General features: G+C 36.9%; 5 protein-coding genes across 6 annotated transcripts; 2 read left to right on the top strand and 3 right to left on the bottom strand.

Moving 5' to 3' along the window:
* Window positions 1-11,944: 11,944 nt before the first annotated feature.
* CARTPT (CART prepropeptide) lies at window positions 11,945-13,659 on the bottom strand. The gene is made up of 3 exons (XM_070935814.1): window positions 13,516-13,659; window positions 13,023-13,106; window positions 11,945-12,052 (listed from the first exon to the last, which is right to left on the bottom strand). Exons 1-3 carry the CDS (start codon window positions 13,657-13,659, stop codon window positions 11,945-11,947), a joined length of 336 nt encoding a protein of 111 aa, XP_070791915.1.
* Window positions 13,660-34,083: 20,424 nt separating this feature from the next.
* Window positions 34,084-67,508, bottom strand: MCCC2 (methylcrotonyl-CoA carboxylase subunit 2). Of its 2 annotated transcripts, none has more exons than XM_070935813.1 (17): window positions 67,323-67,508; window positions 63,611-63,677; window positions 62,326-62,410; window positions 61,870-61,971; window positions 59,127-59,254; window positions 57,787-57,899; window positions 54,326-54,439; window positions 52,554-52,618; window positions 52,174-52,273; window positions 48,915-49,010; window positions 46,557-46,629; window positions 45,053-45,129; window positions 41,246-41,312; window positions 40,418-40,574; window positions 39,740-39,854; window positions 38,971-39,056; window positions 34,084-34,270 (listed from the first exon to the last, which is right to left on the bottom strand). In XM_070935813.1, the coding sequence occupies exons 1-17, from the start codon at window positions 67,452-67,454 to the stop codon at window positions 34,153-34,155; spliced, it is 1,695 nt and encodes a 564-aa protein (XP_070791914.1). In that variant the 5' UTR covers window positions 67,455-67,508; the 3' UTR covers window positions 34,084-34,152. The 2 variants fall into 2 exon arrangements, with proteins under 2 accessions (XP_070791914.1, XP_070791913.1); XM_070935812.1 differs by lacking the exon at window positions 67,323-67,508 and adding an exon at window positions 67,254-67,280.
* Window positions 67,509-73,072: 5,564 nt separating this feature from the next.
* Window positions 73,073-121,702, bottom strand: BDP1 (BDP1 general transcription factor IIIB subunit). Its single transcript, XM_070938804.1, has 41 exons — window positions 121,367-121,702; window positions 116,312-116,870; window positions 115,133-115,242; window positions 114,300-114,359; window positions 113,169-113,330; window positions 112,082-112,215; window positions 110,445-110,539; window positions 109,490-109,544; window positions 108,741-108,899; window positions 107,360-107,641; window positions 106,489-106,648; window positions 105,704-105,824; window positions 105,080-105,153; window positions 104,587-104,811; window positions 103,849-103,996; window positions 102,922-103,004; window positions 102,522-102,783; window positions 100,882-101,078; window positions 99,101-99,293; window positions 97,989-98,161; window positions 95,908-96,106; window positions 95,605-95,732; window positions 94,454-94,661; window positions 93,403-93,581; window positions 92,918-93,134; window positions 91,696-91,910; window positions 89,768-90,140; window positions 88,209-88,316; window positions 86,467-86,500; window positions 86,088-86,171; window positions 85,382-85,613; window positions 84,496-84,659; window positions 84,013-84,169; window positions 83,126-83,297; window positions 82,266-82,317; window positions 81,574-81,772; window positions 78,374-78,593; window positions 76,704-76,746; window positions 76,077-76,293; window positions 75,289-75,520; window positions 73,073-73,280 (listed from the first exon to the last, which is right to left on the bottom strand). Exons 1-41 carry the CDS (start codon window positions 121,636-121,638, stop codon window positions 73,170-73,172), a joined length of 7,068 nt encoding a protein of 2,355 aa, XP_070794905.1. The 5' UTR covers window positions 121,639-121,702; the 3' UTR covers window positions 73,073-73,169.
* Window positions 121,703-123,963: 2,261 nt separating this feature from the next.
* Window positions 123,964-130,140, top strand: SERF1B (small EDRK-rich factor 1B). The gene is made up of 3 exons (XM_070935811.1): window positions 123,964-124,070; window positions 127,148-127,256; window positions 129,575-130,140. The coding sequence occupies exons 1-3, from the start codon at window positions 124,064-124,066 to the stop codon at window positions 129,645-129,647; spliced, it is 189 nt and encodes a 62-aa protein (XP_070791912.1). The 5' UTR covers window positions 123,964-124,063; the 3' UTR covers window positions 129,648-130,140.
* Window positions 130,141-133,507: 3,367 nt separating this feature from the next.
* LOC139311380 (survival of motor neuron protein-like) lies at window positions 133,508-143,063 on the top strand. The gene is made up of 9 exons (XM_070935810.1): window positions 133,508-133,675; window positions 134,877-134,948; window positions 136,007-136,132; window positions 137,410-137,610; window positions 137,891-138,034; window positions 139,790-139,861; window positions 140,267-140,377; window positions 141,838-141,899; window positions 142,755-143,063. The coding sequence occupies exons 1-8, from the start codon at window positions 133,622-133,624 to the stop codon at window positions 141,892-141,894; spliced, it is 837 nt and encodes a 278-aa protein (XP_070791911.1). The 5' UTR covers window positions 133,508-133,621; the 3' UTR covers window positions 141,895-141,899; window positions 142,755-143,063.
* Window positions 143,064-144,179: the final 1,116 nt, after the last annotated feature.

Genomic DNA, 144,179 nt, shown 5'->3' with positions numbered 1-144,179 from the left:
TCACTGCCTTTTTACCCCTTGGCAATTTAGGATGCAGAGTTGGAGAAGGGTATTTTGCCCATTATTTTTTATTTCAGATTGCTGTCCTACCTGAAGAAATGGTGGAAACATCCTCAGGGTGAGGGATTCCATTGGAGTTTATTTTTTCTCTCCATTCAGAAGATGAAGCATCACATTTTAGACCCATGTTTAAAGAGAAATGCCAACATCAGTTTTAATCCATTTATCTGAAACAATATTGTTCATCATAGGTGCTGAAATTTATTGAGGGATCCTTTTCACTTATGGAGATCTATGATTGAAGGAGACCAAAATGTATTGCTTAATGGGAAGAATATACCTGTACTTCAGCCCTATATTCAGGTGACACATGCAGCACCATCTCAATCAAGACAGCATGATAACGTATAGAACAAGGAGCTAGCAATCAAATTCAATCTTACACAAGTTAAGTAGCTAGAACACAAGTACTAGCACAAATTTGTATATCCATTGTGGAGAAAGCTAGGTTAATAAAGGGGAAAATATTAAATAAGCAGATTAGGCAGACAGTAGCAAGTATCCTTGAAGAAATCTCTGGAAATAAATTCTCTTAACTTTAAGAGTTGGCATGACTACCTTAGTCCTAAGCTGGCTGGAACTGGTCCATGTCAGCAAATAAAGAGAGAACGTCTATACAGAATGCAAGAAAAGCAATATATATTCTGCTCTTATTTCCACCTAAATGCCTTTTTCTTTTCTGAAGAAGTGCCTGATAATCATTTTCTTTTTTTTATAAAGCTGCATCTTGTTAACTCGTTCTAACTCAGAATAACAGAGTTGGAAGGGACTTGGGAGGTCTTCTAGTCCAACCCCCTTCGGAGGTCTTCTAGTCCAACAAAGGCAGGGTTGTTTGCATGCTCCCCAACATGTGCAGAGAAAGGATGGGTGTCAAAGAGTTTCAGGAAGCCAACATTCAAAATAAGTTTAAAAACCTTCCTCTCAATAGTGCTCAAGATACATTTTAGGTATCTTTATTGTGATTGATTTATTTTTAATATTCTGCAGGGATGTTTCTAGTTAAGGCAAAATGACACATGTATGCTTTGCAAACTAACTTGATTTGAACTACCAAGCAATACCCTAATCAAGGAACTACCAAGGAGAAAATTTCATTTCTACCCTGACACTGGAAGGGCAAGCTACTATATATAAGCAGAGAGCAAACCTTCACTTACTAGAACTCATATTAGCTAATCAGGGAGTAGAAGCAAGAATTCATGGGACAAAAATCAAAACAAGAGAGCCAGTTTGGCCTAGTGATTAAGGCACCAGGCTAAAAAGCACAGACTGTGAGTTCAAGTTCCACCTTAGAGCAGGGGTGGGCAAATATGGCCCTTTTATGACCTGTGGACTTCAACTCCCAGAATTCCTGAGACAGCTTGGCTGTCTCAGGAATTCTGGGAGTTGAAGTCCACAGGTTGTAAAAGGGCCACATTTGTCCACCCCTGCCTTAGAGGGAATGTCACTTGGTGACTTTCTACTCTCTCTCAGCCCCACTCACCTCACATGGTTGTTATTGTGGGAAAATAGGAGGGGGAAGATGTGTTGGATATGTTTGCTGCCTTGGGTTGCTTATAAAAATAATAAAGTTGGAATATAAATAAATACATAAAATCATCCCATCCCCATTCCCTCTCTCTTCCAAGCACTGACTATGAAAAGAGGATAAATAATTCTTAGTAGCAGCCTGAACTGATCTCCTACAAGGGGCCATTAAAATGGAACAAGGCCTCTGGTGGCCCGTTCCTCATGCCCCAAATGATTATTTATCACAAGTTCTGTCTATACTTCACTACAGATGGGGACTGCAGCCAAGAAATTAAAAGACGCTTGCTCCTGGGGAGGAAAGCAATGGCAAATATAGACAGCATACTAAAAAGCAGAGACATCACCTGCCAACAAAAGTGTGTATAGTCAAGGCTATGGTTTTCCCAGTTGCAATGTATGGCTATGAAAGTTGGACCATAAGAAAGGCTGAGCGCCAAAGAATTGAGGCCTTTGAACTATGGTGCTGGAGAAGACTCCTGCAAGTCCCTTGGACTGCAAGGCGATCAAACCAGTCAGTCCTAGAGGAGATCAACCCTGACTGCTCTTTAGAAGACCAAATCCTGAAGATGAAACTCAAATACTTTGGCCACCTAATGAGAAGGAAGGACTACTGGAGAAGTGCCTAATGCTGGGAAAGATTGAGGGCAAAAGAAGAAGGGGACAACAGAGAATGAGGTGGCTGGATGGAATCACTGAAGCAGTCAGTGTGAGCTTAAATGAACTCCAGAGGATGATAGAGGACAGGAAGGCCTGGAGGAATGTTGTCCATGGGGTCACAATGGGTTGGGCATGACTTCGCAACTAACAACAACAACTGTCTATACTTACTGTTCTTGGAAATAAATCCCACTAAACTTAATAATAATTGCATCTGAGTAAATGTGATTGCACCATTAGTAAATACAACTGTTTATAGATGTTATTTGTTAAAAAAAATAATCACAATCAATGATATGATATGATATGATATGATATGATATGATATGATATGATATGACAATCACAATATGAAAAGTTTGATGGTGCAGATGATTCCTTTGGTCATCTCTAAGCCTATTAAAATATTTGAGACATTGCTTTTGAAAGCTCTAGACAACTGTCACCTCTCAAGTATGCTGAAGAGAAAAATATAAACTATTTTTAATCCAGGAGAGGAGTGAATAATATCTTAAAATAGAAAAAAGTGTTTTTATCTGGCAAAAGAAAATGACAGTCTAATGCTCTGAAGTGTGAAACTGAGAACACAATGAATATTGTAGATATTTTAATGTCTTATTCCCTTTAAGTTTAGATTATTATAATATACAGCAAAACATTTTTGAACATTCAACTTGTTTGTGCTACAATACAACTGATAACGTACCTGACAACGAGTTTCAGCCAGCTAATAAATATGTGTAGGATTTCAATGCATTGTTTAATAGTACCTAAAGAACCTTACTTCTGAAACTAAGAATCTTTGGACATTTGATTATCCTTTATTCTCCATTTCATGCCTTGTGGATCAGGAAATGGAAAATGGAAGAAGTGCAGTCATTGAAAAGTTAATCAATTGTCACAAAAGAGCAAATTGACACTATTATTCATGTGATGGGGACCTTTACCCATGGCGTCTGCCAAATATCTGCAACAGGCGCATAATAAATCTGTTCCTATAATTATACAGGATGAATATGCTACATATGTTCTGGTCATTGCATTATAGGATCAGAAGGGATCATTAGGCCACTGAGTCCTATCCTTTGGTCACTGCAGGAATCCAATTAAAAGCATCAGTTAGCTGTTTAGCCTCTGTTGAATATGCACAATAGTGAAGAACAGCTTGCTACTTCTCTGAATAATTGGTTTTATTGAGAAAATGCTTTTATGGTTAATTCAGTTGAAATCAGCTTCTTGTAATTTAAATAATTTTTCCCATATCTTACATTTTGGAACAATAGAGATCATATCTGTAAGATATTCTTTCAAGTATTTTATGATTGCTATCAATATTCAAATCTTCTATGTTTCTCTTTTCAGGTTAAACAAATTCAGATTCCTGCTCCAAAGGTTTCAGTTTGTGTTTCCACCAACTAATCCCACAACTATCTAGTATGATATTTTTTTTTTTGACAATTTCAAATAACCGTGTACATAATATTCAAAGTGTACTTCTTTTCTTTTATGGAGAGCTGGCTTCTGAAATGCATTAATTGCCAGGGGAAAAGAGAAACCTATAAAAATATCCCTCAAAGCATATTTTAAAAATTAGAGCAGCATATTTTGCTATGGATTGCTAACCTAAAGACTATTTAAATTTGGGGTATCTATGAAATATCCCACTTTGTATCATTATTGGGGGGGATTTTTTTTAAGGCAAGGAGTTTTAATTTTATGAGTGATGATTCAGACTGAAATGGCAGTCATTGATCTGGAAAAGGTCTTGAAGTTGAAATTGATGATTGAATGAAAATGTGAACTCAGAGTGACACAGCTATGAAAAATACAAATTCTATGAAAGATATGAGGGAACAGAAATGAACCTGCAGAATGGTAGCATTTTTATAAAACTGAATATAAAATTATGACCGTAGTAGGACATGAATACAGCTTTGATCACCACTTCATAAAAAAGAATTCTGTTGATCTGTACAGGTATTTTTAAAAAGGCAGCCAAAAATATACAGGAGCTAAATCACATATCCTACAAGAAAAGATTACAACATTTAGCAGAGATTATAGAGGATTTTATTGGGTAGAGAAAATTAAGCACTGGATAGATTTGTCTGCTTTCATAATCCTAGATACTGAATGGACAAAAATAAATGCTTATCCATAGAGCACACAGTTAACTGTGCGTGGCTGCCACAATATATAATGGCATAACAATTTAAGTTACTTTTAAAACCATATATGCACACATAGGAGTAAAAGTTTACTAATCAAATTGATGATACACTACTTTCAAAATCAGAAGCAGTACACGTTTGATAAAAATTGGTAGGCTACAACAGTGGAAAATTGTTATGGTCTTCATGTACAGTTTCTCAGTTTCTTATGGTGGTGACAAAGAGTATGCTGGACTATCTCTGATCTAGCTCAAGATGCCTGTTTTGATGTCTTCGATGTGAGGGAAGAGATATTGCATCAACTAGCATATATATTAAGTTTATTGCATTGGCAAGCAGAGCTTTGCTCTTATTTGTTTTACTCTTGAGTCCCCTTTTTGAAAACTGAACTTGAGTACAATATTCCATCATAAAAGATTCATCATTTAATATATAGATATTATTGTCCATATCAGGGGTGAAATCCAGGAGGTTCTGACCGGTTCTGGAGAACTGGTAGTGGAAATTTTGAATAGTTCGGACAACTGGCAAATACCACCTCTGGCTGGCCCTAGAGTAGGGTGGGAATGGAGGTTTTGCAATATCCTCCCCCAAGTGGTGGGGAGGGAATGGGGATTTTGCAGTATCCTTCCCCTGGAGTGGGGTGGGAATGGAGATTTTGCAGTATCCTTCCCCTGCCATGCCCACTAGCCATGCCCACCAAGCCATACCATGCCCACCAAGCCACACCCACAGAATTAGTAGTAAAAAAAATTGAAACATTTCTTAATGAATCCTGTTTTATACTAAATTGTGAATCCAACATCATTTGTCTAGTTAATTCTGACAAAGCAAATAAATAATATCCTTCTATATCCATTATGCAAATATATACGCTTAGTATAGAACATATCTATATCTAAATATCATCTATCATACATAAGCTTTATTGACATCAGCAAGACCCTAGTCTGCCAATTTACAGACTTCCCAATCCATATATTTCAGGGGACTGACCAACAGACAAGAAATTTGATAATACAGACTTTATACATCCATACATAAATAGAATGCGCCAAAGCTCCCCTCTTTTTGACTACAGAGAAACCAAGTTAGTCATTTTGGAATCCTGGCTTCAAAAAGGGAAAAAATAAAAATAATGAAGTCTTGCTCAAACTAACTCAAAGAGATTCCTCCAATAGCCAGTCACATCCAGTGAAAAAGACTTTGCCTTGAGAAAGAACGGCAAGAGATTTATAGGAAGGCAGTCTGAGGGAAATCTGGATAGAGGGAGAGAGACTGGAATGGGAACCTAGGAAATATAGTAATTTTTGCAATTTTTATATTAGAATTAATGTTCTTTCTGCATAGCAATTACATGTTATTACACTGGTAGTCTCTATGTAATACTCCATGGTATTACATTGTTATGCAACATGGAACCTCATTATACCAGAGTGCTTCCAAAGAAAAGGAAGTCAAGTTAAAGCATAGTCTGCTTTAATAATCCTCCCTTCTACCACTCTATGGAATATTTATGTTTTCTCTGCAGTCTGTGTTTTTATCAGCACCAAATGTCTTGGCACTTGACTATCTAAGGCTCAGAGGAACTTTTATTTTTAACCTTTTCTCATTTTTTAATACATTTAATTTTAAAAATATAGTTTGGTGCTTTTATCGTTGAACAATGGGAGGTTTTTAATAGTTATGCATCACCAAAACTATCAGAGCCAGGATGTGATGCTACAAAGTTCCTTCTTTTCTTCATAATTAGCACCACCATAATTAGCACCACTACTATTATATTAAATTTACAGGAAAGTAAGTACTCAAGCTGTGAGATGCCTAGCAGTCTCACAAGCCAGTGTTCTTCCAAGATAAATGGTACCAGCAGGAAAGCACTCCATAACTGAGGAACAGTGGGAGAGCAGCTCAATCTATGTAAAATGAAAAATATTTCTGGGAGAAGAAAAAACTTTTCCTAATCTTGCACCTGCTGGCACCAACTCACCACAGCCAACTTGCCATGGTCAACTCACCATGAGATAATTTGCCATGGGACAATGGCGAATTGTCTCATGTGGGACAGTGGTGAGTTTCAATTTTTTTTTACTACTGATTCTGTAGCGTGGCTTGGTGGGTGTGACATGGCTTGGTGGGCGTGGCAGGGGAAGATACTGTAAAATCTCCATTCCCACCCCGCTCCAGGGGAAGGATACTGTAAAATCTCCATTCCCTCTCCAATCCAGGGGAACGTTATTGCAAAAATCCCCATTTCCTCCTGATCAGCTGGGATTTAGGAGGCAGAGAATAGATGGGGGCGAGGCCAGTCAAAATTTTTACTACCGGTTCTCTGAACTACTCAAAATTTCCGCTACTGGTTCTCCACAACTGGTCAGAACCTGCTGAAAGCCACCTCTGATATGGGACAAGTTGGGACAAAAGTTACATAATATCAAAGAAATGGTGGAATAGAATCATTAAAGAAAGAAAGCAAAAGGAAGAACAAAATGAAATGTGAATGACAAAAATTAAAATAATATTTAATTGTTTTAAATAATTAAATAAAATTGTTGAATTGTCCCGCAGCAAGTTGGCCCACAGTGAGTTGTTCCATGATGAGTTGGCCATGGCAAGTTGGCCATGGCAAGTTATCTTATTCTAAGCCACAGTTCCTAATTGTTGGCTTAAGTCTTCAGAATTGTATGTTCATGGATATTTTTGAAAATACAGTGATACTTTAACCTACCCCAATTAACTTTTCATAGAAGTTTTATTGAAAGAATGCTTATCTTTAGATCCATAAGGTAAAGGTAAAGGTTCCCCTCGCATATATGTGCTAGTAATTCCCGACTCTAGGGGGCGGTACTCATCTCCGTTTCAAAGCCGAAGAGCCAGCACTGTCCGAAGATGTCTCTGTGGTCATGTGGCCAGCATGACTAAATGCCAAAGGCGCACGGAACACTGTTACCTTCCCACCAAAGGTGGTCCCTATTTTTCCACTTGCATTTTTTTTTTACGTGCTTTCGAACTGCTAGGTTGGCAGAAGCAGGGACAAGTAATGGGAGCTCACCCCATTACGCGGCACTAGGGATTCGAACCACTGAACTGCCAACCTTTCGATCAACAAGCTCAGCATCTTAACCACTGAGCCACCGTGTCCCTTAGATCCATAGATACACACAAACACAAGATACTATTATCACACCTACTGATAGAAAATGTTATTATCTGTTAGACTGCTGACTCAAGACACTTGCAAATGCTAGATTGAATTTACAATAAAAGGCTTAAGTCATCTAATTATGTCTCATCACAGTCTAAGTCATTTTGTTGGGTGACAGCATAGTTTTTTTCCTGAAACAGAAAGAGTATAAACTGCAGAGGAGCTAAATCAATCCTATCAAGAAACTAGAGAGTGGGATGGAAATGCTCACATTCAAATTACCTTTCAGATGACTATTCATGTAGATGTCTTCCATATAAATTTTATTTGAGCTTCCTAATTTCCTAAATTTAATTCATCTGCTGGGAATGTTTCATTAGCTAATCAATTGGTCAATTATAAATGAAAAGCACCTCTTCCTAACTCATATCCTAAGACACATTAATGAGAACATCAGATTTATTCAAGAAAGTACATGGCTTCATGTGATCATGTGTGAGGATGGGATGTATTATTTTATTATTTTTCTTTTTATTTCTTTTATGTGGTGTTTTTATATTCTTGTAAACCGCCTTGAGTTGCCATGTGCAAGTTAGCGGCAATATAAATTTTCTAAATAAATAAATTATATGATGGCCAACTTAAATGAAAACCACCAAGAAAATGGATGTAAGCCAAAGTGCTTCAGTCAAGAATTGTTTGTTTGTGTCACTTTTCAATAAATGCATTCCTTGCAACACAACACAGACTTTGATTGATTCGGTGTAACTCGTACTAAGTCACCTTTGGTTCACATTGAAGTTAATGGCTTGATTTATCTGTGTTTGTGTAACTTCATATATGTAGACAAATAAAAGATTAGTTGCATATTTGTTGTTCATAATTTTATCATTTAGTGTTTTTGTCTAAGAGAAAATAAGCACAATATCAAGGGCAAACTAGTACTTTTTTCTTTATTAATTGTTATAAACCATGGTGGTTAGAGTGCAATAATGCAGGCTACTTCTGCTGATCACTGACTGCTTGCAGTTTGGCAGATCGAATCTCACCAGGCTCAAGGTTGACTCTGCCTTCTATCCTTCCAAAGTGGGCAAAATGAGGACCCAGATTGTTGGGGACAATATGCTGACTCTGTAAACCGCTTAGAGAGGGCTGTAAAGCACTGTGAAGCAGTATATAAGTCTAAGTGCTACTGCTATAATTGTCCACAATTATACCACAGAACAGGAACTCAATGTAATGTAAACTCAGAAACATGTCATGGATGTATGCAAAAGAAACTCATGTGTGGCTTCTTGCAAGAGGTGGCCTCAGGTCTGCCAGTTAATTTTCTTTAAGAAATAAATTAGTTCCAATAATGTCTGTGAATGAATGGTATTTTACCATCCATAAAGATTCATTACCAAATAACATCCGTTCTGGAAAGTTATGGGATTCTCAGGGGCAGATTTGAGACTCATGGAGAACAGGGTATGAGAGAAAGAGAGTAAAATAAAATTTTATTGCATAAATATATATTCATTTAACATTAGAGATAATCTATAAGCTTCCATTTATAAGGATAAGAATTTTGAAATATTAGAATTAGTTCAAAAGCTGCTTAATCTTTATGACTCATGAGCATTGGGATTATATTTCTATGATTTGTCCTGTGCTTGTACAGATAATGAGACCCATCTCTGCACTCTTTCACTGAACAGGTAGCTGAAACTTCCGTATTACAAGAATTTCAGCAATACCATTCTAATCCCAATTAATAGGAGAGTTCATAAGAAAAGTATTGTTTTAATGATTTTTTAAAATGAATACTATGGCATTTACTGAAAATCAATATAAAAAAATATATTTACTTTACATGTGTGCTGCTTCTATATACAGTAGGCATAATGTGTCCAATATCAGTTAAGACTGATTGACTTCTTTTCCTTGTAAATGGATTGTGTTAAGAATACCCATCTGTCACCCTTTACATTTATGTTTATATCCACCCCCAAAACGCTTTTTAAAATGTGTATTAAGCTTGTTGGAAGCAAAGTTTTCAAGTTCTCCCAGTAATAGCGAGTACAAAATTAGGACATATTTTGACTAATGTAATGGAATAAAATATAACTGTGATTTGAAAGGATATTATGCCAAGGCAAAACAGCTGGTAAAAGTCTGCCCTCAAATCAAATCTAATTCACGCATTCACAATTAGTTCACATTATCCCCATGCTCAGCCTACAATACTGCAAATTGTCTAAAGATGACTATATGTTTCTGGAATTCTTAGAATTTCATACAACATATAGGTCTGCACCCAAATCCCACAATGATGTCTTTAATACAAAGAGAATCATCTGCCTCAAGAACCACATAGCTACCAATATTTTGGAGCTGATATCAATTTTTCTTGTCCCCATGCCCCCCCCCCTTTTAAAAAAAATATTGTTTTGGGAGACTGATAGAATAATGAGTTCTTTTTTAATCAATATGTTAAAAAAGAGGCTAGTCAACCATTCATTATAGATGCTTTAATAATTTCTGCATAAAATATGAGGTTGGATTTGATTGCCAAAATAGCCCAACCAACTTTGTGATTTTATGTTAATATTAATTTTTTTTTGACAAAGTACATCCAAAGTAATGTATCACACATACTGTAAATATATAATTTGCCCAACTACCACAAGTATTTATTCTTTTTATTTATACCCTGTCTTCTCCCCGGTCAGATGAATGCCTGATTCCACTTTTAACATTACAATTCACATGTCCATTCATGCAGACATTAATGCTGATAAAAAGAATCATTTCAATCAAGAAGCTTAAATATTTATCCCAAAAGATCTGGAGATAGTCAAAAAAGAAAAATAAAATACTACATTGAAATGGACATTGTGACAATGATTTTATTAATGATCAAATAGATTAGTAAAATACAATAGGACATTATTGAAAAATATTTGGAAGTTTGACCAATACATTGTTATAGAAGTAACAGATTTAGAATCTTTCCTTTATAAATATCCATTCTCATTGTTTGATATATGCATATTTGTAAAACATGTACTGATGTAAATCTGCTTCAGGTTGCTTGAACCCTTTATAACAGAGTTGAATTGTATACATAAGTAAGTGGTTATTGTCTCAAAAGAAAAGGCATCTACATGGTATAGGTTTATACTTTTCTTCAATATCAGATTATGGAAGTAGTATCTCAAAATTGAAAGTGTTTTTTATTTCTTCATTATTATTATTTTTTTGCAATTTTAGAAGATGGAAGTTCTTGCCGTCCGCATAAATTTCATAACGCTTTCATTTCTTACGCTCAGCCAAATTCTTCTTAATCCTGACAAAGTCTTAACATATAAATTAATATAATAACAATACTGCTTGGAAGCACTGATTAGTGCACTGGTCCTCAAAACAATACTATATGGCAATGATCAAGTTCTATTAATAGACAAAACTGATGATGAATATTCAGAAATTTTAATTTGAAGTAGGTCTTTGCAATATCCTTCAATACATATACTAATCAACCAAGAATAATGTCAACAATGATTTGTCTCATTTCTTTCTACTTAGTCATCAGGAAGTAGACATGTGCTGATGACTTGGTCAGGGTGTCACTATTTGACATATATTTGAATTACTATTATTAATTGCATATTATGCTGCTCTTTCTGGAAAAAACATCAGGAATTCCATTACAGATTTGGTCAAGGAAAAATATTTTCTTTTTCTCTTATTCTCAAAAGACTCCAGGAGACAAGATCTAAGTCACTTCCTCTGCTATTTATTTCAAATATATAATTGCCTGAGAAAGCTGGAGGTACTGGGTTGAAGGTACTACCAAACTGAGTTGAAATAATGGTTTAGTAGAGTATTTTTGAATAGTGCCACTGTTTTCTTACAGTGTATATCTTTTGGGAAATGGATATTTGTGTTTTATTTTTAAAATGTTTGAATCTTGGAATCATTCCCATGTATTGTTAATTTGATTAACTCCACTATTTGTCCTCCAATTTGTTCTTGTGTTTGAGGGAAAATAAATAAATACATTTTGTAGAGCCAATTTTCATGGAGACCATCTACATTCAAAGATAAAGTTTTGGAAATATCAATTCATTCTCTGAGCACTGATGTACAAATATAGGAAAAAATAGGACAGGAACAAAGAAGGAAAATAACAGTAAGAAGAAATGGCAAGAAGAACTCCTAAAAGCAATAGTACAACCTTACACCCGTTCCCCTCCCATCACCCACTACTTTGTATGTGATGAATACAGACCATTCTCCACCCCACCCACCTGCATCCATAACTCAGGATTAACTCTTCAGACAAGGCAACTGATTCTTTTCTGTTCTCTCCAGAGGTTGAGGGAAGGACTTTACTTTACAAGCACTTCAAGAGAAAAGTATTGCAAGATGTTCCTCTGGGACAGTCACAGAGTTTTCCAATCCTGGCACCTTTTCTCACAGCACACTGCTCTCCTGCATCACACTGTTATAAACAGCAACCAACAGTTAGTTCAAGAGTGTAGCCACATTGGACCAGAAGGAAAACATTTGTAAAATAATTTTTTTCTGCAAAAATACAAAATCTATATATGAGGTTTGCATTTCTGCCTGATTTAAAGGACTAAAGCTAATATTCAATTATTATTTCCATATTGTAACAGATCAGATGAATGAATTAGAGAAATATTTCATTTGATTTTCTGTATCTGCAATGAAATTTTTATAAAAATCACTTAAAACATCCGTTCTTTTTCCTTTTTAACCTTGTTCTAATATTTAATTTAAAAAAAAAACTAGTTGGTGAAAAGGAATCTAATTCCCCCTGTTAATGAATGACCAATGTTTCATTCAGATTCTTTTTAACTTTAGTCTCAGAAGCATTTCAATTTAAGTAATACCCTAAAATATATGCAAAGAATGCTAATAATCCAAGTGCAGAAATCTAGATGTGACTACTAGGTTTTATTTCATTTAAATAAACTTCCTCTCCAATAAATGTACAGCATGCATATACATTAGCCTGTTTGGGACTGATAAAGCTTCACTGAAGTTCCTTCAAGTAGACATATTTACAATATAATCCAGTGCATGGGATTTAATCCCAAAAACAGAATATATATTTGCAGCTTTAGGATATTAGACAGAAAAGGAAAGAAGGGAACAGAACATTTGTAAAGTGTTATTTCAGTATTTTCAAGCAAGACACCAAACGTTTGACATGAGGGAAGGCAGGACATTATTATTATTATAAGGCTAACATTAGCCTTATATTATGTTGATTATTTGGGAATTAATAAAGACAATAGGGTGAAAAAGTTTTATTGGCAGTTTTCTAGGAAAAAGTTCTTTTCTCAATCAGAGCCCTATGTCAACTCCCTACCAACCTACTTCTGCTGCAGGGAATGTGATGTTTTAAAAATAACTTTTCTGAGTTAGAATCAGAACACACTCACCATGGGAACTTGACCATACTTCTTCTCATAATGTGGGAGCCGTTTGCTTTTCAGCTTCTCCAGGACTTCCTGCAGTGCTTCAATCTGCAGACACATGAACTAGTCTATTAGTAATAGATCAAGCAGCCTGAGGAGGCTGAATACAGAGTGGGAGACAAAGCATTTGACAACCTAAAAGAAAGATGGACCAGCCTCTCACAGGCAATTGGGAACGGTGGGCATTAAGAGGTTGTAGACCTTATACTCTCATTTAGGAGTTTTCTACTTTTCAAGCTTCTGTTCGACTCCAACTTTCCCTTCCTATTCAGCCTAACTCCCTGCTAAGAATGGCTTTAAGTTTTCCAAAGGTTGCATCTCATGAGATTTGAAGCAAAACGTGAGGACTGAACAGCTAGGCAGTTTAAGACGAACATCGGAAAATAGTAAAAGAAGCTTCTGAGATCAGTTAAGCCCCACCCGCCCATTCAGACGCTTTCTCGCTGGAAAAACATACCAGCTCCTTTTCGTGGGACGTATCCTCCATGGTGGAATAGAGATCCAAAGCTCGGGATTGAAGTTCGCCTTCTTCCTGACCGTGGACTCCCGCAAGCAACAATAAAGCGGCTCCCAGCAGGGCGAAGAAGCGAGAGCTCTCCATGGTTCTGAAATGTAGCTCAGCTTCGCGGAGCAGTCTTTATACCGATTGTTGGAGTCACCTGTTGACAAAGCTTATTGCACTGTGATACGTCAGTACACCAGCGGATACCGGTGGAGGTGGGCGGCGATTGGGGGGGGGGGTGAGAGAATCTGACGGATGAGTTAGACAAGAATCTTAATTTCCTTCAGGGCAGACAGAACCCTGAGAGGGTAAAGAAAACAAAATACAAGAGGAGCTGTGAGATAAATTAGCTAGCCATTTCTCAACAAAAACTTTGAACAGTATTGGTTTTATATACCAATTTATGCACCATATATTGAATTGCCAGGTTCACATCACCTACCTAGCCAAAAACAAACTACACTGTCATTTTGTGTATTTTGTGTGAATCTTTCCATTTTGGTTTGTAAATAATGGTTTGTTTAAGTAGTTTAAAGTGTGAACTCAGCCAATTAGCAACTCATAATTAAGACAATAGTTTACAGTGTTATGCTGGATTATTATTAAGATCCAGTCCACTTCGTCTTCATTGCCTATAGATGATTTACACAAGTATTATAAGAGTTCTATATGCTTGATTGTGCTGGATCTCATACTGGTCATCAGTACACAGAGCCTTCTGGCTGTCAGTGCTTCCTGGCAAAACCATTTAGAAATGCTCCGGATATCTTATTTGAACTCTTGGGCATTAATTACTTTGATGTCACCTCTTCCATGATTTTTATGATTCACATAAAAATATTGTAAGCAGTGAGTTGGAGGTTTGGGCTGAAATGTCATCTATGCCATCAATACATAGATAAACGTAGTTTTATTTCACTTTTCACCATCTAATATAATGGAGAGCAACCTTTTTAGTTCAAGAATTCCATGCAATTCCATGCAGTATTGAGCAGTAAGTCAATGGCCATAATTAATGTGTATGTAATGGGTGAGCTCCCATTACTTGTCCCAGTTTCTGCCAGTTCGAAGTAGTTTGAACCTAGCAGTTCGAAAGCACGTAAAAAATGCAAGTAGAAAAATAGGGACCATCTTTGGTAGGAAGGTAACAGCGTTCCATGTGCCTTTGGCATTTAGTCATGCCGGCCACATGACCATGGAGACGTCTTCGGACAGCGCTGGCTCTTCGACTTAGAAATGGAGATGAGCACCGCCCCCTAGAGTCAGGAACAACTAGCACATATGCTCGAGGGGAATCTTTACCTTACACACACACACACATACACACACACACACACACACACACACACAAATATGTACATACTGTACATGTACAATTTTTATGATAAAGTTCTAATTTTTAATATTATATGGTATAATAAGGGCATCAAAAATATCTAGTAAATTGTCACATATACCCACACCCACACCCACTATAAATTTCAGATTTGCTGAGTAATCTCTCACATTACAGATGGAACATTTTGCTTTATTTGGGAAAAAAATAATCAGCTTCTCCAAATTCAGTTAATTTCTTTATTAAAATAAGGAATAACCATTTTTTTAAAAAACAAAAAAAATGGTTTACAATAAAAATCAACAATTAAAGTATTAATTTACATCAGGTAGAATGTAGATTGCTATTATATAAAAGATGCATAAAAATGAAGAACAAAAGGCAATAAAGAGATAATAACACTGGAAAGTTAAAAAAAATCACAGCAGCAAAGCCCTGGGAGAATAAAAATGACTACTACTAAAAACTGAATAGATTGGTGCCAAGTTTACCTCACTGGGCAGGGTATTCCAAAGTCATCTCATCTTGGTAGACAGCATGAAATTATTCAGATTCTGGCTGATACTGTGACTTAACTGTATCCTTAAAAACCGAGAGTATGTTCTCAGTTTAAATGTTCTGTCAAAAAAGAACATGAAAGTAGGAGGGAACAAGCAAAAAAGAGGAGAGGGGAGGGGAGGGGAGGGGAAGGGGGATGGAGGGGAGAGGCAGGGAGGGAAGGGGAAGGGGAAGGGGAATGGATGGGAGAGGCGGGGAGGGAAGGGGAAGGGAAGGGAGGCGAAGGGGAAGGGAGGGAAGGGAAGGGAAGGGAAGGGAAGGGAAGGGAAGGGAAGGGAAGGGAAGGGAAGGGAAGGGAAGGGAAGGGAAGGGAAGGGAAGGGAAGGGAAGGGAAGGGAAGGGAAGGGAAGGGAAGGGAAGGGAAGTGTCACAAGTGTTTCCAGGATTGCTGTGGCTATCTGCCTACTCACAAACAGTATGGTTTTAATCAAGCCATCTGCTGTTGGCAATTACCTGCAAGCCTTCCCCGCCCTAGTTAATTGCAGGTTAACTCCCTATATAAGCAAGGACCTTTTGCTTGCTACTCGGGCCTAGTCTTCTAGGCCTAAATGCACAGCTCCTGCAGGAAGCTTGGTGCAATGCCGCAGATGGGAGAAGAATGCAGATAAGGACTCCAGACGTTACAGAGAGACTCCCACGGATGCTTGCCTTTTGCTGTTTTGTAGCACGCAAGCTATCATCGGGACTGCTGTTGCTGGATCTTCTTTCTCCCACAAGCTTCAAGCAATGTTTGCTGTTTGAACTGATTTTATTTCAGGTGACTTTCAGCTGTGAAGCTCGTGCTGCTCCCACCATGATGGCCTTGATGATGTATCGACGCCGAAGCTGCTTACCTTCATGCTAGCTTTATTCTTTTGTGAACTGTTTCGGTATTGTGGAGAGGGATCTAGGGAGATAGCCTTGCTTCACATACCCAGATAAGACTTTGTTTTTTAATGTGTTTTCTTAAAGACATAGTGCTTTTTAAATGTTTTAAAGTAAATTATATTTTTACACAAGACGCCTCTGTCAGAATCATTTCAGTCTCAGTGTGTTTACTCATGAGCTGGTTCACGGTCCGGGGTACCCCTCAACCCCATTTCGTCACAGTTGGTAGCAGAGGATGGTTTAACGAACTTACGCTCATGTGGTAACGCGCTAGACTGAACGTCTGCAGTTGAATAGATGTTGACTAGGGCAGCAGCAGCAGCAAAAAGTATGAAGTCACAAACTGGACTGTCTGGGGCTCAGGCCAAAAATGTTTTGGCTGAAAAACCCCAAACTCTAATTGATTTAGAGAATAGTGCAGCTGTAAGTTTTGGAGCAGAGGCCTCAACTTCTGAAGGGCCTAAGATAGTGAGTAAACCATCATCACCTAAAGAAGTAGAGACTGGAAGAACGCCACTTCAGGTCTTGAAAACAAATACAGAGGTGGATGATGAGTTTAGGAAGGCAATCCTTCAGTTTTTAGGTTTGCCCACAGTAAGTCAGAACCCGACTGCTGATTCTAGCGAATTATTAAAGAATCCAGCCGTGAAAGGAAAGAAGATCGAAGTCCTAGAAAACACCGGATCGGTAAGAGACTTTCAATCTTTTCCTAAAACCCCCACCTCAGACCATAAGTGGAGAATGGGGGATAACAGACTGCCTGATTCGAATGTTCCTGCTTCTTTGTTAAACCAGCATGGCCAAATTGATATTGCGCCACCTGCTGTTGAAGCCATCATAGATCAGGCTATAAAGACTTTAGCTCCCTTGATGACATCAGTGACTTCTGCTAAAAATTTAAGAGACTCTCATGTTGAGCGTAAGGTTGCAAGTGTGATAGAAACTTTGGCAACCATTTTAGGCGATGGTTTGCAGGCACCATCGGCTCAACAAATAGTAGCTGCACATACCAAAGTACCCCTGATGTCTGCGACTAATTCAGCGCACGCCATGAGTGGGATATATCCATCCGTGACGACATCGACATCCAGGATGGTTCCGGAGGCTACCTCAACTGAAGATAGGAATTTGGGAGCGCGTCCAAAAATCCCTAGAGATGTGCACCAGAGAGGACCCTCGAGTTTTTGTGATCAAGCCAGGATGAGCTTTGCATCCGCACAACCTGAAGTTTTAATCCCTCCCATTGGGGAGGAACGATCGTCAGAATGCCTGATGGAAGACACTGTGCTGTGTGCTTCCATTCCAATGCCTTATTGCCCATTCCAGGATGGACCACATTTTGAACATCAATTAATGTCTGTTTCCATGTTTAATAATGTACAGGTCCTTCCTCCTAATTTTAAAAGTTTAAGTGTGGGTGGAGGAAATTTTAAGGAATGGGTTAAAAGTATTCAAGTAATTTTAATGAAAGAAAATGTTTTATCGTTGCTGTTAAAACCCCCACCTAGACCATGGTCCTTAGAAGTTGATCTTTTACATCATAAGGCTTTTTGTATTTTATTGATGTCCATTGACCCTGCACTATATCCCAGTTTACCTAGTAACCTGACCGTAACAGAAGTTTGGGTGAAATTGCATAAGCTATTTTATTCAAAAAGCTCCCATGTTACAAACAGAGTTTATAGGGAGTTCTATTCCGCAAGGTTGAAGGCGGGAGTAGATATTAATGAACACTTATGTGAGTTAAACAGGTTAAGGCAGGAATTGATGTTGAGGGGGGAAACAGTGTCTGAACAAACCCTCATTACTGTTATACTCAATTCCCTTGACCCTAGCTGGGATAATTTTATATCGCAATTGGATAATGTTAGTTGTAATAACTTATCTTTAGAAGTGTTATCTGGCAGACTGATTGCTGAAGATAACTTGCGAAAATGCAGGGCGGCTTTTCACAAAAAGGAAAAACCTTTAAGAAGGCCCGATAGTTCAGATAGAGCATATACTATCGGAGAATGCTTCAATTGTGGTTCAAGAGAACATTATAGAAGGGATTGCCCACAAAATGTGAATGCTAGGGCATGTTCAAAGGCACCTTCTGATAATAAATGTAAAAGGAGGCCATTGCCTCCTGGTAGAAAGCCAAGTATAGATGTTCCTAACCACAGAAGGGGTAAAAAGCCAAATAGAGGCAACAAAGGGAACAATCCCAGGTTTAATGATAGCTCTGTAGGTATAGTGGAAACTACTGAGTCAGAGCTTACAAGGAAACAGCAAGAGCAACTATGGTTAATGGACAGTGGAGCCAGCAACCATGTTGTCAGTGACCGAAGGTTGTTTGTTAATATGAGAAGGCATCAATCCATGGTCAAAGTTGCAAACGGTAAAAAGGTGAATGTTGTTGGCATTGGAGATGTTTATATCCCTGGGATAGGGGAGATTCACGGAGCATTGTATGTACCAGAGATAGATCATAATCTGCTAAGCCTGATGAGGATATGTGAGAACCCTAGAATGGAGATTCTGTTCTCAGGAGGAACAGCTGTGATCAAAAACAACAAATGTGTGATTGGGGAGGTTTTGAAGAAAGGTGGCTTGCCTTATTATTCCCCCAATACGAATGCTGAGTCCTGCAGTGATAGCAATTATGCTATCTCATTTGGTAGTAACAATGAATCACAGTTAGAACTAGGTGATGAGGATCAAGACTTTCACCAGAGGAAGCCTTGTAAAGACAAATGTAAAGTTAATAAAAAGTTTTTAAATTTTAACTTAGAGTCAGATAGTAGGAAACCTGAAAATGCTAATGCAATTGCTACAGGTGAGCCGCTGCATAATGAATGTGCTCACTTGATGCATCGTAGATTAGGTCATGTGAGTTTTCCTATAGTGAAAAAGGTAACTGAACACTCAAGGGGAACCAAGATCAATGACTGTAACACATTCCTAGACTGTTCAATTTGTAGGAGTGCAAAGTTGAAGGTGAAATCTGCGCCCGAGAAGTCTCAGAGGTACTCTGAACACCCATTTCAGCTCGTCCACATGGATTTGGTGGGTCCATTCGCACCTTCCGTGGGTAAGAGACGGTACTTTCTTACCATAGTAGACGACCATAGCAGATTTGGATTCGTTTTTCCCCTAATGTCCAAGAGTGAAACGTTGACTAAGTTTAAGGAATTTTGTAACTTAGTCCAGAACCAGCACCAGGTCAGAGTTAAGAAGATCTTAACTGACAGGGGGACTGAATTTAATTCCAGGCAGTTCTCCAGCTGGTCAAGGAGTAAGGGCATAGTCCACTTACGCACCGCGCCTTACTCTAAGTTTCAAAATCGCGTTGCAGAACAGCGCAGCGACGTATTACAAACTATGATGCGGTGCGCCCTAGAGGATTCCGGATTAAACTTCGCGTATTGGGTAGAAGCAGTTAGATATGCGAATTACACCCTGAACCGTGTGTGGTCTAGCGTGGTGCAGAAGACCCCATACGAGGTGCTATACGGCCATAAGCCTAGCTTGGCACACCTCCATGTTTTCGGGGTGATGGCCGATGTTCATGTCCCGAAGGAGCTCAGGAGAAAGGGAGACCCAATCTCTGTTAAACTGAGATTTGTTGGTTATGAGCAGGGCTCCAAGGCATTTAGGTTTGCCTACCCTAACAGGAAATTAATGATATCAAGGTCTGCCACTTTTCACGAAGGGGCCAACTGGAGTAAGATCCATGCCAATGAGATTCTTACTCGGAACCCTTCCCGTAGTCGTCATAGGCAATCGGAGGATGTATTGGAAAACCTACCCGAGGATAGGGATACATCTGGTTCTGGGAAGCGTGCATCCCAGGCACCCTTGAAAGGGGTATTGAAGCGTAAGATGGGGGTAGCCAGGAAGGATAGGCACCCAGCTTCTGAGACGCATAGTGATAGTCACGAGGTAGATGACTCATCAGACGACTCTGATGTAAGTGACTCTCCTAAAGGCAGAGCAGTTAGGGTTACTAGGGGCAATAAGCCTAAGAGGTACGACGACTTTGTTACCTCAGTCGACCAGGTTTTGGCCACCCCTCAGAGATATGAGGATGTGTTGGCCTTACCTGACCATGAACGACAGAAGTGGCTGGCCGCCATGGATACAGAATTAGACAGCCTGAGAAGGCTCGATGTATTCATGCCAACAAGATTGCCCAAGGACAAGAGGGTGATCGGCACCAGGTGGCTTTTCAAGCAAAAGCCCATTGAAGGTGGGGGCTTTATCTATAAGGCGAGACTAGTGGCGCAGGGATTCTCGCAGAGATTTCCTGATGATTATGAGGACACCTTCTCGCCCACGGTGCGCCCTGAGAGCGTGAGAACAGCTCTCTCTATCGCTACCATGCGAGGCGAACATGTCTATCAGTTCGATATTCAGACCGCGTACCTGCATGCCCAGTTAGACAAAGAGCTGTACGTGGGGATTCCTCAGGGAGTAAGCCATCGGGAAGACGATGTGTGGTTGTTGAACAAGAGCCTATATGGCTTAAAACAATCTGGTAAGCGATGGTACGAGTGTCTCACTAAAAGCCTGAGAGAGATGGGCTTTTTACCATCGTCGGCTGACGAGTGTGTTTTTGTCAAGGAAGATCAGGGCATTAGGGAAACAGTACTGTTGTACGTCGATGACATACTATATATTTGCAGATCAGAGAACAGGTATAAGAAGTTCTCTGAGGACCTAAGTAAGAGTTTCGCCTTAAAACCATTAGGTCACATTAGCAAATTTTTAGGGGTGCAATTCGTAAAAACCGAGAAGGGGTTTCGGCTCTCTCAGGAAGATAAGATTCAGGAATTGCTTAAAAAGTGTAGCATGGTAGAGGCGAAGCCATGCGATACCCCTATGGCAACAGACTTCCTTAAGAATATGTACACTGAGAGCACGGAGTTTGAAGATAAGACCCTTTACAAGTCCGTGATTGGGTCGTTGTTGTACATTGCAAATTGGACTAGACCGGACATCAGTCTAAGTGTAAATGTGTTATCTAGACATTCTGAACATCCCACACAGTACCATTGGAGCGGAATTAAACGACTCCTGAGATACTTAAAGGGTACTGTGAACTATTCATTGTTATTAGAACCAGAAGCAACTAGAGAATTAAGATTGAGTTGTTTTTCGGATGCCGATTGGGCAGGGAATGCTAGATCTAGAAAAAGTACCTCGGGGTACATTGTATACCTAAATAATAGCCCCGTGTATTGGTACTCTGGGAAGCAGAAGTTAATTGCAACTTCCACAGCGGAAGCTGAGTATGTAAGTTTGTCCAAAGCTTCCAATAACCTAGTTTGGTTTGACGATCTTCTGGTAAGCTTATGGAGGCAGCCCATGCAACCTATAAAAGTTTATGAGGATAACATGGCTGCCATTAACATATCAGAAGCCGATGCTGTAGGCCAGAGATCGCGCCATATTGATATTAAAATCAAACATTTGAGGCAATTGGTGAAAACAGGTTTCATTAAGACTGTGTATTGTGAAACCAAGGAACAGGTAGCGGACGTGTTTACCAAACCGCTGCCCCGTGACCAACACCTCTATCTTCTGGGAAAAATGTCGATGGCTATGTGAATGTACTTACCATTGATGTATATATGTACCCAATGTAGAATGTATGTTTGTTAACCAGTCAAATAGCCGCAGAGAAGGGGATTGTCACGAGTGTTTCCAGGATTGCTGTGGCTATCTGCCTACTCACAAACAGTATGGTTTTAATCAAGCCATCTGCTGTTGGCAATTACCTGCAAGCCTTCCCCGCCCTAGTTAATTGCAGGTTAACTCCCTATATAAGCAAGGACCTTTTGCTTGCTACTCGGGCCTAGTCTTCTAGGCCTAAATGCACAGCTCCTGCAGGAAGCTTGGTGCAATGCCGCAGATGGGAGAAGAATGCAGATAAGGACTCCAGACGTTACAGAGAGACTCCCACGGATGCTTGCCTTTTGCTGTTTTGTAGCACGCAAGCTATCATCGGGACTGCTGTTGCTGGATCTTCTTTCTCCCACAAGCTTCAAGCAATGTTTGCTGTTTGAACTGATTTTATTTCAGGTGACTTTCAGCTGTGAAGCTCGTGCTGCTCCCACCATGATGGCCTTGATGATGTATCGACGCCGAAGCTGCTTACCTTCATGCTAGCTTTATTCTTTTGTGAACTGTTTCGGTATTGTGGAGAGGGATCTAGGGAGATAGCCTTGCTTCACATACCCAGATAAGACTTTGTTTTTTAATGTGTTTTCTTAAAGACATAGTGCTTTTTAAATGTTTTAAAGTAAATTATATTTTTACACAAGACGCCTCTGTCAGAATCATTTCAGTCTCAGTGTGTTTACTCATGAGCTGGTTCACGGTCCGGGGTACCCCTCAACCCCATTTCGTCACAGGAAGGGAAGAGGCAAAGAGGAGCTGCCTCACAGCATTCAAACAGGAAACCCAGATAATTTTACATTATTTCTAAAATGAATTCTGAACAAGTACTGATGTCCAAAGCAATAAAACAAGTAACCATAAACCAAGTTTAGCTAGGATGATTTTATTGAGTGCAATAAGAATTCTACATATGTATCTGTTTCCATCGCTTGTAATTTCATATTTTCCATTTCTCATTAACTCTTTTTACAACTAGAAGCTTGGTTTCATTAGTTTAATAAGGCAATTGCTCATTATACTTTTCCAATATGTAAGGGAATTAGTACAAGATTTATACAGCACATTGCTTTGAAACTAAGGGCACAACAACCTAAAAGACTTTATATGAAATCCTAGAGCTGACCTGAAGGATGGAGAAAGCAAATAAATATGCCTACAATAGGAGTTGCAAACTCAGGTTGCCTATTTCTTATCATAAACCATAAACCATGATGTACAAACCACAATAGCAGAGTTTACATGTCCCACTAAAACAACGTAAATAAATACAATTGTGGCACCTCTCTGCATCCTTCTCCTTAGTTTTTAATAACCTTTTAAAAAATTAAAATAAATATGAAATGAAAAGCTGGTGTGTTCCAAAGTAAAGTGTCAGTTCCATTGTTTCTTAAAGAAAATCCCAAAGCCACACTTGGATCCCACAGGAATTCTTAGAAAAAAAAAATGGACCAAATGGTAAACATAAAAAATCTAACTAAATTATTGAGTAAAATAATTTAGAGAGTAGTGACAAGCATCCAAAGTCTTTTAGAAAAAATGGGTGTTTTGTGAATACACTTGTGAATAGACAAAACCCATCAAAATAATAATTTTGTAAGTACACCCAAGATGTATTCTTAAATTTCCATTAATGCCTTCTAGCCCAAAAGGTCAAGGAGAAATATTACTGAAATCAGATTCAAACCTTTATGAGAATTAAATTAATTTCCATAAAGAAGGAGGTCAGAAAAATGTTAACTACATTTACAGAGTAGTTTTGAAACTTTTTTAGTTTAGGAAACTTTTTTAGTTTAGGGAACTAATTTTAAAAAATCTGATCAATACTTGATCAAAAAGAAAAGCTTTAGGGACAGAAATTTGAATGCATTTGAATGCATTTTTCTTTTATTCTTAGCCTCTCCCAGATCCCATTGAATTCATGCAGAACCCTAAGACTCTAAAGAACACAGTTTGAAAAAGCCTGCATGAATGAAACTTGATTTTATTGATTGACTTTGGTAAAATCCAAAGTGTTTGAGTCCTAGTCACCTCCAGGTTGGATTACTGCAGTGCTCTCTACATGGGTCTGCCCTTGAAGAGTATTTGGAAGCTTCAGCTGGTACATAATGCAGTGGTGCAGACAATTATACTCCTAGAACAGTTTGTTATACTCCTGCTCTACAAGTTACATTGATTGCCAGTTTGCTTCTAAGTCCAATTCAAGTGCTAGTTTTAACTTTAAAGTTTTTCATGGCATGGGACCATATCTCCCCAGTTATATCAGCCATCCCATTAGATCTTGTCATAGGTTCCATTGGCTAGGAAACTACATCTGGTGAGTCCCAGAAGACATGCCTTCCTTGCTGAGATGCCTGTCTTATGGAACCTTCTTCCTGAAATTAGATTGGCCTCATCTGGGGTGAAATCCAGCAGGTTCTGACAGGTTCTGGAGAACTGGTAGCGGAAATTTTGAGCAGTTTGGAGAACCGGCAGCAGAAATTTTGAGTAGTTCGGAGAACCGGCAAATACCATCTCTGGCTGGCCCCAGAGTGGGGTCAGAATGGGGATTTTGCAATATCCTTCCCCTGGAGTAGGGTGGGAATGGAGATTTTGTAGTATCCTTCCCCTGCCACACCCACCAAGCCACGCCCATCAAGCCACGCCCACAGAACCAGTAGTTAAAAAATCTCATCCCTTAGGGAAGTGATGGCTAACCTTTTCCAAACCCAGTGCCCAAAGTGCGCGTGTGTGCACTCAAATGCGCATGTCCATGCCTGAACCCCAAAAATGCAATATGCACACGGCCCCCCATGTCCCCTACGCCATGCACATGCGCACACAGTCCACTGCATGTGCCCCACCCCGTGCAAGAACACGTGCCCCTGCATGCGCCCCACCCACCCACCCACCCACACATGCATGGCAGAGATCCGAAGGCCAGCTAGCTGGTGGGAGGCGCATGTGCATGCACGGCAGAACTGAACCAGGGTGATGGTTTGCATGCCCACAGAGAGGACATGGACTATTTAATCTATTGTGCGTTACCCATAGTCTCCTTGGGTGAGATGGGTGGCTATATAAATTTGATGAAGAAATAACTATATTTATTTATTTATTTTATGCAATTTATATGCCGCCCTATCTCTGAGGACTCAGGGTGGCTCACAACAGTAAAATGCATAATTGCTTATTAAAACGATATAAAATTAAAACCCAATTTAAAACAGTTTAAAATTCATTAAAAAAAACCTGTCAGTCCAGGCTATGGAAGAACCAGGTCTTCAACTCGCGGCGGAATGAGCAAAGGTCAGGGGCCATCTGGAGCTCCAATGGAAGTTGGTTCCACAGAGTGGGTGCGACCACAGAGAAAGCTCTCCCCCTGGGGGTCGCCAGCCGACACTGTCTGGCCGATGGCACCCTGAGGAGACCCTGTCTGTGAAAACGCACCAGGTGATTGGGGATTGTCGCTGACTGCAGGGGGTCTGACAGATATCCCAGGCCTAGGCCATGAAGGGCTTGATAGGTGATAACCAGCACCTTGAACCTCATCCAAAGGGCAACATATACTGTATGTTAGAATGCATTTACACCATTGAATGTTTATGTTAGATTGAAATTCCCATAATTTCCTGCCCATGTGACTAAGAGATCAGAGGCCAATCAAACTCCCCCTTGAAGATAATGGACAGTCTAGAAACATGAAATTAAATAAATAAGTAAGTAAGTAAGTAAAGTAAGTAAATAATTAATTAGACATGTAGTTAGAAACTTCTACAAAGTATTTAGTTACAGAAAACTGACTAAGCTGGTATAACACCCCAAAACTATTGTATTTTTATACAATAAAAATACAAGACCAGCTGCCTGCAATTACTGCAGGTTCGAATCTCGCCAGGCTCAAGGTTGACTCAGCCTTCCATCCTTTCTAAGGTAGGTAAATTGAGGACCCAGTTGTGGGGACAATAAGCTGACTTTGTATAAATATACCTTCGAGACCGTCTTCTGCCACCAATAGCCTCCCACTGACCAGTCCGCTCCCACAGAGAGGGTCTCCTCAGGGTGCCATCAGCCAAGTTATGTCGGCTGGCGACACCCAGGGGGAGGGCCTTCTCTGTGGGAGCCCCAGCCCTGTGGAATGAACTGCCCCCGGAAATACATAAGATCTCCAACCTCCGGGTGTTTCGTTGCGCATTGAAGACCCTGTTGTTCCGCCAGGCCGGGCTATCAACATAATAATTTTAATGGGGGTATTTTAAATTTTTGGGGTTTTAATCTGGCCAAATTTATTTAATTATTTTAATTTTTAATCATTGTTGTGTCTTGTGCTTTTTAAATTGGCTGTACACCGCCCTGAGTCCTTCGGGAGAAGGGCGGTATAGAGATAAAATTATTATTATTATTATTATTATTATTATTATTATTATTATTATTATTATTATTATTATTAAATATACAAAAGGCTATTGCTTAGCACATTGTAAGCTGCCCTGAGTCTCCGGAGAAGGGCGGCATATAAATCAAAAAATTTTTTTAAAAAAAACTATTGTATTTTTATGTCATTTTAGTAAGCTGCTTGCAAGCTACATTACTGTCTTACTTAGTAAACACATTATATGCCAGTAATGATAGTAACTTCAAGGTTATCTCAGTGATTTACAATAAAAACACTGAAAGCAAAATTAAAACCAGAAATCTGAGAAGAAAATATTCAAAACCATTAACATCAGGAGAAACGACTGTTTTAAAAGGTGTGTTTTCAAGGCTTGTTAATGGCATCACCAAACACAGTTCAAATTACAACAGAGATGCCAATTGCATTAATGGCCTCATCCAAGTAACCATAATACCATCCCATGATAACTGTAAGCCAACTTCCTTAAATGATCATACTAAGGAGCAGGAAGAGAAGAGGGAAGGGGGAGAGAGAATCATATAGAAAAATGTGTTATCTCAAATAACCAGAATCCAAAACTAAATAAAGTTTAAAGGAAATAGCCGGCACTTGTGTATTTCCCTTAAAAATAAACTGGCACCAACACACAATTTCAACCTGGGTCTAACCTGGCCTCTCTTTGGTTCCTGAAACAAATTGCTCAGCTAGACCCAAAAGCAGCCCCTATCTCACCCTTTGCCAATAGAGTATGGTACAATACTCTATTTGTTGAAATCTGAATTTTTTTCTACTAGCTTTATGGGCGTGGCTTGGTGGGCGTGGTATGGCTTGGTGGGCATGGCTTGGTGGGCGTGGTATGGCTTGGTGGGCATGGCTTGGTGGGCGTGGTATAGCTTGGTGGGCATGGCTTGGTGGACGTGGCAGGGAAAGGATACTGTAAAATCTCCATTCTCTCCCCACTCCAGGGGAAGGATACTGCAAAATCTCCATTCCCTCCCCACTCTGGGGCTAGCCAGAGGTGATATTTGCCAGTTCTCCGAACTACTCAAAATTTCTGCTACCGGTTCTCCAGAACCTGTCAGAACCTGCTGGATTTCACCCCTGCAATACACCCAGTAATACCTGCAATATTTTTACTATATTACAGGAAGTGGCAGAGTTGCCATACCAATTGAAGGAATTCAGAGTTATTTGCTTCAAACTGGAAAACAAGACAGCCATTTGGATTTGGAACTGACCCTGTGTACCTGGTCCCTCTGTGAGAATGTGACCCTATTCAGAATAGGGAAATTGATAACATTCCTGCAATTGTGACTTCCTACAATGTGTATCTCTGACATCCAGATTTTGTTTCAATATATTATTTCGCATCCAACCTCCTAAGACTGGAGGAAGACCTTATACCAGCTCTTGGGAAAAAAAATTCAGATAACTAGATTTGAATGTTTCTAAATGACCATTTAACTATCCGGGATATAGTAATAGAAAATAGCATTTAGACTTATATACCACTTCACAGTGCTTTATAGCCCAAAGCGGTTTACAGAGTCAGAATATTGTCCCCAACAATCTGAGTCCCTCATATAATGTTTAGATGTCAGAAGTGGAAGGTGACAGAAATACGTGATGTCTGCATAATGTTGGGATTTAGTTTGTACTGCCCCCCCCCAATTCTTATCATTTTGTTCAAACTTCCAAATGATGTATATGCTGTATGCACACATAACTGGAGATAAGCATAGATTAATTTCAAAACTTACTCTCAGGATCTCTGATCTTTTTGACTGGTAGGCACATTTGGAATTCACAGAAATGCAAATTAGCAAAGCTAACGAATTATCCTGAGAACCCAAATATATAGTGGACTCAATCCCCTAATAAGAAATCTATTTTTATCTACAGCTATCTCAGAGTTCCTTTCAAACTATTTTTCACCCCCGCAGTGTTAAAATGCGAAAGTCACTCTGCCCAGTTATTAATGTTGCTGTCTGCCAGAATCACGCCTCCAAATACAGGCACACTCACGTCTAAGGAGAGATATTTCTTTTTTTGCAGTTTCCCATTTTTCCATAGACTAGCCCTATTCTACTTTCTTTTTCCATTATATTAGGTAACTTCCAGCCATTTCTGGTTGCAATGTCATTATTCCAAACCTTTTCCTTCCTTCCTTCCTTCCTTCCTTCCTTCCTTCCTTCCTTCCTTCCTTCCTTCCTTCCTTCCTTCCTTCCTTCCTTCTTTCCTCTCTCCCTCCCTCCCTCCCTCCTTCCCTCCCTCCCTCCCTCCGTCCTGGGTCACAGAGTCATTTTCTGGAATTGTAGAGTTGGAATGTTTTGATTTGCCCTCAGCCTCGTCTCCTTGCCAAATAATCCACACTTTAGCATGTCCTTTTTCAAGTGCAACAGCAGTGGCTACAAATACCATCATGCCAATGACCAGGCTACTATGTTTCACAAGCTACCTGTTGTTTAAAAATAGTGGCAATGGAACAATAGTATGTGCATTCATTCAAGAATGCATTTTGACCCTAGGCCATATATACAATGAATGTCTCCTAGTGGAAAAAATGTATCTTTTGCATGATTAATATGTCAGTTATTTTCAAAGGTATGAAATGTATAGAAATTGGCCCTTTTTATTATCTGTGTCTCAAGATTGTCGATGAATTATGCCTTGCTCAAGTCTGATTTTTGTTTTATACTAGTTTTGTCTATGTTCTATATTTATTAGATTTTTATCCTGCCTTTATTATTTTATAAGTAACTCAAGGCAGCAAACATACCTACATTCCTTCTTCCTAGTTTCCCCACAACAATCTAATGTTCACATGATAGATTATATACCAGCCTAAAGCAAAATAAAGCCTGAAAATCAGGCTTGTCAGATGTTACATCTTTTCTATCCTGCTCTATGGAGTTGGTCTCTGACAGAAAACCACTTGAAGAGACTAGAAGCATTTGAAATGTGGATTTACAGATGACTGTTATGTATAAACTGGCTTAACAAAATCAAAATGAGGTGATAAGCCGCCTGGGAAATCAAAGGGAAATAATCAAAGCCATTAAAAAGCAAAAGTTATAATATTTTGGACATGTGATGCGACACCCAGAAAAATACGGCATCCTTCATTTAATACTCCAAGGAAAGATTGAAGGCAAACAAAGGAAGTGTTTATAACAAAACACTTGCTGAAGTGCTTTAGTTTAATGTTTGATAACCCCAAGTGCCTTTACATCACATGATGCAACTTGCAATTCTCACTCTCTGCAAAGCAGCCTACAGGCATCAATAGGCAGTGGAGAATGGGTCACTCGTTACCCTGTTAGTAGAAAAAAAGCAGCCTTCTTACTGAGGATCATTGGGCAGGGAGTCAATAATATATTTTGACTGTATCTTCTTGCCCAAAGATTGAATGACAGCACAGATGGACCGTTTAATTGTCCCATCTTCCAAAGCACCCGCATGCCCAAATTTCCCAAGGTTCAACGGAGGTCAATGCAATGTTTCCAATCCCCCAGTCCAAGTTTGACCAAGTTTGTATTAGTACTGAGTATTCATATCTTTAGATGTGCCTGTTTCAGGTTTCAAAAGTAAAGACATGCAGACAAGGCATGTTAAGAATTGATAAATGCAAGCCTATGAATGGAGTATTAATAAAAGTTGAAAGTATCTTCCTTTCTGAACAGGAAAATACATCACATTTTAGAATTTTAAAGCATGATATAATGTGAATGGATTTGATTTATTTATTTATTTATTTATTAAATTTATTTTGTATACCGCCCTTCTCCCGAAGGACTCGGGGCGGTGAACAGCCAGCAGATAAAATACAGAAAATACAAAAATTAAAACAATATTAAAAACCAATTAAATTAATTTGGCCCACAGTTAAAACACCCCCATATTAAAAACCCATAATTTAGCAATTTAAAATTAAAACAATTTAAAAATATGGTCAGGTCAGCCCAGCTTGATGAAACAAAAACGTCTTTAAGGCACGGCGGAAAGTGCGCAGATCTGGGATCCACCGTATCTCCGGGGGCAACTCGTTCCAGAGGGTCAGTGCCCCCACAGAGAAGGCTCTCTCCCTGGGGGCCGCCAGCTGACATTATTTGGTCGACGGAACCCTGAGGAGCCCCTCTCTGTGGGAGCGTACTGGTCGGTGGGAGGCTACTGGCGGCAGAAGGCGGTCTCGTAAATACCCGGGCCCTAAGTCATGGAGCGCTCTAAAGGTGGTAACCAATACCTTGAAGCGCACCTGGAAGACCACTGGGAGCCAGTGCAGCTCGCGCAGGAGAGGTGTTACTTGGGAGCGTCGAGTTGCCCCCATCACCACCCACGCGGTCGCATTTTGGACCAGTTGGAGCCTCTGGGTGTTCCTCAAGGGGAGCCCCATGTAGAGAGCATTACAGCAGTCCAAGCAGGACATGACGAGGGCATGAGTGACCGTGCGTAAGGCATCCCGATCCAGAAAGGAACGTAACTGGTGGATCAGGCGAACCTGATAAAAAGCCCCCTGGCCACAGCTGTCATATGCTCTTCCAAAGACAGCCGTGTATCCAGGAGGACACCCAAGTTGCGAGCCCTCTCTGTGGGGGCCAACGACTCGCCCCCAAAAGTCAGCAATGGTACCAACTGACTATACCAGGATGCCAGAAGCCACAGACACTCGGTCTTGGACGGGCTGAGCCTGAGCCTGTTTCTCCCCATCCAGATCCGCACGGCCTCCAGGCACTGGGACATCACATCAAGGGCATCGTTGGGGTGGTCCGGGGTGGAGATGTACAGCTGAGTATCATCAGCGTGCAGATGACACTTCACCCCGAAATCACGGATGATCTCACCCAGCGGCTTCACATAAATGTTGAACAGAAGGGGCGAGAGAACCGACCCTTGCGGCACCCCACACACAAGGCGCCTCGAAGTCGATCTCTGCCCCCTGTCAACACGAACTGCAACCGGTCGAAGAGGAAGGAGAACCACCGCAACACAGTGCCCCCTATCCCCAACCCCTCCAGTCGACGCAGCATGATACCATGGTCGATGGTATCAAAAGCCGCTGAGAGGTCTAATAGGACCAGGACAGAGGAACAACCCCTGTCCCGAGCCCTCCAGAGATCATCCACCAACACGACTAATGCCGTTTCCGTGCTGTGCCCAGGCCTGAAACCCGACTGGAACGGATCTAGATAAACCATTTCCTCCAGGAACCGGGGAAACTCTCGTGCCACCACACTCTCAACAACCTTCGCCACAAAGCGAAGGTTGGAGACAGGACGATAATTTGCTAATATAGCTGGGTCCAGGGAAGGCTTCTTGAGGGGCCTCACCACCGCCTCCTTCAAGGCGGCGGGGAAGTTACCCTCACTCAGAGAAGCATTGATAATCCCCTGGAGCCAGCCTCGTGTAACCTCCCAGGAGGCCAGTACCAACCAGGAGGGACACGGGTCCAATAAACATGTGGCCACGCTAAGCCTGCCCAGAATCCTGTCCACATCCTCGGGAGCCACAGGGTCAAATTCCTCCCAAATGACATTCTCAAGACCCATCTCCATCACCCTGCCTGAAACTACCCAGAGTCCAATCCTTTAAATTTAAATTTTACTTTTCCCTACATATTTCTTCCAAGTTTACTTGTCTTGTAGATGATGAAATAGAAAATCTTTCTGCACTGATTGATGTATCATTGAAATGCCAATATTCAGTTCATTAATGAGATGTTATTGGATGCATAATCCACAAGGATTATTTCTGTTTCTGAATCTCATCTCCAAAATGAGAATGACTTATCTCTCAGACTTTCAAAGATACAATAATGACAACAAATATTATAGTCTTACAGAGTGATATAGTTCTCCACTCCCAATACTCAACAACTAGATGGAAAAAATGCTGTCATTTTATTACATCTGAATTTCACAATCCTAGAACAAAAGTTGACTATGAAGTGACCTGCAAAATGCCATGATATTCAGAAAGGCAAGAATCAAGCACCTCCCACTGTAGGAAGATTATTCCAGAATGAAATACAATCTTTGCTGGAATCCATTTGCTCCGTTATTAATCAATACGTATTTGCAAGTCAATGGTAAGAAAATGAAGGAAGAGTCAAAATTCTTGAGACAGAATGATTACAGAGCAACACAAAATACTGGCATCATAGTATTAAGTATAGTATCAGCTGCCAATACAACCAATCTTAATTAAAAGAAATGTATGAAAATACTTAACCATAGGCTAACTATATTAAAGATATATGAATTACCAAATCCTAAACAAGTTATATTATTTAAATTATACTTGCAATTAATAGAACAAAGATAGAATGTGTTATGCAATGTGAATTTAAAAGCATCTGATATCATTAGGAAAGAAATTAAAGTTTGAATTTTATTCTCAAGAAGTTGACTCTCTGGATTAATTCTTCAAAAATCTTGTAAAATTAGAATAAATTGTGTTGGATCCATGTTCAACCCTTATTTAAAAAGGGCTGAAGAGAGGATTAACCTTATTTATTACTAATTTTTGATAGCTTGCAGAAAGAATATAACCTTCCAAATAGCACTATATAAAAACATATGTTGTCAGGTTATACCCACTAAATTTATGGTACTGAAAACTCATGATTTTAAGTCTATTAGGTAAAGGTTCATTTAGATGCTAAACAGTTTATTAACTGTTTATTAACAAATTTAACAAAAATAAATAAAATATTTATTTTTAAATATTTAAATATTTAGATGCTAAACAGTTTATTAACTGTTTATTAACAAATTTAACAAAATAAATAAATGAATACAATATATAAGGGATGCGGTGGCTCAGTGGCTAAGACGATCGAAAGGTCGGCAGTTCAGCGGTTCGAATCCCTAGTGCTGCGTAACGGGGTGAGCTCCCGTTACTTATCCCAGCTTCTGCCAACCTAGCAGTTCAAAAGCACATTAAAAAAATGCAAGTAGAAAAATATGGGGCCACTTTTGGTGGGAATGTAATAGCGTTCCATGTGTCTTTGGCGTTTAGTCATGCCGGCCACATGACTACAGAGACGTCTTCAGATAGCGTTGGCTCTTCGGCTTTGAAACGGAGATGAGCACCGCCCCCTAAAGTCGGGAACAGCTAGCATATATGTACGAGGGGAACCTTTACCTTTAGCTTTAAATACAATATTGAAGGAGTCTCTAGACATTGTTAATAAGGCTTTGATTAGCAAGTTAAATTCAATGATGTGTTGTAAATTATGTTCCTAAAATTGTGAATTCATCAATTTGGATCTGTTTTGCCTGGGCTGTAGCCAACTTCTATCCCTCCACATTGTTATGTCTTCTTGAAAAGATATTTCTAAACCAGACACAAAAGCTGCCTTGTTGAAACGTATTCACTCTTAGCCTTTGAACTGTTGAAAAATGCTCTACAATATGATTTATGTGGAAAGAAACTGAAATTGTTTAAAGAATATTTACTATTGTTTGTTGTATTTTATTTCCTTCCTTTCTCTACTTAGAATAAAAAAAAAAAAACATCTTCCCCCTCCTTTAAAAGTAATGTTTTTGGTTTTTGTTCTATTGATATAATACATTTAATGTGAATTGATTGGATCTGATTTTCAGAGATTGAATGGATTACAAACACCGACAGCTATATCTATTTTTACTGGTTTAGAGCTTGATTTAATAAAATAATTATTTTTAGGTCTGTGGAAATTAAACCCAACTGCATTACTGTAAAAATCTTTATTTTGTTACTTGATTCCGTTAGGCCATTTGATTTTATTTAAAGTACAACTGATAAACCTTTCATATCACATTCTGAATATGCCAAAGTCTGTCTTCTTGCTGGGTGCATTGAATGCAGCACTGAGGCCAAGGCCCAAAACAAGTCTTGTATCAGCTGGATCAATGATTCCATCATCCCACAATCTGAAACATATGTCACAAAAATAAATAGTTAAGAGGAAAATTGGATCTTTAAAACAGTACCATAACCACATTCTGATTTTATAGCAAACATACAATTCACTTTTCAGATGAGCTTCATTTGTGTACAAATTCATTCATAGCTGAATTAAAATTTGCTAAATGTAAGCTCTGCTTTAACTTTGTCATTGCATTTCCACTACGTATTGTTTGATAGGATTACATATCATGAAAATTTAAAAAATTATGTAATCACCTCCCCCTTTTCCTATTACTTCAGCCTAGCTCTTCTGCATTTATCTTTTAGTCTTTTGCAGTGACATATACTGGAAACGCACCACAGTTAATAACTGATTCATATGTTACAGAAAAAAAACTTGAAGATTCACTGCCTGTGTTTTCAGACACATGGGCTACTTCAATCGGAATAAATGTAGTTGAATTGAAGGTAGGAAAAAAGAGTGAATGTTTATCAGTACATTGTTTTGACATTTAGTACAATGTCAAGCAAATAGTACTTTAAAGCCAAAGGCTACTGCTAATTATTGGAATGTACAATCTTTGACTGAATTAAAAAAACCTCCAAAAACAAAATAAATAGCTTGTTTCGTTTTGTTTATAGATGAGCAAGTGATATCTTTGTCTGGAAAGTTTGAAGTTTGTAGATGCTCATCATTGTTTGATTTTGCCTGGATTGGGCAGAGAACAGGATAATATTAATGTCAGGTGGGTTCATATTATTTCAACTATGAATATTGACAAGACCTGAAATCTTTTCCAATCAAAATCCAAATTAAGCAACATTTTTTAATATAGGATAAACCAAGATTGGAAACGTAAAAGAAAACTGGAAATCTTTTATTAAATGCATCATTATCCCAGTACAAATCTCCACATACTAAGATCAGCAAAACAGGACATTTTAATGATGCCCATACTTTCAGAGGTAAATTAGTCAGGTAGAGAATGCCTTCTTTCTGTCAGCCAACTAGAGAACACATTCTCTTGAGAATTACATTCATCTCCCCTCTCTCCTCCTTTAAAATCATACTGATAAAGCTTTTCAATCACAGCCTTTTGAACTATTGTAAGAATGATTTCAATTTCAATAGTGATGGGAGTGTCCCGACACTCTCATGTTACACCCCTCCTGCACGACCTGCATTGGTTACTGGTTGCCCTCCAGGTGAGATTCAAGGTGCTGGTTATCACCTATAAAGCCCTACATGGCTTAGGCCCAGGGTACCTGACGGACCATCTGCGGCCAGAGACAGCTCCCCATCACCCGGTGCGTTCCCACAGAGAGGGCCTCCTTGGAGTGCCATCGGCCAGGCAGTGTCGTCTGGCGACTCCTAGGGAATGACCCTTCTCTGTGGGTGCACCTATCTTATGGAATCAACTCCCTCTGGAGCTCCGGGTGACCCCTGACCTGTGCTCTTTCCGCCGTGACCTTAAGACATGGTTATTTCATCAGGCCGGTTTGGACTGAAGGGGTTTTTAAGGGGAGTTTTAATGGTTTTTAACATCTAATATTGATTTGTCTATTTTATTGCTGTGAGCCGCCCTGAGTCCTTTTCAGAGAGAGGGTGGCATATAAGCTTAATTAATAAATAAATAATAAATAAATAAATTTTTATGGTTGTACAGATATTTCAATTATTCTAAACTGCATTGATTATAATTTACTGCTGCTGTTGTTTTTACTGTATTATTTAACAACCCTGACAGGCCTGCTTGTATGGAAAGATGGAATATAAATATACTGTAAATACTGTCTCATGCTGAGGAAAAAATTTCCAACCTTTAAACCTGCAAAACACAATTTCGTTTAGGGAAGCGGAGATTTTATTGATCACTTGAAAGATTTTTCATTGCAGAATAAAGGTTGCTTTCTCCAAGTCACTTTAGCTTTCTCTTTGTTTAGTAAGAGCTCATCTTCAGTAGTGGGACAGAACATTAATTATTGAACAACCTATCAAGTCCCATGGTGAGAATATGAATCATATGTCTCCTTGTAAAAAATTCATATCACAACTTCTGCAAAGAAAAGCAACAAAAACTCAGGAGAAAGCGGCTCATGTCATTTGTTACAAGGTAAACTGATTAAACTCCTTTTAGAATTCTCTAAGCAGATTAATCTTGCTCATTAAAAAGAAGTCTGACTAATGACGCCTGATAATTAAGACCACTGTATATGAAAGTTTCTAGCCTGGCACATTTGATGAGGAAATGCAGCAAATGTCACATATATAGAGTGAAATATAATTTATGTTGATTTTTTTTTCCAAAATAAAAAGCATAAAAGCTTCTATTGCCAAAAAAGGTACATTTTATAATCTAAATTATAAACATTCAGGCACACTGTAAATACATATAAAACTACTTGAGCAAGGACTTATTTCAATCTTGTATTTTGGGGAGAGGGTACCTGTCAATCATTCTTGACTCCTGACAATAACATGGACAAGTTTTTTATAAGATTTTTGGAAGTGGTTTGCCATTGCCTTCTTCCTAGGGCTGAGAAAGAGTGATTGGCTGGAAACAGTCACTTGGCTGACTTTAAGCCTAAAGTGAGACTAGAGTGCATAGTTCCCCAGTTTCTAGCGCTATAAGATATTAGCCAGATTAGCAGGATATATCCTCCTAATATAACTATGCTTCATAAGCCATGGTTTCATATTGATTTAATGTTAGGTCTGAGCCTGTTCTATTTTTTTTTTTTTTTGTTAAAAATGGGTCAGCTTGAATATAAATTGGTTTTTTGTTGACATCAATCATGATGATGCTTTGGATTTATAAGAATTTTATGCAGCTATATCATTTATGAATTTGACTTTTTTTCTGCCTGTTCAAAATTTTGCCAAGAAGACTAGGCCAGGCAGTTGCCAGTTGTCAATCCTGATTCAAAGATACCTTTCCACCATACACACACACAAAGTAAGGATGTGAGTACTGCATTTAAATTGACACTCGTTTCACACTATTTAGCAAGCCATAGTTACAACTGGAAATTTCTCAGCTGTGGTGAAACATGTCACTCTGCTTTAGAAGAGAAGCTTGATTCTTATGTGAAAAATTTCAAATGACATTTTGAAGTTCTTAAAATATATATGGGTTTACTGCTAAACCCATTAGTAAAAGAATTTTAAATTATATCATAAATATACATTTTATTTTACTTGTTTTAAGAGAAATATTAGTTGCCTTGATACCTTATAAAATATCATTTTTAACACTTTATCTGATAAGATACAGAGGACAATTACTATTCTTTAGCTTCAACTTCTCCTCTTTAAAATGAGAGGGTAGATTATTTGTAATTGTATACAACAACAATGTATTTCACATATGAAACTTGCTTTATAAATAGTTAATGAGAACTAAAATATCTGAACACTGCATGCACGTACATGGCACTTCAGTATTAAAAAATAACTAATTCTCCCATGATTCACTTGGGAGCTTCCCCTCTTGCCCATGTTAGTAGAATCCTTGTTCTTTAGATCCACTAATAGAGTGAGTGACAGAACAAGTTTACAGAGAAGGAAATAAAAGCACAGAATTCACTGTTACTTAACATGGGCAGCAATGGGGAGGGAGGTGTTCATGCATGTGAAAGGAAAGCCACATTCAGAAAACATACAGAATGCATACTTAGTGTAGCTCCCATTAACAACATTCCATGTAACCCTAGCACAATTTGGAGAGATATTATCTTTATAAAAAGAAACTGAAAGATATAAAAAGCAATGAAAATGGGCATGTAACAGTTGATAAAGGAACATGCTTAGAAACCCCCATGCTCTCCGATTCAGAGCATTTTCACCATAGCCAGGACCTGCAACTGCTAGGCCACAAACTCCAAGCAGCAGCCTGACTCTGCTGAGCAATCAGATGAGCTAATTCTTCTTCATTGTAATGCTATATTGACAGAATCTTCCAAGTCTGAAAGAGGAAGTCTGCCCTTTCTCCTTATTCCTCCAAAAAACTAGGGAGGGTCTCTAGGGGAGACATGATAACAGTGTTCCAATATCTCAGGGGCTGCCACAAAGAAGAGGGAGTCAAGCTATTCTCCAAAGCACCCGAGGGTAGAACAAAAAGCAATGGGTGGAAACTAATTAAGGAGAGAAGCAACTTAGAACTAAGGAGAAATTTCCTGACAGTTAGAACAATTAATCAGTGGAACAACTTGCCTCCAGAAGTTGTGAATGCTCCAATCCTGGAAGTTTTTAAGAAGATGTTGGATAACCATTTGTCTGAAGTGGTGTAGGGTTTCCTGCCTAAGCAGGGGGTTTGACTAGAAGACCTCCAAGTTCCCTTCCAACTCTGTTATTCTATTCTATTCTATTCTATTCTATTCTATTCTATTCTACTCTACTCTATTCTATTCTATTCTATTCTATTCTATTCTATTCTATTCTATTCTATTCTATTCTATATCTTTTCTGACTGTTCCCTTGGCAGTACCTCTTTGCCCTGTCTCCCAATGTTTTTCCCACATTCCATTACGTTTAGTTACAAGATCAATCTTAACCAAAGTTTCATTAATGGACAGGATAAATATTATCTCTTCAGCTTTTCCAACATTCAGAAGGCTTAGGCTAGCCAGCTGGCTGTCTGGCTTCCTTTTCCAGCCACTTTTAAAAATTATCTTTAAGATATTACACATATAAAGACAAGCTGTCACCCTCATCTGTACGTACCGTGCACTAGAATAATAAGGGTTTCCTTCTTCTTCAAACCTCTGAATTATTGGCTCTTTCAGAGCTTTTTCTTCCTCTTCAGAAAACTACAAAAGATAATTAACAGGAATAGAAACTCTGGCAATTTTCATCCGCAAAAGCACTGGACATCCTGTTCTAAGAGGTAATATGAATTAAATGTCTAATAATCAATAATGCTGGGTACATTTGGACTTCTGTTTAGTTCAGTAGGATTTCCTATTAAATATGCTCCAAACTGCACTAATGTTAGTGGCATTTCTCTTACAGAAATTAGTATCAGAGTTTAAGAAAATAGTTACTTAAACTTTGTAAATGGTAACGATTTTTTAAAATGCAATGTTCTGAAAAACTGTTTTTCTTGCTCCTCTTAGTTATAAAAATTTCTCTTTAGTTAGATTCCCTGTGAGAGTAACATTAATTTCAACAGTTTGCTTATAGTGCTAGGCTTATAAAACTTAAGTACAACAATTTGATAGCAGGTCACTAATTAAATAGTTTAGACTCCTTTGTATTCCTAATTTTACTATTGTATGTTCTAATATGTAAGTACAAGTGATAGTTGAAGTACTATTGTAAGCTATAATATGAATCCCATTTCATACAAGTTCATCTGAGATTATATTGAATGAATACAATCAGAAAAAGTAACTATATTGCAAGAAAATAGAGGGAAATGATGGCACCAAATGCAGCATTATGACCATTCCCTCCTAAAGTACTTCAAAATATCAAAAGTAGTGGACATTACCTGCTTCCCTTCCCTTGCTTTTTGGTCCTTGGCTACTGTAGCTAAAACAGTTGCAGCTTGTTCTCCTCCCATCACAGAGATCCGAGCATTCGGCCACATAAAAAGAAATCTTGGACTGAAAAATACAAATGATAGAATAAAAATCTCTTCAGCTGTTTACAAATTCCTTCCTTCACTTTTTATGACTGAGGGGGCAGAGAAGGAAGGAATGTTATCTGCATAATGTGAACACTATTAAAACCTTCCTAGATCCTTCACTGTCCTTCAAAACTATCAATGGTCTTTTCAGCCCATATAGTAAACAAAACATATTTTGCCTTTTGTTCCTTAATATGGGACACTACTATATGTATCTCATTAAACAGAACTACTAGGGGATTTATTCAGTAAAATCTACAGCATTTAGAATAGAATAACAGAGTTGGAAGGGACCTTGGAGGTCGTCTAGTCCAACCCCCTGCTTAGGCAGGAAACCCTACACCACTTCAGACAAATACACCACTTCAGACAAATTATATGCATATGCAGCCATATGCAGTCCAGTGGCATCCTTGAATTAAATATTTTATTCACATAGGTATTTTAAATCATACAATAGAACAATACTGTCTTCCAGATTAAAAACATATGTTATAATCATATAACATCTATAATACTATCACTGAAGTGCATACTTACCTATATGCTCTTCCACACATCCCATAATTTCCAGCACCATAGGACCCTCCAATAATAACCGTTATTTTAGGCACACTGGCACATGCTACAGCAGTAACCATCTTGGCTCCATCTTTTGCTATACCACCAGCTTCATAATCCTTACCAACCATGAAGCCTAATTGGAGAAAGAGTTAAGACCATTATCAAGGATATTTGCAAATAGCTTGCTTTGCCATTAGAAAAGCAAAGCAAGTAAGACTGTAAAACTTCATTTATTACTTTAATTGATTCAACTACCATTTTTGATGCTTTGTAGGCTTTTAGCTGATATTATTTATTTGCTAAACTTTTATCCTGCCTTTGTTACTTTATAAGTAACTCTAGAAATTAAATATACATAACATTCCTTCCTCCTCTTATTTTCCCCACAACATCCCTGTGAGCTGGGCTGGGCTGAGAGAGAATGGCTGGCCTAAAATCAACAGCTGGCTTCAGGCCTAAAATGGAACTAGAACTCAATCCCCTGATTTCTAGACTTGTACCTTAACTACAACAACCTGTTTCATAATTATTTAATTATTAGTTCAGGGAATTACTTTATTATTTCTAAATGATAACTGTCCAAGTAAATTGTAGAAAACTACTTTATAAATGAATAACTAAATAGAGCAATAGTAATTCAATCTGACAATATCCCTCAAACTCATAAATAAGGTTGTTAGAAATGATGCGCAGGAATTAATTGATTAATATTATACACTTATTTGAAAGAAAAGATATAATTGTTTGCTCAAATATTTATTGTCTTGCAATTCAGTTCCATAGACTATGATAATCACTTATTACCTGTGATGTTTTGTAAAAATATAATGGGAATATTTCTCTGACAACAAAGCTGAATAAAATGTGTGCCCTGTAAAGATAAGAAAAAAACAATAGTTGACATACTGAAAAATAATTGTTAAATAATATGATACTACCTGCTGCTAAAACCATTGTATGATCCTAAAGCAGTACTTCTAAAACCATAAAGCTTATTTTTTTTAAAAAAATGGGAAAAAGAAATTGCATTTTTGTATTGTTCCAATTTTAGTATATGTGCTGCCGAAGCAAGCACAGAAATTGCGTTTTTGAAATATGCCAAGATCTTGAATTTGAATCTGTTGTTTATTTTCTCAAGTGAAATAATTCTGTAAATGGCTTTATCCCTCAAACTATGAAATCATATTTAAAACAAAACTTTTTCCATGTAACATCGACTTACTTTCTTATAAAGCTGATCCATGAAGCAATTACTCATTCCCTAATAGCTGCTAAAATAGATTGTAGCAAGTTTTAACACATGATGATGTGATAAAATAGCAGGTGATAGTAACTGAGATAACAGTTTGCTACTGTACTTAATCCTAGAAATAGTAACATTGCTATACAAAGTACCAAAAAATACTGCAGCAGGTATCTTGAGAAAATCTTAATAACAACCTACAACTGCTCAGCATCTGTAGAAGTTCAAAGCACATAATTTACATCATCTACATCACAGTTCTCAAAATTAAGCCCCACAATGAATCCCATATATTGCAAATTGGATTGGATAGAAAGACAACATGACAAACAGAAAGATCTTAATTATTCAATCATTATATACTATCTCTTAAAAAAATGAAAACATCTTCATCTTTTTGAACTTCACTATATATTAACAGCAGATATAAATCTAAACAAATGCTCATCATCAGAATTCCATGGGAAAGTGCAACCCTATCAAAGACTAAATATGAAATGACACCCAACTAGAAAGGCCAACAAACATAACCACTTGAATTTGAGCAGGACTTAGCCTGTTGTGTACAATTCAGACCTGTACAGTCTCCAGACACATGACTAAGGCTTCAATGGCATCACTTGGTTGGTCTAGGGCAGGGATGTCAAACTCGATTTCACTGAGGGCCACATCAAGGTTGTGTTTGACCTCAGGGGTCTGGGGTGGGCATGGCCAGGGTGGGCGTGGCCAGCTCATCACTGTCAGGGGGGCCTGTGGTGGCCCAAGCGCTCTGCCGATGAAAATAGGCTCCCGAGTTCCATTTTTGACTACCACGCCCCCCTGCAACCCTCTGCCAGTGAAAATGGAGCTCGCAGCCCTCCTGAGTTCCATTTTCAGTGACAGAGGGTTGCAGGAGGCCACGGCAGCTGAAACCGGAGCTTGAGAACCCATTTTCGCTGGCAGAAGTACCGTGGGCCGGTCCTTTGCTGTTTCAGGGCGGCCCTGCGGACCAGATCTAAGTACCCCATAGGCCTGATCCGGGCCCTGGACCTTGAGTTTGACACCCAAGGTATATTATTATTGCACCTTTAACGTATTGATGATACCTGACTCAAAACCAACAGATGACTTCACTCAGTTAATATAGAAGTTAAGCAAGAAGGAAAAGAGTCAAATCCCGTGACATCCACAAATAAGGAGTTGTCAGTGAGATTTCCATCCAGGTCCTTCAGATGCCTGGGATGGACAATCTAACAAGCTAATCTAACAACCACTGCAAAGTGGAACGATGCCAGGAAGCCAAAAATCAATCAGAGAGTGATCAACCATAGTGATAGATTGATGACAATGCCCTCCAAACCAGATCTTAAAAAAGAGCTCTAATAATATTAGGCCCACAACGACTTGGGATGGTCCATTGTTGCCACAAACTCCTGAGACACCCCAGACATGATGTCACCAAGTGGCAAATTGAAATTCCTGAGAAAGAAACAGAGTCTCTAGTGCAAGTGATAGAATCCAGCAGCTCAGACGGGGAGGAGTGTACAGCAGCAGCAAATCTAACTTCAACCAGACAGATTCATACTCATTTATCTTCAGATCAATGTCTATGAAAGCCCTCATTGACTTGCAGGTGACAGTTACCACCCCACTCCTCCCATCCCTTCCAGTCTCAGATGGTGCTAAGCATGAAATCCAGTGGGCCCATTTGCAAGAGGGAAACCTAACCCCTGTAGACCAAACCAGATGTTGGTAACACAAGCAAGATTTAATGCTAACACCCTATTATTCAACACCAACATCTGATAACCTGGCCTTGAGGGCAGATTCCAGTCTGCTCCCAGGATCTGCCAATACCTTCTTCGTCCGTCACAGTTCCTGCATTTCTCCCATCAATCTCCACTCCCCTCAAGCCCTCTCACCTCACACTCCTTTCTCTTAAGCCAAGGCATCCATTCACCCACTCACAAATCCTAGACACCTCCAATCATCCACTGATCAGATATACCACAATCACTTCCCTAAACATCACAAACACAGCTCTTCCAGAAGTATATTTCCTGCAAACCACACCTCTCCCTGGCATTCAGCAACAGTGTGTGTGTGTGTGTGTGTGTGTGTGTGTGTGAGAGAGAGAGAGAGAGAGAGAGAGAGAGAGAGAGAAGCTGTAAAAGTCTTCTGCATGCACTGTCAAACCTCTGTCCCCCTTCCACTGAACAGAGGGATAGAGTAAATGGTTGGGTAATTAAAGTGTCTGTAAATCACTGAGTCTGAAAGAGGGGGTCAATGTTCAGAGAACAGCACCAAAGGGGTCCTAGTGAGCAACATAGGACAGGTTCCAAAAGCACATCCCACCTTTGTATCATCCACCCAAAGTCCTCTTCAAGTCAAATCCCAAACCTTTCTGCTCTGGGCTAAAGCACTCCAGAAAACCACAGTAACCAATAACAGAGTCAGGCAAAGGAAAGCTTGTCTACAAAAATTGTTTGCCTTTGTCTCCCCATCTCCCCTGCAGTGTGGAGAGAAGGATTTCAAGAGAGAAAGCTGTTTGTTCTTCTACATATAAAAGCAATATGATCACACCAGTAGCGGAAAAAGGTAAGACAAAAGAGAACTGGAACTGCTTTTTTTTTTCTTCCTTCATTTCTCCTTGCAGAACAGAAAGATTGGAGAGAAAGAGATTTCAAAACTATTTGCATAGCATGCCTGTGATTCCCAGCCCTGGGCTCCAAGCATGATTGCATTATTTTGAATGCATGGAAGAGCAAACAGCTTACTGTCTTGAAATTTCTTTCTCTTCAATCTCTCTGCTCTACAAGGGGAGGGGGGGAGAAAAAAACATGGATCAGGCATAGAACAATGCGTACTGACTGTAAAAGCTATCATGTGACTGAGGAATACTGCAAAAATCACAAATGGTTGTAAATTGGCTGTAAGGTTATTTTTCAGGACCATAGTAATTTAGACTGATGCTGAACAAGTGGTTAATAAGTGTGGACTACCTGTAGTTCTTAGCCTAATGAATCACAAGCTAAATTACAACACAATAATAAACTGGCAGCAGCATAATCCATAGACAAAATAGCAGCGTTATAATATTCACAACTTTTGGATCAATTAAGGGTTAAAGTGTGGAGATATACTTTGCACATCTTTTGCACATGTTTTCAGTACAGTTGTTTCTAAAGCTAGCTGCAAGATCTCAGAAGATCCCCCTCCCAGCAATAAACTCAGTCACACTTAAGTTGATGCAGATTCCTGGAGAAAAGCCTAAAGAGATGCTCTTATTTAATATAAATCAGCCACTATGGATTGTAGCCTCTGGTGTGCATTTTGATTCTCAGCTACAAAAATAGGGAGAAGCTTCAATAACAGGTGTTCACACTTGCCTTCTTTGCTGATTCTGAAAAAAGAACACCATTGTTTCCAATTATTCCAACTGGGTAACCAAATAACCGAGCAAATCCTGAAAGAAAAGAGAAAAAAATCATGAGAACATCATACTCTTATCAACTGTCTATGAAAAGCTTTAAACTTAAGAGTTCCCAGCCCTTCACGAAAAAACAAGTAACAAAAATGTAAAACAAATTGTTTTGCAGCTATGATAATATTTATGATAGCAATAGCCATGGCAATTGCTTTTGCTGCAACAAACTAAAAATGTGACAATTTAAGAACTAGCAAATTTACTATAGGAGGATACTGATGTTAATTCAGAAGCCTGTTAATTTTACCCTCAACTGAGTTGTGCTCCCCCTGGAGAGAGGAGACCTGGAACCTCAGGGGCCTTCTGAAATCACAGCATTTCCTAGAAAACCAGATGACAGCTGTGGCCAGAAGGGCCCTGCCCAGCTTCAGTTGTGTCATTATTTCGAACAGGATGCATGAGGTCAGTTACTCCATGCCTGGTCATCTTGCAAATGGATTACCTGAGCACTTTACAGTTACCCTTGATGATAAACTAGAAATTGGTTGAAAATGGCCTGTGTTTTTGCTAGCCAACATCAGTACATTTTATCTCTTTGATAGTTACACTGGTTACCAGTGTGTTTCCAAAAGCAATCCAAGCCTTTGCTTGTTACTTATCAATTTTGGGGCCTCAATCTACCTTTCTATCCAAATTGGATAATTCTGGAGTCTGCTCAAGGTCATATCCCAAAACCCAAAGGAAACAGTTATGATGGGGGCTTCCCTCTTTGGAAAAGGTGGTTCTCAGAAAACTTGTAAAAATTTGATTGCTCCAGAACAATCAAGCCTTTGAGGACTGATCAGTGTGAAATTCCTGGCACCAAATCATTTATTGTTAAAATGTACTATGGCAAATTACATATTTAACTAATGCTTAAATAACATTAAATGTTAGTTAAATATGTAATCTGCCATAATTTATTACTTAGAGATAAACATTGCCTAGAGTTCTTGCATTGAAGTGGTAAATCCATTACTACATTAATTAATAAATTAATACATTTTCTATAGAATCACATCAGGGTTGCTATTCAGCAGGTTCTGACAGGTTCTGGAGAATCGGTAGCGGAAATTTTGAGTAATTCAGAGAACTGGTAAATACCACCTCTGGCTGGTCCCAGAGTGGGGTGGGAATGGAGATTTTGCAATATCCTTCCCCCAGGAGTGGGGAGGGAATGGGGATTTTGCAGTATCCTTCCTCTGGAGTAGGGTGGGAATGGAGATTTTGCAGTATCCTTCCCCTGCCATGCCCCCCAAGCCACACCCACCAAGCCACACCACGCCCACCAAGCCACGCCCACAGAACCGGTAGTAAAAAAATTTGAATTCCATCACTGAATCACATAAAATCTTTTTAAATTGAAAAGATAAATTCAAAGCATGATGTTGTAGAATAGTTTCATTTTTTTTATTTAAAAATAATACCTGTGACTAATGTATCCCCATATAAGGCCTTAAATTCATCAAATTTGCTTCCATCAACAATTCTAGCAATGACCTTAAATAAAAAGGAGAGGTACATTTCTTATTAGCAACTCATTTTGTTATAATAAATATCAACCTAATATGTAAAGTCAGATGTTTTTCATAACATTTTAAACTGTATCCATGTTCCAAACAGTAGAGTTCATGTTCAAGTCCAACTAGCTCAGTAAAATGGACTGGATGATGACACTAATAACAAGCTGCTTTGCAAAGTACATATTTGCTCATAATTACTCATATCACACGTTTCATTTCTGTGTCATTTTAAAATTAAGGAAAAAATGCAATTATCTTAAAACAGTTTGTAAGAAATGTCAATTTTTTATGTTCGGATGACCTGCTCAATTATAAAACAATTGTGTTAGCAAGAGTACGTTATTGCATATGGCTCAGATTACATGGCCAGGTTCTCTCCCAAGAGTTTGTAGCTGTAAAATTACAGAAGCTCCATTCATAATATGTTTAATGTACTGTGCAAATAAATGATCCTGCTCTGAATCATGAGATTCCCATGTCAGGCTAACAAATCAAGGTGGAATCAGCTGTAATTCTAATATTGGTAGGGGAGGTCAAGGACAGTAAGGAATTTAAATGTATGTGGTGCTCATTTGCTACCAAGCCACATGTAGTCTTAAATCTGTTGTCTGAAATGGCTCCTTCTATTTATGATTAAGGAATGAATGAGTTCAGTATAACTTATTTATACTGATAAAAAAGGTAAAATATACCACTTAAGCATTGTGCACAGTATGTAAAGCCCAATATGAGATAACTAAGGACTCAGTCTTGGGATATTACTTATACAATTAGTGAAACTGGTTGCAAGATTTTGATATAACTGCTGTATTATTGTACATGTAGTGTCCTTGTCTTTTTATCTGTCCTATGCTTAATATTGCTGGCTTAGAATAGTTTTCACATTTCAATTTCAACTGCAAAGATTTAACAAAACTATATAGAAATTATATAATTTAAATTCATATTAAAGTATTACACAAACAGTAATGGTAGCCTAGTCTTGCCTTTCTTAGCAATGTTTTTAAAAAATAAGACCAACATTTTATTTTTCATTAAAATTTTAATTGCTTTCAAAGAACTACAATGCTAAAGAGTCTGCTAAAATTACCTTCTAAAAAAATTATGACTGCAGTAAAACAAATATTGCTGTTGATCTGCCAGTTTACTTACTTCTCATCATTTTGAGAAAAAATATTCTTGATTGTTCTAATAACTACAGTATATACCCATTAAATTAAAACTCATTGTAACCTAAAAGCATTACTCAAAACATATGTCCTTGGAAGCAAGCAAAGATTACATTAATATTCTGGAGCTGCTGCTATCCCCAGATATAGCAATATTCCTAGCCTACAGTTACAATCAATGACTAAGTATTAGGATTGCGCACCTAAAGACCTTGGACCACTCTGTCAAGATTGCTCTGTGACCATGAGCAGCGGTTTGTTTACTTTGGCCTTTGGAAAATTGAAGCTGAAATGTGTATCTAATCGTATTACCTGCCACTTCAAGACTTGATTAATTGTGTCAACAGATTTGACAAGAATTGGTAGTAAAGAGTTGTGAACTTGGCCTCTTGAAAAAGAGCAGGAGCAGCAGAGGCCTGTTAAAGATAGATGAACACATATGGCAGTACTTCTGTTCTCAGTCCTATTCATCGTTATTCCTAAATGCAAAAACTGAGCTAGAAATACAATAATGAGAAAAGTCAGGTGTAGCACCTAGCTACCGACACAATCATAAGTAGAATTCCATTTTACACTAATCTAAATTCCATAATTTTGATGGATTGTTTTTGGTTCAGTAAACACAATTTGAAACTAAGGTTTCTTGGTTTACTGGTGATAGTTTAAGTGATCTATAAACCAGGATGGAGGTTTGTTTCCTGTTCTTGTTTGATTTTTATACTTCACCCAAGTTTTTTCAGATCAAGACATGAATGTTTAAGACAAAAGAACCACTTAAAAAGAAGTAAAATATAAGAACTGCCAAAAGACATGATTAATTTGCTCATCCACAAGTGTGAATCTGGCTTTGTTTCATAAACTATACTTAAAACAAACGGTTTCATACCATGTTGTGTTATCTTGGGCTCTCATATTCTCAAAGTGATAAAAAAAAAGAATAAAGCAAACTTCCATAATTCATATGATTTTCTTGAGATTAGCTTCCCATGTCGAGAACATTAAGCAGTCCCATGGATATCCTGTACGCAACCATATCTGTGTGCAAGAATCTGGCTAGGCACAATCTTTTAAAATCATTTTTAGAGATATTTACCTCTTTGACATCAAAATTTCTTTTAAGCTGTTCTCCAACTATGCCATACAATTCATCTGGAGGAAACAAAGGTTCTTCTGAGGATTCTACTGTTACCTGAGATAATTGGAAGTACCAAAAAAGAAGACAAGAATTACAAGGGAATTCAGGCATACATCAGTTTTGCACACTGACTACAAGTTCTCCTTTTCTACAAGCCCAGTTTAAAAAGTTGACAATATTCAGTATGAAATTTAAATTTACTCTAAATTTTAGACTAAATGCTGTTCTCCTCCAGATAGCTCCAATATTCATATATTTAAATCAGGTTTATTGATTCAATCAGACCCAAATTAGAGGAGTAAAAATGGGGTCCTTGATTATATATGTATTTTATTTATCTTATGAGTTTTATAACCACCCACAATTCAAGGAATACATGACTTCACAAGAATTACATCCTCAGCAAACAAGAGTGGAAGGTGGGATAATGTTTGAAACAAGTGAGATATGGAGGTAAGAGGCTATAGTAGGGGTTAGCAATCTTTTCAGGCACATATTTTCATCACACAATTCACAATCATTCCAAGAAATGAAAATATTATTTTTAAAACTTCATAATTAAAATATTTTAAGGTAAAGGTAAAGATTCCCCTCACACATATGTGCTAGTCATTCCCGACTCGAGGGGATGGTGCTCATCTCCGTTTCAAAGCCGAAGAGCCAGCACTGTCCGAAGAGGTCTCCGTGGTCATGTGGCCAGCATGATTAAATGCCAAAGGGGCATGGAACGCTGTTATCTTCCTACCAGTGTTAAAATTTGGATTTTTTTATTCCCGGTTCTGTGGGCGTGGCTTGGTGAGCATGGTTGGCTTGATGGGCGTGGCTTGGTGGGCGTGGCAGGGAAAGGATACTGCAAAATCTCCATTTCCACCCTATTCCAGGGGAAGGACGTTGCAAAATCTCCATTCCCACCCCACTCTGGGACCAGCCAGAGGTGGTATTTGCCGGTTCTCTGAATTATTCAAAATTTTCGCTATCGGATCTCCAGAACCTGTCAGAACTTGCTGGATTTCACCCTTGCTTCCCACCAAAGGTGGTCCCCATTTTTCTACTTGCATTTTTTACATGCTTTTGAACTACTAGATTGGCGGAAGCTGGGAGAAGTAATGGGAGCTCACCCCGTTAGGCAGCACTAGGGATTCGAACCACTGAACTGCCAATCTTTCGATCGACAAGCTCAGCATCTTAGCCACTGAGCCACCACGTCCCTAAAATATTTTAAAATCACCCAAAATGTAACCAGGTTTTATGTACATTATCTCAGGATCTCAATCTGTGGTTACTTTTATTTATTTAAAAAACTCAAGAAGCCAAAATGTAGCATCTACAAGCACCAAGGGTCCAATTTTTGAACTCACGTTGAATATTATCTGGTTTATAAACCAAGCTTGATTAGTGATTTGAATTTGAAATAATCTAACATTCAGTCAGAGCTACTTGGTGTAACCATTACACTAAGAGCAAAATGTGCAGTTTTTAGGCCATATGCATCCTTCAGGAAGGTGGTGGGTGACCTACAATGCCCCTTTCCACACCTATAGATAACCAATTGGGATGGCAACTCCATCACTAAGCAAGACAGCTGTATAATGAAACTTCATGTGGTTTTATCTGACTTATCATGTCAGTTCCAACTGTGATTATTCAGCGAATCACCTGTGGTCATTAAACATGACATCTCCCAACCATAATTTGTGACTTCCTGCCAACTTCCCCACTGACTTGGATTGTCAGAAACCAGGGGTGAAGATCACAAATGGTAATCACAAATGGTAATCACAAGATGATATGATAGCTACAAGTTTGAGAATCAGTCTCAATCTCCTTTTTCAGCACAATAGTAACCTCAAATGGTTGCTGAATGAGCAGTCAATAAACAAGGACTAGCTATACTATACTTTCCTTCACTTTCCATATTTCCATTTGCTACTTCCACTTGTTTCCACCACTACCCTTTTCTACTTGCTTCCTATCTACCAGTGTATGGTTTCTCTCCGATTCCCATGTCATCTTGCATAATATAAAGGCAAGTTGCTCTTCATATCCCAACTCAAAAAAGTCCTTTGGTTTGGTTGACAGCTTTTTCTGGCTTGCACAGCAGTTGCAATGTTATGTGGGAATGACCTTGGGAGACAAGGCAAAGAAATGTAGCCAAGGGAACAGTCAGACAAATTTATTAGTCTGGTCATGTTTTCTGTGGTTTAGCCCGCAATTACATAATTAAAAAAATACATCTTGTGAGTTAAGTAATCTCTGCCAGCATGCAATATGATTTGGGGGGCTGGGTATGGGCATCTCCTTAACGCAAACTCATATATTCTTAGGATCACATGGATATCATTCAAGCCCTGGAAAAAATACTTTTAAGGGGGATTTATGTATTAATTTATTAAATTTATATGCCACCCATCTTGTAGCAAATACTTATAATATCTGCATTCAGATATTGCTGCATTCAGTTTTGGTCGCCACGATGTAAAAAAAATGTGGAGACTCTAGAAAGAGTGTAGAGAAGAGCAACAAAGATGATTAGGGACTGGAGGCTAAAACATATGAAGAACGGTTGCAGGAACTGGGTATGTCTAATTTAATGAAAAGAAGAACTAGGGGGAGACATGATAGCAGTGTTCCAATATCTCAGGGGCTGCCACAAAGAAGAGGGAGTCAAGCTATTCTCCAAAGCACCTGAGGGTAGAACAAGAAGCAATGGGTAGAAACTAATCAAGAAGAGAAAAAACTTAGAACTAAGGAGAAATTTCCTGGCAGTTAGAACAATTAATCAGTGGAACAAATTGCCTCCAGAAGTTGTAAGTTTTTAAGAAAAGATTAGATAACCATTTGTCTGAAGTGGTGTAGGGTTTCCTGCCTAAGCAGGGGGTTTGACTAGAAGAACTCCAAGGTCCCTTCCAACTCTTTATATATTATATATTATCTCTCAAAGTGCAGTAAGTCCCTAATATAATGGCACTGTGTTATTGGCAGAGTTGAAAACAGAAATGGAGCATTCAAGGGGTGGAAGGAAAAAAGAGCAGAAGAAAGTACACAGGAGTCTACAATGCACTTTTATCAACCTTTAAGAAATCAGGTGAATTATGTCAAAGTGAAACGACTTTGAATTCATACTTTTCTCTGAACTACCCCAGTAAACACATAATGCAGCATAACATCTTTATATAAGTTCTGATACATCCCTAATAAAAGAAAAATATACACTCACATCAACTTTCTTCTTGTAATTCAAACTTCTCACTACTTTTCTAGCCAAGTGGAGTGCATGATTATCATCCAAAGCATAGTGATCGGTTACACCAGATTTCCTGCAGATTAAAAATACAAAACTATAGTACGTCAGAAATTGTGTTTACATGATCTCTGCAATAGCCAGAACTCTGAGGACTAAGGTTGTAAGTCTCCCTTCTTCCATACTGTCATAACTTTGAACTTCAATGAAGAAGTGGTCATAAGCCAAGGACTACCAGTATTTCACCAGGAGAGTGATAGCAGACGATTCCACCACCATTTAAAACAGGATAACAGCTAGCATGACGAAAAGCTATTCCAATCCAAACTATTGGTGGAAAGAAGTGCTTATTTTACCTGCAGTGAAGATCAGCACCTCCAAGGTCCTCTGCTGATACCTGTTCGCCTGTTGCTGCTTTTACCTAAAAATGAAAACTAAAGCTGAGCACTTCCAAATGTACTGTTGTGTTGGACACGCACTCTGTTTTAAAGCTAAGAAGGAAAGAAAAAGACCAGAACAAATCATCCCCAAAGCCAACACCCAGATAAGCAAGAATTAACACCAGGCAAACAATCAAGCAGAAAACAATTTCTTCTGAATCAAGAAGAAAACCACACCTCCACTCAACACCAGCAGGGCAAGCTACTGTATATAAATAGGGAATAAACCAAACTCCCTTCTAGCACTGATGATATTACCTAGTCAGGTAATGAAATGTCTGTAAGCAAATAACCAAGCTTAGAAAACACCAAGGATCCAATACTTCAACCTTGAGCTACACCTATTTTCTTCTATTGCTATCTGTCTATCTGTAAGAGGATATAAATGCAATTTATATTGTTATATTGTTATTAGCTGCTTGCCCTTATTTTCCATTATTATTTGATAATATCCCCACATGAAAAGCCCTTGATTCTGAAAAGAATGTTGAGAATTAATCAGTAACACTGGTTCTTTCCCACTTTTCTAAACTGACATAATTAGTGCTTAAAAATTCAACAGGAGATTAAATAACAGATTAATTAAGTGCTAAATTATAGAGCTTCATTATCCAAGAATTGTTATTGATTTTCTATGTCTGCTTTTGCTGATTACTTTGCACAGGAAAACTATCCCTTTCCACATCAAGCAACTATTTTTGTAAAACAAAGCAATACAAAATACATGTTTTACCTCCCCTGCCAATATATTTTGGGCAAAAATGTCATTCAAATATATTTCAAAAGAGTTTCCCTCCCGAAAATCTAGAAATAATGTTTATATTTAAAATAAGTAATTATTACAAAGTACTTAACTGTATTTCTGACAAAAAGGTTAGGAAATCATTGCAAAATGGCAAAAAATATTAACTGATGAAACAAATAAGGTCAAAAATAATTACTTATCTGTGATTTATACGGGTAAGTGCTGTCAGCTCTGAGGGGCCACACACTGAGATTTTTCCCCTATTTGTTATTTTGTATGTCTTTAAGTAAAAATGACATTCTATATATAAAATTAAAGCAGTATTTCATGCAGACCACTTAAATGACAAGTTTATGTTCAGTTAAAATGCAACTTGTCTATGATTCCTTGGATACTACAGTATGTTTTTTCCTAATATAAAAACCACCAGGATTTTTCCCCATTTGCAAGAAATGCAGAAGACATCTGAATCCATAATAGCTGACAAAAAATGTGGATTTTTTTTAAAAATCAACCCAACTCTGCTGTTGAAGTAGATAAAAAATAGAAGTAAAAATGATGATGCCTTCAAATTATGTTTAAATCCTAGTGACTTTATGGACACCTCCATAATTTTTTCACAAAGCAATTGGGAAGTGATTTGTCACTGTCTCCTTCTAGGAGTGATTTTTTTTTTTTAATTTCTCAGCCTAGTTTTCAGTCCTAGTATTTCTTGTAGTCTAAGTAGTAACTTGGTCTGACCTTGGTGAGTTTTACTTGGGTGTGTTTTACTGAATCAGCCAGATGCTAAGCAACCACAATATATAAAATATTTTGGTATTTAACAAAATATTCATTTTTGCAAAACCCAGTTGTTATATTGAAACCTACAATACAGTTATATCATATTTATCTGTTTTAAAAAAGGAAACCTTTGCTAATCCTTTGAAAATACTTCACTCACCAATGGCGGTCCACCCAAAAATATTGTTCCCTGCTTTCCAACGATTATACTTTCATCAGCCATTGCTGGGACATAAGCCCCACCAGCTGTGCATGAGCCCATGACTACTGCAATCTGAAAAAAAACCAAAAGATGATTTATAAGAAATCAAATCCATGTATCACCTTGTGTTTTCAGTCTAAGAATCTAATGCATAACAAACCTAATTCTTCCCTTCTGTTTCCCTAGGCCAAAATTATTGACTACTCTGGAAAGCAACAGTTATCCTGAGGTAACTTCATTGTACAAGTGGGGTAGCTTCAACCTTCAGCTAGAACAAGACTATGGAATCTCTGCTTCAGAATCAAGAATCAGCAACCGTCAGCAGCTAAAATGCCTGTGAGTGTCCCATTCCAAGATCATTTTAAAAGGTCATAATTAACTTTTCAACATTCCTTTAGGCACCAAATTTCTTTGGAAAGTCATCTTTAACTCCAGGAAAGCAGCACAGTGGAGTATGAACTATGTTTCTTTCAGTCTCTACATTGCAGCCACTCATCTTAGATCATATTGTTGCAATGAATTTGACTTCTTCTAAGCTACTTTAAAAGGGGATGTGATGGCTCAGCAGTTAAGAAGATGAGCTTGTCAGTTAGAAAGGGCAAGGTCTAATTTTTGTGCCAGCTGCTGCCCACCTAGCAGTTCAAAAGCATGAAGATAACAGCATTCCATGTTTCGTCACATGCTCTGCACTGCAGCAGATGTCTTGCTGGCCACATGACCGCAGAAACATCTTTGGACAACTCTGGTTCTCTCAGCTAAGAAATGGAGATGAGCACCACACCCAGAGTCAGATACGATTGGAGAGAGGAACCTTTTACCCTTACCTTTAAACTACTTTAGAATCCAGTCATGGTTAAAATCTAAATTATTACTGTTTCCTTTATATTTCTTATTCTGTGAATTATTCTACCTCTCTTGTGAATTCTTTTACTTTGGACATTTCTTTTTTGATCAATTTCTTTTTGTTCTTTTCATGTACCTTTAACCATGTTATCAATACCACCTACGTACACACTTGAATTACTTAATCAACCCTCATTCTTTTAGATGTGCTGATCCTAATCACTTTTCTTCTTAATGAGCTTTCCGTTCTTATTGTGTATTTGCTATATAATGGAATTTAACACATCAGTAAAGGGGGAAAAACAAATGGCAAAGTATGTAACAAAAACGCGTCTTCAAGCTCTGATTGAATGATTTCGTATTCAGTTCAAGAAATTAGTGGGTAATGTTTCATTCTTTTGTGTCACAAAATCATAGAGCTGAAAAGGATCATTTGGGCCAATATTTTTCAACCTGGCAATTTAACATGTGTGAATTTCAACTCCCAGAATTCTCCAGTTAGTGGAGGGGAATTCTGGGATTTGAAGGCCACACACCTTAAAGTTGTCAGGTTGAACAACAATGATTTTTAGAGCACAAACCAGTGGTGGGTTGCCCTCGGTTCGGACCGGTTCACAAGAGCCGGTAGTAAAACCGGCGGGAGGCTCCGCCCACTGACCCAGACGTCATCAGGAAGTTTCTGCGCATGCGAACCAAGTGCGCACACAGTCCAGTTGCGAACCGGTAGTAAAGGTACATAGAACCCATCCTTGGCACAGGCCACAAATGTCCTGTCCAGTACAGTTCCAACTGCACAATCTTTCACAAGTACACCATGGTTAATCACAATAAGGATGCCTCTGTTTAAACTAATCCAAGGTTAGAAAGCAACAGACTGTGAGTTCAAGCTTCACCTTAGCCAGGAAAGCCAGTTTGGTGACATTGAGCCAGTCACTCTCTCTCAGCCCAACTCACCTCACAAGGTGGTTGTTGTAGGGGAAATAGGAGGAAGGTGGATATGTTTGTAGCCTTCTTTGTAAAAATAATAAAGGTGGGATATAAATGAACAAACAAACAAACAAACAAACAAACAAACAAACAAATAAAATCCATCTCCAGCCTACCAGAGGAACAGTTTCAGCAAGGGAGCTGAGATTGTTTGCTCCTGATCTCTCTTTTTAAAATGTCATTCTTCTTGACCTCAGTAATCAACTCAATCATTTGTTTGCTACTGTCTGTAAATTAGTCATTATTTCAAAACAATAGCTAGTTAAAACACACGGTGACACATTATTCTACCTGAACTTTCTCTATTTTTTATCTCCTTCGTAAATGGAAAGAGCATGTCTATTCTTCTGACCTTTATAATAGATGGAACTTTTTTTCCCCTTCACTTGTGTTTTAACATCAAAGTGACTGTCAGGTCTTTCTTTCTACTATGATCTCAGCCCATGCCTCACTATTTCTATTAAACTGGCAAAATAAAGATTCAAAAGATACAGATTATCTCTTCCTGCAATATTTGGATGTTCCTAGTAGAATTTAAATTAATGATTTACACTTAGATCTGTGTTCCTTCATTGGCTGTGGCTGTTTTTTCCATTAGTTTAATTTTTCCTAATGATCCTTCCCAAATAAGTCTGGGAAATAATTTACGATCAATGCATTATCCTATCGGGGGACAGAGGGGTAAAAAAAAGCAAGATGACAGTTGCACAATCCTCCTTTTTATATGCTATTATGCAGGTTTAAAAATGGACAGACTTCAATTATGCAATTGCAGACCCCATTTTGACTTTTTTATCCTATCTGTTGTCCCTTCTTCATTCATTCATCTTTTAAAAAGTCAATAAATATGTTTACTTTTCACACAGAGAAACCTGCTATGTCATGTCTTATTTAGAACTACAATTGTATCTTTTTCTATTACGTCTACCACATATTCAGCACTATTCACATAGCCATATAATCCATATTATGAATATATTTCCAAAATTAAATATCCCAATTGATTTTTCTTTTTTTGCTCTAATTTGGCCACTTATACTGGAAATTCAGTTCTGATAATAGACTATATTGAGTCTCAGCCTTTGTACCTATCCATTGCCAAGGTGCATTCCTAGATATCACCCCATCATTGTATCTGAGAAACATTGGCACTTGGATTGCCAAATGGGATGGGGGTAATGCCAAAGAGATATAAGTTACAGAAAGTCTTTGTTTAGCAACTGCTTTATTTAATTTACATTTATGACCTTTGCAAAGGACAGCTGAAATAAGATAATAAGCACAGCTACAATTTCACTTAGTGTCCACTACACTTAATGACCAATTGCTGGGCTCAATTTGGTTGCTAAATGAAGACCATCTGTATCGGTTTAAAGAGAAAGTTCAAAGAATCAAGAATTCTTGACAAATATTTGCTTTGAAGATATCAGAAGTCATAACTTTACAGTCTCACAGTACAGATGACTATTGGAACCCATTTACACAGTTCTCAGTTCCAAGTGATCCACATGCCCTCCACTAGTATTCATAAACTTCATATCTGATTTTGACACCAATACTTTTCTGCTTTCGTTCTTAAATAAAATTACCTGTGGAATGCTTTGGGAGGACATGACTGCTTGATTATAGAAAATCCTACCAAAGTGATCACGGTCAGGAAACACTTCTGCCTGGCGAGGCAAGTTGGCGCCTCCTGAATCAACTAAGATCAAATAAAAATTGAGCATTAATAATTGGCATTTTGGTTAAATCTTATTTAAAAGTATTCCTTAGAGGAAGCAATACCATAGACAGGTCTGGAGGAGGAAATTAAAAAGCAGATTTGTTTCTCTGCCCAACATTCATAATCTGCTACTGTCATTGCTACAATGCAAACAGGTGCTGTTGGTGGGCAGTTACAGGGATGAAGGAATCCCCTCACCACCAATCCATAATCCTTTATCTAAATCACCTCCGAATCCTACGAAGACAAAAAAAGAAGAACCCCAGATGGAAGATGGAACAGCTAGCCAGTTTTAGTGCAATCATGGATTGCTTAAGGCCATTCCTTTTCATTCCTTTCAGCTGTCCATTAGATGTGACTGCCATTTTTTTTATTGAACAGTGAAACAAAATATTGAAACACAGTTAGAAGATACTATTACAATGGAGATGTAATACTATACTGTTTCACAAACTACAAGACAGTATATACCAAATCCAACTTCTGCATCTTTATTCTACCCATGTTATTTTTTGGAAGTTATGCTAAATAATGAATGACAGTAAGCCTTGTTTATTGCTCAACAACATTGTTTAAACTTTCAAACCAGAAGTGCTAATTCTAACTCAGCTCCAGGAAATATGGTCAATGTTTAGGGCTGCTTATCCAACAACCTACATCAGAGTTTCTCAACCTTGGCAAATTTAAGACACGTGAATTTAAATTCCTGGCATTCCCAAGCCAGCATATGAAGTCCATGTATCTTAAAGTTGCCAAGGTTGAGAAACATTGATCTATGTTCTATGTACACTCTATCATTTATAGCTATTATTATATTATTATTATTCAGTATTGCTGTTCTGTTTTTTTAAAAAAAATACTGAGTACTCGGCTTTAAAAATCATTCCTGCCACCCTTAACACATCAGGCTCTTGGCTGAGTATAGTTTTCCATCATAAGTAAATTAACAGACCAGTCAGACATTATAACAAACCATTATCCTTGCAACTCCAGATTTTCAAAATCAGTTCAACCCAATTTCCTACATTGGTTTCCACTCAATTATAAATCATGTTTTTGTCAACTCAAAGATAAGGCTGTTATATATTCTGCCACTGAATTAGAAAATATTGTGGCTTTACAGCCAATTGCTGGGTACAGTAGACACTGTGTGTCATAACAATAGTCTCTTACAAAATAAAACGTGCCTCAAAACTTAATAATTACCTAAGTATACACAAGGAAGATGATTTTGCATTGCAATTTCTTGAGCACGTAGATGCTTCTTTACAGTAATTGGATAATAGGTTCCACCTTTGACAGTAGCATCATTGGCAATAATCAAACACTCCACTCTGAAATTCAGTTTTTATTATTTAATTGAGAACATTGAATATTGTGTGATTAAAATTAATGAAACTTTAAAATGTGAGCTTACATTGGCGGTTCCAAACATATTTAACAAGAGATTCTATTATTATATATTACAACTCTTAAACAGCATGTAGTAAACACGCTGCTTACTACATCTACTGTAACAAACAGAGGATTCTTCTTTTCCTTAGAAGAATCTTTATGAATCATCCATATTATACATACTGTAACATTTAAATATAAAAGATATCAGACACTGCTGAAAAGGCTCTATTATATGAAACAAGTGAGAAGCATTTCCAGCCAGCAGAGCAACTGACAATTCCAGACACAGAAAAAGGTTAAGAATATTGTAAAGCTGGACTTCCGGTTGGCACCGCAGGCTCTGTGGACAGTCATTTAAGACCGCCAGCCCTGCGTCTCCGTAAAAGCTGCTTTGACAGCGCAAATCGGCTGTCTAGAGACTGAAAAACTCTCCTTCGGGAAAAGAAGGAGAGGAGAGCCGGTGGGCGAGAGTAGAGCTCCCCGAAAGCCCTCTGGAACAGTTCCAGAGGCTTGGAGGGTGAGAGCTCCCCAGTCAGCCCGCTAAGAAGCTCTAGAGCCAGGACGACTCTGCGAAAGCAGAGCGAGAAGCCGCGATCCGATCCTGCTTTTAAAAGTGAGTTTGATTGACTACAAGCGCAGGCAGAGCGGGAAAACAGGAGAACAAGCCTTAAAAGTACAGAGGTTAACACTGAAGTTACTTTGTTTCAATTTGAATCTTAAGCTGGAGGCGGAAGATGGCGTCTTTGTTATGGTTTTGAAAGTGAAAGCCAGAAACGAAAGTGCTTGAGAACTTTGCGCTGGGAGAGTGGATTAGCTGCCTATTAACTGCTGGGAACTGAGAGTTTGTGGAGGAAAGAGAAAAAAAAAAAACTACTCTGCCTGGCAAATTAGAGACTATAAATTACAAACATCTTTAAAGACTTTGTGGCTTTTAAAGAAAAGAGGGGGAGGGAAAGAAAAAAAACTGGCTTCTAGACAAGCGAAACCAGGAGTTGTTAAAGGAGGGGGAGGTTCTCCAGTTGTGTCAGTGGTGACACAGAAAGCACAACTTCCGGTTGATTTACAGAGCCAGACTCAGAGTCAAGATGCAGCACTTAATAATTTTAAAGAAGTTATGAAAGAAGCCATGAATAATCAAGCAACAGCAACGAGAAAAGCTATGAATAATCAAGCCACAGCAATGAATAATTTAACACTACTTGTGGAAGGGAAATTTAAGAAAATTGAGGAGGATATAAGTTCGATCAAGGAAGCGGTTGCAGAGGAACACGATAAAATAAGAGATGATATTGTTTTTGCTGCAGCTAGGCTGTTGGTAGCTCAATATTGGAAGAAGGACTCTTTGCCTACTATTGAAGAGTGGATATTGAAAGTAACAAACCTAGCAGAAATGGCAAAAATCTCAGCGTACTTGAAGGACCACACGCAAGAAAGATACTTATCGGAATGGAGAAGATGGATTGATTATATTCAAAATAAGTATCAGACAAGAAAATATCAAATAGCTTATGAATGAATGTTAGTATTAGAAGTATTAGGTAATCTATAGTGGAGTTACCTATAAGGTTTCAGGGGGGGAGTTAGTACTTTGAGGATAAGTAGATTAATCTAGTTTATGATTGATTAAATGAAATACCTTGTATTTTGCTCTGGGAAGTCTGGGGGGGAGGGTGGGATGAGGGGGGGAAAGGGTGGGGGGAACATGGGGGGAAGAAAATTTTTGTATTTTTTTTTTTTTTTGTAAAACTTTTCAAAAAAAAAAAAAGAATATTGTAAAGCTAAAATGCTGAATGACAACTATCCTACCCATGTTATTTATATATTAATTATTTTTCACATTTTTGAACTACCCATGTCCCACAGAGAGGGACTCTGGCTGGATGTACAATAAAACAATTAAATCATTATTTTAACACCTTGCTTGTTCTAACAGCAAGAAAATTATCTGTCAGTGTTTTATGCAGACACATTACTACACAGCCATGGCAGATATTGTGTGGCATTCTTGCTGTTACTGGACTACTACTCCTTGCTGTTACTGGACTACTACTCCTACTACTACTACTCCTAGCATCCTTCACCTTTGGTCATCCTGGTTGCCTGGTACAACCCTGGCTGGGCTACTAGAACTTGTAGTTTACCAAGTCAGATGGGGCACAATCATCTACACATTAAATTACAACTTCTTCAGATGTACTAATAAAAGGCTGGTTTTATTAGTACATCTGAAGAAGTTGTAATTTAATGTTTAATATGGAGTGATGGCTTAATGTAGAGATGAAGTTTTCTGGCTTTCCAGATATCTTGTTCAACTACACTTTTTAACAGCCATTGGCAGCAAGGACAAGGTGGGACTGGCCTACCTAACCATGAAGCTCCATAAAGGCTTGATAATTTCTCAACAATACAAACTGCACAGTAGAACTGCCAATATACAACAGTGATATAATACTTCTGAATATCAGTAACTCATATTAGAAAGGAAAGGAGATTAAAATAGCACAATAAAAAGCAGAAATGAAACCAACAATATAGCAGTAGTTGTTCTCACCCTGATACTCGCCCAATGCCAGTAATGATACCTCCTGCTGGTACTTCTTCATTACCATACAGCTGATAACCTGCAAACTGGGAGAATTCCAGGAATGGCGATCTAGAAGAAAAAGAAGATTTTCATTTTATAAGTTAGTCACATGAAACATTCTTACCTGATTATTATTGGCAGGTATGTACTGTTTAAGTTTGTAGTACAATAACCTAACTCTAAAAGAACATTGACTTATTTTGGAATTTTAGCCCACCTTTCTAATTCTGACCAGGGAATAGTCACAGTGACCACTACACACATTATTACTAAAAATGCACAGTATATGTAAATGATAATTTTAACTGATTCCAAAATTATAAGCATCTCTGCTAATTTGAAAGCATCTAATAGTAAAACAGAAAAACTGGAAACGTATGCATCTTACATTAAAACAGTTACAATGAATCAGCAAATACCTACCCAGGATCTATAAGTCTGTCAACTCTCTCTCTAGGTAACAATTTGCCTCTTGATGTGTGCAGGTTCCGTGATTTCTCTCCACCACCTATCAGGCAAGGTCTTTGATCATTTCAATGTTTGCCATGTATATAAACATTTACCAAGTAGACATGCATAAACAATATGCATCTTATATTATTCTCTGATTATTTCATGAATGCTTAATTTCACTTCTTGTAATAACAATCCAATCTTTCCTGTTATTGTGCAAATGCAATTAATACCACTCCTCTCACACAAGAAGACTTTTGGCAAAACACAAAAAGAACACCAAATAGGTGTGAGACTTGAACGGTAGAAAGAAACTCTAGCAAAGAAGTTGGAGAGAAAAAGAATCAAGTATCTATACCTATGTAGATATACAATGACATCTTCTATAGCAGCCCCAGTATAGGTGAAGATGCTGTCCCAGAGATATATACAGCTTCTGCCCTACTGACATTACAGCTTTTGACCTGGAAGATTTTGAGTAAAAAAAATAGTTTTCCTTATTCTTATATTTGTGTTATTCCTACTGTTTGGGGGCAATTTAGAAAAAAATTCTATAGAAATAGCTAGCATATTTATGGACAGATCAACTTCTTGTTTGGAATTAATTTTAGATGTCTCTGTAGCAGAAATTGAAATATATGATAGCAATCAATGAAGACTTCATAGATTGGAATATTAAATAAGTATCTACATCCAGAAACCACAAAATTGAAAGAAAGACCAAAAATGGAAGACGAGGAAATTCTAGAATGGGACCAACCACCAAGAATACTCAGTGGCTACAGAACATAATTATTGATAAGATAATTATTGCAGCTCCTGAACTCTTATCTTTTCGTGATAATCTTTTTATATATACTTCTCATTTCTCTTTTCCTTTAGTAAGATCTTCCTGAACTCCTCTAACTTATCCATAGTACTACTACTATTAGAGTTTTCTCAAATCAACCTTGCCACTCACTTTAACTCTCTATCTCTCCTAGATGTTTATTCAGGTCTAATGGCCGAGAGATAGGAATGAACCTTTAATACAAATTAAATCATTAAATTACACTATTAATATTTTAAGGCTTTCAATACTACTTTAAAGCTGTGTTGAAATGGACTGCTGATTGGGAAATATGGAGTTGTAATTCAATATAGTCAGAGACAACAAGCTGGGAAAGACTGTCTTAAACACTGTTAGTTTTGGGAACCAATCAATCAGACTTTAATACCAGATACTGTAACAAGAAAAAAATTCATTCATACATACCTAATCTAATTTTTTCAGATTGTCTTTTCAGGTCTGTTACTAAAGCTTTCATTCGCTCATAATTTTCCTGTTGAGAAATAATCATATGTTAAGGAAATGTACACACTATCCAAGATGAGTTAGTTAGAAAAATATTTAATTGAAGGTATATATTTTTTTCTCAAATACTTTGGCCACCTAATGAGAAGGAAGGACTCACTGGAGAAGAGCCTAATGCTGGGAAAGATTGAGGGCAAAAGAAGAACGGGACGACAGAGAACAAGTTGGCTGGATGGAGTCACTGAAGCAGTAGGTGTGAGCTTAAATGGACTCCAGAATATGGTAGAGGACATGAAGGCCTGGAGGAACATTGTCCGTGGGGTCGTGATGGGTCAGACATGACTTCGCAACTAACAACAACAAATACTTTTTTTCTCCTGTCCTGTCCTATATGTATTTAAGCTTTATACAGTTTCAAAACGTATTATTTAAACATAATTTCTAAATAATTACAACTGGATATAAAATAATAGATCCATTCTTTTTCATTTTATACATTTTCCTTGGCCGAGAATCCTAATTTACTTCCAAGTAAATTAAGTTTGCCTCCAGGAAAACCTAATGGCCACAAATGAAGATTCAAGTCTTTTAACAACTGTAATGTTTTAAATATATATTGTGTTTGTTAAGACCTTCGGAAGTAGCCTGAATTTTTTTGATGTATGTGAGTTCAGCAATTGCTTGCTCAATTATGCAACTTAAATGTATTTATTCCAAGATGGCTACTTTGAGATCTATAACAGAGTATCCTGGAAAGATAAAATGGTCAGAAGTTGCTTGTTTTGAGTCCTGATGTCAAACTTATGTCCATTAATTTTTCTGCACAAAGTTTGGTCTGTTTTTCCTACTTAGAATCCAAAGGGGTATTGCAGCATATGTGGCAAATATCACATAGAGCACGGGTGTCATGTGACTTCTCGTGACTTTTTTTCCCTTCACAGAGCTGGGGTGGGTGTGGCTTGCACGTGACACATCCGGCCCATGGCCCACCAGTTTAACACCCCTGACAATAGAGGAAGAGCTCCTAATCTCTTGAGATTGATGGTGTTGATGTAAAAAAACAGTTCCTTGAATTTGACCTGGAAACAAATCAATGCATCTCTCAGAGTAGAGGTATGACATGTGCTGTTCTGGGAGCACACATACTGCCTATACCACTGCATTCTGTACCAGTTGAAACTTGTAACTTATTACCAGTTATTATATCTATATAAACAAAAATTTTGTTCATGATTAAACCAAAGTCAGAATGAGAAAGTAAATACTGTATAAAATAACATAAGGCATAATGAACTTGAGATAATATTTTGTACAACCAAATAAAAAATTATATCTTTATCCAGGCAAATAAAAAAGGCTTATGCATTAGCATCAGGATTCAAGGGAATATTTGTATTAAAATCTTTGAACAAGCAAAAACATTTGAGGTTTTTTTAGCATTATAAAATCCCCAACAATCTCAAACATAGATTTCTATTTACAGCAAAGTTAAAGATGTCCGCTTGGAAGATACACAGGTACAGAGATACAAGACTTCTTTGATACAAGATTGTATAAGCAAGCTTCAGTTACACAATTTCTGGCCCTTCCTTCATGTGTTCAACTCCGTAATTTACATCAGCAAAGCACAATAGGCTATTGTTCAACTTGGCAAATTACAAATCAGAACTGAAATCATAGTCTGAAACTGGCATGTCATTTTGGATGCAACACTAAGTGATCAACCCAAAACCAAACCATTAGAAAATTTGAATAACTAAATTCAAGCTCATCTGTGCAAAGGCCAAACATGAATTGGCAGTCTGTATAAACTACATCTTTAAATTTAGATGAATCATATGAAGTAATTGGATTCTTAAATGTTTCTTAATGTCACATGGTCACAGCAAACATAACTGCTTCTATTTTGGCTTGACAATAGAAACAGAGTGTTAACAATTTAATTATTAATCACACAAAGAACATATACTAGAAGTCTGATGCAAGTTCTGTGTATTCAATACGTCTTAGAATTTCAGAAATTAAATACACACTTACTATCCCACCAAAGTACATTTATATCTATTCTATCTCAGAGGTTTATCTTTCACCATCTCTTAAATTTGCAGAGGAGGACAAACAACAAAGGGCAAATAAGGCAAACATCATCTTTTTCCCCCTACACTTTCTTCAAGTTTTCACCATACAGTTGCTCTGACCAGAGAATTTTCATGTTGGCCCATTCTTCTGAGCTGCTGTAAAGGTGCAACAGTTGAGAAACAAGATCATCTTTTTTCCTGAATGATGTACAAATGAAGTCATGTAGATTGGTTCTTAAACAAATTGTTCCATTTGATCTCTTCCCCAAATCTTCTTCCTAACCATTTTAAAGACTATATCCCCAGACCACACCTATCGTCAGATCCTACAGAATTCAAGTCACCAACTATTTTCACAGCCTTCCCATTCACAGCTTTCCAGACAATCTAATTGCCACAGCCACATGGTTATCTTTAATTTGACAGCCTGCTCAGAAGGCTAGATATGATCTTCAGTCATTAGCCTGCAGGTTCTGTCATGGGAACAAGGCCCACGTATTTAAGCATACATGTTCAGAAGTAAGACCACTTGAATAAATTCTAAAACTAAATAAATTTTGGATTGATTCCAAGACAGGCAGACTAATTATAAGCAAACCAGAAGACTGTGAGTTCTAGTCCCACCTTAGACATTAAGCCAACTGGGTGACCTCGGGCCAGTCACTTTCTCTCAGCCCAGCTCACCTCACAGAACTGTTGCTGTGGGGAAAATAGGAGGAGAAAGGAGCACCTGGAAAATTAGTTTGCTATGGCAGTTAAGATATCCAGCTAGAAATAAGACTATGAGTTCTAGACTTTTCTCAGGCACAAAGCCGGTAGAGTGAATTTGAGTCAGCCCCTTTCTATCAGCTCTAGGAAGTAGACAATGGTAAATCATTTCTGAAAAATCTTGCAGGAACTTATCCAGGTAGTCACTAGGAGTGGAAAAAACAGACTTGAAGACACACCCACTCACACAAAAATCCTGAGTTAAAACCTGAGTTTTAAATCCACTTGTAAGGTATAAGATCCCTGTATTATATAGCAGAATTTGGGTTAGAACTGGGTCAATTTAGGCAACACAGAACAGTTTGTTGAGTAGTTGAGACTCACAGCAAAGAAAGAGCTTTTGGAGGCAAAAAAATCTATTTTGCTCTCAATAAAGTAGATTGCTTACTGAAGTCAAAATTGAATTATGAACCTGTCCTTTTTTTAAAAAAAAAAAGCAAAAGCAGTGTCACCATCATCTAGCAACAGTAGCCTACTGTTTTGATTTTACTATATTGTCAATTGCTTGCCTATGACAACAGTGAAGGAGAAAACGAGACTGGAGGGTGGTGGGGGGGGACTTAATCTAGGTTGAAGACTGGGAATATTTCTGGAGCCAAGGGAGCCTTAAATGAGAAGAACAAACTACTGAGAAATACAACTGCTCTAATCTTTCAAGGGACTTTTTCTAAGTGCATTTTGGTGTCAACATAAATCACAGAAAAGAAAGGAATTCAGAGGAAATTCAGATCCAGCCTGCAGTATCCCTACCAGCTGACCTTCATTCCAGTGCAAGATCAACAAGCGATCTCCAAGCGCGCTAGGAGTCTTCCTCTTCCTTGGCCTACCTGATAGAGTGGGGAGGCGACATCGGGCTGAGAACCCACAGTGCCCACTTTGTCGCCGTGATAAGTACGGCAGAGAGCCGCTGAAGCCGCCCGCGGACAGCCAAAGAGACGGCATCTTAGGCCCGGTAACATCGCTGCTCGGGGGCGCCGGGGGCGCCAAAGGCACGACTTCCCGGGGCTGGAAGTAAGCACGCGGCCCCTCCCACGCCGAAGCCAATGGAAGGAGGCGTCGAAAAGCGGACGAGCCAGCAACGCCGCCTGTTTCCTTTTTCCATCTCGGCCTTATTAAAGGGCCAGCCGAGGGAACCCTGGAAGCGTGCACTAGTTCCTCTCCTCTTGAGACGGCGAGCCAAGGCTTAAAGAGTTAACGTTAAGGGGGAAACTATGAGCTGCCGCCGGATTAATCTCCCGGTCTCCTGTTCGAGAAACGCTCGCTGGCAGAATGGAAAGAGGTTTAGCTTTTTGGGCTGCCGCATTTGGTTTTAAGAAAATGTAGACTGTCACATAGGCCCAGGCGTTGTGATGAAAAGGAATGGGAAAGTAAATTACAGTTTGGTTGATACCTGCTATCTAAACTAGGACTATTGTACCTAGGCTGTAAAATCAGGGTGACCAGCAAATGGCAGAATTTTCTGTATTTAGTCAACACTCTCCTCATTTCAAATAGCTTTACTCTAAATTAACCATCATCACCTCTTACCACGATGAAATTGTGGTTAATCAAACTACTAGAAATCCTCAATTTGTGATTATTCCAATCCTCTCGTTGCTTTCTTTCTCCACAAGAAAGCTCTGGTAATCCTATACAAGATTATCTTTAGAATAACAGAGTTGGAAGGGATCTTGGAGGTCTTCTAATCCAACCTCCTGCTTAGGCAGGAAACCCTACACCACTTCAGACAAATGGTTCTCCAACATCTTCTTAAAAACTTCCAGTGTTGTAGCACTCACAACTTCTGGAGAGAAGTTGTTCCACTGATTAATTGTTCTAACTGTCAGGAAATTTCTCCTTAGTTCTAAGTTGCTTCTCTCCTTGATTAGTTTCTACTCATCGCTTCTTGTTCTACCCTCAGGTGCTTTGGAGAATAGTTTGACTCCCTCTTCTTTGTGGCAACCCCTGAGATATCGGAACACTGCTATCATGTTACCCAAGTCCTTCTTTTCATAAGACTAGACATATCCAGTTCCAGCAACCGTTATTTATATGTTTTATCTTTGAGTCCCCTAATCATCTTTGTTGCTCTTCTCTGCACTCTTTCTAGAATCTCAATATCTTTTTTACATCGTGGTGACCAAAACTGGATGCAGTATTCAAAGTGTGGCCTTACCAAGGCATTATAAAGTGGTATTAACACTTCATGTGATCATAATTCTATCCCTCTGTTTATTCAGCCTAGAACTGTGTCGGCTTTTTGGCAGCTTCAACACACTGTTGGCTCATATTTAAGTGATTGTCCACTAGGACTTCAAGATCCCTCTCACAGTCACCACTATTGAGCAAGGTACCACATATACTGTACCTGTGCATTTTATTTACTGTTTCAGCTGAATTGTGCTGTTCTGTTACAAAACCTGATAAATTATTAATAAAATGTATAGGTGCAATAAAACCTGGGATTTCAATAACAATATAAACTTTACTTAGTCCCAAGTCATATAGCGGAAATGCCTTTAAGTCTTGCTCTATATATAATAGTCTTTTGACAATGCTATGGAATTACTGCTGTCGTCTTTAAAAAGTTTTCTCAAGAAAAAAGAAAGATTCTACCATAAGATACTTGAATGAGTCTGTGCAGAATGTAACAGAGTTAATGAAATTCATAGCCAGTGTATGTATTCTGTAGCCAGTGATCACCTAATAGTTTCAATAAACACTGTTTTTACTTGATAAAATGTAATGTTAGTGATCTTTACTGGAAGATTGGCAAGGAGGAATTGAATAGTAGTATGTACCACTTTCCCTTCGTGCATGGTACATAAAATTTACTGTGTAATGTTTGAATATGTAATACAGAAATAAGCATTCATTTTAGTCACTAAAGTGTTATATTTGGATTATACAATTGAACCTCATTATTCACAGATTCAATGTGTGAATTTGCTAACATTTATTTGTAGCTCCAAAATCAATAATTGTGTCATTCTGCAGGCATTTGCAGACACTTGATGAGCAGCAAAAATTTTAATTACCCAATATGCAATTTCCCAGTTAAGATCAAACAAGGCAATGCTCTTCCTTCTTGTTTCTATTCTACTATAAACAAGTGTCCTGCATTTCCCCTAAGCAATAGTTTAGTATTCGCTAATTCAGCTTTCACATTTTTGTAGAACATAGCTACCACAAATAATGTATTTTGTTTTGTCCTGACTTTAGTGGGTCATCTGTGTGTAAATTGGGATGATTAACAATGATTTCTCATCATCAATCCAACCATTTTGAGAAACATACTTAACTTTCAGATGGTCTCATCACGATATGAACAAATCCTTTTTAACTTGATGGCCTCAGTTTTGCAGAAGTAGATAAAGCATTCTAAATGTAAGAGATGATTAACTTGTATTCTGCAAACTCCAGTGAGATGAGACCATATACAATGGGTGGAAATTATTTATTTATTTATTTATTTGCTTGTTTATTGATTGAATTTATATTGCTGCCTATTTGCCCATAGCGACTCAAGGTGACTTACAGAATATAAAACCACATTTAAAACAATAAAAACTAACAAAAAGAATCAAATAAATATAGTACAATATAACAAAATCACACACACCCACCTCCCACCCATGCAGATCACACGAGCCATTTAATGTGCTCCATCCCACCCTGGGTTCCCCAGGCCTGCTGGAAGAACCAGGTCTTCAGCACCTTCCGGAAGAGAATTAGAGTGGGGGCCATTCTAATCTCTGGGGAATGATGTTCCAGAGAGAGGGAGCCACCATGGAGAAGGCCCTTCTTGGTCCCACCAGGTGTATCTCTCTCAGGGATGGACCCACAACATTCCCTGCCTCCCCGCTCTGATGGGTTGGGTAGATGTGACCGGCAAGAGACGGTCCCTCAGATAACCTGGTCCCAAGCCATGGTTTTATAGTGATTTTAAATTATGGTGATTGTATAGGCTATTAAAACATGGAATGCAACTTCAGTATAGGCTAGTCAAAAAGCATGAAAGGCAGACCCATGGGATGGTAGTGCATGTATGTTTGCTGGCTTTGAAATGGTCTGCCCACCATCATCTCTTCGGGGTTCTCTTACTGGCACAAGGGACGGAAGGTCTTTCTTTCTTCGTCATCTTGTATTCTTCAATATTCTGGAATATTCTTTCATTTCTGCCTACAATTTGATTGCTATCTTAGTTCTTCAGTGCTCATGAATATTTGTTAACTATTGTCTTATGTTTACTACTTTGAAATAAAGCCGTAAGTACTGAAATTGTGTGGTCACTGCTTCTGAATTCAAAAGATCCTGTGACTCAGCTTTGCTGACAGAGTAGTACCAAACCACCACTTAAATGTGAATGAACAGATCAGACTTACTTTTTTTTAAAGTATTCATGTTAATTTATAGTTTCATAGCCTAAAGAGTCATTATTTTAATTTAGCACATATTTATAAAACTGCCAATTCCAGTTCTACAAAATAATGTAAGAGGTAAAGTACATTGATGAACTAGTTTCAAATATAATAATGAACCTGTAAATTGAGCTATACAATATGTAATAGTTTAAATATTTAATTTCCAATCTGTTCCTCACTGATAAGTAAATTAAATGTTTAAAAATGGAATAGTATAACAATGAAATATATATAATTAATTTTGTTGAATTTTCTAGTTCCATCAACTATTAAAAAGAAACTTTGACATAAAATTCATATAAAAATTTATTCACATAATTTACATACATAATATGTCTGCTTTCTTTGAAACAGAAAGCTTTCGCATGAACATTACATACCCCTGAAAATATGTATCAAACTTTTCACAAAAGGAACCCTTTTTGCATATTAATTTAAAATAAGATGTTCTACCAATTAACCAAGGTTATTTGTCTTTCTGTCATCAGTAAATATATTGATTTTGCTATGAAGGAACCTGTATATTTTAAAGAATTTTGTAAACATTGTCAAGAAAACATACTATAGTTTATAATAAATATTAACAGGATCTTCTTGTCCTTTCCACTTAGCAAGGAAAGGTAAGGCACCTTATAGCTTGGTTTCTAAAGATTTTTGTGCTACACTTTTTTCGTTGAAATTTAAAATTATTACAGCAGATTATGGTGGATTTTTGAGGATATATTCTTCCATGTATTAATATGAACCCACACTGCTCTATGGTGGAACTATTTGGGTTAACTGTTACCACTGAATATCTGATCTATATGTACATTTGATAAGTAAGATTCTTGTTTTATTTAATTTCCTTGCAACACTGCAAAATTAAAATAGGAAACCAAAATTCAGATCAGTCAAATCAATATAGAATTGTTAAGTCTCATAGAGTACTGAGTTTGTTACTAATAACTAGAATACTGACTTGGATATCTTTAGAGAAGAGGCACTGAAATAAACTGATCTTTGGTCATGACAAATAATAATTAAATGGGTCTACTGTAATTTTTTTAAAAGTCTGGATCCAACCAATTGTCTATGTCAGAGTTTTTAAAAATGCTAATACTTTTCATATGAAATCCAGTAATAATTTAATGTCTGCCTACAGTAATATTTGCACAGAATAAATCTAGGAAATAGAAATAGCTTAATTATTCAAAATTGTACACGTGAACAATGGTAGATGCAGACAATTATTTTCATAGATATTGCATAGATTAAGAAATCTCTAGAGAAAAAATTCTTTTCCAATCATTAATTGCACTGAAAAAAACAACTAGAATTTAAGATCCAATAGCTAATTTAAAAGTTATTTTATAGGATTCCTTTTTTCAGTCCGAATCATACTACAGATCAAAAAGGGGGGGGGGGGGACAATAAGAAATGGAATATGTGTATAGCTTGTGTTATTAAACTAGTAACTTAGAGCAATAAGAAAAAAAAACCCAAAATAATTAATTACATAAAGTGGAAAAGAACCATATTTATAATGTTGGGGCAACTCTTACTCTCTCATACTTTTTATTTTAATTCTCTTCACTGGTATAATTGGGTTTTAAAATGGCAGCTCATCGCTTCATAAATTTAGCACTTTAGCACTAAATAAAATTTACGGAAGTTATGTATTTTCAGGATGAACAGAATTAACACAGAATAATTATCTTTCTGTACATTCAATTTAAATATTTTTTCACATTTATGTCTGTACATTTAAAGTCATTAAACATTATTTTTGAAACAATTCACATATATTCATTATAAAAATACATAAAAAGACGTTGACTTCAATTTTCATTACCTACAACGTATTTATTACGTTGAAATGTCCAGAATTTGTTTATTTTAGAGATAATATTCTCCTTTCCATAAAGATTTACTTCATAAAAAGAAGCAAATATTATTTACATAAATATTGTATTGAAGTGGCATATGATCATTCTGCTATTCCTCATTGCATTTCTAAATCTTTCTAAATATGCATGTTTAGAAAAATGTAACATAATTCAAACAAAAACAGAGCTTTTCTGATCATGTACATCTTAACATTTAACATACTTTTTCATCAATGTTTCAAAAATATCAGACTGCTCAGAATAAAAGAAAATATTTTTCTCATTCAGCAAGTTTCCTCTTAATATATTAATATTAATATGTTAAACATAAATCATTTGTTTAATTAAGATATTACATTGCTTCTAGGATTATTAGAAACCAAGCATCTCATAATCTTCATGGTTATTCTGAATCATCCACCTCCATAAAAATATCACTAAAGAAATATTCTGAAATTCTTATTGCCTCTTCTTTCTCTTGCTCCTTAGCAGAAACCTCTTCCTCAGGTAAAACCTAAAAAACAATACACATTTTACAATCTGATGCCTGTTTAATAATTATGTAAAAGCATAATATGCAAGGTGTTTGAGTTAGTTATGCAGAGGGACAGGCAATTTTATGTTTTACAATATAATTTTCTGTACAAATCATCCTGCGATATCTATCTTATGAAATTAATCAAAAGTTTGAATCCAGAAGTATCTTTCTGATCACCAGTGAAATACAGTCAGGTCCAAAAATATTGGGACATCGACACAATTCTAACATCTTTGGCTCTATACACCACCACAATGGAGTTGGAATGAAACAAACACAATGTGCGTTAACTGCAGACTGTCAGCTTTAATTTGAGGGTATGTACATCCAACTCAGGTGAACGGTATAGGACTTACAGCAGTTTGTATATGTGCCTCCCACTTGTTAAGGGACCAAAAGTAATGGGACAATTGGCTTCTCAGCTGTTCCATGGCCAGGTGTGTGATATTCCCTCATTACCCCAATTACAATGTGCAGATAAAAGGCCCAGAGTTCATTTCAAGTGTGCTATTTGCATTTGGAATCTGTTGCTATCAACTCTCAAGATAAGATCCAAAGAGCTGTCACTATCAGTGAAGCAAGCCATCATTAGGCTGAAGAAACAAAACAAACCCATCAGAGAGATAGCAAGAACATTAGGCATAGCCAAAACAACTGTTTGAAACATTCTCAAAAAGAAGGAATGCACCAGTGAGCTCAGCAACACCAAAAGACCTGGGAGACCATGGGAAACAAGTGTGGTGGATGACCGAATAATTCTTTCCCTGGTGAAGAAAACACCCTTCACAACAGTTGGCCAGATCAAGAACGCTCTCCAGGAGGTAGGTGTATGTGTGTCAAAGTCAACAATCAAGAGAAGACTTCACCAGAATGAATACAGAGGGTTCACCACAAGATGTAAACCATTGGTGAGCTTCAAAAACAGGAAGGCCAGATTAGAGTTTGCCAAACAACATCTAACAAAGCCTTTACAGTTCTGGAACAAGATCCTATGGACAGATGAGACCAAGATCAACTTGTACCAGAGTGATGGGAAGAGAAGAGTATGGAGAAGGAAAGGAATTGCTCATGATCCTAAGCATACCACCTCATCAGTGAAGCATGGTGGTGGTAGTGTCATGGCGTGGGCATGTATGGCTGCCAATGGAACTGGTTCTCTTGTATTTATTGATGATGTGACTGCTGACAAAAGCAGCAGGATGAATTCTGAAGTGTTTTGGGCAATATTATCTGCTCACATTCAGCCAAATGCTGCAGAACTCATTGGATGGCGTTTCACAGTGCAGATGGACAATGACCCAAAGCATACTGCAAAAGCAACCAAAGAGTTTTTGAACGGACAGAAGTGGAATCTTATGCAATGGCCAAGTCAATCACCTGACCTGAATCCCATTGAGCATGCATTTCACTTGCTGAAGACAAAACTGAAGGGAAAATGCCCCAAGAACAAGCAGGAACTGAAGACAGTTGCAGTAGAGGCCTGGCAGAGCATCACCAGGGATGAAACCCAGTGTCTGGTGATGTCTATGCGTTCCAGACTCAGGCTGTGATTGACTGCAAAGGATTTGCAACCAAGTATTAAGAAGGGAAAGTTTGATTTATGATTATTATTCTGTCCCATTACTTTTGGTCCCTTAACAAGTGGGAGGCACATATGCAAATGCTGTAAGTCCTACACCGTTCACCTGAGTTGGATGTACATACCCTCAAATTAAAGCTGACAGTCTGCAGTTAACGCACATTGTATTTGTTTCATTCCAACTCCATTGTGGTGGTGTATAGAGCCAAAGATGTTAGAATTGTGTCGATGTCCCAATATTTCTGGACCTGACTGTATTTCTCTGAGGGCTGAAAGCATTCTGTCTAAAGTCTGGAGAATCTGATGCAGATAATTAAGATGGCAAGAGAAAATTGGCAAGAATTGGTTCCCAACTTTTTGGTACTATTAACAGATCATGTTTCTTATAAAGATATTCATCTATACCTGAACAGAAGAACAGCTTCCACTCTCATATTTTGAAGGTGACAGCATGGTTGTTGGTAATGAACTGTATTCCTGAATCTCTGTATTGTTGTCTTTGGAAGTTGAAGCTGGACATTCAGCGGTATTTTCAGAAATCAACGTACAGGTTTTCTGGGGAGGTTTGTTGTTTTCTTTAGCAGCTACCTCTTCATCAGTATTAATTTTACAGATTAAAGGTAGAAATCCCAACGATCTTTGATATGACATATTAAAAACAATTAAAATTAATGTAACAAAATGTAATAAATTAATAAAATTATAAAAATAACCCCAGAGATCCCCTGAATTTGATTGATTTGAAATTCCCTGAAATAGATTATTTAATTAATAAATTCATTTTCCACAGGTCCAGAAGTATTATGTTATTTATGCTTATTAGTAGGGATATTGCAAATTTAGAGATTTTTTAGAACATAAATAGACATCATGTATAAGTAAATGAATGTATATAGTATTATGGCTTTGATGGAGCAACAGTAAGAAAGCAAACATCTTAGTGAATTTTTTAATTAACAAATTTGTTGGCAAAATAGGGCATTTTATAATTGATACAAGATTGTTCCTTTAAATAGAACAGTGGTTAATTGTTCTATTTAAAGGAACAATCTTGTATCAATTAACAGTGGTTAATTTAGGAGAGCAATTATAATTTAATGGTTCTAGATTTCTCCCTTCATTACAAATATTAAATAAAAGATTATAGGATCAGAAAATGATATAACAATGTAAAAATGATGCTTGAATCATACCTGGGTAATGATGTTTTTGAAAGGGCTTCTGTATTTCTAACTTGGTCTGATTGTTCAGAACTGTAAGCTACACAGCGTCTTTGTTCTTTGTTTGTTTCTGTTTTTCCTGCACCAGGCATTCTTGACATGAGTTCAACCTCACTATCTGTTTCACCAAGGAATGCAGTCCCTACATTCAGAGAAGACTGAGGCTGCTCTTTTTCCTCCACTTGTAGCTCTGTAAGTGACATTATTGAAAAATTACATTAAAGTAATTGGGAGACTAAGGAGACTAAGATAGATCTATTTCGGATTTATAAATCCTCATCAGTTAGCCACACCCTCATCCCATGTATCCTCCCTGTAAAGGTACAGTATTTGTTTTCTTTCCTTTTCATAGGCTTTATGTGTATTTCTCTTTAGCCAGATTCTTCCTACGTAAACCAAGATTTTTATGTCTTAGTCTCCCAATGGGCAGCAGAGTGTTTGCTGGCTGCCAGAAAAAAGCCTAGAAACTAGTGGATTGTGATTTCACGAACTAGAGCTGCATAAAAATCTTGGTTTACATAGGAAGAACCTGGCTAAAGAGAAATAAACATGTATATGTGTCATGATTCTGCATGTGAAAACAAAAGGAACTTTACCTACCAGCATCTTTTCTTGATATATACTGTAATGTAAGAGAGGTCCCCTGCATTAAAAAAAAATATGAATATTGGTAAATAATTTCTTTTAGTCGCATAACTAAAAAGCTCAATACAGTAAGATATTTTAACATGCTTGAGTTCGTGAAATGATGGTTTGGAGTTTAAGCTGCCTAATGAAATCAAAACTGAAGTGGGGACAAGAGCTGGCCATCCCTTCAGCAGAATCCACCAGTTTCTAACACATGATTCAACCATAAACAGATTCAGTTTCCAGGATGAGCACCAGCATGTAGAACTTAAAAGAACTTAAAATCAGTGGAACAAAAAAGGAGCAAGGACCACATCTACTGCATAGTAAGTTCTCTCCACTAACTAAGTTGGCTGAGGGGATTCAGTACAGAACAGCCAACCTGGTTTATTTGCTTTTCAGATGTATAGCCACCCCCCCCCGCCCCCGGTTCCATAATAATTCTGGCAGCGTACAACATAAAAAACAGCATACAACATTATAATCAAGAAATATATGCCCACATAGCTGCAGTTGGGGGTGGGGTTGTGTTCTTCCCCAGCTATGGACCCCAAAGAACACAGCACACACAAAGTCCATTCAAACCTTAGTTTACTAAATAAACCAGTCTTTTACAACAACGGCTGTTAATTAACTGCATTAACAGCCGCCAAGAATTCGAAGAATAATAACTGAAAGCTTACTGTGGTTGGCAGAATGCCCAGAAGCAATTTGCAGGAAGCTGATAAGATAAGCAAGACAAGACACGAAGGTATGTGAACGAAGTTGTTCCCTGCAAATTGCTTCAGTCGGCGTTCCTCCTTAAATAGGCTAAAGGAGTGGTCAATTAGCCCCAAGCCTTACTCTCGAGAAGACCTCCTCCTAAGGAACCACTCCTGCCTTTTGGCAGCTCTGCGCGACCATGCATCAAGAAGAGGCTCCTCCTCTTCATCCTCTTCACTTAAGGGAGCTTTTGGAGGTTCTGAAGGCCCTGGCTGAATCCCCGCCTCTGGCACATCTTCTTCAGCATCCTCATTGTCTGACTTGAGTGCCAGCTGCACAGGCTGCTGGCGCAGCACCACACCAGCCTCCTCGCTGTCGGAATCAGCTACTAGTTGCACAGGCCGCCGATGGGCCACAACAGGTTGGAGAATACTTTTAAAATAATTTATTATTTTAGAAAAAGGAAGTAACATGGCTTATTATTTGCATGGCTTAAATTAACTGTCTATCAACTTCCCAGAAAATCAAGCATGCAAACTATTCATGTAGGCCTCTGTGAGTTCACTGCAGGACACATTATTTAGAAATGAACCTTTGTATCTGGACCAAAGGTGCTTTTTAAAGAGGCAACTGGACTTTGTTTTCCCTTGAAAACATTTCACTTCTCATCCAAGAAGCTTCTTGGATGAGAAGCGAAAAGTCTTCAAGGAAAAACAAAGAAAATCCAGTTGTCTCTTGAAAAAGCACCTTTGGGACAGCAATGACCTGGATGACTGAGAATTTCCATAGACACTTTGTATCTGTAATTATCAATAGAATGCAAGACTAGGACAGACTCTTGCCACATTTTTCTCATGTGATATCCAAAATTTTCTGGATCCAGTGGTAACTAATAGATAACGGATTCTGAAATAAATATTTTGTGAATCCTTGAATCTAACCTTATCAGAGCTTTCCAGGTGTTCTTCTATAGGAACAGTATGTCTTATCTTCTCAGAAACACTACTTTCTTCTATAGATATTGAAGACTTTTTCCAATTCTTCCAAGAGTTCAAACCCAAATCTACTAATTGTTCTGATGAAGATGGATGCAATTGTCTCTCTGTGGGGTCCGTGACAGAAGCAGCACTTTCTTCAACTGCAGCTTGGATTGATCCAACACTGTATAGAGATATGTGTGTGTGTGTGAATCTCAGATATTACTGAGATTTAAAGCTTACTTTACATTCAAAGCCTTATTAATAATAAAATATTAACCTCAGAAGTAATTTCACTGATACCAATGAAATTTTATTGTCAGTTATGGCTTTGTTTAATTGGCTTTCTTTGTTATAAGATTACAGCAATAAACAATCTTTGGAGACCACAGGCATATACCGAATGTTGTTACCGTCTTGCGGATGCTTTCACAAAATAGCTACTATGCCCATTTAGTTATGCAGAACTAACCTGGCAAGGCTGCTTCCTGCTACACTCTTACACTCGCAGAATGGCCTCTACAATATCTTTTTCATTTTATACAGTAGGCTAATAGGGCCTCTCTGAAACAAAGCATGAAACTGCAGATATCCATTTTCCAAGAATATCTGTGCATACCAGATGCACAGTAATGCATTCTTAGAATTCTTAGAAATAAAGACTGTAAATACTGGCATTTTTTCAGCACTGCAGGTTACTATTGATTGCAAGAAAAGAACCTAAAAAAAATAAAACCTCTTAAAGAAAGGAAACTAGGCAGGGATCATGAGAAGTAACCACAAGCACATTGTGATGGTGGGAACTGCTTTCCCCAGGTGCAGAAAGTTATTTTGACCCTTTTTGCAGTAAATCTTATAACATGTTTATAAGGGGTTGTTTTTATTTTTTTATTTTCTATACTGTGTTTTTACTGTTTGTAAGTCGCTAGAGTTGCTGTGAGCCAGGGGTGAAATCCAGCAGGTTCTGACAGATTCTGGAGAACCGGTAGTAGAAATTTTGAGTAGTTTGGAGAACTGGCAAATACCACCTCTGGCTGGCCCCAAAGTGGGATGGGAATGGAGATTTTGCAATATCCTTCCCCCAGGAGTGGGGAGGGAATGGGAATTTTGCAGTATCCTTCCCCTGGAGTTGTGTGGGAATGGAGATTTTGTAGTATTCTTCCCCAGCCATGCCCACCAAGCCACACCATGCCCACCAAGCCATGCCCACAGAACTGGTCGTAAAAAAAATCGGATTTCACCACGGCTGTGAGAGAATAGGCAGCCATATAAACTTTCCAAACACACACTTTTTTTCTCATTAATAATTGATAGTTCTAATGTACTTTGCTTACTTGCCTGCCTCAAGTTTGCATGGCCACAAATAAAAGTAGGTAATTCTGCATTCATTTCTACAAAGAATACCCCCCAATATTTTCAAAAGTCACACAAGTTAGCTCTTTCCCAAAATGTCACTTTTAAACATGTACATACTCATTTATTCTGAACGGTGTTTTTCAAATTTGGCAACTTTTAGGATGTGTGGACTTTTAATTCCCAGAATTTTCCAGTTAGCACATTGCCTGGAGAATTCTGGGAGTTGAAGTTCAGATATCTTAAAAGTTATCAAGTTTGAAAAACACTGATTCAGAATATACTGGAATACAGGTAGTTCTCGACTACATTTAGTGACTGTTTGAAGTTACAACAGTGCTGAAAAAAAGAAGCTTATGGTCATTTTCCATACAACCTTTGCAGCATCCCTGTGGTCATGTGATGAAAATTAGGACGCTTGGCAATTAGTATGTATTTATGATGGCTACAGTATCTCGGGGTCATGTGATCACGTGCCTTCCACTGTGCCCTTAAAACTCACTTTTTCCAGCAAGCCGGGCTGGCTTAAGAAGAAATTTTTAAATGTTTTAATTGGTTTGTGATTTTTAATTTTTGGGCCAAATTTATATATATTTTAGCTGTTTTTTAATATTTGTATTTTATATTCTTAATTCTGGCTGTACACCGCCCTGAGTCCTCAGGGAGAAGGGCGGTATATAAATTGGAAATAAAATAAAAATAAAATAAATAAATCACATTTTGGGACCTTCTGACAAGCAAAGTTAATGGGGAAGCCAGATTCATTTAACAACCATGTTACTAACTTGACAACTGAAGTGATTCATTTAACAACTATCTTGCTTAGCAATGAAAATGTTGGGCTCAATTGTGGTTGTAAGTCAGGGACTACCTGTACATTGTTACATCTCTTTTCAAGAGAAAGAATATTAAATTTAACACGTGCCTATGGCTTAAAGGCAAAGTCCCCTCTCTATTTTTAGTTTGTCCCCAGAAAAGTACTTACCAAGGATTAAATTGGATTTAATCTTAGTAGGTACAATTTAATCAAGGCCTTGGCAACATGTTGAACTAAAAAATGTTTCATGTTTGCTTCCCAAGGTTAAGAGACTCTCATATGCAAACAAAGAACTCTTTATTGAGTTGACCTTGAAATATGGACTTTATTTATTTATTTATTTATTCCATTTACATGGCTGCCCATTTCCACAAGTGACACTGGTTGGCAACCAATCTTAAAATAAATTAAAAACAAATTCTCTTCAGACATAAAAAAAATAAAATATACAGCAGCTATATCACTGTTAAAGGCTGTTAACACAATCAGGAGATGGGACCCTTCCACCCTCAGGGCCCCAGGCCAGGGCACAGAACCAAGTCTTTAGTATCTTGTGAAAGGTCAGCAGAGTCAGGGTCATCCTAAATCACTGGAGGGAGAATATTTCATAGTATAGGTGTTTGGAGCAAAAAAGCATGTCTTATATGCTCTGACAATTAGCATTCGTTAGCTAACAGAACCCAAAGCATGCTTATCCTCCTGGGCCAGATTGGACAGGTAGAAACATCGACTGCAACCAGCCTCTGAGAAAAGGGAAACCAGCATAACACAGTGCTGCCCACTCCCTGAGAAGAATACCATGATTAATAGTATCAAAAGTCATTTGACAGGACAAGAAAACCAAGGATTGTTAATCTCCATGAAATAAGTAGAATTTTAGGCCAGGGAGGCAATATCAAGAGAAATCTCAGCCTCAAAATCCAGTCTCTAGTTTTAAGAAGTTCTAGAAGTTAGCACCTGAATGCTAAAGATTACATTCATATTTAATATTTACCTTTCATCTCTTCTCAGTTCCAATGAGTCCATATTATCTGAGGTGAAAAGTATCGGTGGAGGAAGCAATTCCCCAGAACCATGTGAAAGCACAGCAGGGACACTATTACATTCCACAGAATCAGGCGAGATTTCCACCAGTGTTAGAATGAACTCTGGCTCTTCCTCTGCATCTACGAAATCTGTAATGTCATCTCTTACTATCAAGAGTATCAATAAAAACAGCAGAAAAAGTAAACCCTTGAGAACATAAGCATTCAATTTTTCTTATATACTTATTTACTTCTAAATCACCATGTGTTTGCATTTCTGAACAATGCAGATCCTGTAAGGAAAAGTAGGCCTGCTTAACCAAATAACCCAAGTTATTCTGGTAAGCAAATATGCTTACCACTCCTGTAGATATTAACCTGCTTAAAATGTGCTGTGTCTTTCTGCTCTTTTTTCTCTCTTGCCATTCAAGTCCCCTGATCATTCTCATTACTCTATTTCTTGTCCTTAAGTCTCACTTTACTCCTTCCTCTCAATAATTATTCTTTTCCCCTTCTATCAGATAATGGTAGCATTAAGGAAATATGCAAATAGGATAAATGCAAGAATACTTTATTTTAAATCCCAAAAATGTCCTCTAAGAAAAATTAAATTATAAATAAAGGTTGTGTTCAGATAAAAAAATTAAATATTAGATCATACCTGCACTCATCTCTGTCATTGCTGAAATGATGGCATTCTTGTTTCCTTCAGTCTAAGAATAAAAATATCACAATGAATATATCCAGCATGTCAAATAATTCTAGTGTCCAATATATATAACTCTAAAATAATTGCATGTGTTTAGGCATGCTGTCAGAAATCACATAAAGCTCTTTTTGTCCCAGGAATTCAAAGGAAAGAAACTGGAAAGCAGACTAAAGCCCCTAATAAATAAAACTATGAACAAACTAGAAAAATAGCAAGTGTCAGAACACAACATAAATCATTTGTAAATGAAAATACATACAATATTATTAATCAAGAATGGAATACAGCATATTTGCCTTTCATTTACAGTATTTAGAAACAACTATAGCCCAGCAGTTTTTCAGAAAAATAATATGCAATAATTTAAAAACAATATTCCTTCAATAGTTGTAATTACAGTAGCTTCATCTAAACCCAAATGTCCTTTTTCCACTAATACTTTGTTCATTAATGGAAAGTCAAACACTTTTTGAAAGAACAGTGACAAGCCTTTTCAAAACAAATATAACTACAATTTTAAATCAGTGCTAAAGTAATGCTTACTAAAAAGGCATAGCTTACTGGAAAGGAAGCATGAAAAGAAAAAGCAGTTAAAGTGTATAATTCAGAGTTTAATATTAGCAACCTATCCAATTTATACAAACACACATATAACTCTCAACAGGATTAATCAGAATATACTATGATGAATTTAACTAAAATATGGTTAACCAAAATATGATGAATGTTGTACACTTATATTATTTAGCAACATTTTTCCTTTTATGCTACATTCCAAAATGTAGCTATTTCGGTTAATTAACACTTCTTACTTGTGCAACTTCAGCTGTAGAAAACTGGTGTTCAGCAGACCCAAAAGTGTGGATATTACTCTGTATGTTGAGATTATCTGGTGGTTCAGATAAACAAGTTGCTGCTTCTTGAGAACATTTTGGAGATGTCAACTCAGATGAAATTTCACAAATATCTTGTATCGGGTTTCCACTTTTGCAAAAAAATGAAAATAGTTTTAATCTAGATGCTGTTTATCAATGAATTGTTCCAGAACATCTTTATACCATGCCAATTTAAAATTAATGGCATGCGGTTTACAATCATTATGTATAAACAATGGCACCACACCAGTGGTGGGTTCCTCCCAGTTTGGCCCGGTTCGGCTGAGCCTATAGCGGTGACGATATGACGTCACCGAAGCGGTTCTCTTTGTTCAAGAGCTGGGCTCTCCCACCCGCCCCCGCATTATTCTTAACTTTTATTTCTTCTTTTTTAGCCCAGCTGATCGGTGCGGCAGAGTGGATTGCTGCACCTCATCTGGGCAGATTCCTAACGCGCTTATGCAGAGCGCATGCACGAAGAGGCGATCGCGAGCGAAGCACGTTCACAAAGAGAACCGGTAATAAAGCCGGTTAGAACCCACCACTGCACCACACAATTTAAGAAATGTAGATAGTAAGGAACATGGTGCTTTATAAAGAGAAATGAATTCCAATTCTCTTAAGAAGATACTTCATTGCTCTCATGCATCTAAACTTATTTGAAAAAAAAATGTAAAACATCATTTATAACTATATTCCCAGTAATTTCTGAGAACTTCACCATGCAGACATCTATGTTTTACAAAACAATTTACTACATATTATGAAACATCACCCCAAACACTTGAGAAATAATAAAAATACAACTTTAATGGGATGTATACCTTTTCATATTATTTTCCTGCATGACGGGGCCAGCACTTACAGAATGTACATCACACTGTCCAATAATGCTGATTTTGGCAAGCTGCTCATCCATTTGGAAATTCATTTCAACTTTCTGCTCTTCTCTAGGTTTTTCTGACAATTTGTCATCTGTTACTTTAGATATTAGAATACACAGGAAAAGTTTATAAGCTATTACTATTTAGATGAGGTGGACAAAAATACATTTCGCTTAGTTGTGAGATGACTTAGTTGTTACCTAAAGTATAGACTGATCTAGAATTTTATAAGCCACTTAGACTTCGTCATTAATCTACTAGCTATCAAGAAACAAATGTCCAAATATTTCTACAAAAATTAATGAATTAGGCGTAGCCCATAGATTTAAAAAAATAACACCCTCTCTCAATTGTGCTGATAGCTATAAATATCAATAAGATTTTATTTCAAAATTTTCTATGGTATAAACTTCAAAAACCTACCATTTTGGATTTCTTTACATTCTTCCATATTTGAACCTAGATTCAGAGGTTTTTGAGAAACATTCCTGGTAGATACCAAGCCACTGTTAAGATTTGGTTTAGGCTTTGGGAGTCTGTATCTTGCTGGCCTGGGTATTTTATTTCTTTTACATAAAGATACAGTACTGCAGACAAAAGTAAAATGTCATTAAATGGATCACTCATTTTCTCAGCTCTTAATATATTATTAGATAGAAAAATTAGCAAACAACTTTAGGACTACTAAATCTGTGCTACGGAATCCCAGAGTAAATATATATAATATATCCCTTCATTGCCATCTAGATGTAATCTGGATTTATCACTAAAGGAGGAATTTAGGAAAGACGCTAAGGAACTGTTTTCACACTCCACATCAATGTATAATATGCTTATAACGTAAGCATATTATACGATAGCTTCAAATATGAACTGGACAAAAGTTGAATTCTTAGCTGTTTATCACTCTGAATATAACACATGAAAATTAACATTAGAATTTAATTATCCTAATAATATTAATAATTAAGGCAAATTACTGTCCTCCAGACATTTTGTGTAGCAATCCTAGTTTGTTGGTAGTTCACTATGCTGATTCTTTGGATTAAATTCCCATAATGCCATACAGTCACATTTTAATAGATGAGCAACTTATAAAAATCTTTAAAATAAAAATATTCATAATGCAGATTTCTGCATTTTCATTGCACGTGCACCAAAAGTTAGACAATAACTTTAAAAGATTAATTTGAAATGGGGAAATTTGTTTTATACAATTAAGCATGTTATCAAAATAATACTTACGAATTTAAAAATGGATAGGATTCCTAATTTTAAAAAATGTTTGGGGTAATATAGGAGAACAAACCTGCAGACTCTAGTTTCCTGTGAAGATTTTTCCAAATCTGTGGTAGTAGTTTTATTTGTCTCATGTGGTGAAACCAGTGCAGTTTTTGAAGAGTCTGGAAGTAACACAACTGTCTTTTCTTCCAAGCATTCTTCAGAATATAATGGTTTACTGCCGTTACCTTCTGTATTATTTGTATTATTTGAATGAATAGGTTCATTTGCTGAAGGGACTGCTATTTGTACTTCATTTCCTGAATATAAAAAGATAACAGGTAGATTCAGTTTATCCTTATTGAGACATTCCTGCATTTAAAGCAAATCAAATGAAATCAATAAACTGTTCCTTGACTATTCAAAACATAGTTGCACTTGCACAGCAGCAGGAAAAAATGAGAGACACAGAAGACAAAAGCATAACTTTTTTTCAGGTTTTGAAAGATGCTAATAATATTTTAGGCTTTGCATAATTATTTTGTCTCCAGTGTCAAAATAGCAAGAAACTTTGCTGTGATTCAATGAGACCGGACTGGGCTATGGAGACTTTAAAAAGCCTTCCATCCTTCAGAGGTTGGTAAAATGAGGACTCAGGTTGTTGGGGGCAATATGCTGACTCTGTAAACTGATTAGAGAGGGCTGTAAAAGCTCTATGAAGTGGTATATAAGTCTAAGTGCTATTGCTACTATAGGCTATCCACTCTCATTGTACGTGATAATATTGACCATACCTTGGATATCAGTACGTAACTGAAACACTGGATCTCTCATAGCAAGTAAAGTCATGGCTGCTTCAGTACTTCCATCATTAATTCCTAAAAAAGTTTCCAAATATATAGGCTTACAAATCAACAAACATATCACATTTCTTTATATTATATTATTGAAAATATCATTATATTTTCAATGGAATTTATTCTCAGATAAGTAGATATAGAAATACAACCTTAGTGATTAATGCTTGATTCATTCAAAGAAGGATTTAGGAACCTCCTCTCTACACCCACAGCCACAGCCACAGCCACAGCCACACACCATGTAAACTAAAAGCTATACTTTTAATTAAACAAATCTCCATTAACTTGTTCATGAATATTTTGGACAATGTACCTGTTTCTTTTGTTTGTTCTTCTTGTGTAATATCCTTTTGAAAGAGAGAGAAAAAAGAAATCAACTACTATGTTTCTGGACTACATTTTAAAATAAATTAAATGAACCAACTTTGATTCTTCACTTCCATGAATGGATATAATTCTAAATCTTTATGCTAAAAACAGTTGCCAATAGATTTATTTTGTGGTATTACTATCAAATAATATAATAGTGACAATGGACTCAGTATACCATAAATTCAATTACATCCTTCCCAGTATTTCTAACCACACTGTGTTCAAGACTATTTACTGAAGAATACTCAACAACAATCTTGATAAGCAATCAGTTCCATCACCAACAAAACTCTTACTATCTCACATATTTAAAAAATCAGTTATAGTTGACAAGAAAGAAGTTTTAATTTTAACTCTGGATATCCTTATCCAGAGAATTATATTAAACAATTAAACAATTTTATAATTAAAGCACACTATTTTGTAAATTTTATACCACTTTGCCTAATATCCAGGTATTAATTATTGGATTAATCAGAGATACATGTTGGGGGTCAATAGCAAACTATGATAATACACTGATAAGAAGTAAAGCTAATGAAATCTCTTTATTTTTCCATCAATAGTTTTATTACAAAGAATAATGCTATAATCAAACCAAGGTTTACCTAGAATGGGAGACTTTGAATGAATCCAATACAATCCTAGCACTTTTTTAATAATAGTAGTAGCGGACCACAATTCCCTGTTTTCTTTTAAGTACATTATAACTAATGTTAGGAAAGTGAATGAAAGTTCTGCTTTCTGTGTAATTGAACCTTGTTCAATCGATCCATCAATCAGTCTATCAATCAATCAACAGCAAGTAAATGCCAGCAGCAATTGCAAGATGAGAAGTTAAACAGGAAAGTAGATAATTTGCTTACAATAAAAAATTGTTACAAAGATCTTGGTGGATCAACTCTTTTGTGAGTGGTCCTCTGTTTACAATGGCAATTGGGATTGGTTGCAATTATAACCCAAAGATGTGCAGGCTGTTAAGTGGAAAGTGTCAGAAGCCTCAGGTAAAGAACTCGAGGGTGCCACAGGGGAGTAGGGAAGTGCCTAAGGGGGATGGGGAGGCTGGGGGAGACCTTGGGAGTACAAACACTGTCTATGTCAGAGGTCTCCAATCCCCAGACTGCGGCCTGGTACCAAGCCACAGCCTGTTCGGAACAGGGCCACACAAGTGGCAAGCAAGTGTGCAAGTACACACAGCTCCATTTGCATGAATGATAGGCGCGCACACTTGCCGCTTCTGTAAATGGAGCTGTGCATGCATCCCCTTTCCCACCCCATCAGTTGACAAAGCTGGAAAGGTCAGGGACCCCTGGTCTATGTGAAGTTGGGGGAGTGGGTCCTGTGGTGTGAGTACAGGAAGGCCAGGGGAATTTATCAGAGTGACTTGCAATCTTCCCTGTCGGTTTTCCCACTGACTTTGCTTGTGGGAAGCCAGCAGGGAAGGTTGCAAATGACAATCATGTGACTGAGGAAAATTGCAATAATCATAAGTGTTGTGCAACCAACTGCCAAAATCACAATCACATGATCATGAGGGCATTGTGATGTCCAGAACTTTGAGGACTACTCATTCCACTGCAGCTTCTAACAGTTGCTGTAATGACAACAGTAGGACAACAGTAATGCTCATTCTGCCTTACACATATTTATGTTTCATCATAAAAGAAAAATTCGCATACTTACAACTGCTGGGATGTACAATTTGCTATCATCTTGCACCACAGGCTGAACAGACAGATTTAGATCATGAGAGATACATGGCTCATCTGCAACATTCTCATATATCTCCAACTGTCATGGAGAAAAACAACAATTATTTTAATTGTCAAAATAATCTAGTTGATTCTCTTTTTATATGCTATAATGTTATACTTTGAAATAAAAGTGCAAACTATAAAATATAAAATCCAAGTTTACTCAAAATACACTTACACTGACAATTACATTTCCCAGGTTAATTACTCATGTTAAGACTGCTTCCACATTAAAATGCATTGGCAATTATAATTATTTTACAGGGCAACAATTATCCTTTAATCATTTGCACAAGTTTTATTTTCCTTTTGTTCACCTATGTTCTTAAAAGATATAATTTGTTTAAGCAATAGTCTGGGAGAGAAAGGCAATTCTTCAAAAGTGTGATGTTCCTTCATGCATCACACCCTTTTCTTAGGGAAAAACTCAGTTCTATTCATTAACTCTCCTCCATTCTGTATATGACTTGTTCACTCATTCTAAAGGCAAAATAAAATTGCCTTGAACCATGAGATGGGTAGCAAATAAATTTGGTAAATAAAAATAAATTAATTAAACTATGCATGTGGAAAGTTCATACAAAGATGTTTCTAAGATCTTTTTTTGTCCCCATTATTGTATTTACTTATACTGGAATACACAAAATTATCATATGGGGAATTACCTTACCTCTACATATTATTCTATTAGGACTCACTTTGAAAAAGCACATGTCTCTATCTGAGCATATAAAAGTGAACACGCTATCTAAAAGGCAGTTTTAACATTCTTATATGCCCCTCATAATGACACAAATAATGAACTGGGGGAAAAAGTACATAGAGCAGTTACTAATGTTCTAGTGGTAATGACTAAACCACTAGTCCTTACAGACAGATTTACAACTTTTATGTACTTTAAGTAGCTCTAATAATCTTGTTTTTAAAGGGATCATTGCTAGGAAGTCAGCCAGCAGTTCCTGGCTGGCCTTAGGAAAGATTAGCTGGGCATGCCTGTCAGCAGGTGCAGGGAAAGGGAAAGCTAAGTCTGGCAAGGCAGGAAGAAGGCTAGGCCTCTTGGAAGTGGGAAGAGAGGGAAGAGCCCTGCACACTGCTGGGTCTTCTGGGCATGGATGGGAGGGTGGGGAAGGGGAATAGAGGAAGCCCACATGCTGCCTTACAACCTACAGCAAGTTTCTGCGTGTCTGTGGGTGCTGAGTGGAGACCTTCCCCCCAAAGCATTCCTGCATTGTGGTTGCTTAATGACCACAATGGACAGACTTGAGATTGTTGTTGGTGACTGAGGCAGTTGGGTGGATGTCTCTCTTAACAACCATAATGACTTACAACCAAAATTGCGGACTCAACTTTTCTTCACCAACTTTTAACTAAAATTTGGCTGAGAAAGGTCTTATCAGGTTTCACTTGACTCTAAAAGGAATCTATGGCACAAAAAGACTAATGAGATGCATTAATTGAACATTTTTTTAGTTGGTATTTTTGATATACCTCTTCCATTGTTTCTTCAATGTGCATAGGAACAGGATTTGGAGATCGAAGCCCTTTAGGAACAAACACAGGAGCTTTATTTACTTCTTCTGGTGAAAAAAATTCAACTTCATATTCTGATTCAAGTTCATCCTCATCATCATCCTCCTCCTCTTGTGAAGAAGCTCTAAGGGTTACCAAATTAACTTTAGAATTTCCATTTCTTGATTTTTTACGAGGGGCTGGTTTTAAATTTCTGCCTTTGATGACATGTTGTTTAACTTTTTGTTGGTGCTTCATTTTTCTACCATGGTCATTTTCACATTCAGAAGTGGAAGATGTTTTTGAATCATAGTTTTTGCTCCTCTGCTTTAATGTTCTTCCTGGTTGCTTTCTAGATCATAAAGAGATGCTTTAATTAATAGAACTGACAAAAAAGGAACAAAAGTAAATAGTTCTAAAGTAATTTTTAAAATATCAAAAATACAAGATAACAGATATCTTGATTTTCTTTTAGGCATCTGAGTTACTAAAATAGATTAAGAATTGTTATGTATAAATGAGTTTATATTCTGGTATTTCAAATTAAAAGAAATATTGTAGGCCGTGTTCCCATCTAAAAATACACTCAAACCATTCTACCAAGTCTTATGCCCTTACTGATCAAATCTGAAACAGGGCCTATGAATTCATTGGCCTGGGACTGACAAATGCATCCCCCAATTGACATGAACAGGCACAGGCACAGGTTAAATATTTGAAGGTGTAAGTGAGGCACACTGGAGCAAAAATTTCTAACTTCGTAGCTCTCTGAATCCAACTGTGGAAAACACAGAGCAGTCCCTATGTTAAGCTAGATCAAGATGTTCTCAGTGAGTAGCAACTCTGACACATTTGAAAAGCAATGCAATAGATCTGAAAAAAAGTACAGGACACAACAACCAAAACATGGGGGGGGGGGGGTTCAAGTGCCAACCTTCTGGGGGGGGGGAAAGCTAAAATATATGGAATTTATGCTTAGCTCAAAGGAAAGGTGACTAGAAGGTTGCGGAACATAATCAAAACATATTAAAATATCTGGAACAGAGGAAGTGGATAAGGAGAGTATTTAGAGTAGGCTATTTTTTAAACCCATAATTGACCATAATTAACCTGTAACATTTGTTATGACAGGTCGTGGTGGTGGCCACTAATTTGGATGATTTTGAAAGATATTTGATACATTTATGGAGGTCAGGAGTATCAAGTACTATTTGTCTTGAAATTTCAATGTAATGTTTGGGTTGAGGGCAAAATGCCTATATATACCAGTTGCAGAAAAATAATGGCAGGAGTATGCCTCCATCTCCAGCTTGCAAGTACCACAGAAGCATCCACAGTCATCCTGAACGGAAGCATCCATGGTCATTCTGAAGTCAGTAGACATCAAAATCAAATTCAATGAATACATAAGTAAAAATAAATACAGATACTTGTCCTGGACTAAGATGGGCTTTTGATCCAGAAGAGCTATTCTTATGTTCTTAAGGTGGAGATATACAGTATTCAGGTGTTTGTCTGCAAGCATTTGATGAATAACCACAATGAGTAATAACTGAATTAAGCCCTTACTATACATAGACTTGCTTTGATCAGGTTTGATAAGAATCAGCTGTGTAAGAGAAGATGAATTATAACCCCAGTATAAAACTCTGAGAGGACTCGGACACTTGAAAGCAATGTCTGCTGTTTGTCTTTGGGCTGTGAAATCTCTCTGATGTGTATGTGTCTATATTTCCTGGGTTGACTTTTGCTCTCTCTCAGATTTCATAGGGCTTGTTTTGAATTTTCTATTGTTGTTCTTACAGTCTTTCTGACTATAGGACACCTTCCTTAGAATCTGATCCTAAATGCTTTAGAGCCCTCTCATCCCCATACAAGACATAACACTACTCAAGGTGTACTTTTACCCTTTTAAGTTTTCTACTTCTTTCTCTTGGACAGAAAGCAGCTTAGGGATTTCTTTTTTAATTTGAGTTTCATTCTCCGAAGGCTGGTCTGACGAACCATGTTTCCCAGAGTGCCTACTTCTTGTTGAGGAAGCTAATTCGATGCTTTCTGTATATTTTTTTTCTTTCCTTGATTCAGAAGTTGATGCAGATTCCATCAAATGTACTGGGCTGCCCTGGAAAGAGTAGAAACACATGCCATGTTAATCGGGGCACTTATATAAAGATGTCAAAATGTGACATGTTTGTCATGATGTCGTTGAAGAAAAGACATTACCATGCCATGATATCCTAAGATTGGAGATAAGCACATAAGTCATGTGGGATGTCCTCATGTGTATATCATTATTTGACCTTGTGACACCTATAAATTCAATGCAGGTAGTCCTTGACTCACAACAATTCATTTAGTGACTATTCAGTTACATCAGCACTGGAAAAAGTGACTTATGACCATTTTTCACACTTATGCAGCATCCTCATGGTCACGTGACCAAGATTTGGATGCTTGGCAACTGGTTCATATTTATGATAGTTGCAGTGACCATGTGAACACCTTTTGAGATCTTCTGACAAGCAAAGTCAATGAGGAAGCGAAATTCGCTTAACAACCGGGTTATTAACTTAACAACTGCAGTGATTCACTTAACAACTGTGGCAAGAAAAGTTGTAAAATGGGGCAAATGTCTCACTCAGCAACATACGTTTTGGGTTCAATTATGGTTGTAAGTCAAGGACTATCTGTATATATTTATTTTCCCAAATATTTTTAAGGAGCATCACTGGAATCTTTCAGTGGGCTGCACTGCACAGCGTATTTCCTCCTGCTGCCTTCCTCTGCAACTTTACAGCCCTTAAAATCAATTGCGGTAAGGAAGGCTGCATCTGTATACAAGGGACAGTTATTTGTAAAAGGAAATCAGAAAAATAGAAGTGCTTTCCACTAACACCAGAAAATCAGTATAATCCAATATGTATTTTACTTAAATATACTCCATGCACATATACAAATGTATGGTATTTAAATACATTTTTATAATATTTCTTTTTTGAAATCTGCTCATGAGCTGCTCTAAGTTTCTATGGAAATAAAAAAGATCCAACAAGTATTTTGTATTAACAAATGCAGTACTCATGAAAACTTTAATCAAGTGATGATTGAGGATGATTAATCTATGCTTACCATTAACGGAGTTGTTTTTCCAAATTTGCTGCCATATGAGGTATCACATTCTCCATCTCTCCCCGTATCTCCTTTGCTATGTTCTCTTTCTAAAGAGGATTCTGTGTTTTTAGGAACTTGTGCCACATTTGGCTTTACCTTCTGCAGATGATCTATCACAGGCAGGGCTGTATTTTTGTTTTCTGAATGATTTATTTCTTGAGGGTCACAAGTATCACTAAAAACAAAAGTAACCAAAACTATTGAGATCATACAGGTTTTGAAATTGAAAATATATTTGCAACTATTCGTTGTCTAAATCATACTTTTTTTTTCAAAAACCAAAAACCAGTCAAGTTCATTTGGTTGATTCAAAAAAGACAAACGTGGAAAAAGCAAGAAAAATTTGGAGTTGAAAATTAATGAAAGTATTATGCCATATTATATAGAAAATAAATATTAGGATCTCAGGAAAGTTTTCATTTATTTATTGAAAACTGTTTTACCTTCCAAGAGCATCCAAATTTTTTCTTTTAACGTCATCTTGGTTTTTCAGAATACCACATTCCAGTGATTTCTCAGGATGTTTCTTCTGATCAATCCATTTTTTTGATGAGCTTTCAATAGCTTCTGATCCTTCTTTTCTATCTAGATTATCTGGGAATGCCTGGACAATGACTTCATCCTTGATGTTGAAGAAAATTTGTGCATGATAATTATTATCAGAGTACAGCTAAAACACTTTCACATTAAAATTCAGAATTTAGAATATTGACATTTCCTATTTTGATAGTTGACATGATTTCTCCAGATTTGCAGTTCATATCCTATGTAAATTGGTAAGATATTGTTACAACAGTGATGTACTTAGTGATATCTAATTTTTATGTTACTAAAAATGTAAGAATATTTTAATTGAAACTCAAACATTAACTGCATGATTTCTTTTTATGAGATGTGGGACAGGTATGGTTGCATCTGGGAATCACAATAATTTATGGTTTAGTGAGACTTAAGTAACTGTGGCCTCCATACAGGCTTACAATTCCACTACCCCATAACTACAAGGAGCATGAAAGCTTTCATCTCAACTTCTGATGAACTACATTTAGCACTATTTGCTGAACCAGGGAAGATTTTCAAATCTTTACCATAGTTAATTTCAAATGTACCACTTTAATCCATGCTTTATATTTTATTTTATTTTATTTTATAATAAATAATAAATAAAAAATATCTTAAATATATAAAATATTTAATAAAGATTAAAGATAAAAGAAGTATATCATGTTTTTATTTATATACATATACATATACATATACATATACATATACATATACATATACATATACATATACATATACATATAGATACATACATACATACATACATACATACATACATACATACTACACACACTATTAAAACTCTAGCAGCTGTCTTTTCATTTGTCCATCATCAGGTAAGATGGACAAATGAAAGCATAGGACATGATATAAATAAATATTTGTTAAATAGTGCTGAAAAAGTTCAAATAAATTGAGTAGATAGCTAACCTCTGAAATTAGATATGGATCATCTTTCTTGCTAATCTCCATCTCTTTTACTTCTTCCACAATTGGAACACTAATATCTTCTGACACGGGTACTTCCTTTTTGCAATTGGTCCTTCCAACATTAAATTTGGCTCTCTGGAATCGCCCTCTTACCAACTGAGCAGGCTTGATTGTAGATGACTTATCTCCTTGGAAATTGGATTTCTCTCTATCAACCAAAGATGGAAAGTACCAAATTGAGTTAACAGATATTTAAAACAGGAATTTGTATGTTGATATGAAATTAATTCTTAAGAATTATTTCTTCTGCTTGCCTGCTTGTCAAATGTTAATTAGAAACTTTCCTTCAAAATAACTGAAGATAAACTGTATTTCTGCTTTTCCATGGGACTTTGGGGCCCAATGCCATTCACTGTATTTGTTATATTTTATTGTATATTCTTATTGTGTGAGCTACCAAGAATACTATGACTGTAGCAGGATAGTAGTTTGATAAATAAATCATTACTTTACAGCATGCTATGTGAATACAGGATATGATCACGTTAGGTGCTAAAAACAAGGTGAGTTTTTATTGTTGAGGAATAATTAATTATGAACACTTGCCTTCAGTATTTTATTCTGAAATAATAAAATATATTTTCTCTTCAGCTATTACCCTGGGGAAGATTAAATAAGGTAGTCCACCAAATAAAATACAACTACTCCCTGCTTGCCTTTCTCAAAGAGAAAGAAAATAGCTGAACCAACGAACTTCCAAAACTGAAAGGCAAATTTTAAATTTCCAACTAGCATATGTGTAAGAATGTAAGAAATTAACAAATCCTAAAACTTTATCGGTCTGGTATATGATTCATATGTATAGTTCCATAGCCGCATCTCCTAAAATATGCCCCTTTTTCTGTTTCCTTCTCCATTGTTTGATTAGAGTTTGTTTCTAATCGCTAAAGGGTTTCTATCACTTTCTATTCCACATCAGTGCTCCTGTAAATTGTTCATGAAGGTCAGAAAAGGAAAGAAAAAAAATCTGCACATGAAAACACATATTTTTAAAAAGTGTAAGTTCATAAAAGCAACATCTAATTATTTCAATTATTTATTTAGGTTTACTAGCATAGATCATAAAACAAAAGTCACATTTGAGAACATACCTGAGACGTAGATCGGAGCTATTCTGACAAGTACCAGGCACTAGAGAGTCTTTCTGAATTACTTTCTCGGAGTTTTGTAGTCTACTCTCCAAATTTTCATCAGATAAAATTTTATCATTGATCTGAGTCTGAAAGTTAAAAGTTTCAATTTTAAACTGAGAAATAGTTTCAGCAGTGATATGCTGAATATCAAGGAATAATTGTGGCAACACAGAAAGCCCATTTATATTGAATTCCAAACATTCAAGATTTCTATGTAAAATAAAAATAACAATCCAAACCAAATTTTCTTTGACTTAATACCGTTGATGGAGTTTTGGTAGGTTCAGATTTTTGTAGTTCCAGATTTCCAGTGGTTGTTAATCCATTTCCTTCCAGGGATCTCTTTTCTTTCCTTCCAATTATTCCTCCTATGTTAGGTTTGGGTCTCTGGAACCTGCCTCTGAGAAATGGTGTTGATCGAGTATCACTATGCTTGCTTTCTTCCTGTGACCTCTGTTTGCTAGAGGAAAATCAAAACGAGCAGACATGGCAATTAACCAAAAGTATTATTGACAGAATTTCTAACAGATAATATCCATATGATCACTAAACAGGATAAGGAAATGTAAGGAAACATGTGTCCATTTTTGTATTGATTTTTAACTGGCATGCTGATATCTAATGGAATAGTAAATTTTATTTATTTTCTAGTCGTTATTGAACTTAATTCTCATCCAATCTTCAGTTTGGATTTAAACAAAGCACATGTAGTAGGGCTGATGCTTTGAAACTGCTTTAGAAAAAATGTTTTGGAATTTGTGGAAGCACAACATCTCATAAGCAATCTGACTCTGTTCAGATTTGGTACAACCATAAAAACATGCTACTCTTGTAAGTTACATTCAAATCAAACCAAAACAAACCTTTATTATGACCTTTGGACCAGAGAGCACAACAAGAAATATGCACAGTCCTGTAATTATTAATAAACTTTGAAATGTAATAAAATTACATGAAATAAGTTGTTGTAATAATAGGAGTACAAATAACAGTGGCAATCACCAAAATTTGTACTAAACATCCATTGTAGATAGGACAGATACGAGTGATGGCACAAAATCAGGCAACCTGGAAAGATGCATCAGAATCCTGGTCAGATAAAAGCAGCAACAGATAGACATTGTGCTCTCTACCAGGGAAGTTCTTTAAAATGGGATGTCTTCCTTCCTTCCCAAGAGAGCAACAAAGAGATTCCATAGAACCATCTCCATCTTGTGTTGTATTTATGTAACACCGCTGAAAACAGATGTTTTTATATTGCCCCCATAGAACTGTAGAGGTTAGTACATCCAACTTGGCCAAGGTGAAAGCCCACAAATTTTCAAAATTAGAATTGAAGAGAGATAAAATGATGGCACACACCCATTTGAGAAGAATCCATATACTGTAGGATTGGATAGTAGGCTTAAACTCATGTGAAAATCAGTATCCCAGATATGTTGTTATTTCTTGGCATTTTCAAGTCCTAAAGGACAAGACTTTCCAAAGAAAGTCCTAAGCAGTGGAACTTTCTATTAGTTTTTGTTAGCCAGGTTAATTTAATAAGGTGTCTGAAAAATCAATTTCAACCAGAAATTAAGGAGAACTAAGCTCTGGCACTCACTGAAGCAAACCTGTCTCTAACCATAAAACACCATTCTTTGTGCATTATGGGTCATATTGATTTTAATGAATTCACTACTTAGACAGAAGGCGGTGGGGAAGAGCAGTAAATAGCAAAAGTAACATCCCCTTTTTATATGCACATCATAGACATCACATACAAATATCAAAGGGACATAACTTATAACACAGTGGTGCTTTTGTCTCTATATCTCTTTTTTTGTGACAACTTGGGCGTACCCATGGTTACTTCCGAAACTTTTGTGGAAAAAAGCCAATAAGGATAGATCATTTTCTATCTATGATTGCCTCACCCACTTATTTTAAATTGTAAAAACATTATTCATATCCAAATGAAGAAGTGCTGAAAATACTTTTTAGTAACATCATTGTGTTATTGCTATGCTGCCTCCAAGCTTCCAATACTAGGAAAAAAATCAACAATCTTTTGACAGCTCACAGCATGTTCCTCCCCGCCACACCCCCACACCATTCCCTGTGGTCAACCCAAACTTTTTAGCTACTTTTTTTTAAATGTAAGGCTCTTGGATCAACTGTTAAACCAGTCAGAAACACACAAAAAAGTAGGTGTGGGGTTATGTAATGACTTACATTTTCCTTTTTAACCTTATCAATTTAACTCACCTTCAAAAAAAGGGTTAGGATTAGGGCTACAAGTAAGTCATAAGACTTACAAAAGAAATTCATATCAAGAGTCTTAATAACCACAGTATCCTTACCCAACTAATTCATTTTTCTGGGTATCAGGTTCCAGTGAAATCTCATTTGATGCATCATTCTTAAGTCCTGGAAGATTCTGGAGAGACAAATGGGTTTCATTTGTTGCAACCTCCTCTTGAGCATTGGTAGTACATTCCTCTGAAGTTGGTAAGGTTTTAGATTTTACTGCTTCCTAGAATATATAAAATTATTCAAGAATTAATGCATGATGCAAGCACTTAAAATTCTGAAATTGCAAAATAGTGCAACACACAAGAAACAAATTTCAACATACAAATATCAAAGGGACATAACTTATAACACAGTGGTGCTTTTGTCTCTATATCTCTTTTTTTGTGACAACTTGGGCGTACCCATGGTTACTTCCGAAACTTTTGTGGAAAAAAGCCAATAGAATATATAAAATTATTCAAGAATTAATGCATGATGCAAGCACTTAAAATTCTGAAATTGCAAAATAGTGCAACACACAAGAAACAAATTTCAGGAAAAGCAATTAGAAAATAATTTTCAGTTCTCCAGACCCTGACATATGTGACATTTGACATTAAAAAAACCCTAGCTGACACCAAAGTCATAGGTCGGTGGGACTTCGCACAGATCCATGTTGTGCACCAGTTTGTCCATCATCACCATTTTACAAAATGTTCTAGTTACCAGTTGGCTTCCAATTGCACTTCAAGAGGCTGTCATCTATAAAGCCCTTCATGAATTAGTGCCTAGTTACTAACAGAATTGCCATTCTTTGTTCATTTCTGATTTTCCTATGTGAACTGGCAGGATTGGCATGCTCTATGTCCAATCAACAAAGCAATCTATGCTATGGATCCTCAGAACCATGTGTCTTCTGTTGCTGGTTCTGATCTTTGGGACATTCTCTCCGAGGTTTACATAATCCCAATCTGCTACCTTTTAAAAAGGTTTTTAAAAAACTGCCTCTTCTGAGCCAGGATACTTTGTGAAATGCACACACACACACAATTACAAATCCATAAATTTAAATGCTCTTACGTATCCTTAAATTGTTCCAAAAGGGTGGCTTAAAAATTTAAGAAAATAAATAAAACAAGTCACAGTAATTACAAGCAACAAAATACAAAGTTAATCTTACACTTAGATTAGAGGTGACACTACATTCACTTTCACTCTTTTCTGCAGTATCCAATTGGGGTTGTACTGTGTTTAACAATTCCTCTCTGTGTGATGCATTTTCTAAGTTCTTCTTACATCTTGATTGCAAACTCTCCAATGAATGCTCTATTTCAACAGTATTATCTTTTTTTTCTTCCTGAAGACTGGAATCTCTGATTAACGAAGGGAAAAAAAATCAACCCATGACTACTATAATTTAGAAAAACACAATTTTTGTGTTCATGGAGATTTTAGACTTTGACATTTTAAAAATTATAGAAATTAACATTTAGATAGGAGTGTCCACTATAATAATATCTAATTTATTAAAAAGAATTATGATGAGTTTCTGACAGACAAAAGTTGCAATTAACTTGTTAAGATTCTAATAAATCTACAAAATGTTTCTATGCAGCTTGTAACTAATACTGAGAAGACTCTGGAGGCAAAACAGTGCTAATGCATATTTGGTTAAAAAATGTCCAACTTGAAGCTTAGAATTGCATGCCACTTTCATAAACTTTGGGGTTCAGCTTTTGATTCAAAGTTACATCAAACTGTACTGTTGAATGCAACAAAAATGAGTAATTGTTATATTTGTAATTGGAGAATGAACAAATTTCTTAATATTAAATATAAATCAAATTTAGTTTTCATTCTGACAGATTCCAGTACTTATTACTGATCCTCTGTAACACTTTTAGACTGTCTCAATAAGCCATCCAAAGTTAACTGTAGCCTTCAGATGACAAAAAACAATGTGCTCTTCAGGTAAGTCTAGAGGAACTCCTGTCTTGAAGCTTCTGCTACTTAGAATAACATTTATCCTAGCTTAGAAATATAATTGGATTTGAATTGGTATAGGAGAGGTCCTAAACTCCCTTTGTTGCAGGAATAGGGAATTGTTAGTAATTTTATCCAATCTGAATCTTTTGGTACCTGAAAGATTATGTAGAGCATTTCCATTATTTAAGCTCATCATTAGACACTATATAGCCAACATGGATAAATAATTCATGCACTATAACAAGGGCAGGCCTCCTTTTTTGTTGGGTTGCAATTCCCATTTACCATTATGTAAGGTTGATGGGAGCTGAAATACAACATTGAGAGTGTTAAGAACTGAGAATCACAAGTGGGAACCAGCAGGTCCTGCTCTAGAAAGAAGTATTACGTAATTGTATCACGGCTGTATCCTAATGCCCTTAAAAGGCCAGTCATGTATCCATTAACTCAGTGGGGTAGGAAGAAAATACCAAGAAATTGAACTGCAGCAGAATCGGTGGTAAAATCAAGATGGCCAGTGCAAATACATGGTAGAATCCAGGCCTCTTTTATAAGTAGGCAATACTGCACACATTAAAAAGGGGCAGGCTTTTGATTGCATGATTGCACCTATCGTTAACTGTTTTGACTTCCCTGCTGTAGATTCCTCTGTGCTAGCATAGATAATATACAAAATATGCCTACAGTTTCTGCACTGCGATGGATGATCCACTATTGGGTTAAAGTTATTTTCTTGAGGCAATGAAACATGTAGCTAGCTGAGTCATGTAGTCCTCCACAAAATTAAGCCAAAGACAGGATAACGATTGATGTATGTAGAGGTCTGAGCCTCAGTATGAAGCTGACACAGAGAGCCCCTAGTTCCCAGCCCTGTGCTATATATAGGCTATGTCATAAAGACAGGTATTATGCATTTCCCTATAAAAAAGGGTTTTTATGTGTTTGTTCTCCATTTTTAAAATAAAATACGCCTACCTGCTGGCAGGATTTACCACATCCTTTGTAATATCAAGTGACAAAGAGGCATTTTGTAGTGTATAACTTTCAGACTCTATTGGCTTCTTCACAGGAGATTGATTTGAATGTGCTCCACCTACTTTCTCATGGCTGACAACTGTTCTTTTTTCTAATGCCTCACACTGTGGTGTGTCAGCTTCATGAGTTGTTGCATCCTAGAAAAAGATTAAATCTCTGAGGTATAATAGTTTACAGAGAAAAATGATCAGCTAGAATAAGGCTAATTTGCCCAGAGGAGAATGCAAAGCTTTTAAAAGTTATTAATTCACATATTAGATAATACAAGTACTGTATTTTATTTTTTAAAAAGGACAATGAAATAGCAACAAAAGAAAAACTCTTTATCAGAGGTGTTCAGTTGTACTGAACTGCTGTTCTTCTATTATGAACTTAATGCACTTCAAAAACATATAGCACAGCCATAGTAATGCTGACGTAAGAGAAAGAAATCCAACATATACGAATTAAGTTTTTATATCCACTGCAAAAGTAGAGAGTAGGATTGTCAGCATTTATAAAGGCCATCTTCTGTTCAGTTTAACCTGTTCCCCAGGATTCTAAATTCCAGATTGTAGTAATCAAGAGTTGGGTCAATCTATAGGAGTTGCTTTTAGTATATCAGTATATGCTTCACAAACAGGTAGTCCTTGACTTATAACCATTCATTTAGTGACCATTTGAAGTCACAATGGCACTGAAAAAAGTGACCTATGACTGTTTTTCACACTTATGTACACTGCTGCCAGAATGGGACAATTCACCATGCTCAATTCACCACAGCCAACTCACTGAGACCAATTTGCCACAACTTGCCACAGGAGAACTGAACAAATACAAAAGTTAAATTAATTTCAATGTAACCGTGGCCAATAATAATAAAAGAAATCAATCCAGAAATACAAGAGTTACAATAATGTGTTATTGCCAATAAAAGTAATTGAATAAAATGATTAATACAGTGTTGAATTGTCCTGTGCCGATTGTCCCACAGTGAGTTGGCCACGGCAAATTAGCCATGATGTGTTGGCTGTGGCGAGTTGTCTGGAGCTTTGCAGCATCCCCCTGGTCACATGACCGGAATTGGAGCACTTGCAACTGGCATCTATTTATGACAGTTGTACTGTCCCAGGATAATTGTGATCACTGTATTTCTAGCCATCCTAGCTGACTTCCCACAAGCAAAGTCAATGGGGGAACCCAGATTTGCTTAATGACTGCATGATTCATCTAACACCAGCACCGATTCACTTAACAACTATGGCAAAAAGGTTGTAAAATGGGGCAAAACTCATTTAACAACTGCCTTGCTTAACAATGGAAAAAATTGGTGCAATTGTGGTCGTAAGCCAAGGACTACCTGTAATAGGTACGTAAGTAGAACAGATTGACTTATTAGAGTAGACTAAACTATCATTATATAGCACACGCCTTAAATACAGAGAAAACATACCATGGTTTAAGAAGAAATTCAAATTAATGCAGCGAAGGCACTGGTATCTTAAACAATACATATTTCACAGAAGGAAATTTGTGTAGGTTGGTACCTAATTCATTCAGTCTTTGACATTTAGTTATTGTTTTACAAACAGCATACTTACGGTGGTACTCTTATTTAGAAGTTGACAATCATTACATTCAGTTGGCATCACAGTCTTTTCAGAGATTACTGCTTCACTTGCTAATTCAGTCCCTGCTTTGCTTGGATTTTTTTCCGCCTCAGTGCTTCTTCCAGGTAGTTCTTGCCTTCTAGCAACTCTTCCTAAATTCGGTTTTGGTCTCTGAAATCGTCCCCTTGCTAATGGTGCAGGTTTGAGAACAGTTTGCTTGCTACTTTCTTGTGAGGTAGATTGGTTCTTATTCCTAAAAAAATCAACCATGAAAAGGCAATGATAAAATGAAGTAATTCCTAAAGATGGCAATCATTTCTACTCCTATTATTATTAGTTAATAAGGAAGAAAATCCTTGCCCAAATTCTGAGTTCTTCTCCCCATACTTACGCAGATTCTGCATCCAAGCCCTGGCAATGTGTTTCAGTGTTCTCAGCTGTGATGATGCTGGGTGCATCATTCGGCTCAATTTTCTGAGAATTAATCATTAAAAAATGAACGGCTGTACCTTTTCAAAACAAATCACTCCCATCATATAAAATTTAGAAACACTTTATTTTACCAGATTTCAAGTTTATATTTTAATTAGCTGGCTTCTTAAGAATATTAATTTTCACTGATCTCAAATACATGTCATACATTTTAGAAAAATGACTAGTGATCATTCACAAAGCAAATAAACATGACACTGGCAGCTGAGACTTTTCAACACATTCCATAACTTCCTATTCCTCATGTTTATTACTATTCTTGCCAAAAGAAAGAACTAAATGGCAAGGAGGACTTAAAAATGTACAGAAAGTAAAAATATTAACCAACGTATTTTTATTATTATACATCTTTCCTTCCCAAAAGAAATTGAAAATATGTTCCAGACCTTATCTAGACACTGGTTATTTATACAGTTTCTATTCTGTTTTTCTTAATGAGCCAGATTGTAGAAGCAGGATTATGTAAAATATATTTCTTCTCTTTTAAAGAAATAAAGAATTTTACAAAACCTCTAAAAAACAATTTAGAAAACATGCTGTGTCCCTTTTTAGTCCTGTTACTGTACTGTACATCATTCCAGAGAAAATAATTGCAATAATTATTTCTGTTTTAGTGACACATCCTGGAAGACCTAACTCAACATTCACGTACATTCAAGCAAAAACTGTTGATCACCATACTCTACACTGATTCAAATTTAACTGTACATTTCTGTGCAGTGTGCTATGAAATGAGATGGTGGGTTATACAATATTTTTATTCAAGAGAGATAATTGAAAGCTTTCAGTTCCTCAGTAACACATATAAATCCAAACTAATGAATACCTTCTCGCCTGCACTATCAGATCCAGACTTCTTGAGTTCGCCTTGAGCAGATGCTTCTTTTCTGCCAGACACTTTACCAATATTAGGTTTAGGTTTCGTCCATCGACCTCTCACTTCCATCTTTCCCACAAAAGCTTTTTGACTCTCTCTACAGAAAAAAAGAGTAAAAAAATCTTGGTTTGAAACCTAGAGTGATTTAGGCGAAATGGAACATTTAGATAAATCATCATCAATCAATTTCAAAAGGCAGCGTTACTTAGAATAGCTTACATCTTGCAACAATATCTGTCAGGTTTCGATGCTATCTCAAAATAAATGAATTTCCAAACTGCCGATCTTTGAGGAAATTTTCTCTTTATTGAGCATATTGATCTGTCCCTGGCTCTTTCGCGGTCAGTACTGACCTTTGCCCCCCAATCCCTCTCTTTCCGATCCCCAATTCTCTGCATCTCATTGGCTATTTTCCAAGCCACTTTCCTCATCCCTTCTCCGTCAGATCACAGGAATGTCTCCCCCTCCCATCTCCCAGGAGACAGAATCTTCAAAGGACTTAAGTAGGTAAAAGTTCAAGCTTCTCCTCTCCTTATATATGGCAGTACTGGGATGCTGATAATATCTTTACATCAAACATCTGCCTAACCTAAGCCCTTGGTAAGGACTCAACAGGTAGATAAAAATGCCAAATCTAATCTAAATGCTAATTGCTGACTGTGCAACAAACCCTAATAAATTACTTACTCTATTACTTTTATGACGTCACTGCTTGCATTGCATGTTTCCTCTGTAGCAGATCCAGAAATGGAAGCAGTTTTATTTTCTACAAGTGACTCAGAAGAAACTTTAACAATTAATGGGTTAGATGCTACAGGTTCTATTTTTTCAGATGCTCCTCTTAAGTCTGATTCAAAGTTCTGCAGCTGCGCCTCCTGTGTGGGCTTTTCAGGAATTGCCCTATCCGTTTCCCTGCAAATAAATTGGAAATATCCATTTTGCACGTAAAACAGGATAAAAATTTTAGGATTTAAAAAAAAGGCATTAGGAAAGTCCCTACATACACATTTTTCTTCAAATAACTGATCCCACTCTTTTGCCATACCACAAATTGCCCTAATTCTTAAACTGTCATATAGAAAACAAAGCACTTCAAACTTGTTTGGAAGCCATTCTACCCCACTTCATGTTGGGGAAAAGTTCTCATTTGGTTCTGGGAGGAAGAACAACTTTTACTCACATGATTTCTTCACTACATTTTTGTGATGCCACGTTCTGATTTTTATCCAGTTTATCTCTTATAGGTACTTCATTCTGCAAAGCAATCAAAGTAGCATGATCTCATTATGAAATACACAATTGATTTATTTATATCTTGCATTTAACGATCAATTTTGATTCATCAACCACAAGGATTCATACCCTAACATACACTAAATAACAAATGAACAAGTATGATGCAATGTATGAACCAGGTCTATGTATGAAAAAAAGAGTAAAAAGAAAAATAAAAGGTTGAAAGTGAAATAATGCCAGAAATAACTGGAGGATGTACTATTAAATTAGCGATGGGATGTTTTTAATCAATCCTAGTCCAATCATATTGCAGCCAATAATACCAAAAATTTGGCAATATACCTATACAGTAAATGCAGGTTCAGAGCTTTCCCACTTTCTACCTCTGAACACAAAGAGCCCTTGTCAGAACCAATATCAATATTCAAATATTTGGGCTCACTGACTTTGCTGGAATGGAGCACAAGTCTTTAAAAATGACATATTTGTAGTATAGATTTAATATAAATATTCCTCAAATAAAGAGAATTAGCAAGCTTTAACAGAGAAAAGTTAATAAATACTTTACCTGGACTTCAGTGGACCTTTCAAAATCTTCTATATTTTCTTTTGGAGTCATTTGAGACATCGAATGCTGCTCAACATGGTGCTCAGAAGTAACTGATGAAACATCCTCTTGTTCTAGTTTACTTTTTTGAATATTGAAAATATTATAATATGGACGCAATATATATTTTTCCGTTTTTTTTCCAACTGATGAAGAACTAATGGCATTTTTCTCTTCATATAATGTGTAAGCTACGAAATAGACTTATCTTAAAAATTATACAAGCAAGCAAAGTGACACTATATTGTTCAGTGAGTGATACTCCCATTTTTAAGTCCTTACTAATGTACAAACCAGTTCTATATATTCATAGTAACAATGGGGGGAAAAAAGTCATTAATTTTCATAGTACAGGTAAAAATCAAAACTCACAGAGAAAAAACCTTTACCTAATATAATCAGACTGTCAAAGTTAGAGAAAAAGTTATCAGAGGAAAATTTATTCGTAGTGCACAATAGTCAATTCATCATTTATTAGAGGCACAGATTCCTCCTCATCCAAATAAAAAGTAGTTTTCAACATCCCTAAATTCTAGCAAGATTGAAGTTCATATATAGCTTCATCAACAACATGCTGAAAACAGCATAATTTACCGAACTAAATCTGAATATATTGTTGTTTCTTAAATTACACAAGAAACATTTAAAATTAAGCCACACAGGAGAGAGTCTTATAAAGTTATAAAAATGTGCTGTACTTTGCAAGACTGTTTTGATACAGTATAAAATGTATATATAATTTATACCTATGGTTTTTTCCCGCTTCTTCATTTACTCTGATACAGCATGGTGATTCTTCTTTATCCATGATAAGAGTTTCATCAGGGATTGTTCTGTTTGGGACTTCCAGTTCATCACCAACTTCCCGAATGCCACTTATCTCATCATTAGACGATATATTTTTCCCTAAGAACAGATTGTCATGCATTAAAAATCCTTCGAACTGGCCATAACTATTAAACCTATCCATAATTAAATAGAAGCTGAGCCCACAGTTATATTCACAGTACCGTAACCATTTTCTCTGAATGAAATTGAAGACTGCTTTGTTGTGTATTGTCCTGCCTCCTCACATAACACTTTATACAAAAAACAATCAATGACATTATGGTTTGTACTGTAGGCGAATCAAGCCATAGATGTTTAGTTCCCTCCAGTACAAAACCAAAACTCTCTGCTTGTGCCAGGCTCTTCCAATGTAAATAAACTAAGTCTCAATGGAATGTTTATCGTATTGTTCCGTTTGTTATTTTCCTTTTTTTTTCCCCACAAGTAATGGGTTGGATTCGGTATGAATCATCTTCCAGATAAAAGTAAGAGAGTTAATACTGATGGCAGAAGAGAACATTTCCCTCTCATGCCTTCTTCCCAAATATTTATGAGACTTCTGGAGGGCCTGTACACCACAAAGGGAAAATGGCACCCGGGATGGTGTACAAAAATAGGGGAGAGGGAAATAATTAGGTGATTTACACTAATGGCAGCATTCCAAGTAAAAATTTGGCCAGGAAGGATTTGTACCAGTGGAATAAAAGGTAAATTGAATTAAAGTTCAGAAATTAGCAAAATCAAGACATAATATCTCAGTGGTATAACAATAGCATTTCAAAAGCTTACTTTTCTTTTTAGTCATTTTTTCTTCCATCATTTCTGTTGGAATATTTCTTTCTTCAAGAAGATTGTCTGTCTCTTGTTCAGAATCTTTTTTCTTTCTTTTCCTTTTCTTTTTGGTCACTGCTGATTCAATAACTGTTTGCTCTTTTGCCTGTTCCAAAATGCTAGGAGATTCTTCATTCTCCTTTTCAGCTGTTTCAGCATCTACTTCTATTTCCATGTCAGAACTTCTACTATCCTGATGTTCATCCGGACCATGGTTGGACTGTCCATTTACAACTTTATCTATCAAAGTATACAATATTAAGCAAAGGTATTCCAAATATGAAAAATAAACTTGTTCAAACAGCATGGACAATATGGAGACATTCCATTTGCTGCTCCTTATAAACTCACAGCATCTTCTGCTCTCCTAATGTTGGTCACAAAATTGCTAATTGTTTTAGTTATACAGAAATGTCCTTCATTTTTCTCAAGGTTATATATCTCTATAGTACTAAAACTCTTTGTATGTTTGATACTTTGCAATCTTCAGTTGGGTAAAACACTGCATCATAGAACAAAACTTTGTCAACAAAGATTCCCCAAATGGACTAACTTACTGAATGCCAGAACTCATCACTCTGGAGTTAATTAAATTTGGGGATTTTTTTTTTTTTGCCACTTTATCACTACCACCATGCTGTCAGTATCAGTCAAGAGATCCTCATTCTCAACATTCCCTGATAGTTTCCCACAATCTGTCTCATATGAGGGAGGAACTTATATAATTGCTGACACTCCTGCGCTCCTTGCCATCTCCTTATTAGCAAAAGTTTTGCCTGTGGGAAAATTGCAGGAAGAAAGACAATGAAGAAATCATCCAGTTCCTCTGCACTTGTACCATGCCAACCATTCATTTACTCCCTTCTCCACCTGGCAGCAGCTAATTACCTGCCTGCTGGGAAAGGAAAGGAAAAAGGAGGGAGGGGAGGAGAAATGGAAGGAAGGAAGGTTTTGACACTGGCTGCCAGGAAATCAAAAGTCATTCCCACTTCCACTGATATTTTTGCCCATCCGTGATCAATCTGTTTTTCTGATATTCTGAAGAGAATATCTTAGAAATGATAACCTAGGTCACAGGTTGTCTGGTATTATATACAAAATATTTCATCAAAAATTATCAGGATCGTTGAAGTAGAATCAAAGTATTCTGCTTTTATCAATAAACATGCAATTGCCAAGAATCAAGACCGACTCAAAGGTATACAGACACACAAAAATCAAGTATGTTCTATGTTCAAGTGTCCTACAACTACTGTCCTTGTATAGAAAGAACAGAATGCCACATGGCATAGGAGCTATTCATGACTTTTCCAAGAATTTTAAGTATTATTAAAATTACCTTTTCGCTTTTTCTGAGATCTTGGTGAATTTCTCTTATTGGATTTTTTTTCTTTTTGTTGCTGACTTGCAGCATCTTTATCTTTCTTCTTCCTCTCATTTTCCAGGACCTTCTCAAGGAGTTTCGTAAAAAAACTGAAGTCAAAGGGCCTTTTTTCTTCTGTCCAAAAGAGAAATGATGTGATAGTGTTACTGAACACAATATATACTTTATTAAATGGAGTAAGTGAAGTAGCTATATCATTAACTTTAGTTCTGTTTATTAAAATAAGTCTTTGCTTATTTAAAAAAATAATGTAAAATGAATGTGTGATTTTTAATGTGTCAGGATTTAGAGAACATTTGAACTATTTAAAATTAAAGTATTTTGTAAATATTACAGTTAAGGAAGATTGTACGGTAGTACTTAGATGCATATCTGTCTGAGAAATGTTAAGGTTAAATCCAATGGTACATTGGAGGCCATTCCTGCTAATAGACTAGAAAAAAATGGTCTCATTTTCATCCTGGAGTCCTCATACTACAAGGTCAAGGGTCTGATTTTGAGGGAACATGAAAAATTGCAACAAGAATAAAAAAAAATTCCCCTCAATTATCAGAGTTCTACTCACACTATATTCATTAATTTCAAGAAATAAAATAAGCCCTTCACCCTGAGATTCATACTGTGAAGATGCAGTCCAATGAATTTTTACTAACGCACATGTTAGATGTTTTCAAAGGAGAAAAATAGCCTATACCAATACTTACTAAATGCTTTATCTATTCTCCATCCATTGACTTTTTCTTCCCGCTTAAATTTATTCTGAAAACAGAACGTTGTAACATGATAATTACTTTACTGAGAAATAATATTGGTTTAAATCCATACTTAATCCTACTCAGAGAATGAAAGGAGAGGGTTGCATGTTTTTATTCTCATATGTTTTCTAGGTAAGAGACAGAATTTTTAGTATCCATAAAGCAAGTTTACCTTTAACAAAAGCAAAGTTAATGCTTTGAATTCATATCAGAAAAAAACTCTATGATTAAAACTGCAATCTAATGAAATGTATTGATAAGTAGATACTAGTCCTATTAGAAATAGTACTACTAATAATAAGGACGATAGTATGATAAGTAAAAATAAGAAGCCTAAAAACAGAACATGAACTAATTAATCTACATCAAAAGACTGCCTGGCAAAAAAATTTTGGGAAAAAATACATAAATTGCTAGAAAAGATGATTGGATAGCATGTAGATTTTAAACCTGAACTATTTTTATTAGGTATAATATCAGGTAAACTTGATAAGAAAAGTATGTATTTAATATTGCACAACTTGACAGCAGCGAGGATTGTATTTGCGTAATGCTGGAAAAATGAAGAAACACCACGAGATAAAGAAATAATTAAGAAAATACTAGAGTGTGCAGAAATTGACAGACTGACATTAAAAATGAAACAGAAAGAAGATACAGAATATTATCAAACATGGAATCTATTTTATCAGTGGTTGGAAAAAAGGGGTGGAGATTAAGAATGTAATATGTATTGTTAAGCAAATTAAATATCCAGACAACATGATGTTTATTAAGCACTAAGAAATGTAATTAATAAAAAAAAAGGATACTGGTACATTCTCTGAGATACCATAAAATATTAAATACACAAGCTAAAGAATATCTTGTTGATCCTATTAATTTTTTTCTTGAAAATGTTTACCTTGATTTCTGTTCTTGCTCTGTGAGGAAAAAGCTGACTAATCATTGAAAAGTCAGTTCCTACCATACTTATGGCTAAGAAAAACATGTCTGTTTCTGTAATTTAAAAAAAGATAAAATATGGTTAAAGCAATTGTCATTTTAACATATCAGTGTCAATCTTAAATAAACAGATTATAGATTAATCTAAACATCAAAGTATCATTTTTTCATAATAATCAAAAATGTTCTTTATTTCACACTGGGAAACTATGTGATCTGCCTTACTTAGAACTTCATCTAGAGTCTGGCTGTTACTTTCACTTTCACCTTTACTACAGAAAAGGTGACATATCCAGGCGTCTGAGGCTTTTTTGCATACAAAGTAAATAACATAGTGTTGAATTATCTCCTATTTTTAAGCCACTAATCATATCTGTTACATGAATTGTACATTTTAGTAAGCGTTGAAGAGGCCCTTACTTTGGTCATTTCTCAAAGTTTCAGTTAATGGAAGAATAACTGAACTTTTAAAATATTCTAAACACAAAGGATTTTTTTAAATTATTCACTTCACATGTTCATCTTTGCAAATGAACTATATACCTCCAAATTCACCAACTAGAGCTGGAAAGTCACACACTAATCCTAATATTGATCTATGAAAAAACTGCCCAATTGTAAATCACCTGATGAATTATTTCAAGAAGCATTATTTCTAATTCCGTATAACTCATTAAAAATACAGGAAATTGCCAGTCTGAGATACTGAGGAGTCTTTGGTGCTCTCTGAACTTGGTTGTTTGCTTGCAGGTATTTTTTTGTCCAGCTACATTACAATATTAATGCAAGTGAATATGGAGTTTGCTCCCTGTTTATATTCAGAAGCTTGCCTGCCAATATTCATGTGGGTATGGTTATCTTCTTGGTAGTTCCTAGGGTATAGTTTCTGGATACTATATTGCAGTTTCTCCTATAAGTGGTGATTCCATGGGTGTGCCTCTGATTTGTCAATATACAGCATCAATCAGACTGAAAGTAGGCAGTGATGCAGAGATTGATGAGGTCAATGATTCCAGGTGTTTCAATGTAGGTCAAGTGGTTGTATTGGGCAATTCCTGGAAACTTGGCATTCAGACAAATCAGTCATCAATATGTATCAATAAGACATATGTACACACCATTCAAAAGAGACAAAATATAAGAAGGAAACAAAAAAGACAAGAAGACATCCCCTCCAGGAACCAACATCCATATAAGCAGGGACTGATACCAGACAACAATCAAAATAAATGCCCTAATCAAGGAACTACCACTGAGAAAAATCACACACCCAGCAACATTGATAGAGTGAGCTATTATATTTAAAGAGGAAGAAAATTCCTTAGTTAATAGTACTGATGATGTTACCTACTTGGGTAATGAAATGTCTGCAGAATAGCAACCAAACTCAAACAGCACCAACTCCAAAATTCAAACCTTAGCTACATATATATTCTTCTATTGATATCTGACTTTTTGGCAGTAAATATAATTCATATATATTTTGCAATCTATAACTATCTATTAAATTGCATATATCCTTCATTGACAAACACTGAAAGATACATATTATATACCTAATATGCCTCTGTGCCTATAGCACTAAATTATAGATACCTTTTTCTGACCATGGTCTAGTATAATAGCTTTTCCTGAAGCTTGAATATGTTGTTGTGGAACCACGCTCAAAGATGGGATCATTTTCTTCCACTACACACTGTCCTTTTGTCCTTAAAACCTCTACAGTTAAACTAAATAGGAACAACAAAAAGAAAATAATTATATAAAAAATGCCCTAAGAAGCATTATAATCTTAGGAACAATTGTCTTACTATAATGGAGAAAATTTGCGACCTGTTTTGAAATACAGGTTGTCCTCAACTTACAATAGATCATTTAGTGACCGTTCAAAGTTACAACAGACTGAAAAAAGTGATTTACAGCCTTTTCTCACACTTATGACCATTGCAGCCATCCCCATGGTCACGTGATTTACATTTGGATGCGGCTTCATATTTATGATGGCTGCAGTGTCCTGGGGTCATGTGATCCCCTTTTGCAACCTCCTGACAAGCAAAGTCAATGGGGAAGCCAGATTCACTTAACAATTGCAGTGATTCACTTAACTAATGTAGCAAGAAAAGTCATAAAATGGGGCAAAACTCACTTAACATATTTTTCACTTAACAACATAAATTTTGGGCTCAATTGTGGTTATAAGTCAAGGACTACCTATACAGCAAAATATATAAATGTCCAAGAAACACTGAGAAATTGATGAAAGATATTTTTTTTGCCCTCAGTATTGCTAAAGCAGCTCTTTAATATTTAGTTTCACTTTACATTATCTTTCCATGATAAATAAATAGATGATTATGAAACTCTCCCTCCAGACACAGGACAATGATTACATGTATAAGAAATATTCTTGGGGGGAAATACATAATTGTCCTATTGAACATTTTTCCAAACTGGAAAGATGGGATTTACAATATAAGTCACAGGATATAAATCTTAAAAAAAAAAAGCAAGCAGAAAAGGGGGATATTTTAAAGCAGGAATTAATATCTGATTTTATTTATACACTGTCAATCCTAATGAGGGAAGTCTTATCTCAAGTACCAAAATATCTTGACCAATATTAAGCACTTCTATAAATGGGCACCAATTTTATAACACAAATTGACTGATAGCAAAACCTAACCTTTCTTCATCCAGAATAATTGAGCCATCTTCTGCAACTTTCACTCGAGGGACTAAAAGAGAACCATCATCTTCCCCTCCTCCTCCTCCACCTCCTCCCTGTTCTTCATCATCATCGTCTTCATTTTCATCTTCATGATCAGCAACTATTTTTTCTTCAGGCCTGAAATTTGGAGAAGTAACAGTTCAAATAGCACTAAGCTCTTTTCATATTTACTTTTCAAAAAAAAGAAGTATCATTACAAGAATCATTACATCTATCTCATTTTTTTAGCTGGAGTATAACTTTCCTTGGGGTGTATGTTCATATTCTTTACCCTAACTAACGCACCTATACCTAAAAGATTGCAGCAGAATCTTATTTAATAATTGCATATTTATACAAACATAAATTTAATACCACCAGCTGTAAATTATGGCCTAGGCACTGGATATGAGAACGGATGATAGGTTTTATTCTTTAGCTGACCTCCTCTTGATTTCAAATGTTTCTTTCCCCCATTAAACATATTATGGAATTATTTATGCATTAATCCTCAGGTACTTCTAACACAGCACTGAAAATCAGCACTTAAATGTTGGGTTAGGAATGCTACCTCAGAATTAAATTAAACTTGCTTAAATTACACTGTATAAAAATAATGGTTACATGTTTACAGTAGCAAAATAATAAGATGATGAGGGAGTTTTATGTATATTTGCCATCTTAATATAAAGTAATAAAGGCAAAGAAAGAAAGAGGGAGAGAGGGAGGAGAGAAAGAGAAAGAAAGAAAGAAAGAAAGAAAGAAAGAAAGAAAGAAAGAAAGAAAGAAAGAAAGAGAAGGAAGGAAGGAAGGAAGGAAGGAAGGAAGGAAGGAAGGAAGGAAGGAAGGAAGGAAGGAGGGAGGGAGCAAAAGGGAGATTATAGAGCTGAGAATCAATTCATGCGACATGCTCCTGATTTTTAATTATAATAAAACCAGGATTTCATCAAAAGGACAACATAATTAATCTGTAACTGGTTATTAGGATTATGTTTTAAACCAATAATTTAATTTCAGCAATATTAAGCAAACACATTTTTTATTTTTTACAAATGTATTACTGATCATACATTTCATTAATACTATTTCAAAAAAGAAACAAATTACTCTTTTGCTTGGGTCATTGTAGAAGTCTTTTCTGTTTTCTTCTCTTCAATGAATGAAGACCTATTAAATATTGAAAAGTGCATACTTAATTATTCATTTAATCCAGCAAAATTCTAAATTTCATAGTGCATAGTCCAAATGCAATTAAATTGTGTATTCAACTGTGCTAATTGCTAGCATGCTACAGTATACATTTTTACACACAAAAATTGAATTTAATTTATTCATGTAAAGTTTAGTAAGATTGAACTAAGGTAAATCTACATGGTTTCTCAATTAGTGAATCAAGATAATAAAGCATAACTATCACTTCAGATTTCACAATATAACAATAATGTCCTGAAAACAACAGATAACAAGATGATTTAAATCCACTTATTTAGAAATACCAAATTTTCAACAAAGAATAAAAAACAAATTATGCAAATGTTTTATACATACCAAAACCAAAAATGTGTCATTAATTTCAATAAATCTTGCCCTGTAACAATTTGATAAAGTTCCTAGACACATTTTATTATATTGCTACTCATTTGGCTAGAATACAGATGCAGTTTTATAGAAACCAACATTTATACATATTAGTAATTTATACTGTAGAAAAACATCTAGAAGCCAATATTTCATAAGTAAAGGACTACTAGACTTAATGTCTCAGATGTTTAGTGCTATATGCCTGGGAGCCCAAGTTAACAAAACTGTTGTTAAGATAAAAGAATGAGTGAGAAACCATATAAGGCTCCCTAAGATCTTTAGAGGATACAGAGCATGTAGATCCAATGAATTAATAAAAACAATTTGTACCAACATGACAAAAAAATATATGTACTTACTTCATAGGATTATTTTCAGGCAAATAATAAATAAAATCTCTCATAGTCATTTTGGAGCGATCTTCCGGCATATTTTTTTCGATTATAGGATATTTAAATTTCCGTTGTTTCTAGAAAGATAAATTAATATAGTTTTATCATTCCATAGATTTTTATTTAAATCTTGTTTCAAATTTTATCATTTGTATATATTTAAGAGTTTTCTACTTGTCATATTCAGTTGCTAGCTTGTTTTATTTTATTTTTACTTTTTTGCTGGTGTAACTTTATCTGCTATTATTATTTTAATTATTTTAATACATTTTATAATGTTGAGAGATAGAAGCAGAAAAACACAATATAAGTTTAAATTTTAAAAATGTATGTGAATGTATAATGAAACCATAACTAATTACCATTACATGAAAATTTACCATACAATTTACGCTACCATATTCAAACACCAATACACCTTCTGCACCCCCTCACCTAATTTAGATGGAAGACAGAATTAGAATGTGTAAGATCGACCAATTGGTCACAGCCTACTGATCACACATTGACTTAAATCCCCGTTATTTACCAGAAGCATCAGACAGAAATTAAGAAGCATTGGAGAGCTTAGCTGGCAGCTTAATATATTTCAGATGTTTAGAATTAGAACCCTCAGAGTTTTTGCTACTGACCATGACAGCCAGAGCTCATGGCAGAAATTGAAATCCAAAACCAAGTGTCTACCTAGAATAGCTTGGTATAGTACAAGCTGCCAAAGATCTCGCTAGTTTACAGTGATACTTTCTGTAATACTTCCATATTGTAACAAGAGATTCTTCACTTCTCACAAGTGAAGACAGCCTTAGTTCAACAGTAGGGCTTAAGATCTACATGCAAGAGGTCACAGGATGAAATCTATTATTTCCAGATAATGATAAAAAAAAAAATCTTCTCTCTGTAAGACCTGGTTAAAGACAGATCATCATGGAGAAGATCTACCCATGTGGTCACTAGGAGTCAACAACGACTTGGTGCCTAATCACTCTCTAGAATTAAGAAATGTTGCCATTCAGTACTGAAAAAATATCAGGCTGGAAAAATCAATGTTCTGATTCACTATAGGATACTTCATCCCAAAAAACAAGATAGAACTCTTTCTATTTCCTTCCCTGATAACTTCAGATTAAAATTATAAAAATACTGTACTTTCTCTTTATTCAATTCTTCTTTCAGCATCTTCCTTAGCTTCTGAGTTTTGATAATTTTCACACGATCTGAACAAATCTTTTTCTTATCTGTTGAAGCAGATTTTGTCTGCGTTGTTTCCTCTTCCATCAATGTTTCCTGGGTGGGTCTTTCTTTGAGGGGCGAGCTTATGTTCTTTGGAAGGGCTTCATCACTTCTTTGAGCTGGCATACACAGGCTGGGTTCTTTACTAGCAGATTTTTTAAATGGAGAAAACTGTGGCACTTGAGGAGCAGAAGTTTTCTTTTCAGGGAATATGGAAGACTTGAGAGAATTTTCCACATCAATTTTTTCAGGTAAAGATGTTTCTTTTTGAAACAGAGAGTTACTAAAAGCAGGAGAGTGAGGTCCTTGTTTTTGAGAGCATTTTGATGACGAATCAACAGTGGGAGGAGGTGGAGGTACAATTTTTGGTTTTATAAGATTAGGCATAGTGGATATCCGTTTTCTTCTCTGTGGAAATCCTTCGGCATTTTTCCTGCAGTCTCCATCTCCACTTTTATCACTAGTCTTTTCATTTCTGGAAAATTAAGAGAAATATTAGCTAATAGAATAGAATAACATAATGACAGAATTTTTTTGAAAGGTAGTTCAGTAATTACCATGTTTCTCTGAAGATAAAACCTAACTGGAAAATAAGCCCTAGCATGATTTTTCAGGATGCTTGTAATGTAAGCCCTACCTTCAAAATAAGCCCCAGTTAAGATCGTCAGCCAGACGAACGCATTTACCATATTTCTTCAAAAAAATAAGACCTAACCGGAAAATAAGCCCTAATGCATCTTTTGGAGCAAAAATTAATATAAGACCTGATCTTATTTTTGGGGAAATATGGGTATGCCATAGTTTATATAAATAATTATACTATATTATAGTTAATTCTTATTAACTATATTAATTCTTAATCTAAGAGCAATACTGATGCTCTTAGATTAAACTTGAGACCTAAACAAATATATTAGGACTCTATAGCAAAATGAATATAGATCAATAAATAAATTTCCCAGAAACACAAGTTTACAGGTAGTTCTCGACGTACAACAGTTCATTTAGTGACAGTTCAAAGTTACAACAGCAACTTTGAAAAAGTGACGACCATTTTTCAGACTTGTGACCATTGCAGCATTCTCACAGACACATGATCAAAATTCAGATGCTTGGCAACTAACTCATATTTATGACAGTTGCGGTATCCCAGCAACATGTGCTCACCTTTTCTAACCTTCTGACAAGCAAATTCAATGGGGAAGCCAGATTCACTTAACAACTGTGTTACTCACTCAACAACTGCAGTTGTTCACTTAATAACTGTGTCAAGAAAGGTCATAAAATGGGGCAAAACTCACTCAACTAATGTCTCACTTAGCAACAGAAATTTGGGGCTCAGTTGTGGTTGTAAGTTGAAGATTACTTGTATAATCAACAAATGTTTATTTGGTATATTTATGCCATGACTAGTAGAAAAGTAACACAATACTACAATGTTACAATGCAGGTTCATGAATTCAGAAGGATAGTTATGTAATAAATTGTCCTGAAAATGTTTTGGGTTTCTTCAATCTAACTTTATACGTACCAACTCAGATATAACTACTACTGAGATCAATGAGATTAACTTCCATGTAAATATATAAAATATATCATAAAGCAATAATTCAATCCTGCACATCTCTGTTAATAAACTAATTAATCTATTTTATTTTTGTTTTGTGATCTGATTTTGAAATGCAGAAGTACTTTTAAAAACATTAAAGTATGGTATCATTATGATAAGATTAATAAAAAAGAAAAATGTTAATAAACAGAATTTTAATAATTTTGATCATATCTTTAAATGTGTACTGAAAACTGATAAATTACAAGCAACACATTATCAAAATTCTTGCGGCTAGTTTGATTTCTCCTTTTAATGTTACAGAGTTATTATCTGAGTCAATCCTATGCTTGAAAAAGCACATTTCTTGGTATTTTGGTGAATTTCAAATACTGGGGTTATAGCCAAGTAGAACACAGACATCTTTAACATTCAGAAATTGATCTAGAATTTAACAATCTTGTTGATGTCAGCCCCAAACCCAACAATCATAGGAAATGACCCAACCATATGGATTAATGTACCAATTCCTAAATTACATCTCCAATGGCAGTGTGATTGTAATCAAACTTCATTTAACATTATCTGAAGCATCAATATATACAAAGTTTTAAATCACATTAATTTCATTTTACGATTATAGGAAACAAAATTATCATTGTTTAATGCAACCTTTCAATGATTATCAGAGTACAGCATTCAAGCTCATCATGCTAATGGTTACATAAATAACTAAAATCAATTTCATCAACTTGTTAAAAGAGTTACTGACTTAGCAGCCACTACCTCTAACTTCTGGGGAGCTTCAGAAGCAGCAGCTGTATTTGGTTCAGTGTTAATTGAATATTCTGCCAAAAAGTTCCTTGATGTAAATCAAATTGTTTTAACTCTCCCCTCAAAAAATGCACACACACATATATTAAATGTAATAATTTTGAATTTAAAAAATTGCTTCCTCAGACATGAGTTGATCCAAAATAATAATATTGTGATGTCCAGTTTACCCCCTCCCCCAATAGATTTAGATATTATTTTTTAAATGGGATTATCCCATAAAGTAATGAGATAAAGGGTACAAAATTAGATCTGTAACCCAATACTTACTCTGTATGTCTTGGAGCATTAACAGCAGATAGTGAAACTGATACTTATATTAACAGGAATCCCTATACTAATCAAAAATTAAATGAGGCTAGATAATGAGTCTCAAGTTGAGCCTGAAAACAAGGATAAAACTTACTAACTGGGATATCTTGCATATGTATATATATGAGTGTTCATGTCTCTCCTCTTCCGTGTGTGTGTGTGTGTGTGTGTGTGTGTGTGTAGTACTGCAGCCTCAAAGGAACAGTAGAAAGACCAAGCCCTTCTGTCTGAAAGTTCACCAAGCATTTTAAACAAATCAAAAGAACAATTCTATTTGTAATTTATTCATATGATATAATTTAATGTGAGATCTCACACAACAAACAAGAGAAAGGCCCAATGCATATTAAGAGGGTTTATAATGTTTTGTTAGAAAGAGATTAGGAAAATGAATTGGTTAAAGATTGCATGATAAAGTGGGCGCAAAATTTTGCAGAACCAGTGATGCTGGAAACATGGGAAAAAATATGGGTCCAGAATGTTAAATTTACACAGTTGCAGAACTTGAGGGAAAATTTTTATAAAATGTTTTATAGGTGGCATTTAGATCCTAAGAAACTATCGTGCATGTATCCTAATGTTCAACCAAAATGTTGGAGATGTGATTGTTTAGATGCTACATATTATCATATATGGTGGACCTGCAAGAAAGCGAAGGCTTTTTGGATAAAAATTTGGTGGGTTATGCAAAATGTTCTGAAGAAAAAACTTCAGTTTTCTCCACAACTGTTTTTATTGGGTATAGTTAAGGGTTTTACATTGGGTGAAACAAAGCTGATATTGTATATGGTGACAGCAGCGAGATTATTGATAGGTCAATACTGGAAAAATGATGCTATGCCCACTATTGAAGAATGGACTTTGAAGATGGCCAGTTTTGCAGAGATGGCGAAGATCTCAGCATATTTAAAAGATCGAACTCAAGAGACTTATGTATGGGAGTGGAAAAAGTGGATAGATTATGTGCAGAATAAATATCAAACTAGGAAATATCAGATAGCTTTTAGCTGAATGTATTATGTAGGGATAGATTAACTGAGTTTTATGAAGATATAAATAGCACACAGGGGGTGGAGGGGTTTAAGTCTCAAAAAATGTAATTTTGATTTGGATTTTATCCCGAGGAAGTCATGGGGGGAGGGGAGGGTTAGGGAGGGTTGGGGGGGGGGGGGGAATTGGGGAGAAAATGTATTTGTAAAACTTTTTAAATAAAAAAAAAACAAACAAGTTTCAAATTAAAGACATTACTTTATTAATTTATATATAAAGTCCACATCAAGGCTGCAACAATCCAAAGGCACCCTAAACTGCAGCAATGACAGTTACCTGTATTGTTCTGTTTATTTTACTTATTAAATTTATATGGTCAAGTCACTTTTTTCAGTGCTGTTGTAACTTCGAACAGTCACTAAATAAACTGTTGTAAATCAAGGACTACCTGTACATGTGATCTAATTTTCTATAAGAAGCTGTTATTAAAGACTTACAAGATTGGCAGGGACTTAAAACAACACAGCTCAAGTTTATGAACGTACTGACAGCATTATTCATTGCACAGGTGACCGATAATACAGTTTAGATATTATACTATCATTGGATCAGAGTTTGGCCAATGCAATGCTTCTGCATCACAGTGGTGGGTTCCTCCCGGTTCGGCCGAGCCGGTAGCGGTGATGATATGATGTCACCGAACTGGTTCTCTTTGTCCGGGAGCTGGGTATTCCTACCTTTTATTTCTTCTTTTTTTGCCCAGCTGATAGGTGCGGTAGAGTGGATTGCCGCACCTCAGCTGGGCAGATTCCTAACGCGCTTGCACAGAGCGAAGCGCATGCATGAAGAGAACTGGTAGTAAAGCTGGTTAGAACCCACCACTGCTGCATCATCATCATCATCATCATCATCACTATACCTGGAAAATTTCTCTATAGGAGAACAGCAAGTTGGTAGGATTTCTACAGTCTATTTAATGCCAATTACTCCTCTGCAATGTTCACACTACAGAATCAAGTCACTAGACTCGAGTCCAAGCATCTGAGTTATGACAACACAAACCTAAAGTTCTCTCACACATCTCTTTGAGATGGGAGTTTTGCTGACTCAGAAGATTATGAACCTCTACTAAGAGAAGCTTTCCTCAAAGCCCGGTCCTCAAACACCGTAGTAAAACGAGCGTCACAGATCTAACTTCCCATGTGTCTCTCAAGTCATCTCAAAAAGGAAACGAGGAAGCTCTGAGAAGAAGCATCAACGAGAGGCTAAAAGCAAACCTCACTTACCTGCTACTGTTGTTACTACTGTCCCCGCTCGGATGAAGATCTCCAGAGGCGGCAGCGTCACCGGGATGGGGCATCGAAGTGTCCTCGGCCGTAGAAGACCAGGTAGTCGGCGCCGAGTCATGTTGACCGTCGGCATCTGTGGTGGCGGCGGAGGCGGCGTTGACAACCGCCGGGACAACTGAACTGGTGCTGCTGCCTCCACTATTCCCGCCTCTCCCTGCAGCATTGGGCCGGACATTGGGCTTCACGCTAAACCTGGCGCGTCGGAACATGATGTCGCGAGGCGGAAGGTCCGGCACCGGCTAAAGTCCAGCGTCGCCGGCGAGGCCGCCTCATGTCATCGGCCCGGCTCCGTCCAGCTCCCCGCCCTTCCTTTCTGGGAGAGGACTTGAATCAGCTGCTCCTAGATGGCGTTGGTCGCGTCATCATTCTGCGACGAAAGCGAGCCAAAAGGTTTGGTTCTTATTAACGGGTTAGTGAACCGCCTGCAATGCAGAAATCGAGCTTTGCCTTTCAGATTTGTACTGAGGAAAGGAGGCGTGGTTTGTTAATTCATCGTTGGATAGGGGATGGGTGGCAAATACATTTTCTAAATAAATAAATCCCATAATAATAACAGAGTCGGAAGGGACCTTGGAGGTCTTCTAGTCTAGTCCATGTAGTAAAGGCTATGCCCTATGTGCCATAATTCTGTATTTCATTCCCATTTAACGTCTTGTTTCTCCTCCCCCCCTTTGCACAATTCTGTATCGCTCTTCTGTTTATTTTCAATAAGAAAGAATGTCTTAGCCTTTCATTAATTAGGTAAGGTGGGATTGTAATTTCCAGAATTTTACACTGAGACACAAGATTAGGACAAAAAACTGTAAAGCACCATTATTATAGAAATTGTGTGAAATAAGAACATGTGCCTCTTGAGTCCAAGGATTTTCAAAAGTATGTCCTGGTGACTTCAAGCGTGTTAATATAAAATTTACTCTGATGCAATAGAGAGTAAATCCACCCCCTCTTCCATGTGACAATTGTTCAGATTGTTAAAGATTGTTTCCTTATCTCAATCTTCACTTTTTGTAGGCTAAATGCTACCAGATTCTTTAAATACAAATATAGCCATTTAGTTTGGTCAATCTTCACTTTTTGTAAGTGCTTCAAAATTCTTTAAATACATCATTTCACACAACTTGATTTCCCAACCTCTCACAATCTTATACCCACTAATTCCAATTTCTCACTATTCTTTTTGAAGAATAGCATTTCTCTAGACCAAATTAATCTGATTGTAAACAATCACATAATACAGTCACCAAAATAATTCATTGGAACATCTCTAAAAATTATCGTGTACCAGTAATGAAAAATTATTTGTATCCCATTTTTATTATTTTCACAAATAACTAAAGACACCTATTTTATTCACAGCAAAAATCCTGTGAGGTAGGTTGAATTGAGAGAACATGACTGGCCTAAAACTGGCTTTCATGGCTAAGGGGGGACTTGAACTCACATCCCAGTTTCTAGCTTGATTCCTTAACCACTAGACCAAAGTGGCAAAAAATTAGTGGGAACATAGAGTTGAAAATGCAGCAGGTTAATTAATATATGATGGGATTTCTGAATACAGATAAAGTTGGCTGATAACACACAAGACATAACTATGGTTTTTAAAAAAGAAAATATCAATAACTGATGTGGCAATACGAGGGGACAGTAAAATAGAATACAAAGAATTGGAGATCTTAAGTAACAAGAACTAAAAATCAAAACTGAAAAATTATGGCATAAAGCAGTTCCTGTATTCCCAGTAGCTATCTACCCACTGGGTGCCAATATCTAAAAATTTGAGATGGCACTTAGAACATTCAACTGTCACTTGCAAAAGACCACAATACTTGGACCCACACATAACTACACCAATATATAACATTTTAGGTTGTTGAGACAAACGCAATGCTTATAAAGACCAATAGCCGTTAAAGAACTGACATCTGTGACTTCCCTTTGTTGTGAACAAAGAATAATAATGGGAAGGACTAGGATCTGAGTGAATAAAAATGCCAAATTCAGGTTAAATATCTGGGCAACCCACCATAATATACATTTATTTGTAGCTTTTTTTTTTATGGCAACAACCCTGGATTATTAGAATCATGCTATTCTGTTACCAAAAAAAAACCAGAGAGAGAGAGAGAGAGAGAGAGAGAGAGAGAAGAGAGAAAGAAAGAAAGAAAGAAAGAAAGAAAGAAAGAAAGAAAGAAAGAAAGAAAGAAAGAAAGAAAGAAAGAAAGAAAGAAAGAAAGAAAGAAAGAAAGAAAGAAAGAAAGAAAGAAAGAAAGAAAGAAAGAAAGAAAGAAAGAAAGAAAGAAAGAGAAACCTGACTGGTGACAGCTAACTTGGAAGCTACTAATTCAGACCTAGGCGAAGGACTACAACTTGAGTCAGCTGCTGAAGCAGACGTCACCATCCAAACAAAGGAGGCTTTTCTAGAACTGCGCAAGCGCAATAAGAGGCAGGGCGTCACTGAACAGCTCCGTTCGGGACGGAGAGACGTGCGGCGTGACGTCACGGGGGCGGTCCCTTACTTAATAAAAAAAACTTGGGCGGGCGGGGCAAGGAGAAGGTTCTGGTAGTTGGAGCGGTTGGTGGGGAGTTGGAGCTTGCGAGCGTAACGGTTGTTATCGCTGGGGTTATTGTTTTGCCATGGCCCGTAAGTATTCGACGCGACCGCCCTCTCCCACCACCAGGAAGGCAAGGCGGTCCCTCCAGCTGGGTCGGTGCCCGTTAGGGGCCGAGAGGGACAGTTCACGGGGCCTTGCGGAGGCCGTAGGCCGGAGAGGGAGGCGCCTCTCCGCCTGTTGTTCGTGGCATCTCCGTGGTGGGCGGCGATCTTTGGGGTCAGCAACCTATTTAATAAAGTGGAAGCCATAGCGAGGTGCGTCGCAATCGTCGCTGGATTATGGATTTTGTTAACCGTCGCCGGCGGGCGCTACAAATGTGTGTGGAGAAAGGGCAGCTTTGGTCCTTCGGTTCCCCGTTTTTTGTTTTTTATCCGCTCTCGAGGCGAAGGGAGCCCTGGCCACCCTCTTTTTAAGTCTGCGAGGTGAACTGACCTTCCTCACCCAATTTACACTCAAATCTGCCTGTGGCTCAGTAAAGTAGCTCCGAAAAAGCTTCGAGAGGAAGCTGTGAAAAACTGCCCGGTGTTCGCGTGGCACTCGGTGTTCTTCAGAACCTATTTGGAAATAGTTGTTAAGAAACCGAGCACCATCCTCTATGTCTGTATGGTATTTGAAAGAAGCCCCTTAGCGTGTCTCCTTAAGGAGACGTTGGCGATTGAATGTATAGCAATTACGACTGAACTAATGTGGGGTTCTTGGTGTGATCTGCTTTAAAAACTGTTAAAAGTTTTAACAGTTATTCCATAAACAAACTGAGCAAATAAAATATACCCGCTAGATCAGGGGTCTCCAACCTTGGCAACTTTCAGCCTGGCGGACTTCAACTCCCAGAATTCCCCAGCCAGCAAAGCTGGCTGGGGTAATTCTGGGAGTTGAAGTCCGCCAGGCTGAAAGTTGCCAAGGTTGGAGACCCCTGTGCTAGATTGTAGCTGAAAGAAGTCTGAGAAGTTATGCGTTTAGGGCCGCAACTCAAGGAACCCTTCTAGACCGCTCTACTGCTTCGTGGATATCGCAGCTAACCCAGTAATTTGATTCATGTTTCTTTTACATAGAAACTTGCATAACAAAAACCTGAAGTTTCTGTGCAATACTGTACATTTAGATTTTCTGGTTTGAAAATACAGAATGCATAGTCCTTACTGAATGAACTGATATCTTGGGAGATTTTTTTTCAGGGACCCATATTTTTTAAACATGGTACAGATATACCTTATGATTATAGTGCCTCTTCACTTAAGGAACTAAAGGAACTGAGTCCCTTCGGGGAGAAGGGCGGGATATAAATTAAATAAATAAATAAATAAATAAAAATTATATGCATGGTTGTTGCCTATGTAATTTGTTTATCCTTGCACCAGTGCTATAAAATAGGTTAGGCTAAGAGAGAAACTAATTTAGTTTTTTTTCTTTTAGCGCATTTTTATAAAACGAGTTTAGAAATAAAAATGTAAGATTTCTCTGTAATAGTATGTTTATTTGATGTATTTTATTGGTTTTAAGTTCAGAAAATTGTTATTTAAATGGATAGAATTTAGGTTTGCTTAAAATTAAGTATGCCTAGAAAGTATTGTGTCGTCCCCCCCCCCTTTTTTTTTTTCCTATGACTTTAAAAAATATTTTAAGAGTTACAAGAAGCATTGGCCAAAACTGGAATTAATAGGATTTTAAAAAATCTTATTTTCAAGACTGATTTCTAACAATATATAGATTGTAAAAGTAGATCAAAATAAAAAAGCACATCCCAGTTAAAATGTACTTCAAACTTGAAAAAATTTTTTCTAAGATCGCAATGTGTAGAATTGAAATAATGTACATTTTTTAAAGTTTCAAATTCATAGTTAATCACCAAACTGTACTAAAAAGATTCAGCAAATATGCATATGGTTTTCCTAAATTTCATAATGCCAGATAAAGTACAATAATTTTTCATATGTTCAGCATTTTCAAAACCTTGCCCTCGATTTTAAACTAAATTCCATATGCTTCCTTGCCAGATAGCTGCTGTTTATTTTAGTGTTATTATGTGTAGAGAGCAAGGGAAATATCTTGATAGATACACGCAAGAAATATTACTTAGGCAAAAGAGACTAAAACATATTTTAAATCTAGTGAATCCCAAGGTAACATTGGAAAGTGGCTTAAGCAAATGCTCCTTTATTTATATGGAATATAAAAAGAGGGAGTATAACCCAATTATTCTCATTCTATATGTGTGGTTATTTTTATTTTAAATATTTCAGCTGCTTTACCTGCAATAAATGTTTGGATAATTGGCCTACGGTTCCTTTAAGAGGGTCACTCCAGATATTTTAGTCCTGTGAAAGACATTAAAATGTTTAAGATGATTTGTGAACAGATCCATTTCTTTTAAAAATTCTCAAGTGGATATCATTTGGACGTGTGTTGATTGTTGGTTCATCTTTTTTTTTAATCATGTTTATGTAACATCTCAATTCATTCCGCCAGTTCAGAATTGGCATCTGTTCTGTTTCCTCAGTAGTGAAGACAGAAGCAAGTAATTCAATCAGTTTCCCTGCTTTTTCCTTATTTTTTTTCTGATACCTTTAATAATCCCATTAGAAGCCTAGTGGTTTCTGGTTGGTTTCCTATTCCAAATAAATTTGCAGATATGTTAATTTAAATATTACATTTAAAGTGACAATAAAGTTATTCTAAGTCTAAGATATTTGTTTTAATATTCTCTGCTATTTGTTCTTAAGTCTTTTGCATACATTATTTTATCAATTAGTTACATATATTTAGCCAAAACTCATTCTTTCCTGTTTTTCTTATTTGAGCAAGACTTCCATTTTTATGATTTTTAAAGACATATTTTGTTTTTAAATGCATTTCCGACTGCTATAAAATAACAGTGGGTAAAAAGCATAATAGGTTCATAAGAACAACTGCTAAGAGTTTGCAGTTCTTAAATATTCCAAACTTAGTTTTGTAGTTTAGGTAATTTGGGCATAGAAAAGACATTTTTGAACCCAGGATATTCTTTTTAATGCCACACTGGTAACTGGATTTGATATTGTGGATTGTATTTTAATAGAAAATGTAATTACGAATAATTAGTCTAAAACCTGGACTGTTACTTTTACAGGTGGGAACCAGCGTGAACTTTCCCGCCAGAAAAATATGAAGAAAGCACAAGAAAACAACAAGGGGAAAAGAAAAGAGGACGCTTTATCAGCTTCTCAAAGGAAACAGAGGTATATTTGCATAATCTTTGACACCTTTCATATATCATGAATACAGGTAGTCCTTGACTTACAACACTTCATTTAGTGACCGTTTGAAATTACAACAGCAGTGAAAAAAGTGACTTATGACCATTTTTCACATGACCACACATTTTGATCACATGATCAAAATTCAGATTCTTAGCAACTGACCCATATTTATGACAGTTGCAAGTGTCCTGGAGTCATGTGATCATTTTTTGTGACTTTCTGATAAATGTCTGAAGATTCTCAGTCATCCAAGTCATGGTTGTCCCAAAGGTGCTTTTTCAAGAGGCTACTGGACTTTCTGGTTTTTCTTCAGCTCTGACTAGATGGTGGGGAATGGAAGGATTTATATTCCCTGCAGACAGCTGGTATAAGGCCTAGACTCCTTCACAGGAATTCCACCCACTCACTGGTATAGGTATGTAGTTGTGGGTGCCATGATGGGATCCAGACATATCTATGACATGGCCACAGTCATGAACCGCAAAGGGCTGGTCCCCAAAATCCAAGGCGTGGAAGTTGCGCTGGCACCCGAGGAGTTGGAGCTCAATCCCATGGCCATGACCCAGAAGTAGGAGGAGCGTGTGCAAGAGCAGAAGGCTCAAGAGGAGGAGGAGGATTTTAGCGACATGGTGGCCGAGCACGCAGCCAAACAGAAGCAAAAGAAGGAGAAAGCACAGCCTCAGGACAGCCGAGCCGGAGCCAAGAAATACAAGGAATTCAAGTTCTGAAATGCCCTCTTTTTTTTTTTTTTTTTTTTTTTTTGCATCTTTATTGTTGGAGCTCAGAAACGGATTATTTTGTAAATAAAAGTCAGAGATTCGGGGGGGGGAAGGTATGTGGATGATAATTGGGTCAAGATCAGAACACAGGAATTAGAAGCATTCACCAAACATATCAACTCTGTGGACAGATACATTAAATTCACACAAAAGATGATAAGGAAATTAGTCTAGCCTTCCTGGACTCTGCAAGACACATCAAAGAGGACAGAAGCCCTAACATTGAAATTTACAGAAAAGCCCCACACACAGATCAATATTTACATTTTGATTCTCACCACCTATTGGAGCACAAAATGGGAGTCATCAGAACCCTACACCACTGAACTGCCTACCAGCAAAGATGGGAAAGAAAAGGAACAAAAACACATCAAGGAAGTCCTCAGAATGTTTGGCTTCAAGTGGGCCTTCATCAAATCTCAAAGAAGACCCTACAGGAACTCCTTTATAACAGACAACACAGAGAACAATAAACGATTGTCATTCCATACATTGCAGGAATATCAGAAAAGCTCAGGATGATCTTCAGCCCACACAACATACATGCACACTTTAAACCCAAGGATACACTAAGGTAGAAGCTTGTCCACCTCAAGGATGAAACACCCAGAAATAAACTGAGCAACGTGATATATGCAGTACAATGCAGTGGGCCTTGTGCAAATTTGTACATTGGGGAAACAAAACAACTTCATAAATGCATGGCACAGCATAGGAGAACAAATTCATCAGGACCAGATTCAGCAGTCCATCTGCATTTAAAAGACAAAATCCACATTTTGGACAGAGGACCACTGGTTTGAAAGAGGGGTCAAAGAGACCATCTATGTCAAAATTGAATATCCCTCTCTCAACAGAGGGGGAGGGATATGGCATCATCTATCTCCAGTCTACAACACAGTCCTTTCAGCAGTTCCAAGAAGGCTCCACACCCACTTGCACCACTCAGGTGACTCTGATGACATAGATAAATCTCCAAGTACCCTTAACGATTCACTAAAAGAATGCAAATGACCAGCTGTCTGCAAGGAATATAAATCCTTCCATTTCCCACCATCCAGTCAGAGCTGAAGAAGCTTCTCGGATGAGAAGTGAAATGTCAAAGAAAAACCAAAAAGTCCAGTTGCCTCTTGAAAAAGCATCTTTGGGACTTTCTGATAAGCAAAGTCAATGGGGAAGCGAGATCTTAACGACCCTGTTACTAATTTAATAACAGCAGTGATTTACTTAACCTGGCAAAAAAGGTTGTAAAATGGGGCAAAACTCACTTTAAAAATGTCTCACTTAGCAACAGAAATTTTGGGCTCAATTGTGGTCCTAAGTCGAGGACTACCTGTACATAGTACAAATCTGGCATAAAATTTTTCTGTGCTCAGAAAAGCTAGATGTTTTGCTTTTTTGAATTTATTGATATTAAATTGATGAGTTCAGCCTAATACCTGAGATTTATTTGTGATGTTCTGACTCTGTAAAAATTGGCACCGCAAACTGACCTTCTTATTCTTTCCCTTTTTACAGAGATTCTGAAATTATGCAGCAGAAGCAAAAAGCAGCGGATGAGAAGAAGACTCATCAGGCAGGAGCAAAATAATATGTGGCTACAGAGAGGACCTAATAATGCTGCAGCATTTCAAAATATAGGGCCTAAAAAGACATATTTGTAAAGTAGCCAGCCATTAAATGGTTAATGTTTATCTTCTACTTACTTGCTTGTCCGGTATGCATTTATTTTAGAATGTATGCTTAGTATAGTGTATTTGCAGCTGACTTGGCTTTGACTGAATTACTAGTATCTGGTCCAATAAAATTGGATTTTAAGGTTGTATTTCCCTTTGCATGTCTGTTAGTAACAGTAGCAATAGCCAGAATGTATTTTATTGTTAAAATGTTTGCTCAATAAATTGCTTGTGTGATTATATTAGTTATTATATATGCAAGTAAGCTGGAAAATGTATATGGCAGCACTCTTACATTCAGAAGTGATATTTTAAAAGGATAGGCATCTGTACTTGCTTTCCACTTTGTAAAAGGTCAGCTGTAAAGTTAATCATAAATTATTTTTACAATAAAAATATTGCATGACATATTGTCAGAATTGGGTACTCAAGAAGCTCCAATAGATTTTCAGTTATTGCTGGAAATACGACATAATTTAGAGAATCCTTTGTCACATTTAGCACAAATAACTTGCCTTTCATCATGTGTTCTAACTTCAATCTGAGTATTTAATACCATTCTTCAGTAATTGCAAACCAAGATTCTCTCTATGTAAAATTGCAATTAAAATCTAATTTGAATTAAAATATAAACTATATTATCTTTTGATTAAAACTTGGTTTGGTTGTAAGTGCAGCTGTCAGGGAATGGGTTGTTTAACTTTATTGATGTGCAAGATTATTTCCACAGTTGGTAAGGACCTTATTTGAACAATTAATTTTACATGCATAATTGTGTTTCAGCTTGGGACAGAATCAGACTGAACTAGAATTAGGTCAAGAGAATCTTCTGAGAACAGCAACTTCTTCGGAACAATGAAATTTTATTAGCATACTTGTCAATTGAAAGAGGATAATCAGGGTGACCTTAACTTAATTCTGAACATTTCAAAGACTGTGTGCTAGAGCGTACAAAGAACTAATTGCATTGTTTGAAAGGAACAGATAAGTCAGTCTCTTAGGTCAGAGATTTTAGGGAATAAATAGAAAGCAATTCTTATTGCAACAAAGTAGGTATTTTGAAAATGGCTGTTAGCCATGATTTAATTTTAAAACAAGTACAGTTGTGATTTAAATGTGAAATGTTGGTATAAAACTTAAAGTAGAGCTAGCCTTGTGTCCTTACTGTGATGTTACTAAATTTCAATTATGTGGGATTTAAAAATAGTTGGATTTTAGATAAAATGGACTTTAGGTAAAAATTGGCCTTCTGGATTAAAAACAATTTGTAGATTATAGTTACTCAGATTCAGTTCCAGAAAGATGCTTTAGAAAATATGGCAACTGTAAAATGGTTGAGAATGAAGAAATATTCCTAACAACTTATAGTCAGTTCGTATCTATGATAAGTATGTGTTTTGTCTTCTTTAATAGGATTACTGGAATGCTAAAATTTGGACAATGGCTGGCTGACAACAAAAAGTTAGAGATGGGATATCTTTACTGCCATCTAGAAATCATCTGGATTGTTGTAATAACCCCCATTTCTCATACGTTTGCCCTCTTTTCTGCTCTTTGCACTGTAATCAGTGGAAATAGAGCTTTGGGAAAGAGTACTTACAAAAATCAATTTAATTTTTTTTTCAAGCAATGTAGTTACTATTAGTGTCTTTGTCACAGTCTTTATCATTAATCATTCGAGTTGATCAGACTCAGTATTGTTTTAAATATTCTGTGTAAAGAATTTAGGGGTACTATATTTAATTCACTAAAATTTAACAGTGTAATCCTCATAATTAAGTAGGCATCTGACTTGTAAGATTAATTTTATTGCATGTACTAGGATGCATTGGGCATTGTCTGTAGGTGGCAGTGCATGGCTAACTTTTTCTGGGTTGAAAAAAAGACAGATTAGGAAAACTACCTCAAAAATCCTAAAGTTGAATGCAAGCCAGGAAATTGACAAACTTTCCATAATAAGGCAATGGCAGTGACTGTTGTACTGTCAAGAAAATTACAATGCTTTGTTAATGATATCACCAAGATTCAAATGAAACCTTGTATGTTAATGTAGACAGAATTGTATAAATACAGAAGAAACACTGGGTGAGGTATTTGGTCCAAAAAGCTATTTCATCGTAAATGCATTCTATAGCAGATTACTAAAGAGCCATCCACCTTTCAAAGATCTTTCAATCATTCTTATAAATTCAAACTTTGAGGTCCATCTCATATATGTTAATAATTTTTGAAATATTTTTTTGTCATTTTTAAAACAAATGCAACATGTAGATTACAGAAGAATCCTGAAAAATGCATTGCCATTTTAAATGCAATATGCGAGGAACAAATAATACAGCAGCATCGAATGAAATAATCACTTGGGAAGAATGGTTCCTTACTTTTGAGTATCAAAATTTTAAGTATAAAAAATGGAAAGCCTTTTAATTCATGGCAAGTTCAGCATTACAGTGGGGATTAGTACCCACTTGTTTTCTGGCTTGACATTAGGCAAAGTAAAGTACAAATCTGAAGCAGTAAGAACTAGTAGATAACAGTAAAGAGGGATATTTCAAATATTGTAGCTCTAGTACTACACATCTCAATTTGGGAATAGGTGATGTTTGTTGGTTGACCATTGGTATGTAATACTAGGTATAGATTCTTCAGCTTTTGGCCATTAGTTTTAGTGTAACTTAGCCCTTGCTGTATTATGTCAAAAGAATGTAATACCGTATCCTTGTTTGCTAACGGAAAGCATTGTCTTTGGTGGTGGTGGTGGAAGGGATAAACTTACTTTTTGAGTGTACTAATGAATTGCATTAATAGCAAATGGCATGTACTCCATCCTGCTCCTTGGTACTGTCCCGAGTCCTGATCAAATTGACACGAGCAAACTTTGTGAAGAGGTGAAATTAAGTACGGTGTGCTTAACATGCCATAACTGTTGATCTAAGCAAGCAGGTTTGAGCCAGGCTAGAAACTGGCGGGCAGGGAGGTCTAGGTCTGCCTTAGGCATGAAAGCCAGCTGGATGACTTTGGACGAGTCAGTCTCCTTCAGCCCAACCTACTTCACAGATGGTTGGGAAAAGGAAGAGGAGGAAAGAGTATTAGGTATGTTCACCATATATAATTTATAATTATTTATAAAAGTAATAAAAGGCAGGATTTAAAAAATCTAAGGAGGAAGAAATGGGCCAACTGACGGTGGGTAAAGAATTGTCAGATTAAATTTATGGGCTGTGCCAATGAGAACACTGGCAGCCCGTTGGAGATAGGAATTGAAAAGGGGGGGGGGGGTAATGCTTGTGGCTAGAGCAGTGTTTCTCAACTTTGGGAGCTTGAAGATGGATGGACTTCAACTTCCAGAATCCCCCAGCCAGCGCTGCTGGCTGGGGGATTCTGGGAGTTGAAGTCCACCCATCTTCAAGCTCCCAAGGTTGAGAAACGCTGGGCTAGAGAACCATTCTTGAAAATCTGTCGGGGATTTTGATTCCCAGCCTGCTACTTTCTGTAGATTATGCCTCCCCAAATCACTCGCTGTTGTCCCAGTTGGCTGGGAATTTGGTCGGTCGTGGCTTCCTTTCCGGAGAACCCCTTGTTGGAAAACGCTGAGCGGTTACCCCCGTGTGTTGTTGAGCCTCCAGCTGAGAAAAGAGCCGGTGGTTGGCGGCCGTTGCCAACGAAGCGACGCTCTCCTAGCGAGGGAAAGACGCGGAGCCTCCCAACCGGTAGGGGGCGGTATCGCGTCTGCGCCGCGCACAAGCCGGCCCGCGCTTGTGGAAGCCTCGTTGGCTGGAGCTCATTCCCAGGCGATGCTTAGCTAAGGAAGGCAGGCGGTAGCCGCGAAGTGGCCTTCGGGAAAGGCGCTTCCCTCAGGTCGCTTTTTCACTGGGGCTCGGAAATTCACATGGCTTCCCGCGAAGAGGACGACGCGGTCCTGTTCAGACGGGGCGCCGGGCAGGTACGGCTCTAGGCAGGCGTCTCTTCGAGGTCCTTCGCCATAACCCACGGTCGCTGAGGCTGGCCGGCGGCTCTGAAACTGTCCCCGCGTGGGAGCGAAGGAAAGGAAACAGTGAGGAGGGGCGGGGGAAATAAAGCCCCTTCTTTTAAAGGGGGCCGAGGGGTGGGGTGGGGGGGCTGGCCTGAGGGGCTTTCGGGTTCCCCGAAATGCGGGGAAGAAGGGAGAAGAAGCGCCCCGAGTTTGAGGAGCTGAAGCTCCGCCGTTGGACACCAAGCAAAACTGCTGGAAGTTTGGCGGAATTTCAAGAGAGCAGAGTTTTTTGCAGGGCAGGGAAGCGTGTCAAGTCGCCGTTTCTTCCCTTCCACGCGATAGAGAGGCCACTTGGCTGCAGAGCTTCGAATCCAACATGCCAATAAGTTATGATTTTATTTATTTATTAGTTCGATTTATATGCCGCCCTTTCTCCGGAGACTCAGGGCGGTTTACAATGCTTTTAAGCAATAGCCTTCATACTTTTGTATATACCTGCTTTAATAGGGCTTTCGCTCTCCTCCCCCCCCCCCAAGCGGTGTTCTTTTTTTTTTTATACAAAGTCAGCTTATTTCCCCCACAATCCGGGTCCTCATTTTACCTACCTCGGAAGGATGGAAGGCTGAGTCAACCTTGAGCCTGGTGAGATTTGAACTCGCAGTAATTGCAGGCAGCTAAGTGCTGCTTAACAGCACTTTAGTCTGCTGCTCCATCAAGGCTCCTAAATTAGACTTAGAACTTAGAGTAACTTTGTCACTTTGAATGTACACTAATCGGCATACATTAAAATGAAATTTCCTTGCATACAGCTCTCTCTCAAAGGGTCTCTCCGCCTCTAATATACACAACATCAGTGTTTCTCAACCTTGGTAGCTTGAAGATGGGTGGACTTCCAACTCCCAGAATCCCCCAGCCAGCAGCGCTGGCTGGGGGATTCTGGGAGTTGAAGTCCACCCATCTTCAAGCTTCCAAGATCGAGAAACACTGCACTACATGAACATGACAGGATAAATAAATAAAAAAAAGTTATTCCTGAAACAAAGTAATAGTGATGTCCGGTGAAAGCCAAGATTATTCACATTGCATGGTTCGTGGTTGTGGCTGTTGTGTTGTTGTTGTTTTAACTTCTTCAGAAATATACAGGTTTTTTTTTTTAAATTGTTTTTCACAGAGTGATGATTCTGATATATGGGATGATACAGCGCTGATAAAAGCCTACGACAAAGCAGTTGCATCTTTTAAGGTAAAACGCACAATGGAATTTCGCGCTCAGAATGCAAAAGGATTATTTTTCCTGCAATGTATACATCATATACTGTTTGATTCTTAAACATTAAACCAGCTAGAAACCAAACAGAAAATTCTAAAGAAATAATTATCCCTAATGCAGAGATGTAGTCAAAAGTACAAAAGCACTTGCGCTCAAAATGCAAAACATTTCAGAAAGAACATGTTTATATATCTACAAGGGCATTTTATTTTCTAAATTTTACTTGTTATTTATCTTGAGAGGAAAAATGAACCATGTGCCAGGACTAAGCCCCAAGGTTGGCTATTTTCGGCTCTCCAATCATATTCTGGTTAATTTAATTTTGTAACAAATTTTGTAAGAAAATCAATATAGATTTTTAAAGACCCTTTTATTATTTAATATTATATTCTAGTTAAATAGCCAAAATTACACTTATTTGTCTTGTGCCTGAACTGTGATTCTAATGCAGCAGCATCTTTATGCATGTGTATTTATGTAGAAGCAAGCAAACTAAATTTGAACCAATACGTCACATTCTCATTTTCTGAGAATTACATATCACTTGAAAGCTTAACAGAAGTCCTTAAGAACTACATTTTAGAAACCGCAGTTTGATAGAGAAACAACCAATCCATCTGCCTGTATGATATTCACATCACCAACCTTAGTCATTGAAGAATTGCTTATACAATCCCAAGAGGTTTCTTTTTATGGTTTTTGTTTTGTTTTATTACATTCCATATGTTACATAATTATTTCAAATTGTTTAAAATATGTATTTTGAATTTAAACAATCACAATACGGTTAAAAGACTAGTAGTTATAAATGAGGTTTTATAGTGGGTTTGAATATATAAGCAGTTGGTTGCAGAACCAATGAATTTGAAAATTAAGGGAGTCGCATCTAATTCACATTTTACTGAAAGTCTTATCAGGAACCCCAAGGATGTAGGTTGAACTAGGCAGTGGAAAGCCAGTTGCCACGTCAGCAATCAAGCTCAACTTGAAGAAATGTCTATTTTTACTAATTTCTTTACTTTCTCCCACAGAATGCCTTAAAGAATGGTGACTGTTCAGAGCCTTTGGACAAAACAGAACAAAATGCTGGAACAAAAAGAAAAAACAATAAAAAGAATAAGAGTAGAAAGAAAAATAATGCTACAACACAGAAACAGGTTATTGTTGGTTCTATGGTAGAACACTGTATTTAAAATAAATAAAGATGAGCCATTTTTAATAATTGTTTTATTGAAAAAAAAAGCATTTTTAAATGGACTTCAAAAAGGAATTAAAAATCTAAAATAAAAAGACAAAAATTGTTCCCTGGCATGAAACAGAGGAGACAGAGTTTCAATTATCTAATTCTATTTCACATGAAATTAAAGAAATTGAGATATCCAGTATTTGCCAAGATTTAAGCTTTTATGGTAGGTTAGTTGTTTTCCAATTACTAAAATAGTTTACTGTTGTTATAAAAGAGTGTATTTATGGAGACTTCTTTTGTTGTTGTTAGTTGTGAAGTCTTGTCCGACCCATCGCGACCCAATGGACAACATTCCTCCAGGCCTTCCTGTCCTCTACCATCCTCTGGAGTCCATTTAAACTCGCGCCTACTGCTTCAGTGACTCCATCCAGCCACCTCGTTCTCTGTCGTCCCCTTCTTCTTTTGCCCTCAATCTTTCCCAGCATTAGGCTCTTCTCCAGTGAGTCCTTCTTTCTCATTAGGTGGCCAAAATATTTGAGTTTCATCTTCAGGATCTGGCCTTCTAAAAAGCAGTCAGGGTTGATCTCCTCTAGGACTGACCGGTTTGATTGCCTTGCAGTCCAAGGGACTCGCAGGAGTCTTCTCCAGCATCAGAGTTCAAAGGCCTCAATTCTTTGGCGCTCAACCTTTCTTATGGTCCAACTTTCACAGCCATACATTGCAACTGGGAAAACCATAACCTTGACTATATGCATTTTTGTTGGCAGGGTGATGTCTCTGCTTGGGGACTTCTACATTTCGTATTATTTGAATCTGTGTTTCTAGCTTATTAAAACTATGTTTTTTCTTTTATAATTACATAGTACAAGTTCAAGCAAGTAATTAGAGCAATCCCAGAGCAAAAAAATTATAGGATATATATTTGTAAGGGACGAGGTATTTATGACATTTATCTTTAAAACAATACAGTTCTTTAAAACTGGTATAATTTGAGCTGATCTGGTTTACTGTCAGATCCCAAACCAGGACAAAACTTCCACTTCCATAGCCTCCACTTGATTGAGATTTACTTTATATCCTTCCATCAATCCATTAGTAAATTCAGAGCCACTTTAACTGTTTGGAATGCTTGCTGTATAAAAATAATGCCACACCTTTATGCCAGGAGCTAGCTAATAAATATATAGTAAGGTGAGGAAATAATTGATTTGAAGCACCATTAATGTAACATTTTTCTTTTCAATGCAGTGGAGAGTTAATGATGTATGTAGCGCAGTTTGGTCTGAAGATGGCAATGTATACCAAGCAACTATTATCTCAGTTAACTGGAAGAAAGGAACTTGTATAGTAGTTTATACTGGATATGGTAATAGGGAAGAGCAGAAGTTATCAGATCTTTTACCACCGATGGATGCTGAGGGAACTAATGAAGAGAAAAGTGCTGCTGAGGTAACACAAATGTAACAATTTATACCAAATAGGAAAAATATAACTTAAAAGATGCATCCTGTCCTCATTTAGTGACCATAGTCTATTCCAGCTACTTTGTGGTTATTATCATTATCGTCACTTTTACTGATTACTGGTTACTTTGAAATAGGGATTATTTTTAACAGTTGCATTTAAAATAGTACATTTTACAGAGAATAGAATGAAAATAAAAAGTACAGTATATTATAGTTTTAAATATCTGCTGCATATTCATAAAATTTAATATATATTTTTCTAGAATGAAAATGAGACTCAATATTCAACAGATGAAAGTGACTTTTCCTTCCGGTCACCTCAAAACAAACACAACCCTACAAAATCAGCACAGTGGAACTCCCACTTTCCTCTTCCACCATCACCTTCAGCACAAGGCTCAGAAAGGGTAAGTTTATAAGCAAGTTTGAAAGCTTTTACCTTACTAGGCAATGGTATTCACAAAATTAAATTGTAGTTATATTAAAACTTAAGATGCATCACTGAAACTAATTTTATGAGGAAGGACATATTGGAAACTTTTCAAACAAAATTTGCTATCAGTTTAATACTTGGGTTGTTCATATTGAATGGAAAAACTCCCACCAGAGTCTGTAGAGTCTCGCTACAAATGAGTAGGTTATTTTAAATATGAATAAACGCAGTTGTTTGAAGAAGTATTTGTCCCTCTCAGATTTTCTGATTTTTTTAAATCCTTGATTCTGAATGTTATCAGAACAGAACTTTGTGTAAATTGTATTGATGTGTAAAGAGAATCTGAAAAAATAAACATCTACTTTTTTCTGCATAAACAAAATGATCCCACAAGTAGTGTACCAGTGTGAAAACCTAATTGTCTCACTACTTCATGCAGTTCAGTTAAAAAGAAATGACTAGGACAGCTGTGTGAACAGATTGATTTGGACCAAATCTACACTATGTAAATCTCACAAATTTGACTCCCTACTTCATGGTTTCTGAAGGCATGTCATGTCCCACTCAGAAGACATTTCTGAGGATTTTAGAAAATAAACCTATCCATTTGAACAAAGTTATAGAAATATTTCTAAAGTTTTGTGGTTCAGTTAACATCCATAAACATTGCCTTAAAATAGACATTTTGGAGAACAGTGAATGTTCTTTAGAGTGGCCATTCTCATAAAATCATTCCAAGAGAACATTGTTAATAAAACAAACAAACAAACTAGAAAGGCACAAAATACTTTCCAGAAATACCTGGATCGGCAAGTCTTTTCCACTTTGGCTAAAGCCACACCACCATCAGAAAATCACTGGGTAAAAATGGGATTCATGGGTAAGAAGGAAAAAAAAACATTGTTCACTAAGAAAAACATTGATGCCCATGCCCCAATGACCACATCCTCTGCACACAGCACAAGTGCCCTTCTCCCAACCCTAGAGACAATGCATTCCTCCTAACCCTATCTATCTGGCTTCAGAATGAGTGGATCATTCTACTCTATATTAACTCCAGCTTGCATATCAACTTCATGGTGGGCCATCTCCTCAACATTAACTTACTCGCCAAAACAAAAGTTGGCCACTACATTCCTGTAGCACTCAAATTATTTGAAATCAAACCAATAGCACAACTACTTTATGCCCACCTGGGCCCATTCTCTAGTTTTGCACCATTAGAACTTGCTCAGTCCAAATTTCTAAGATTGACCCTTCAAGTCTCCAAATAAGACTAGAAACGGATCTCAAGAAAGTGGAGGCTATAGTGTGAATTGCCGTACTCTACTATTGCTGTTTTTCCTCTTGATCTTGCCCCACTAACTATTAGGGATAGTTTTCAGTCCACATGGAAAAAGACAGTGGCAACTAAACCTTCATCCTCAGACTTTTCTCCAAATCGGGCCAAAGCATTCATTAAACACTGTAGCAGACACAGAGTATCAGTTGGACTATATAGTTAAGATACCAATCTTTATTGCCAGTGAACCCAATAGGCATGGGTTTTTTTACTGTACTCTACCCTCCTTTGTGCTGTATGAGCATCAATCAATCATAATAATTTTGATTGATGCTCATACAGGTTTGCCCAAAAGCACATTGATGTTTCTCTAGGTTTGTGTTATGGATTGTTGAGTCATGCATGAATATGGTAGTATAACTGATTAAGGATGTTTTGCTGCTCTAGGCTGGAAGAAAATTCCCTGAGCCTCCATCTTTCTTATCCGGCTGGTCTCCACCATTTCCATCAGGACCACCGGTAAGTGATGATAGGCAATAAAGGGCATGTCATAGTTGTGAGAAATAAACTGTTGAGTTTCTAGTTGAGAATTGTGATGAAATGACAATGTTCCACTATAATTTTTATTTCACTAATTTGATTAATTTTGTATTAAGGGTTTGTCTGAATTTAATAAGCAGTAATAAAAATGTATACATTAAATTTGAAGTGACTAATTCTGAACTTTTGTATTGTATTGTCTAGTTAAAATGTCACTGTTATTTCTAAGATGAGTGCTTTCCTTTTTGTTCGTATAAACTACTATTTCTCTGCCTTGGATACTTTAAGATATGTGAATTCCAACTCTCAGATTTATCCAGCCATTCTTGAGAAACACTATTGCAAACTAAACCTAGCTGATAAATTTGTCCATTATTTTTCTAGTTGATACCACCTCCTCCACTTCTTAGTTCAGATTCACCTGATGATGATGAAGCTTTAGGAAGTATGTTAATAGCTTGGTATATGAGTGGCTACCACACCGGCTATTACCTGGTAAGACATCTTTTTTCCATATTAAAAGGCAAACAGCCGACTTTATCAGATTTATTGCTGCTAAAAATAAAATAAAAATGGGATTTATGACATGACTTTTTTGAAAGAAATGTCCTATATACGGAGATTGATGTAAAAACCTAATGTAAATATTAAACCATGTAGTTTAAAGGGAGAGTTCTTCATTTGTTAGGCTCGCAATGTCATCTTCTTTTTATATTTTATTTTCTATTTGTATTTTGGTTTTCTATTTCTGTTTAATTATAATAAGTAATAGGTGCTTATAAGTAGAACTTGGCTATCTGCTTCTCTGAGTTATATCTTTAAAAATATGCAGCAGTAATTTTAGGTTAGTACTAATACTACTAGATAGTAGTACTGCCTAATAGTGACAATATTATTTATAATTACTCTTTTCTTCAATCAAAAGACTCCCAGAACTTCATTAAAAAAATAATAGTAAGACACTTCCTGCTCATAAGTTCCAGCCTACAGGAAAGAGGAATTGGATCCTCATTGTTATGTCTCCTAATTAAATTGTCTACATGGATCTGTTCTATGTTGGATTGTACTAAATTCTATAATGTAATCTTTTCACCATCTGAGTTGTTCAGTTCTTCTTTTTTCATATGCTTCATTCATATTTCAAAGTGCATTGGGCCAAAGAAACAAATCTGGCAATACTTAAGATTTTTTAAAAGACAAATGCATTTTCTATCATAACGAATTTTTCTCAACTTAATTTCTTCCACAAATGTCAAAAATGTCAGTGATACAGACAGATGATCACATCAAAATCCTCTGGATTTTTAATCCTTTATTGCAAACACATTTCTTGTGGGGAAAAATGAGAGAATATGTATAAGAAGAACTCTAAACACCATTGATGATGCTCTAGAAATTTCAGCAATAAAATCTTGCAGCTAAAAACATGAAATGGATGTTGATGACAAGAGGTTTATATCAAGTCAAAAAGAAGACACAAAGCGGTATACAAAAGTAAATATTGAAATGCCAATTTGTTGAGTAAATGTACAAAAAAGAAAATAAAGCCAAGGTCTTAAAACTTTTCTAAAGCACAACTTGTAAAAGAGACATGAGAAATAATGGCATTCCAGATGGCAGGAATGGCAGTAGTTTGGATTAAAATTACCACTTTTCTGTTTCATCATAAACTAAGCTTGGAACCAAAGCTATTTGCTTTGGAATAATTTGCTTTTCATTTGTGCTGAAAGAGAAAATATGAGCTTTATAACTCATGGAATTACACATAAAATGTTAATACCTTTCATTGTGGAAGCCCTTCCTGCTCCCTTTTTGCAGGGTGGTTTTATAAATGGTGTTTACCTATGAAAAAACTTAGATTAATTTAGCTTGACTTTGTATTTGTGTTACCTGTTTCTTGCAGGACTGCAAAATGTATTAACCTTTAACTTCAAACTGTATATTACATTGCATAGGGTTTAAAGCAGGGCCGAGTGGAAGCTACCTTGGGAAGACACAGTCACTTGAAATAAGTCTGGTAAGTATTGTATCTTATTGGTATTAATTGTGCAGTGGAAGATATTCCTTTGAATGTATTAAGATGGGCCCCTGACCAAATATCACTTCAAAATAGCATGTCTTGTGGTAATTGTTAGTAGCATGTAGAACTCATAGAATGATATAACTGAATCCAAAATTGCTGTATAGGGATGGATTGATAAAATCATTGGGAGTAGTTTTTCTGATCTATATTATTTATATCATATTTTACATGCCCAAGAAGAATAAGTATTTAAGCATCAGATTTCTATCAGTTATAAGTAATCTGGAATAAGGGTAGAGGTTCTTTCTCCGAGCTTGTGGGTTGGTTTCCAAACATTTCATTACCAGGCTAGGTAACATCTTCTGCGGAGTTTAGGGTACATCAATATTAGTGTTCCTCTGTTTATAAAGGCTTTGTGTGGCACAGAGGAACATTATACCACATGAAGCCCTTATAAACAGAGGAACACTAACACTGACATCCCCATAACTCTTCTGAAGATATTACCTAGCCTAGTAATGAAATGTTCAGAAAACAATCCACGAGCTTGGAGAACAAACCTCCACCCTCATCCTATACCCAACCTACAGACATTTGCCACCATCGCAAATCTGGAATAAATCATAATAATATTGGCAAAGGTTCCCAAATGAATTTGCTTTCCCACATGATGTTTTTGACAGTCTCTCAGAAAGAAAGAGTTCCCCCTCAACCCTTGTTAGAGAAATTTCACTTATAACAGACAATGCTCAGAGATGAAATTTTGCCATTAATGCATTTGTCTACATTATCTTCACTGCTGGCAAGATACTGATACGGTTGTTGGTGTTATCTTGTGTTCATTTTTAGATGCTTATTCTGGACAAATTGAGTAACATTCAGATAAATTCTGACATGCTGATTCTTAGAGTCAACTTAGGCGAAGTTGAAGTTGAAGACGAAGACTAATCTTCACTGCTAGCTCCACAGCAACATTATCTTGATGTATTCCATGTTGTAGTTGTGGACAACAGCAATGACCTAAGTGAAAAACTCTATTCAAGCATAGATTATCCAGGATCCAGGACTAGAACAACTCTTCTGTCAGTTAAGGGAATGGTTGCTTGTTATCACTCAACTGATTTGAAATACTGGTCAATAAAATTAACTTTTTCCAAATTGATATTCCATTTTCTTTTTTATTAAGCTTACTGATATCTAGAATAGGTAAAAAGCATTTTTTAACACGATGGTCATGTTTTCTTTTGTGGAGTCTTCTGTGGATTATATGCAGGTGGTTATTTATCCTCACAACAGAACACAGAACATGCACACACTGCATGAATTAAGCTCACTAGAAAACACTCTACTTTCCCTTTAGGATTTTAAAAGTCTCCCATGGTATCACCACTGATTTCAATTTTGAAGCAGTAAGGAAGCCACAATAGCAGAAGAGCTTGTTTTTCATCTCATACCATGTCTCCTTTTATTGTGTGTATGATAATTAATTGTATTTTGAACACACATTAGCAGTTACAGAACTACATATGAAACATATGAATCTATTTTACTAAATTAATGTATGTTTACTGGCTAGCAGTATACCTAATAAATTACATAGACATGCATAATATATATTACATTACGTTTATTAAGATTATACTTAGGTTTCCCTGCTTAAGAGATAGATAGAGACAGAAAATCAACAGGGTTTTCTAACATGCATTGGGATAACTCTTTTGGTCAGGATCACAAGACTAAAGGAGGTAAAGCATGCCCAAGTTGTGAACTGAGTTTTAGATATCTTGAACAACATCATGAACTTATCCCTGAAGCTTATTATATTTTGAAAAACAGAAAAATACATAAAAAGATAAAATAACAATTGTAAAATTATTACCGTACAAGAATGGACATCTTAACATATCGGTAGAAATGATCTACCAGTTGAGTGTAGCAAAGGAGAAAGAAAAAACAATTATGCTAAATACTATATGGAATAAAATGTCTCAATCAGGAAAAAAATTGCTGTAACATGGGAAAAAATGTTGACAGATGTGACAAAAAAAAATTAAAATAGTAGTAATTCTTCCCAGATAGACTTAGGATGGTGGTCTCCAACTACATGCCAGTTACTATTCCATCAATTTTTTTTTTTAAATTTGATTTATATGCCGCCCTTCTCCGGAGACTCAGGGCGGCTTACAATGCGCTAAGATTTATAATTGTGTCAGAATTTCATGTCAGAATTTGGACTACTTCATCTTTCCCATCAATGGGAAAACTGGCCTAAAA

Source organism: Pituophis catenifer, unplaced genomic scaffold, assembly GCF_029215685.1.
Source record: "Pituophis catenifer annectens isolate HBS135680 unplaced genomic scaffold, rPitCat1.0.hap2 SCAF_2, whole genome shotgun sequence".
Classification (NCBI taxonomy): domain Eukaryota; kingdom Metazoa; phylum Chordata; class Lepidosauria; order Squamata; family Colubridae; genus Pituophis; species Pituophis catenifer.
The sequence above is the reverse complement of the archived record's forward strand: the minus strand, read 5'-3'. Positions and strand labels throughout refer to the sequence as shown.

Bases quoted from the DNA above. Each gene is read 5' to 3' on its own strand.
- LOC139311380 (XM_070935810.1), top strand. From the start codon at position 133,622: ATGGCTTCCCGCGAAGAGGACGACGCGGTCCTGTTCAGACGGGGCGCC. The intron at 136,133-137,409 runs GTTATTGTTGGT...TTTTCAATGCAG, and splicing joins ATGCTACAACACAGAAACAG to TGGAGAGTTAATGATGTATG. The intron at 137,611-137,890 runs GTAACACAAATG...ATATTTTTCTAG, and splicing joins AAGAGAAAAGTGCTGCTGAG to AATGAAAATGAGACTCAATA.
- MCCC2 (XM_070935813.1), bottom strand. From the start codon at position 67,454: ATGTTACCGGGCCTAAGATGCCGTCTCTTTGGCTGTCCGCGGGCGGCT. The intron at 63,678-67,322 runs GTAGGCCAAGGA...ATTTCTCAACAG, and splicing joins TCGCCTCCCCACTCTATCAG to GAAAATTATGAGCGAATGAA. The intron at 52,274-52,553 runs GTAAAATAAGCA...TTTAATCTGCAG, and splicing joins GGTGCTGATCTTCACTGCAG to GAAATCTGGTGTAACCGATC.
- SERF1B (XM_070935811.1), top strand. The intron at 127,257-129,574 runs GTATATTTGCAT...CCCTTTTTACAG, and splicing joins GCTTCTCAAAGGAAACAGAG to AGATTCTGAAATTATGCAGC.
- BDP1 (XM_070938804.1), bottom strand. From the start codon at position 121,638: ATGTTCCGACGCGCCAGGTTTAGCGTGAAGCCCAATGTCCGGCCCAAT. The intron at 105,825-106,488 runs GTATAAATTATA...TATTCAAAAAAG, and splicing joins GAAGCGGGAAAAAACCATAG to TAAACTAGAACAAGAGGATG. The intron at 76,294-76,703 runs GTAGGTAAAGTT...TGTCACTTACAG, and splicing joins TATATCAAGAAAAGATGCTG to AGCTACAAGTGGAGGAAAAA.
- CARTPT (XM_070935814.1), bottom strand. From the start codon at position 13,659: ATGGAGAGCTCTCGCTTCTTCGCCCTGCTGGGAGCCGCTTTATTGTTG. The intron at 13,107-13,515 runs GTATGTTTTTCC...ATGTGTCTGCAG, and splicing joins CGTCCCACGAAAAGGAGCTG to ATTGAAGCACTGCAGGAAGT. The intron at 12,053-13,022 runs GTGAGTGTGTTC...TGTTTATAACAG, and splicing joins AGTATGGTCAAGTTCCCATG to TGTGATGCAGGAGAGCAGTG.